At 36.1% G+C, this 135,708-nt stretch overlaps 2 protein-coding genes across 2 annotated transcripts; both read left to right on the plus strand.

Annotated features, from left to right (window-relative positions):
* Positions 1-25,881: 25,881 nt before the first annotated feature.
* On the plus strand, positions 25,882-52,500 carry LOC140329764 (probable cation-transporting ATPase 13A5). The gene is made up of 21 exons (XM_072410154.1): positions 25,882-25,978; positions 28,463-28,636; positions 29,555-29,695; positions 32,593-32,663; positions 34,110-34,190; positions 36,195-36,261; positions 36,846-36,980; positions 39,364-39,440; positions 40,940-41,064; positions 41,817-41,987; positions 42,101-42,258; positions 44,244-44,432; positions 45,614-45,675; positions 45,773-45,923; positions 47,163-47,246; positions 48,158-48,314; positions 48,919-49,021; positions 49,113-49,237; positions 49,677-49,837; positions 50,183-50,305; positions 52,417-52,500. The coding sequence occupies exons 1-21, from the start codon at positions 25,916-25,918 to the stop codon at positions 52,498-52,500; spliced, it is 2,502 nt and encodes an 833-aa protein (XP_072266255.1). The 5' UTR covers positions 25,882-25,915.
* Positions 52,501-62,799: 10,299 nt separating this feature from the next.
* Positions 62,800-114,927, plus strand: LOC140329765 (probable cation-transporting ATPase 13A4). The gene is made up of 31 exons (XM_072410156.1): positions 62,800-62,877; positions 67,043-67,154; positions 68,003-68,176; positions 71,564-71,707; positions 74,939-75,009; positions 76,428-76,508; positions 76,676-76,745; positions 78,221-78,355; positions 81,053-81,125; positions 89,353-89,484; positions 90,300-90,470; positions 90,645-90,802; positions 94,207-94,395; positions 95,017-95,078; positions 95,165-95,315; positions 95,833-95,916; positions 97,436-97,592; positions 99,143-99,260; positions 99,988-100,112; positions 100,796-100,956; positions 101,310-101,432; positions 102,840-102,919; positions 103,365-103,407; positions 103,552-103,661; positions 104,443-104,539; positions 107,178-107,250; positions 108,290-108,464; positions 110,712-110,899; positions 112,241-112,329; positions 112,930-113,010; positions 113,813-114,927. The coding sequence occupies exons 2-31, from the start codon at positions 67,092-67,094 to the stop codon at positions 114,047-114,049; spliced, it is 3,615 nt and encodes a 1,204-aa protein (XP_072266257.1). The 5' UTR covers positions 62,800-62,877; positions 67,043-67,091; the 3' UTR covers positions 114,050-114,927.
* Positions 114,928-135,708: the final 20,781 nt, after the last annotated feature.

Here is a 135,708-nt window from a genome sequence, read left to right on the forward strand (position 1 = left end):
ATTAAGTTTAATACAAGATTTGAGCAGTTTGGTTGAAGGCTTTGAAGAACAGTTCAGTTCCAATATGGGGATGTTAAATGTAGACCATGGGCTGGGTTCAGACACTTATGATGTGTTAACACACATTGCACTAAAGCAGCCCAATAATTTGGCAGTGTGTCACTTTGTATTGTGGTGCACTACATTTTCACAGTTAAAAGGTGTATTAGGATGACATTAGGAATGACACTTTAGAGAATGTATGTGTTAGTAAGCTGTCAATGAAACACATATCTTCTTATTATTGTTTTGCGGCAACTCAAAAATTTTAGATAATCCATAAACATTAGTAAAAACAGGGTTTCTTACCCTTTAAATCAACATTTAAACCTAAATTATAAATGTTTTTGCTGGGCATGCATTTTTAAGTCCAGTTGAAGTCTAGCTGATAGGAGAGTCAATAGGAATGCAGCAAAGAGCTAAGTTGCCAATGTCTTACTTGCAAAGTACCACCTTCAAAATCCAATTCTGTGCTCTAGGTCTCAGAGAAGAACCCTTGTTTTTTTCCATGAAAACAGCAGTCTTTCTGCAGCCCAAACCCCCTCCCACCTGCTTAGACAACATAGCCCAAACAAAGTCTTAAGTCCCAAACAGAAATCAGATTTCTGTCACTGGATATCTCTACCATACCTCTACATGGTATTGTACACCACATTAATATTTAATTAATTAATTAATTAATTTAATTAATATTTATGTTTTCCATGCCTTGTTGTATGTGAAATAAATAAGAACTCTTCTTTCTCTCCTACAAACAGAACTGTATTTAACTGACATTGTTCATCATCACATGAACACGTTTTTTGCTTTACCAAGATGGCAACAGACTTTGATATTCTTCCTCTGTCGTTATTATATGTCTGCTTTTGTTTATTGTATACTTGAAAATCTTTATCTATATATAACAATATTACATAATATTTAACAGTACCTACACATTTTACCTTATCACTGATAAATATAGACTAAAACTTTAGCTTGAAGCCATACTCCTTGATGTTTAACATTCCAAAACCAGAGCATCAGCCACCAACATATGCTAACCTCAAACTTGCAGTCACAGATGTTTCAATTGTATCATAAAGTTTAACAGTTTCTTTTATGTAACTTTGTTTTTTTTTTCAAAGTAAAGATATAGATCTGTATGTCTTTGCCCATCTGCTAAGAGGTAGCTGTATGTAATGGCCTACTGTAGATGTAAATAGTGTGTCATCAAGTTTTTTCACCAAGAAAGGAGGCATTCGGGGATGTTTATCATTTAAGTAGTGTTTTACAAGATTTCAAGATGTGTAATGTGCACAAAATAAAATAAAATAAAAAAACTGGCCTTTTATATGCTACACACATAATTGTGCTTGGAGACTTTTACCTACTGCTTTCTTCCAGAGTTGCAGCGTTCAGTAAATATTAATATTCTTTTTAATGTCTGCTTTCAGTAATATAAGAAACAGATAACAACAGTAAAATTAGTCCCAAAACATGTAAATGATACATGTGAATGACAAGCGTGTTTATATTACCATGTCTCAACATTTAGAGTACAAATAGAATTTTACAGGCTACAGGTTTTTTAAAGTACTTGGAAATGTATAACATGTCCAAATCAATTTTTTAATATAGTAGTACAAAAATATTTAAATACCATATAATTGCATATACATTACAATTAAGCAAAACATAGTAAGTTATATTTCAACACATCCCTGGTCTATCTGTAAATCTTCTTTTCCATCAAAATACAACTTTGAGTACAATATCATTATCCTCAAGATGTCAAGATGTATCATCATCCATGCTTTAATATAACATTGTGCAGACCAACCTTAACCTTTTTCATAGATTTTTTCCACTTCTTCAAGGGAATCTGAAGGTAACTGCCTGAGCTGTGGTAATTGTGGAGTGAAGATCCCAGCCCTCATATGTAAAGACTTTTAGCTGGGACCTAATTTCGTTATACGAATGGATCTAGAAATTTTGCTGGGATATTACAGAGAATGGTCTGAAAAGGGGAAAATATAAAGTGGCAGGTCTGTGGGAAAAAATTCATTATTGATGCCAGAGGTCAGAAAAGATGGCCAGACTGGTGCCTAGAAAGGGAACATTAACTGAAATAAATACTCATTACAACCAAGGCACGAAGAAGAACATACATGAATGCCAAACATATTAAACCTTGAAGCAGATTAACTACAGTAGTAGGAGTAATAAAGTGACATCCACCTATATATTTCTTTAATTACGCAGGCCACATCCCTTACAGACCATTAATGAAAAATGTACGGTGAAAGACACCAACAAATATTTTTTATAAAGGGGACTTTTCAGGCCAATATTCATATATTCTAGAAAAATAACAAAATGTTATCAATATTGACATTAAAAACAGAAGACATTCAAATTACATAAAATACAATAAAAAAACACAGTTACAAACATAGACCTCGCCTTCCAGAATATCCCTAGTTTGGGAATCTGTTCTGAAGTAATCTCTACGCGTTTTGTGGAATTATCTACTTCTTCTGGAGATAGGAGAGAGAGTCTGGTGTTTATATTTATAGCAACCCTCTCTTAAAAAGTCGTTTAGAGGCGCAGGGCAACGGCCGTGGCAGTAGGGCAATGATATAATCCAATCTGTATGCACATCCATTTACCTATTTTGTCTGGCCCCTTATAGTCTTCAATCTAACAATAGTAAATTTTTTATTCTGGATGAATCATGCTCCCCGGGGAAGCAGGCACAACGCGGTAAACGTTAGTGTGGCTGATTCATCCGTAATACCAAAATTGACTATTGTTATGTAGATGGTGTCTTTCACCGTACATTTTTCATTTATAGTAGCAGGAGACCTATCAGCTATAAACACGCACCTGAGGCTACAATTTGCACAGGCTCACAAAAATTGGACAGGAGAAAATGGGAAAATGTTTCCTGGTCTGATGGGTCCCGATTTCTGCTGCAACATTCAGATGGTAGGATCACAAATGAGTGTCAACAACATGACAGCATAGATCTATTCTGCTGTGTATCAACAGTTCAGGCTGGTGGTGGTGTGATCAGATGAGGGATATTTTTTGGCACATTTTGGGCCCCCATAGTATCTGCTGATCATTGTTTAATTATTACAGTCTACCTAAGTATTGTTACATCCACTTTCATCCCTTTTTGACCACAGTGTACCCATCTTCTCATATTACTACTACTGCTCCCAGCAGCATAACGAGTTCCAAAATCAAGTCAAAGTGGTTTATTGAAAGTGACAAGGAATTCAGTGTAGGCAAATGTCTGCCACAGTCACCAGATCTCAATCCAATAGAGTAGCTTAGGGTTGTGGTGGAATGGGGGATTTGCATCAGGGATGTGCATCTGACAATTCTGCAGCACCTGTCTTATGCTCTTATGGTATTATGAACCAATGAATGTTTCTAGCACCTTGCTGAATCTATGCCATGAAGAACTTGTATATAGTGCACCCTTGGGTGTTACCTGTGAGTGTAATGAGTCGGCTGCAATCCAGCCTGGTGACACCCAAACTCTCAATGACAAAATGCAGATGCCAGTGCAACAGGCAGGGCTTGGCTTTATTAGAAAGGGCTGAAAATAAAAGAGGTTATAAAGTACATTAGAAACAGAATTAAAGGTACCATAAATAAGGTAACAACACAATAAACAGTAAGTGGTTACATAACCCCAGACACCAAGGAATGCTGACTGACTACCCCAATAATGCTATTGTCTAGCTAATCACAGCTTCATACTCTGGTGTGTACACCTAGAACACAGCGCTTATTAGCTGGCAGTTTTATGAAAAAACACATTGGGGCATTGAGTGAGTAGCAGGACAGTTTGGAGTGTTTCTGTGCTCTGGTTTAACAAATGACAGGTCATTTTTATGGCCAAGACTACTATTCAATGAATCAAAATGGAGTTCTAGCAAGTAGCTTTAACCAAAGATCCACTTCCTGTAGTTGCAGCAATTAGCTAATGAAATCAACACAGCCCTGGTCTGGTTCCAGGTTGACACAGGTATAGCGCAGACTGAGCAATTCAGCAGCTTACGGTCCATAGAAGTGTCACACTGCACAATAGTCAACACTGTAACCATCTTCACTTAAAGAATGACTAACAGTTAGCAGTGGTGACACTGAATCTATTCTGCAGCATCAGCGTGAAGACTAATGATTGGTTTTACCAACATTCTTCATTCCAATGCTGTGTCCTAGCACTGGCAGAATCACTTCCCACCTCTGTAACTGGTGGCTCTTCGTGACTTTTATTTTATAGTACAGCTAATAGCTCTCATATAACAGTCTAAACAAGTTTCAATATGATGCACAAGTTTCATAAAATATGCAAAAACTTCCTTTAATTTCTTTCCTAATATTTTTTTTTATTATTTTGTTCCCAACATGCTGCCCTTCTCAGAAACTACAACACACATTGGAGGTTTTCAGCAACAGAGGAAGCATCATTGGCAAAGTTGGAATGATGTAAATGCTGTGCATGCATACGGGATTTAATTCAGTTAAATTTGGAACTAGGCCTAATTGTTTAAAAACATATTGCAATTTATTGCAAAGGAAACACACGTCTCTTTTACAATAAAACAAACATACTGCCCTGTTCTCTATCCTATTATTAATGTACACTGAGCTGAGCAATCGCAGCTTAATGTACAATCCTGAGATAGCTTGCTGCCAGTAATGAAAAAACTCCCCTGTGCACGCACAGAATTACATCATTCCAACTTTGCCAATCAACATAGCCAGAGGTCTCAAACCCAGCAGAATACAGGTGAAGATGAGGGTACCGATGATGGGAAAGGGATGTGAGTTTAGTGCTACTTTAAAAAACAGTGGGAAAGACTAGGTATGGTCAGGTGATAATTGACAAACTACAGACTCATAAAGCACCAGTCTTAACAAAATGTTAAGATTTGTAAAGGAATATGTAATATATTAGTAGACTAGAGGATGTCCTTCTATTGGCTGATGGTGGTTACAGAAGTAGTATACTTGCTGTGTAACTTGTGTTTGACCATTACAAGCTTTCAAGTGCATGTAATTCTGCTACATTTGCCAAAAGACATGCATTTTTTTCACTTTTTTACTTGCAAAACTTGCATAAACAGTGACAAGCAGTTAAATTCTCGTGGAAACCTGGATGTTGCATGTAGTGTGTGAAAAAAGAACCCATTTAGTTCAGCACTAACCTTTTCTTGCAAATTGGTTGTACCTGGCAAATCATCTTGCAAAAACTGTTACTGTGAAGAACTAAGCCATCCTAATGTAAGCATTAGGAAACTGCCAGTTAAATATGCATACAACTAGCAAACTTTTGTTATCTTTTGCTTCATTCATATTTTATCCATATGCCCATTTCACAGTGTCACCATACTTTCATCTCATCTGTATGAGTAGGAGGTGATGGAGTGGTACTACTGTGTGTAGGACAGTACCTAATTACTCACTTTGTATAAAACAACAAAACAAACTAACTTTAAACTTAGAACAGAATAACATGGAGCTCCAGTAATATTGGTATATTATGGAAACAAAACCCCTTATTCGGTGCACATACTGCATAATAGCATCTACTGCAGATAAAGCCTATTTTTTAATACTTACATGTCTTAGGGGGAACCCTAGGGCCTCTGGGGGAACCCTAGGGCTATGGTATCCCAGAAAAAAAGGATATGGTTTTTGGTCACTTAGTCCTAGTTATTTCACAGTTCCAGATTACAATTTCTCTGCAGGAGGCCTTTTTACCCAATGGCTTTTTAACTCTAAACAGATGAGCAAGGTCAACCTGCCACACACAAGATGGTCGCTTCCATACCTATATCTATTTAATGTACAGCGATGCGTAATTTGTTGGTGCTACAAAAATATTGTTTAATAATAGTAATAATAATAAATGTTTTTTTTTTCATGAATGCAAGCTGACACTAAGGGCCAGTTAGCAGTAAGGACTAAGGACTAAAACTCCAATGCAAGGTAATAAGAATAGATGTCTAATATGAAGTCTGATCTTAATGAACAAAAAAAGGAAACCCTCCCTCAAAAAATATATATCCATAACTTCACCTAACCCTAATCTGTTCTAATTGACTACTTCATTACCTTCTGCCCATAGCTCTTATGTTTGTTTTTTTACCATGACATTTTGTTTCACTTTCATTTGTATGGTTTGTAACTTTTTTTTTAGAATTGCAAAACAAGAAAATGCACAAAAATTCTTATAATTCTCTTATTTGTACAAAATATACAAGTTACTGATACAAAATATTTCTTAATATGACTGCTTTTATTTTTAAGACAGTATTTGGAATGGAAGAGGGACATATACCATCTACACAGCACCAGGTATTGGATTTAAACGCATTTAAAAATAAATAGATTTATCTTTTGGCCTTACGATTACAAAGAGATTTCACATTCAGTTGCAGTTGTTTGGCCATTAAAGAGGAACTATACTCAAAAACTAGTCTTTCAATTAATAACCTATTGTTACTTACTTGCACTAAAATGTAAGTCTTCCCTGGTAGCACCGGCTGAGTCAGCTTGTATCCATGCAATATATAATGATTTGTGAAGTGTTACGAAGTGGCCAGCTTGTGACTAGCAAGTTTACGTTTTCTTCCTCTCCTGACCTTCTCCTTCCCCTCCCTCACTGCACAGGGCTCACAAAGAAAGCTGAAGAAAAATTTTTTCAGATGATTATAACTTGGAATTATGTTATCCATAAGCCAATGTTGATTTTGTGAGTATAGGTACGCTTTAAGTAATGCTCCGATTACCCTGCGAGACTGAACAAATATTCAGGTGTGCTTTGATAACTTTAATTGCAACAGTGCTCAGTATAGGGAAATTTGGAGCTGGACATACAGTATAATGAATTTCTTAATTACTGCAGTAAATACTGAAGTGTTATATGATTTGGGTATATACATAAGTAACAACAGACAGTCGCTAATATTGCACAACCTCCATTACCCTCAGCCCAGTATTGTCCTAACAGCTATAGCATGTGTAACTCATTTAAATTATTACTTACAGAAATAGGTATCTTTTAACAGAAGAGGTCAGCAAATCATTACACTAGTCAACAAACATTTTCTTGCTAAACAGAATAAAGTCATTTTAGGTTATGTTTGATGCACAGATTGCAAATATGGTATTGGTTTTGCTAGATTGGCTCTAGTTTTTGAAATAATGACCTCAATAATAACCTCATAGAAAACTAATGAAACATGAAAATTAAGCAAAATTAAACTACAAATGCCTACGTATAGAAACGTATATTTCTTGAAATACTTAATGTCAATATATTCTATATTCAGTATATTTACAGAACTAATTACAAAGTAGTCATTAAAAAAACTCTGTATGATTTCCTTTTATGCTGATGATCAGGACAATCACGTTGAAGGCTCCAGCAGTAGTTTGTCATCATGTGTCTATCCCATCTGCCCTGATACCTTTCTTCCATCAACTTTATATCTTGTTGGGACCTCCCCCCTTGTTCCTCACTAAAATCGCCAAGGTTTTCTGGAAATGTTTGCAAATGGTCATAGAGATAGTGTACTTTTATGCTCCTAGTAGCCCTCAAAGTTCCAAAGTTTAAGAGCACGTTTTGTACCAGTTCTTCACAGTTTTGGGCTTTATGGTTACCCAAGACATTCCTGGCAACCATGACATAGCTGTGCCAGCCAGAAGCTTTAGTATCAGTCATGTAACTTGTGAAATTTGAATCATTTATCTGTTTCCGAATCTGGGGTCCATCAAAGATTCCTGCTTTTAATTTTTTTTAATACAAATGTATTAGAAGCAATCACCGTCCTTGTTCCGAGCTAAAAAATTGCTTCATAAATCCCAACTTTATGTGTGGTGGAGGGAGAATTATTTTTTCTTTGTCAACCATTGGCTCGTTAATGATGTTCGCTGCAGCTTTTTTCATGTTTGCCCTTGGAGGCCATGTCACTTTTTTCCAGTGATCCTGCTTTGCTCTACTATCCCACAAGCAGATGAAACATGGGTACTTTGTGTATCCACTTTGCTGTCCAAGTAGGAAGTTTACCATTTTTAAATAAACACATATGGAGCATTGGTGTTTATGATAGCAACGCTTTAGTAAGACCATTTTGATATTTTCATATTCTTCTTTAAGTTTTGTTGAGTGACCAATTAAAGATGATGCATAGCAGTTGCCATTATGCAGTAAAACAGATTTCAAACTTCAAGTGGAACTGTGTATGAAAAGCCGCCAGTCTTCTGTGTTCTGGTACTCTCATAAGAACTAGTAGTCCAGGGCTATTAAAACAGTACACAAAGTCTCCATCTTCACTGAAATATGGTAGGAGTGTCACCTCTCTTGTCCTATAAACTGGTATTTTAACTTCCGGTCTCAGACAGTTCTTTTCTTTTAGCCTGGATACTAAAAGTTCAGATGCTTGTTTTGACAGACATAGGTCACATATTAAACCATTGAGCTCTTCTTGGGAGAACTGCTGGTTTGATGAAACACTTCCTTCATATTCACTTCCACTGCTAACTCCTGGATTACACTCCAAACCCTGTATATTCTCCATGTCAGATACAGGAATATCAGGGAGTGTACTAAACACTGGTATGGGAACATCAGCACCATGCGGCACAGGTCGTCTTGCTGATTCCAAATCAGGGTACTCCCACTTGTTTTTCTTGTAACAATTGAAACCGTTTACATTCACAGCACAAACATAACAATCATTATGATGATTTTTGGGCTCTTGCCCATAGGTACACCATATTTCAAACTTTTCAGTTTTCCATTTTTCCACTGATGTAGACACTCAACACAAGTTTTGCATACCATATGGGGAGCCCAATACTTATCTTGGTCCCCCAGTTTAATACCAAAATATGCAAGATATGCTCGTTTCACAAATTCTGTAATGTTTCTTCTCTGTTTTTGCTGAGAATATTCACCACAAATGTAGCAAAATAGGGTCATTTAAACAATTTCTTCTTGAAGAACTCATATTTCTGTAAAAAAAAGAAAATGTATGAGTAAAAAGAAGTATATGCACAGAATAGAAGAGTGAAAGTTGTTTCGTTTTGGCATGGTAAGTTTGTATTGTATTGATTTGTCACATTCAATTCTTAAGATGTACAAAGGTAGAATAGGCCTTGACCCATTAGCGTCATCGGTGTAATTAGACCAATTGACAAGATAAACATGTTCCCTGACTAGGTACAACAATAAGGCATTCAATGAGTGGAAGCCTGTTGTCTCTTGTCCCGATGCAATTACCCCCTATCGTCTTCCTCAGGGGATGTACAGAGATCGCTAATTGGCATGCTGAATACAAAAAATACAAATGGATATACAAGGTGTCAAAAGTGGGATCGCTACGCGATTCAGGAACAGATGTTCTGTGCACATCTCCAGTCCATTTTACAGGTCAGTTTGAATCTTTAATGCTTGATGTTTTTTTGTGTAAGTGCTACTTTTTTATGTTACATTATACTCAATCACAAACTTGCTTCATTTATAGTTACATTTGTTGCACTTGTTGTTAGTTTTTCTTTTGGTTGCAAAACTGCAAACTAATTTCTATTAAGCTGGATATATAATAAGTAGCACTTTCAAATATGTCATCACACAATGGTATCAGTGTAAAAAAATATGTGAACAAACATGTGACCTGATAAGGATTTCATTATCAGGAAATTAAATTTTTTAGTAACGGATTATATGGTAAACATGTTATAATACATGTATTAGGGAACATTTAGTAATTTCACTTGTGTGTGTGTATGTCAAAATACATTTAACTGTATACAAATAATATGCATTTTGTAGCGGGTCCGCCGTGGCGCACAACTATGAGCTACACGCGACTGAAGTTCTGCGCACAACTATGTGCATCAAACAACTGAGTTTTAACAAGACAATTGTGCTGTTTTTAGCCTTACAAATATTTCAGAGGAAGGAACAGCTTAAAAAAAATCACAATTGTCTTTTTAAACTGTGTGTCCTGGGAGATTGTAAAGGAGATCACATAACAACAAACCCCCAAAAAACAAACGACAACATTTTACAAATAACTTTATTCAAAAGAAACATTTGCTAAAAGGTCACAATAAAATATAAAAACACAGCAAAACAAAAAAAAAACACACATCACATCACTAAAAATTTACACTAAATGACAAAAAAATTAAAAAGAACAAACAAAAATGTAAACCCACACTTCCATGTAAAGCCAAAATAGTTCAAGAATGGCCCAACAAATATTGCATTCATAAAATACTTACCAAACCAATATGCAATAGACAAAAGGAAAAAACAAGTTAAAACACAACCTTATATATGCTCAAATTTAAGCGCACAGGTGATAGAAATTCACTTGCAATTAGCACTTGCGCAGTCTGTCAAAATTGGCTGTTTGTTTTTTTTTGCAATTGGACATTTCATAATCATTGATTGATATGATCCGTTGGATTTGTACACCAGTAAACAGATATTCTTTTAATAAAAAAATAAATAAAATAAAGTTGGGGAGGATTTAATGTTAAAAGTATTTTCTATATTCGAATACCAATGCGTGAGCGAGCCTCTGATTTTGCTTGGTGAATCAGGGCCATTGTGTTGAGAGGGTCTCTCTTTGATGGTACTAAAGAGCTCCCTTCCCATTCACCCAAATAAAGGTTGGCGTAAGTCGGGGCACACTTCGCCCCCCTTGCACTTGTAGGTAGGTGATATTGTCGAAGGTGAATGCATTTTTTTCAATATATACTGTAGTAATGATAGAATAAATTCATTATTTTCTGAAGCTGAAGGTCTGTTTCTTTTTAGGCAAGTGTGCACTGCTTCAAGACCTTTTTCATGAGGGATACTACTGTAAGAAAAACTGGAAGGTGTTGGGTGGAACTTTTATTCTATTAGTAATCTTCAAGAGTTCAATAGTTTTCTTTAAATATGATGGTAACTGTGTTACCATGGTTTGCAAATATACGTCCACCAATTCACTGGCATTTGATGAATTAGAGTTGATACAGGAAATGATGGGTCATCCTGTAGAATCTGTGAGGCTTTTATGGACCTTGGGAAGTATATACTGTAGAAGGTGGGTGTGAGTGGAAATTTAATCCAGAGGTAGTCCTTCGTATTGTTATCAATTATATTCCTGGATAAGGCATCCCATATGAGGGTATACAATTCATCTCTAAATATCCTAATGGTGTTAAGAGAAATGGGTTGGTACCATTCTGTATTGTTTAATATGTGAAGACACATAGCTTTATGATGGTTGGTGTCTAAAATAACCACGTTACCGCCTTTATCAGACGGTTTAATGATTATGTCTTTGTTTGATCTCAGGTTCTGAATTGCTTTTCTTTGTTCATTTGTTCATTTGTAAAGTTAGCAGTGTTGACTTGGTATTCAAACTGCGATGATAACATTTCTTAAGATAATAAATCCACAAATATCTGAACTTTAGGGTTTGAAGATATTGGAGGAAAGAATGTGGATCTTGGTTTACGGTGTAATGGATCTTGAGAGTGGTCCTGTGGGTCAGTTGTTGTTAATGCTTCCAATTGGTAAGTACCGTATTTTTTGCCGTATAAGACGCACTTTTTCTTCCCCAAAACTGGGGGGGAAAAGTTGGTGCGTACTATACGACAAATGTGTTATAAAATAATTAAAATAAGATACTCACCCGATACCCGATCCTGCGTGTGTCTCTTCTCCTCGTTGGCTGATGTCTTCTCCTGGCTGCAGTGAAAGAAGCCGGCACAGAGCCCCCTGCTGTTCCCTGTCCTAACTGCCGTACAGTGGAAAAAAAGCACAGAGTGATCAGAAGGGGAATTTGAATGACACAGAGTGATCAGAAGGGGAATTTGAATGACACAGAGTGATCAGAAGGGGAATTTGAATGACACAGAGTGATCAGAAGGGGAATTTGAATGACACAGAGTGATCAGAAGGGGAATTTGAATGACACAGAGTGATCAGAAAGGGAATATGAAAGGCACAGAGTGATCAGAAAGGGAATTTGAATGGCACATGAGTGATCAGAAGGGGAATAATCTTTCAGAATCTTTTTTTTCTAGATTTTCCTCCTTTAAAATTGGATGCGTCTTATATTCCGGAGCGTCTTATACGGCGAAAAATACGGTAGGTTCATTTTCCAGTAGCAATTGATGAAGGTCTCTAAGGACTCTGAAGTCTTCTATATAAAGGTCCCTGTATTCTAAAGCAGTTTGGGAAGATGTGGAACTAGAGGTTTTGTCAAAGAGTGTTTTAATGATGTGATTGTGAGCAAAAAGGTTATTATCCTTGATAATCCCAAATTCATCCAGGTTGTGAAGCTGGCAAAAAGATTTTCTTGTTCTGTTAGTTGGTGTTTAAACAGGTTGATAATTGTTAATTCTCTAGGGTTTTCATTACTTTGCTGTAGTATTGCTCCATGGAAATTTTCTTCGGTATGGACGATGCAAGTTGGGGAAGAACTTAATGGCTCCTAGTATGGATGAAGAAGTGGATGAAGCCGAGAGTTAGGAGCTAAGCTTGAGGGCAGTGGTTAGTGGGGTAAGATAGGGGGAGGGGGGGGGCTCTGTGATGCAAAGTGATTGAATGTTTGGAATAGTGTTGGAGGGATTGGGATTGGGGGTGGTATAGGGGTAGGATCTGGTAATATTGAGTGTTGTATGGTGGGTGGATGGGTGTTCTGCTGTGTGGATGATGGAGACTGAGCTGGGTTGGGTGCAGAGAGATTGAAGGAAAAGGATGAAACAGCTAATAGTAAGTAAAATACTTCAAAATATTTCAGATATTCTATTATAGATATAGAGTTATATTTATACATACCATACTATGGTTTGTTTTTAGAATATATTGCTCTCATCCAATTATCTCGAAAAGTCAATATAAATAACCTCTATCAATATACATATATTCTTTTACTTTACAATAATTTTGATGTTATGTGATTTGAATACTACATTTATGCATCAACCACGTATGACACCTTGTATATTTATATGTATTTTCTGTATTCAGCATGCCAATTAGCAATCTCTATACATACCCTGAGGAAGCCAATAAGGACGAAACGGGCTGGGACAAGAGACTTTAAGCTTCTACTCATTGAACTTCTTATTATTGTACCTAGTCAGGGAACATGGTTGTCTAGTATATTGGCCTGACTACACCCATGATGCTAATGGGTTTTTTTTTGTTTTGTTTTTTCCTAGAAATAATATTGTATTAGTCTAATCTCTGTGTGCTGAAGAGGCTTGACTTTTAAATAGATATTTATTTTTGGTGTGAGTTGCCTTATTTACATTTTTTTATCCCATTGGTTAAAAACTTTCTTGCAGTCATTGGGCCTGATAAACCATTAGATGTACATGTGTGCACAGGTGTTTGCATGTATAGTAGCCTTGAAATCTCACCCAGGGAGTCTGCATAATCAGGTAGCCTGCCAAGATACTGGACTACCAAAAGTTTGTTTAGGAGTGTCACTACTTCTGTCTGCTAAAATTGGGATGAAAAAACAATGCTGGACAGGAGAAGATGCAGGTTGAGATCTTTTCTTTGGGTACTCTCTCTGTGGGTCCTGTAAATAATCCCACACAGCACCGAAGCATCTCTATGAAATGAGGCCATCTGAGTCCAATTTATTATTTTTATGAAGCAAATTTGCCCAATTTTTATTCAGTTTGATTTTGTCAAAATAATACAAAGAATAAAAAAAAAACATTGGTAAAAGTTTTTTTTGCAAATCTAAATTAAATTATAGTCTGTATACCTAAAAAAAAAACCCGCAAACATAGTACAAATTAACTATTCTTAGAAAGAGTAGAGTGACCTAGAAATAAGGATGGTACACAAACACACTAAAATTTATTTTAATGAAATAAAACCCACATATGCCTATTATTTTTGTTTTTAATTTATGTCCCCAGAAATAGATCCATTATCATTTGTCCATGTTGTCCAGCATTGCTATACAATCACAATGGGTGCTTAGGACACGATTGCTTCACTCACAAAAATGACAGACCTCCAGGCAGCAAATGCAATGCTTGTAAAAAGTTGTGAAAGAAAGTGTACACGTTGGAAGTGATGGTACCAATCATCAAATTGTGTTGTAAATCTGGAATGCAAATGAGCTAAATGTCAATGTCAATTAACCTCCTGGCTTAAAAAATGTATTTTACTGCATATTCTTTAACTGTGATTTACAGAACAACTGCATGGTTTTTTATATTATTTTCACTTAGGACATGTTTCTATGGGTTTTCCTGACTAACTTCATCTTCCCTCCCTCTGGAAATTCTGGTGCCAACATCATGTTTAGGGACTACATAATTGGCTTGAATAATCTACAGCCTTAGACTTTAATACAAATGGATAACTGCAGTAATTACAGTAACTTTGAAAATTAATATTTTTTTTATCAAAAAAGGCACTTTTAAGTTTCACCCATAATGATTTTAACCACTCACCCCTAATTTTACTATTGATGTTACAATTGGCATACTTATTGGCAATATTGCTGTTGCCACATTTTGTCTTAATTGGCATTGGTATATATAAAGTGTTTAATATTCTTACTAAAAAGGACTATGCTCCACCTCCACTTTGCTTGCACAAGTACTAGGTACTACTTGACATTTGTCCACTGTACACATTTTTGACTTCAGTCTTAATAGGCACCCAAGGCCACTAATAATCCTAACCACAGGTCACAACAGCTGGTAGATTGAGTGTGGAAAGCAAAACAGGGCCAAGAGCAGCCAGCACAGCAAATACAAGGGACACAGCAATGAGCCCAAGTCTATAACATAACACCAAAATAACGGAGCGGTACTGTAAAGCAGAAGTAAAACAAAACATAAAAATAGAATTGTGAGCTACCCTTTATCAACATGATCAAATGAACCCCATAAACAAGAAAATCACCAAATAGCACAGCATCCCTTGCACTGCTCAGTTTGCCTAAAAATAAAAACAACATATTAAGCTGCCAAAAATACCACTATATAGGACTGCAATTCTAAAAGTAATACATGAAAGCAAAACAAAGGGACATATACAAGTTTAGAAAGAGGAGAGTATATGCTGTGCATAACAGTAGACATGTTTTAAACTAGAAATTTGATTTACATTGCCCTGTGTGCTAACATTATTTGTAATGTTGATTCGTCTATTTACCCTTTGGAGGTGGCATTGCAGTAGTATCAAGGTAAATTATCACAGGTTATAGTTATCCAAAAACAGTGTTTTTTTCTGAGGAACTTACATAGGTTTAGGCCTTGCAACCTCAGGGATTTACAGTAGTGTCCTACTGCATACAGAGCATTGGTGCCACACATTTCATAGGTATAAGGACTAGTGTTGGTAGAATAGCTCAGTGTTCGATTCGGCGGCTATTCGATTGAATAGCCTGATATTTTTCGAGCGAACGCCGAATTTGAACACCATTAAAGTCTATGGGCGGGGGGAAATTTGGGTTATTTTCGTGATTGTGTAGAACTGCAAGAACAATCAGGGAGCGGAGCTGACTCAGATGAACTCTAAATGGAGAAACTCCATTGAGAGTTCATCTGAAGTTCGCCTGCAGGAAAAGTAAACCCTGATAACAGCTCAAGCGTCATCAGGATTTTCCTTTCCCCAGCCAATCACAGAGCACTAGAGGTGAATGAATGGGGAGACTTGTCCTCATTTTTACTATAATGCCCGATTTTCCATACTGACAGGAGGATTCCTATGGCTGTGCTCAGAATAAATGCAGCTGTGGGAATCATCCCATCATTATGGGATAACCTGTAAAGAAAAAAAAAATTAGTTACACAAATCACACACATTCAATAAATTACTTTAACAATAAAGCCTCTATATTTTTACACATATTTTTACACACGAATTTGCGAAGTCGAATCCCATGATTTTCTCATGTGATTTGGCTCGAATATAAAGACAACCCGAATTCGACACCAACACTAATTGGGACAAAAAGGATCCAGAACTTTTTAAATAGGAGATGGAGCAGAATGGGTGTATGTGCACCCCTTTCTCTCGGCCCTCTGCAATCTGGTTTAACAAAAAGGTAGGGGTAGACCTCTTGCCTATGACAAAAACCAGAGCCCTGCCTACCTTCAATAGGGAAAAAAACCTCATCCTCACAATGTAACTCCTGCGTTGAGGGAGGTCACTGAATAATATATCATTAATAAAACAATGATAAAACTCCATCACTGTTTAGATTTGTTTAATCACAAACGAGGGCAGATGAGGACACCCCGAGTGAACAAGATGATAGAAGAACACAACTCCTGTCATAGTGGACACAGCATTCTCTGGAGAAGCAGATCTTTTTGATGGTTAGATGGGTGGATCGTCATGGTCATCTGACCTATACACATTGCAGGAAGCCTGGAAAGGTAAGTATTTCCTAAAAAAAGGATAAAAATATTTTCTATACACAGTGTGGTGCTCATTATTTCCAGCACATTGTTAATTCTTTCTGGGAATGGGTAAGGGGTACAATGTACTCATTCTTCAGGGTAAGGAGTTGATATATGGGGGCCTGCTTATTAAAAGGGTCTTATTGATTTCAGATAACCTTCCCACCTGCAGACCCCCCAACACATGGGTTAGCTTATCCTTGCCACCACTGGAGGCAGACAGCGCTCTGTTTTTTGTCAAAAAGAAGGAGGGCTACACATTGCCTAAACACCTGCCCTAGTGTTCTTAAGCATTTTCAAGAAGTTTCTTTTCATGTTTATGAAGGTGGCATGTCCCTGGATGCTACATTGTGCATGCAATGCTGCTGCCACCTGTCATATAAAGGAAAAGTGAATGGACCTATTCAGTCCAATGTTTACTGTTTTTTGCAAGCATTTTTCAGTGTTAAATCCAAAGTAAAAAAGGAAACACCTGACTGTAATATATATTTATTTATATATATATATATATATATATATATACTTTTCAAAATTAAAAGACTGTTTAGAAAAAGAAATTACCAACTGGTGGAATGATTTGCTTATAGGCAAATATTTATAATTAAAAAGTACTGCAAGGCGTGCTGGTGACAAAACAGTGTTGAGTTTCACATGCAGTTATTAAAACTATATGCTTTAAACATTCACATATGTGTGCCAAGAATTGGTTGAAACTAATTATTCAACAGAGGGAGATGAATTGTAAAAACATTAAAAGAGATTCTAAGAATTTGCCAGTTATCTGAATAGGTTGAGCATTAGGATTAGGATACGTATATTAATGATAAAATAATTTACTTTAAAGTAGATCTGGCTGGCAAAAAACCAGATACATTTGAATGTGACTGGGTAGTTTACTCCCTTATATTATATATTATAGATATATTTTTAAATAGAATTTTAAAAAGGTGGAGGGAGCAGGTAATACACAAATACACCCTCCCAAGATACCTAATAGTGATTAAGATTTAATTAATATGTCCACTGAAATACAAAAATAAATATTTAAAAAAACAAAAATGTGTTAATGGTTGAGCTTCAATAACAGATTTAGCAACAGTCATGTGTCACAAAATTTTGGGAATTTTTTAACACCTGAACAACATTCATTAAACCAAGTGAAGATTCCGTCAGGTGATAATTCCCTTTGCCAAGTGAACGGCTTATATTTGTTGAGTAAATCAACCTCATTCTAGCATACATTTTAAGCCCACCTTTGGGACAGTTGTCCAGATTAAGAAGATTGAGAAAAATAGGGATTATGGTCCAAATACATGTATCATTAAGAAAGAAGGAAAGAGTTGGTATGGGAAGCTCTCTCCTGTATGCAACGTGACAACAAAGTTCAAAATTATTAATAGGAATTGGGGGATTTTAATCGAGGATTCATTAGTGCAAGTAACGCTAACCATGAGACTTTGAAAACTATATAGTATCAGGTAGAGGTACAATAACTAATCAGACTAGAGCAGACTATTACTGTTTGAGCCCAAGGAGATAGCTTTAAATGTGCAATCAAGAATTGTGGGTATGTGAGCCTATTTAGAATAGGAACCAATGGGTAATGAGATATGATGGAAAGCAATATACCATCACACATTTATTAATTCTGTTATATTTTATCCCATCAATGAGGCTATTTGTTCATGTGGTCTACATTATGTAGAACAAACATCCCATAACTAAGAGTATGCTTTTGTGAGCATAAAAGAGATATTCTAATTGAACTCCCCATTCATTTACTTAGGTAGATTGAGGTAAACCTGAGATAGGGGCCATTGCTCTGGACAAGGATTCAGGTAAAAGGTACACTTTTATATGTGTCTGTTAGACCTTTTTGCAACCTGGACTGTTTAGTCCCCAAGCATCTCAAAGAAAATGTATAGCTTAATTCTGTGGTTTGAGCTTGAAGTGATTTAGTATTTGAATTATTCATAATTGGTAATATTTTTTTTAATTGATGCTTTAAATTTTTTAAAAGCCTGTGATTTACAGGAATAATAAAACACTTTATTGAAATATATGCATTTCCTTAGCAATACTAAACACTTAATAGGCTAATGTGTTAATATTCTGAAGATTTACACAAATATATTTTAAAACACAAATACATGCAAACATAAAAACATTTCTGTGGGAGATGGATTTTTCCTTGTTTGTTTTTGTTGTACTATTTTTTGACATACAGTAATACCCCAAAATTCGTTCCTAGACACCCCACAAATTTTGAAAATGCGCACATTTTAGAGGCCACCTTGTGGCTGCCCATGTCTTCTCTGAGACGCTGAACTCTCGTTAGAAATAAAAGTACCATACTTTCAGTAATGATTTGTTTTCTTTTAACAACTTAAAAAATAAAAAACAGATCAGCTGATTTGGATACAGTTTAGTCTGGAATTTTAAGTGTTAGGTTCCAAGGAAAAAATACACCAATTTGTGAAGCCGGAGATTCAGAAGCGCAAATTTTCAGGGGATTACTGTATAGGATGTGGTATTATAATATTAAACTATTATATTTTATTTAATAAATATTTTATGTAGGATGCTATGTCATTAGAATTTTAAAGAGTGCTTGATAAGAACTGGCTATTAACCGTTTTGCATTAATGAGAACTGGGACACTCACAGCAAATATATATACCAAAATATTTGGACAGTAAAGTCCAGTCTCTCTTTTTAAATATATTTTTATGTACCACTGTACACCGCTTTTATAGGAGTTTTTTTTTTAGCATCCTAAAGTAAGCTTTAAAACGCTTATAAAAAATGTATAAAAATGCATGTAAATGTGGTAGAAGCGTTTACATGCATTATTAAAACAGTCTGTGTATACTTCTAAGGTACTGACCCCACCAATGATCCGGCGTCATTTTTGCCCGTGGCGACCCCAGGGATTGCTGGCAGCGTAGAGGAAGCAGCAGGTAGCGCGGCTGAGGCGCAGCTGCTTTGCTGGCAGCGTGTCTCCTCTTCGGCCAAACGACATCCCCAGCGTGTTCTTGTATTTGTTTACTATGTTTGAGTGACAGGACCACTAGGGGGTGCTGTGGCTTGTATAGAGTTGGTGTGAGCCCTGAGAAGGGCAAAGGCGCAGAGTCTAAGCCGTAACCAGGTTTTCTCCACTAAGGTTTGCAAGTGCTTTCTGGAGATGGCAGGGGAATTATGGGCGCTCTCAAGGAAAGATCCGGGTCCAAACTTATACAGTTCTGTGGGGCCAGTGGAACCTCCAATCCCATTACCTGATACGTTTTCAGGGAACAGACAGGACTTCCCCAATTTCTGGGACTCCTGTCTCCTATAATTTCAGCTTCATCCAATTGCCTCTGGGACAACTCGCCAACGCATCGGAGTAGTCATCTCCCTACTAAGGGGTGAGCCCCAGAGATGGGCATTTAACTTACCACCGGAATACCCTGCTTTTGGCTCAGTTGATGTGTTCTTTTGCGCCATGGGTGTGATCTATGATGAACCAGGCCTGACCTGAACCACGGAGATGAACTTGGAATACCTAACGCAGGGGAGACGCCCCATGGAAGAGTTTGCAGCGGAGTTCCGGCGATGGGCCACTAGTACCTGTAGGGGAGACGCTGCTCTCCTACATCGCTTTCGTCAGGGCCTCAGCGATCAAGTCAAAGATCTGCTGTTGGGTCTCCCCTCTCCGACCACCCTGGTCCCATCAACGATTGGCGAATCCGGGAACATCTGGGGGTAGAATGGGCCTTCGAAGAGTAGAGAAATTGGCTGGAAGGGTCAGAGCATCTGTGACGGTTTATACTGACCATAGGAACTTAAAGTATATCGAAGGGGCCAAACATCTTAACTCCCGCCAAGCCTGTTGGGCACTGTTCTTCTCAGGGTTTAACTTTCAGATTACTTATAAGCCAGGTTCAAAAAATGTTAAGGCCGACACCTTGTCCTGTTGTTTTTCAGAGGCTGCTTCCCTTCCAGATCAGTGTCCCAGCCCTTTTTTGCCTCCACAATGCGTGGTGTTAGCCCTGCAGACCCCGCTATTACTGGAAAATCTGAAGAACCTTTTGTCCCTTCACCAAACGGACTACCCCCCTTGTAAACCTCAAGGGCCTCTGTATGTCCCCCTCCATCTTTGCCTGAAGGTTATCCAGCAGTTACATGAATCCAAAATTGCTGGCCACCCAGGAATCAAGAAATCTCTTGGCTTAGTAAGATGGCATGTTTTGTGGCCTCATATGTCAGTAGATGTTGAATTTTATGTTCGTTCCTGTCCAGGTGGTAGAACGTTTTAGTAAACAAGCCTACTTCATACCATTACCCAAGTTGCCCACAGCCAAAGAATTAGCCAGTTTATTTGTCTTTCATTATTATCGTTATTCCGTATTCATGGGGCTCCGGGGGAATATCGTTTCGAAATGGGGGGTTCCGTTTGTGTCAAGATTCTGGAGGGAGTTTTGAGCCCAACTGGCCATCGAGATATCCTTTTCATCAGGGTTCCACCCCGAGACGAATGGCCAAACCAAACAGACCAACCAGTCGTTGGAGCTATATCTCAGGAGCTTTGTGCCGGGATGCCAGGAAAGACTATCTTCCCTTTGCGGAGGTGGCTTATAACAATGTATAACATTCCTCCACCAGGATCTCTCTGTCCATGTGCATTGGGGGTCGGAGTCCCAAGGTTTCCTCTCTGTCGGGTACACTCTCTGATCTCCCAGCCCTTAATGATTGGATTGAACGATCCCGATCTGTTTAGAACCAGGTCCAAAGTAATCTTAGAAAAGCAGTAGCCCAGCAGAAAATGTTTGCAGATCGCCATAGGTCCCCTGAGCCCCAGTTCCAACCCGGCGATCTAGTTTGGGTATCTACCTATAATATTCCCCTCCCCCAACCCTCAACCAAGCTAGTACCAAAGTTTATCGGTCTGTTCCCTATATCAGAAAAAATAAATCAAGTAACCTATAGGGTTAGGCTCCCCACCTCCTTGAGAGGGCTAGACACCTTCCATGTTTCTTTATTAAAATTTGCTGCTGACTTCGCTCACCTTTCAGATCCCCTTCTGCCGACTGAGATGCAGGGAGCACCCGAATACAAAGTGGAGAGAATCCTGTACTCTCGTAAGGTGCGTAACTTCCTGCAGTACCTTATGGATTGTAAAGGGTATGAACCAGAGGAGAAGTGCTGGGTGCCAGCCTACCACATACATGCGGAGGAACTTGTGTCAGAGTTTCAGCGGCATCACCCGGAGAAACCCCTACATGAGGGTCCTGAGGCCCCTCCTGAGTGGGGGGTAGTGTAAGGAGCTTACCTCGCAGCTGGCTGCCCCACCGTGGGGCGGGGCATGTATAGTTTGAATTCCCTGCAGCCACAAGGTATTCATTATTCAGTATATTTCACCCAATTCAATAGCACCAGGTGGTGTAATGTGATTGGGCACTCTGCCCTTTTATTGAGGCGTTGTCATTAGCACCCTTGCCCATTAGAGCCTCTGTGTTACAGTGTGTTGGGTGTGTTCTTGAATTTGTTTATCGTATTAACCTCCGTTGCCTTCCCTCGTGTCTTGTCACAAGCTTGGACTTGTTACCAACAGTGACCCGGCCTGATTACTGACTTTACATGAACTCTGCCTGCCCTGACTTTGGATTGTCCCTGACTAAGCTTTTTGCCTCATCCTTCTGTACCTCACTTTATCGGACTGACCTTCTTGTGTTAGATCTTAGCCTGTATCTGGATTACACAATAAAGGTTGTTGAAGGTATTCCGGGAGTTGGTTGTGATTTGTGCGCCCAGGCGCATTACAATACCTAGCCTTACTTATGACTCTCCTAAACCTTTTTTTCTACTAAGTTTCTGCTTACATAGCATTCCATGGAGCAAAGTAAGTTATATTCAGCACCATATCCTCAAACCTAACCAGCTCTTACATGTCTCTCTGTTTCAGTGCGGGGTGGTTAAATATCAATATGCTCACAGTTGAAAATACTAAAGCTTGATCTGCCTATGTAGAACATCTTCAGTTAAGCAGATATTTAGGTTGTGCAAATATGCACATTCATCCTAAATCAAAGTTATGTCAGGTCAAACTATTTGCTGAAGGTGTTATTGAAAGCTTGGCTCTGACAATGGGCAGAAAGAAGGGTGTAGCTTTGAGGATTACATAGTCCTGAGTTCCACATGTGCTGTTAGAATTTAAGCTGTGGACGCACAGAACACGTGTCTTAATACTAACTAGTTCTGGAGAGTTAAACAAGCACTAGTCTGAGCCAGAAAACACAGAAGGCAATTTACGCTTTAAGTAGGAAATATGATATGTATATTGGAACAATCAAGTGTTTGTGCAGCTATTGTTATTGGATTGTAAAGATGAAACTAGTTGTGTAGGTGACTCTTCTCCCATGTCTTTTAAGGTCTATCTTTAAACAAATGAAAATAAAAACTTAAGGTTGAAATTTAACGGTATCTGTAAGAGCCTTTGTGTCAGGACACTATCTGCATGGAGTTTGTAGGTTCTCCCTGTGTCTCCGTGGGTTTCCTCTGGGTACTCCAGCTTCCTCCCACATTCCAAAAACATGCAGTTAGGTCAATTGGCTTGGACTGTAATAAAGAAATATGACTGAAGTAGGGACATTAGAGTGTGAGCCCCTGTATTATGTTTTCTTTGGGAGGGGTAGTTTTTAAGAATGTATTTAATGTACCAAGATACCCAATGGCATTAATAGGCTCTAAAACTTGGCATTTACCTAAACATTTTTGAACATCTACATAATTGGGACTTACATTGGCAGTTTTGAAATGAATGTGAAATAATAGAAGAATAAATATCCTTCAGTGTATTATTTGATATGTACTGCATAACTGAACTAAAATGTAGACATGACCTCCGGTCAAACATTTGTGTTTGTACTGTACACGGAGGTGAATGCTGGGCATTTTATTGCTCTTTATTCTTCTTACATCCTAATGCAAAGTTAATGTTTGCAGAGACAGTGATACAAAATTATTCTAAAGCTGGAAAAAATGCCTTTTACTTTCTATACTGATGACCACATAAGTAACCAGGAAATCGTCCCAGGTACACAGACCCAGAAACCCAGAAACAACTAACTCTTTCTCAATATATCCAACTAAAAAAAAACATTTTAAAAAACATTTTAAAGTATAATTTATAGCCCAATTTTCCCCATAATTGTCCTCAGACTCGAGAGGATACATTTTCATCAGTGAACCTGGGTGATCCAGCAAAACTGGAATGGCCCAGGTCCAGGATTGAAATGACTTTTAGGAAATACATATTATGTTTGGATTACCTAGGTTCACCGCAGGGTGAAAATGTATCTTTTCCAGGCATGGAGAGCTTTAATAAACCAGACCAATGGTTTTCTATGTGTAATAAGGTAGTGGTTTCCATTGGGATGACTGAAACTCAACATAGGAGAACAAAAGTTACATCCACATGGGTATTTTTAATTATACAGCAGAGAAGAAAAATGTACTTGCATTTTGCAAACAATCTTTGCTTCCTCAGCAGTTAGATAGGTACATGTGAAATGTAGGCACAATTAAGCCCTGAATCTCTGTAGCGTAAACTGCAAAGCATTATGTTTCCTTTGCCCATAATAGTTAATTGACTGAAATACTATAATGTCCTTCTTGTGAAATTGTCATAAAAAACTGACTGGTCTGTCTGTTTACCTTACAAAGCACCTCCAGGCTTAACCCCTATACAGACCTAACCATATATCAATATATAACCATAACCATTTATATATATCAACCAATACTTGTATCAATAAACAAATATAGAGTTATTTATGTCCACTCTAAGTTTGTTTATTGCTTTTGCTAAGGTGTTGCTTTTTTAATTTTTACTGACTGCAATTTCTTTTTTTGCCAGTTTGTACTCTAGAGTGCGGTAAAGACAGGCCATAGAGGAATCAATTTGACACATTAGTCATCTTAAATATGTATTGCAATATATGCAAACTAAAATACTTTTCATGCATTAGTTTGCTAGAAAAACACAAGGAAGTATAGCAGTGTACAGAGGGTTAGTTCAGAATTTTCAGTGTTAATGTGTGGTCACACCCCTTTAGCCTCTAATGACATATAAATATATATATGTATATGTAAGATTTTTGGATATGAGCACAGATATCTCTTCAAGTCCCTCCCATTGTTGGTTCTTTTCAGATTTTATCTTCTTCAAACACCTGATTGCTGTGTCATTTTTCTGGTAAGGATGTTTATTGGTGTACTAGTTTCAACAATATATATCTAATAAAATATATATAATAAAATATAATAAAAATGTAAATGTTTAAAAGAGTTTTAGGTTTTAGGAATCTTACACCTATTAACAACCTTTATGTTTATTTACAGAATGAAGGAGACAGGTTTAAATGCAACTTAATTGGATTTATTATTTGTCACCAGATAGATACCAAACAACCAAGTGAAAAGCCATGAGGTAGTATATTGGCTGGCATGATTTTTTAGTCTATCACTTTTGCTTTTCACATAAGTTTTTTAGGGAACAATTTTTGTTGCATTATTATAACACATATATTTTTTACAGATAAACAGTGACGTATCCATGATTAGGTATTAGTCATTAGTCAACAAGGTGCCTGTAGAAACTAAATGAAAGTCTCCCATTTTTGTCTGGATTGGTCAAATATCTGTGAGGTGCCAGCAGCTGGCAGCTAAGGCTTTTTAAGCCATCATTTTGGCTTAAGAATGACTATAATATTTAAGTGGATCTAGGGTAGCAGAGCTATTATTGCAACTAGGCCACAGCTAATATAATGTCTTTGTGGCTTTCCTAGTGATAGCTAAATTCCCATCATTTTAAACAAGCCTGCAGTTTAATTCTTTGAAAGAGATGGGCCCTACTGTGCAATTTGGGTTTTTATTTACAGATAATAAAGGGGTTAGCTGCTGGTGAAATGTTACCCAGGCAGTGGCAGGTACATTATTAAGCTTGGAGTCCCTAGCTGTGCAAGGTTTGTCAAACTACATGACTGATCAACACTAGGATTGCAAAAAAAAAGATAAACAGCAGATTGTGATAGAACATGCCTACATTCACTAGAGCTATGTACAGCTTGTTTTTATACTATTGTGTAAAATTCACACTAAAGTATTTAAATAAATAAATCTAAAGAAAGAAAAGAAATTAGAGCTCCATATCTGTGGTGTAATAATGCAATTACTCAATGAGATATTTATCTTAAAGTGTATTTAAGAGTTTAAAGCTTGTTGTGGAATGTATTAATAATTAAAGAGGCGTGCACTTTGCAGGAAACAGATGAGTTTGTATCGCAGACCTGGAACTATTTAAGAACGCTTTACTAACCTTTTTAATGCCATCAGCCCAAGCTTACAAGACTACAACTACAAAACTCTTTGAAACATGAAGACTAAAGAAAGCAATGACCATTCTGCAATAATCAATGAGGGAGAAGACAATGAGATGGTATTTATTGATTTTTTGTGTATAAGATCAATCTAAATATAATTTTTATTTAAATTTTTAGAATAGATAATATCACATGAGCAGTTTAGCAAACATTTACCAAATATATACTGGTGGGTAATTATTCACGTATGAATATTTGATAAAGTCACATTTAAAGGGTTTATAATGTATATATATATATATATATATATATATATATATATATATATACATATCAAATTGTTTGCTGTATGTTAGTATATATATAAAGGGAACATGATGATGATTGTTGGATGATACCTTTATAAATTGATAAAATCCAGCCTCATTTATTGAGATACATGCGATGATATATGCAACAACTCCATGTCTGATTTCAGGAAAGGAGAAATTGATACTGATATTGTGTGCAGAGTTAGGCACATAGTATGTCTAGTATGTCTAAGTATATTTTTTCCCAATCTGTATATAGAGAGACATGCTAATTGTTCCTGGAGCAAGTTTTCAATTTGAAACTCCTCCTTAACAAAAATCCCTCATTAAACAAGGCTATACTTAGACATAATATATAATAATCTTTATACATCACATACCATAGTAGCATATATTTGTCCCTCTGTACCATCTGATTATGTATACTTTGGGTTGATATATTGATATATCTACCCTACATGTAGATTTATCCTACCCTTTACTTACTCCTAGATTGTAGGCTCTTCGGGGCAGGGTCTGCTTCTCCTGTGTCATTGTCAGTATTCATCTGTCATTTGGAACACCTATTTAATGTACAGCTCTGCTTAATATGTTGGCGCTATATAAAGCCTGTTTAATAATAATATTATTATTAATAATAATAATAATAATAATAACAATACCTTTATCTTACCCTACAGGTATAGATAAACTTTATCCTTCATATTTATGTTTTTTTATATATATTATATATATTGCAATATGTAATTTAGTGTTTGCATTACGATAGATACTTTAATTCTGTTTTGTAAAGAACACAATGCATATATAATACTGCCTGTTACTAGTTTTAATATGGCAGCTATTATTTTTTCTATTTTTTCCCCTGTATAATAAATATAGTACATGTTGATCCTACCACTTGATTTTTTGCTTAACTTCCTTTAAAGCAGACCTATCACCAATTTTTTTTCTTTACGTAAAAGGGTTCTTTTGTCTTTACGGCTGCATATTCCAGAAGTCTCACATCATGTATCCCAGGAGTCTTCTGGCTGCTCCTTCTGCGCATGCTCAATTTTAGGCATACGTCGAAAAGGCTTTTTCCTTCAATGGGAAAAAAAGTGGATCTCACGCATGCACACTGAGAACGGCACTCACTCATTTTTACCCTGTACAGCAGGCTACGTCACCTTTTCTCATGCCTGCGCAGTGCGAGATCAGGTGACGTAGCCAGAAGAAGTAAGATGTCTGTGCCCAGGATAAAGGTGGATTACAGGACAGCGCGGGATTCAACAAGGCAAGCTCCAGAGGGAAAGAGAGATCTGCAGAAATAAAGGTGTGTTTTTTTTTTTATTTTAGGTTTAGTTCTGCTTTAGCGCATGACAACATTATTAATTCAACAGTAAAATTGCAGCATTGTCACAGCTTACACTTGGGTGGGCATATCATTTTATGTAGTCAGTTTATACCATATGAATACAAGTTTTTCATTGTTGGCACCTCCGCCAGCAATATAGGTTTTTCCAGCTGCTCTTGCACTAGCTAAGCCTGCATGTACAAATTAAAAATTATTTAAGAAAGCCTTTCAAATAGCATGGCATGCTATCATTAGTGATATTTTCTCATACAGATACCAGGACACAATATTTTTGCTATAGTGGGCATTTAATTAAGTTTATTAGGGGATATGCACATACTTGGACACTTTGATCATGTACAAACAAGCAGATTGTACCCTTTTTTCCTATCACTACACGAATAATTGGTAAACTAGGACCAAACGTAAGGGTGAACCTCTACTAAATAGACAGAGAATGCAGCAAAAACTAATGACAGGCCTAACACTTTCATATTTCTGGGCAGCATGGTGGCTCAGTGGTTAGCACTCTTGCCTTTGCAGTGCTGGGTCCCAGGTTTGAATCTTGGCCAGGACTCTATCTGCATGTTTGTGTGGGTTTCCTTCCACATTCCAAAAACATGCAGTAAGGTTAGTTGGCTTCCCTCCCTCCATAAAAAATAAATAAGTGACCTTAGACTATGTTAAAGACATATTACTATGGTAGGGATATTAGATTGTGAGCCCCTTTGAGGGACATCTACTGACATGACTATGGACTTTGTACAGCCCTGTGTAATATGTTGGTGCTATATGTGTAATAATACATATTTTTACAAATATACATATGAATGTATATATTCAATTAAATTGGTTTAATCATTCATTGGTTCATCTATTCATAACTCATTTGTCCAAAATCAACCCAATGTGCTTGTGTTTTGATTCTAACACTACTTTTATTTTTTCAATAGGAAATCTTCGGGTACAGGCTAAGCATTCCTTGGATTATCCTATGTGTGATTGGCTATTGTTTATCAGGTGGAACCCTTTTGCTGATCTTTTATTGGAAACCAGAATGGAGTGTGTGGGCAAACTGTGTCAAATCATCTTTGGAGAAAGCCAATGTAGTTTTATTAAGAACAACAGTAAGTAATCAGATTGCTTGTATAGTTGATAATCGAAAGTACGGCCATTGATAATCCGGTTCCTTCAGTTTTCCGGCATGAATTTCGGATCACATTTTTAATATAGGGACTGCAGTACACTGTTTGGCCACTAATGGACCCATGTGATGGTTGTTTTTATTCCTTTTTTTTTATTTTTTTTCTGTAATTACACTACAATGTAGTCTTTCTTAAGTCAGGAACCACTTAGGAAAGGTGAATTAGATTGAAGATACCTAGATTTTATTTTGCCAAAGTAGCTTGGTAACATGGTGAAAAACAAAACTATTTTACATAAATGTACCTTAGCAAACAGTTAAAGAAGTAGGGGTGTTCTAAGTATATTATAGATTTAAAAAACAAACAACCAATGTAGTTTATAAAAGGGAAAATTTTAATATTGAGATATTGAGGTATTTTTTTATTTGGTGTCATGAAGCCAATGTCCTTCCCTGTGAGGAGTTACTGTGAATATTTTACTTTAAATGTCCTGAAGTCCTGAGTAATAAAAAAAAGAAAACCCAACAGAAGTTCTAGTTCTTCCACACTCTATCCAAAACTGTTTTTGGCTTGACATACTGTTTAAATATCCTTTCTAGTAAAAAGTATAGTCTTGCCTGCCCACAGTTCACATTTGCTTTATATGAAGATGTCTATCCAGATATCTGAAATCAAAGACTGTAGCACTTCAGTTCAGAGGTCTGAAGTCCAGTTACTTTGGCAAGTGTAGACGCTGGGACTAGACCAGTCACTCTTAACCCCCTAACAGAGAGCTGCAGTGACAGAACACAGGAAATATTTTTGAGCTTGCTATGTTTGCTGGGAGTTAGAGAAAACTCTCTCAATGAACAAAAGGTGGTGATAATAATGCATCTTTGTAATAGCCTTTTTTTTGGCTAGGATGAACAAAAGAAATACACCAGAAAAAAGGTACGCTGGATTACCCTTAAAGAATTTAAAGAGCTGGAAAATTCAAAATGTTCGGTCATCTCCGATGAAAATTCTGTTTTGAATAAGGCCATAAAAAGGCCAGAAATCAAAGTAAGTAATGTTGTGCCTTTATTTCCTTTTAAATGTGCAATTCATATTACATTACCACAATTCTTCTGAATAAATTTGTTTCTTATTTTAGATTTTAAATATGATTAAAAAGTACACAATAATGCACTCATCTAATATTAAAATCATGTACAGTCATGACTATCATTGATATTGACTAGCTTGAATGGACAAAGAATCTGCAAGTCCACATAGAATTTTTGTACAATATGCAGACTTATCTGAGGGTTTTACCTTGTTTAATGCTGACAGCTCATCTTTGCTGCTCTTTTACTTCTGACATCTTCTGCATCACTTTTTTGATGTCCATTGGGTGACAACTGCTGATGTAGTTCTTGGCGTTTATTTGACTTACATAATCTTGCACCCAGCTCCTAACAAAAACATTTAAAGGTTCTTCTGTCAAAAAATCTCTTCTTTCTATTTTTTTTAGGTTTAAAACTTTAAATTAAAACTTAAGTTTTACATTTTTTTAAGAGACCCTCCAATCAGATGAATAATAAAATATTGTAGCAGTATTGTACCAGTAAAAAAAAACAAGAGTAATAGTTGGGCCTCCTTTTAAAGATGTTTTCATGAATCAAAATGTCAACATCAACAATTTGCAGGATTGGGACACTACCAGAAGAATCAGATCCCTATATGTGCTCGTCCTTCATCTGTATGTTGTTAGGTATCCAGCACAGCTTTGTACTGATTTAGAGTGTAAAGCATGCATACAGACCAAACAACATCATCTGTTTCTACTTTTGCATTTACATCATCTTTCCATGTGTTCCCTAGCAAGGTAAGAGCTGTCAATGTTGGTTTACAAGATGCTAACATGATACTAAGTTAGTGCCTCTCAGTGCCTACTACTTGTATACCCAAAAGTGACTTTGACAATACTGAGGAGTACTAAAACAGGTTCTTTCCAGTGTAGAAATAAAATCTACTGCTGCTTACTTGTGTATGTACTGTACATGTACTCCTGCACTTTGCCTTAGTGGAAGCACCTAAAGCCTAGTCACTAGGGATGAGCGTGCAAATTTTTTAAATTCGGTCTTGTGGCGAATCGGGCTGTTCTCGCTTACCAAACATGTAGGCGAGAACAGCCTTTGAAAATTCGGCCGGCGAGACCGAATTTTTTTGGGGACCTGCAAGACCAAGCAGGGGAGTGGAGCTGTCAGCTCTGCTCTCTGATTGCTCTTGCAGCCCTTTACAAGTTGTATGTGTTCTTGGATAGACTTTCTCTATCTGTGTTCCTGGATAGAGAAAATTCTCCCATCGGAACTTTGAGAAATTTTTCGCGAGAATGCCAGAGGTATTCTCGCTCATCCCTACTAGTCACATATAATTGAGAAATTATAGTTGATGTGTCATATTCTTCTTAAACTCTGATTCATGAAAACCTCATGAAGAAGGAAAAGATTGAAAAGATTGAAAAGCAAGAAGGCACTATTACTATTACTATTAAAATATGATTTAAAATTTGATCTATTGACAGGGTCTTAAAGTTTCAAACGAGCACATCAGTAAGTTTTGTAGGACTAAATTTATCAACAACGTTCCAAATAGCATAAATACTATCGATCTCGAGGCTCAGAGAAAATGACTGGAAATAATGTCCTGGACTTTTTTATCATCATAATAATTACTTCAATTTCAAAAAATTGAAAACTCAAACTCCATACTCCTTCACCCTCCTTTCTCTATTTTCTTGTCCCTGTTTCCAACTATGTACAAGTTGGAGCATATTTTCTCATAAAGCAGTCAGTCCAATTCTTTCATTAATATGCTATAGTACAGTGCGACAAAGGTCTATGCTAAATTAATTTTTGTTTTTTGTCTGCTTTGCCTATAAACACCTATTGTTTTCAAAAGATACACACATAAAAAATATTTTGGGCCTGTTACCACTATTGCAGTTTATGTTGGTATGTGTTGTATTAAGGTAGTTAATTAATGTGAATAGACTGCCTGACACAGTTCATTACACCAAAAATCATGCATGCTATACTTTTATAAGCACAGAGTTTAGTAATGCACCCCCAGTGCCACACAATGCACTAGTAGGAACAAGCTCATCAAAACAAAAGAAAAATGTATGACAACGCATTGGAAAACACTGAAAAATGAGAAAACCATGAAAATAAGCTGTGTTTCTCTGTTCATCCTTGTGCTTTGTGTGTGAACCCAGCCAAAGTTTTTTCTCATGTTAATCTCCCCAGACAAAAGGGAGACACCTTATTTACTGGGAAAGTTCCAAAATATGGAGGTGTTAACAAGTAACACATTTTTTATTATCATATTAGGCTTACTGCTTTTTATGTTTCTACATTGATATGTGGCACTGTTTTTTATACACTGTCAACACCATTTGTGCCTTACTAGGGATCTTCTAAAAATAAAAAATATATAGAAAAAGGAGAATTCTGTTTAAATCTTCTGAAACATAGGCTTCCATAATAATAAATTAATATTTAAAATAAGGATTATGCTGCCCTTTCAGCACTATTTTAATAAAAACAAATACAAAAACTCCAAGCTGTAATATACAGAACCTCCTGACATCTGTCAAAACTCCTTACAATACCCCACCCCAATTGTTATTGTGTTGAATGTAGCCACATACAGTATGTACATATATTACATATATTAAGTAAGATGAAAACAAAATATTATTATAGTTATCACTTTCGTACATTTTGAGACTTTTGCTCTTGTCCCTAATCCTTTTACCCAAGGCACTGGTGCACCAATTCTAGAAACACAACTCTGCCTACAGTCAAAAGTAACAACTTTTGTTGTTAGCTGTGCCTAATCTTGAATAAATCAAAATAATATTAAGGAAGAACAGGATATTCATGTAGAATGACACATTGTTAATGCTTTTGCAGGTTAAATATATTAGAGTTCAGAAAATTCGTTTTGTCTGGAACTATGTTCAAAAAAGGTTTGAAAACATTGGGTGAGTAAACTAACTGAAGACATAATTTGTACAAATTTGTCAAAAGGAGAAGAGAATTTGGATATGCAAAAGCTTACTCATTTATAATACATAAGTGCTTTTTCACTAAATGTATATTTTTTTACATGTCTCTTTTATTTTACCTGCTTTCTCTGTTTTACTTCACCTAATATTTTATCCTATTTTTCCCATCATTTAACACTTCACCTTAACTACCTTGAAATGTTATTATTACTATTATTAACTAGTAATATTATAGGGCTGACATATTATGCAGCACTGTACAAAGTCCATATTCATATCACCAACTGTCCCTCAAAGGGGCTCACACTCTAATGTCTCTACCATTGTCATAAATTACTAGTCTAAGGTCAATTTCAGGGAAGCCTAACCACATTTTTTTTGGTATGTGGAGGAAAACAGAATGTAGGGGAAACCCATGCAAACACGGTGAGAACCTGCACACTCCATGCAATTTAACTCCATATGATTCCATATTGCATTGAATATGCTGCCCTTGGGCACCCCTATTTACACCAACTCCCTGGGTTGATGGGTTGCCATGGTCAATGAGTATTAGATATATATATAGGGTGAGTTTTAAGAAGGGATAATAAGTTACTGTACTTATGAAACCACAAATGCCTTTTTTTTTATTTACTACCTTGTATGAAAAATTAGAAAAGGTGATCCAGGAATTTTGTCAAGGACATGGAGACCACCAAGATTATTTATTTACTGTTACAATGTAATAATTCATGCACTGTGAATACAGTCACTTTCAATAGCTTCTGCATATACCAGGAACAGCTTGAACATCTGGAACTTGTGTTGACCAGAACCACCAGTTAGATTTAAACATACATAAAAAGCATCCATTTAAAAACTTGAAAATAAAATAAAATGTATCCAAAACACCTGAATACCATTCATTTAAAGTAGAGCACAGCAACTTTGGCTCCTTGTTTTCTTGGCATCATTGACATCCTCATCAGGTCTTTCAGGTTTGCCAATTTCAGGCATCTTCATTAGCAGGACAGGGAAGGAATTACTCATTCTTGGACTAGGTTAACATGGAACCAAGGCTTACCAAGATTGTACACTTAGCTGCACAATTATGTTTCAGTGTGCACATTGCTTGCAAGTAAGGCAGATGCATTTATGGCACAGGAAATACTGAGTCTTTTTTTTGCAAAAGGTCTACCTTCTACCACTTTTTTTAAAGCCACTAGATTAAGGCATTATCATAAATGAGGTCCAGACCTAAAATATGCTTACAACTGCCACAATAAGTATATCCCCCTGAATTATTGGTTTTGGGCGTACTATACATCTCTTCCTAATAAAGATGCTTTTCTCACTGACTACATTCCGGTTATGTTTCCTTGAAATAAGGCTTTTCAGCAGCCATGACAAAGTTTACAAATGTGCTCTCTGTGATTTTAGAACTTTGGAAGAAAATCTGTCATGTTACAACATGCACTCTTACTATGGATCTGGGCTGAAGAAAGAGGAACAAGCCATCAGGTAAATACATACTGGGCTTTTCTTTAAAAAAATGTTGTGAACCAATGTAGATTTATAATCCGAATCAACTAGTCAGTCGGGTATTTATAGAGGCAATAATGAGCACAATTAGTTCATCACTGGATTTTGACGTTTCCTCTCAGAGATTGCAAAGTGAAAGATCACTGAAACGGTTAAAAAAGGCATAACAGTGTTTATACAATTTTTCAATCATGTAGACGAAATAGTTCTGGTTTTCTGCTGTTACTGAAAAATAAGTGATGTTAACCACCTGGGCGTTTTACTGATGACTGGATTTCTGTACCAAAAGCGGTACACTGTTTTTCATGAAATTTTTTTATATATTGTAGACCTGTAACTTACCGAAATATGTCCAAACAAGGGTCTAGTAGATATCCTGAATATATTAAAGTGTGAAACACACAATCATGTAAAAAAAAAATTAAATTTAATAAAAAAATTAATAAAAAAACACAAAAATCAGTTTAAACAAGAATGCATAAATAAATAAAAAAATACAGAAAATACTGAAAATGCAAAAAAATCTGTATACTGTATACTGTGTTTATTTTGTATTATTTTGTATTGGATTGGATACAGGAGTTTGTATTGAATCCAATACAAAATATGAATTTCATATTTTGTATACAGTAATGTCTCGGGTACTGACGCATTTCGCCAAATGGGTTCCGCAGGGTATCTGCGAGCCGCATTAGTTGACTGTACACAGAAAAATAATGACATGCAGGAATTTGATTCATGAAATAAAGAATAAGGTGATAACATTTTCACATATTTTCAGAAATAAATAAACAATAGATTACTGTTATCTGTTACATATGAAGATAATAATTAATGTCAAATCCAGAGCATAACATTGTATATATATTCAGAATCGTGGTTGGTTATTTATCGTAATATATAGACATAGTAACAATATTAAGTGCTATTGTACCATTCTATATTATATGTAGGCATTAAAAAAGAAAAGGAAGATAACATATTAGTGTTAATAGTTAAGGATGTAAAAAGTATATATTGTAGATTTAAAGTATATAAATAATGAAAAAATGCTTGTACTCACTGTCAGAGAGTTAGAGGGATTATTCACGCAGGGATTAGTCAGGTCAGTGGGTGCTAAGAATTACAGTTCAAAATAATACAATGAACAATAACAAAATCAGTACTTGTTAAGCTTTTCATAACTAACATTCTCTACATCTTTAGAAAATCAACCAAGTCAAATATTTTACCACATAAGGGGAACACATAGTAGTCAACCAGGGACCATCTCTTAATGAGTTGGTATCAGCAATGTGAAAAAGGTTGTTTGGGTTACTGGATATTGCACCTTACTTTAGTATTTGCACACCTCTTTTACATATTAGGTAACTCACTGGTAATTCTCAAAGCAATCAGGTGGGACTGAACTCTCAAAGAGTTGAGAAACTTTGAGGGACAATTGTGTGCATAATTACTTCAGTTATCCAATCGTATGAACCGCAAAATCCTTGCAATAGGGTCATGAGCAGATATTTTTTACAAGACTGAAACTGAATAATTACAATATTATTTTGAGAAAATATTCTTAGCTCCTTAACTAAACTAGCCTCACTGAGCATTCTATCCTACTTTATTAGTGTTTGTATGTTATTATGCAGTATTAGATATACCTATCATTTTAAAGTTTGGAAAGATGCCTGGAATGTATGTATGTACAAATGAAAAGTACTCTATGATTTATATCTAAACTACGTGGAGTGAAATTATGATGTTGTAAATAATCCTACTTATAGACATAAAATGACACTCATCTTTTTTGACTGTTCTGGTGTCTATGGAATAAGGGTCAGACAGATAACCAGGTCTCTGAACCCATGCTGTCCCATTAGTGTGTATCGCAACCTTAATACTAAATACTGATGCTATTTCCTATAGTTTGTTCTATGATGTATTTCAGATAATATGATATATTATAGCAATTTTGTTCATTTTTTTTTCTAGATTAGTTTGTGGCTACAACACAATTGAAGTGGAAGTTGCTCCATTATGGAAGCTATTTATCTTTAAGGTACCTCAGTGTTACAAAGCTGCAAAATATAATACATAAACATTCCCATTTTAAATTGATCACCAAGATAATGATTATTTGTTCATGATAAACAAAATAGCCAGAAAATGCAGTAGAAATGCTAATCACCAAAGGTAGGCACAGGCACGTAGGTGGCACAGTAAAAAAGTGCAGTTTTTTAGTAATATTTAAAGTAATATGTTTGTCATTTTTCATTATGACTTCTCATACCATGTAACATTATTTGCTTACTACCATTGCTGGAATGCATAACAAAAAAATTGCAGTAAGAAAGTGACATCTTGCGCAAAACTAGCAGTGGACTAGAAGTGCCACTAAATGACTTTCTTCTATTATCGATTTATGTAACTACACACTCAGACTTTGCACTATCATAGGAAGAAATACAAAAAGCAATTAGTAATCTGGTATTTTTAGTAGGAAATTGTCTTGTTAGGACAAATATGTAATTGATGAAAATTATTTTAAAAGATCTTTAACACCAGATCTCACAAAATGAAAAAAAAATGTTTGCGCATGATCATTTTATTATGATTGTTGACGGTTATTGTTTTTGTTGACAGGTGTTGGACATGATTTATATATATCAGTTCTTTGCAATTATCCTTATGCTAGTTGAGGGATATCTGGGCTATGCTGTAGCCATTCTGGTTCTATGTTCCCTAAATATAATTTTTGCACTTGTTGAACTCCGTAAGGTAAGTTATTTAAATACATTTTATACCTCAATAATCCCCTTTTAAATATTATTGGGTACAATAACAATAATGTAACAATATTCATCATCATCCTAATTAGAAATTGGTGACACAGTTTCACAAAAACTAATAGGGTAAAAAGCTCATGTGAGCTGATCCTTCCGAATGGAATTTTCTGCTGGCTCATCTGAAATCATTACAGTTATATATGCTCCCACAGATAGATACCCTGAAATATTACAGAAAGGCAGAAAGCAGTATGTAATGAAACACCAATAATTCAAAATGTGAAACTGTATAAAACATACACAAACTAACCTAAAAACCCTTTACCCATTTAAATAGCAACATTAATATGAACAAACACCTACCATCCGAATTCTAGTCATCTATATTAAACTTATACACCATCTCCACCCTTTGAAGCTATAAAGATCTAAAACATCTCGGACTTCTCTAATTCTGTAATTAGCACCCATTACAATTAGTGCATAAATGGGTTGGAATCTATACACATGTGCTGTATAACAATTTGATCTGTTATCTGAAGTGAGTAGATGAAAGTGCACACATTTGCAAATTCTCAGAACTTTGCAACAATGACACTACAAGACACAACATAATAAACTCCAATGCCAGAACTAAATTTTTACCACCAGTCACTTTTTGGATTTCCAGTATATTACTGCTGAAGTAAAGGAGGATACCTACACTAGCAGAGAATTTATTTTTACATAGAGCACATGCTCCATATTACCATACTATCAATAGGGAAAATCTATTTCTTCGGGGTATCCATAAACTGGATTGTATATAAAGTTTTAATTCAAATGACTCAAGTAACTGTAGACCCTTGTCAGTATAAACCTTTATTCAGTCTGGTTGTTCCACATGCAAGCCAGCAAGAAAGCAGAGCTTGAGTAAGGCAGTGTGCCCAACCTAGATTGGGAGTATTTAGAGGCATTGGAGTAACAGCTGATACACATGTAAATATACCAGAAAGCCAAAGACCAGTAAAATGCTTTTGTTTAGCAGCCTAATGCCTAGTACACATTGGCAGATTTGCTGGCAATTTTTGCACTCAACCAGCTGGTTAATTTGTTTTACCGATGAGTATTTGTCTTGTTGTCTCAAAAGACACCACACACATGAACAATATTTTGACTTTCTGGTCACTGTGGTTGATATAGGGTGAACTACAGAACCATGCTGCTCCTGATCAGATTTGCTTGGTCAAAGATCCCTTCACTTTTCAACCCTTTCCTTTAAAGACTTTAGTGTACTTTTAATCAGTATTTACAAACACATTCAATGATCCTGATTTAATAAAGCTCTTAATGACTGAGGAAGATAGATTATCTTGAGTGAACATGGGTGATTGAGCAAACCAGAAATGGATTTCATAAAATGTATATTTTTTTTATTATTTGGCAAATGTTTTCAATCTTTGACCAAACCAATTATAGGTTTTCAGGATCACACACGAAGATCTATCTTCTCCAGTTGTGCAGTGCATTAATAAATCAGGCCCAATGACTACATATCCAACTAAGGACTAAAAGTTAATTAGACCTAGTCTGCTGTTGAATTCACTTTCTCAGAGATTCCCAATCAATTTAATCATTGTATCTGATCAGTGATCTGATCAAAAGTGAACTTTTGTCAGTATATATTAGACCATAACAATGTACATTTAATGCTCTCACTTTGCATATGACTCTAATTTGTCCCCTCAGCTAAAAACTGAGGAGGTTTGTTATTCTGCATTACAAAAATGCAAAGCAAGTGATTTTGTGTAGAAACGTTGAGAATTACATCATTATTCATTATTACAAATGTTACTAGAACTCTTTGGTATATCGGGGCATCAAAATTTTGCTATAGAGCCCCAAGATCTCTAGTCACACCCCTGTTTAAACTTATCCAAATCTTTGTCAATATTGATCTACAATAAATTAATTTGCTATTCCTCCACTTCCACCTCCTTCTATCCTTTTGGAGAGAGGTCATAGAGTTTGGAAACCAAGAAGGATTTCCTATTTTCATGATTGTTATATAGGGGAAAAAGTACAGTTTTTGTCACCAATTGTATAAGGATTTCAAATACTTTTTGGATAAATGATGTAAGCCAAAACATGAAGTTATGTCAAGCAATAAGGTCTGCTTCTTTGGTATTGGTACAAATTTGGCAATCTTAAACCAGGGACTTGCTTTATCAGTCATTGAAATATCTGATACTTTATTTTATAGTCCAATATCAAGTTAGCTCCAGAGGGGGGATTTTTTCATTTTGATATACACAGCACTGAAACAAAATGGATAAAGAAAATAAGACAATAGTAATAATGGTATTGCATGTGTTGCAATTACTATCTTTTCATAGTTATCTACAAAGCTCCACAATCTGGTCAAAGCTCATAACAACTTGAAATGTACCGTCTATCAAAGAAATGGAGGTATGTCATTTAATAATTCTAAAAGTGTGCATATTTTTCAAGGTTAAAAGGAAGCTTTCTTTTATATTCTTATTATATATATGTGGGTATTGACGTACAATTATGTGAACAAGTAGGTACACCATATGGAAATTTTGTCTTTTTCAGTATAACTAAACAGGTGAAATTAGAATTCTAAATTGGAGATTTTCATTTAACCAATTTCTACAGTCATTTGCAATCTATATATATATAAGTGGAATGATTGAGTTCAATGACTTCATGATCTTTTTAAATCCCTTGCTAGACTCAGAGGCATGTTGGCATTCTGAAGTAAGTTGAACTAAACATGTTGGTGGGTGGTGAGCTTTTGCAAAAATTAGCAAATTATGCATAGCATATTTGCTGATTATGGCACATACTTTACCCTGTGCTAATGCCCTACAGTGATTACGGGTCCAGGACCTGCCATAGCTGCAAGCATGGGAACTGCCTTCTTCACTGGTGACTGCATGGTGGACTTATGTGGAGATAGCGATCGTTATAGGATGATGTAAATCCTGAGTGTGCAAGCTGTAAATAACATAGCGCATATGTTGTGTACTTTAGAGCTGCAACAAAAAAGACACCAGGAGCCAGGGAGTTAGTTATTTAACAGAAGAGACATTGGCTTTTTCTTTTCAAGATTAGGAGGTATTCTCTGGACTTGCTGAAAATATTATTTGCTTGAAAAATGGAAACTATTTAGGTTTAAAGATTTCCTGCCTGGCACTGCTGTCCTAAATTGTATTCTGTCTGGAGAGCATTTTATAATCACCTAAAAACTGTTACAACCTCCTTATTACTGTAGGTTGCAAGTGATGAATAACATGTCCACTTCATTGTCCACATGTCATTATTTAGAAGTTGTGCTTAGATAAGGCACTGCTTGACTAGATAACTTTAAGACCTCTCTGGTTAGTCACACTTGGGTTAGTCATCCTATATGGGTGAGTTTGGTTGCAGTTGTTTTGTTATTCACTGCACTGCAATGTATTATGGACCACCTGCAGTCCTCTACCAACAACAGCAACACAACCAAAACACAATTGTGTTTAACCACTGCTCACTGCATCTCCATTCAAGGTAATGCAAGTGGAAGCCTCACTGTAAGAACTGTTTAGCAAATCACGTGCATCATCATGCACAAAATAATTCCAACCGCTCACATATGTTTGAATGTAAAAATTTGGAGATAGGGAGTGCCTGTTGTTATTTGAAGCTTCTCACAGCGATATTTTGATTCCTTTTATCTTTTTATAGTTCAGATTCTGCTTGCTCAGAAAATAAGCACCTCTTTATTTAAAGTATGTCTTCGAGTTTACATTATTGAGGTCCACAAAAATGTGTATGATACATATACAACATTTTATACCATACTTTAATTTTTCTTTGCAATGTTTATTAGATGCCAATTTTGTAATATATAAGTAGCATGTTCATATCTGTCTTGCATGTTTTTTTTTTTTTTTTTGCAGAATGCAGCCAAGTTGAATCTCGCTATTTAGTTCCAGGGGACATTGTTGTTTTAACTGGAAAAAACTTTTTTATGTCATGTGATGCAGTCTTAATCAATGGAACATGTGTTGTGAATGAAGGAATGTTAACAGGTAAGTTACATCTTATCCTTCATATATTAAAAGTAGAATGAAACAGATAAGCATCAATGACACAGGAGACTAATTTAAAGGAGATTAAGCCAGGTAATTTAATATGCAAGTGTACAATTTTTAAGAAATAAATTCCAGGAACCTTTGGCTCGCACCTCATCTATATATAAAATGTAAATTGTATCTCTAATACAGTAATAACAATATATTAATGCAAAATATTAATAGTAATGTATTCATATATAATAATTATATCCAGTATGTGTGCATTTTTCTTTCAGTATATATCAGTTCTGTTAAAAAATGTTATTATATTTTAAAATGTTGTTTATCTTTTAGTTATGAGTTTGAAACAAGAAGTACAATTGTAGTTTCTATGTAGCATGGTTAATTAAGAATTTGTTATGGAGCTCAATATTGGAGTGCTTATCTGGGTAATTTGGTGGTGTTTTGGCTATGTTAGAGAGAAGGGGGGAGTAAAAAGGCAGATACATGCATAGTGTAACTTCCCCAGGATAGAAATGGTGGTATAAGGTCCAAGGTCAGACAGACCAGGTGGGGTCAGGTTGAAAGTATTTGATTTTATTCTATAAAAGACAACAAAGGCTCTCAGTTCATGTTTTGTCTTCTCCCAATATATGGATATCATGCGTGAATCAGTCTCTGTGACGAAATATTGCACAGGCATACATCAATAGGGTGCATGTGGGGTAATACTACACTAACATTTTGTTTTCTTTGATATCAATTAGGCGAATCTATTCCTGTGACAAAAACTCAGCTGCCGCACCTAGATAAAACAATGCCATGGAAACAGTATAGTGGAGAAGATTATAAACGCCATGTTCTGTTCTGTGGAACTGAAGTAATACGTACTGAATCTACGACACAGGGCCCAGCCAAAGCTGTCGTTTTGAGAACAGGTGAGGTAATTCAGATTAAGATAAATGTATACTTTCTGAAAATCATGCTTTTCTTTAAATAAACAGCCCTTTAAAGGCCTTGGTTTTTATTTTTTTTCTTTCTTTTATAATAGGTTTCAATACAACTAAAGGTGACATGGTGAGGTCTATATTATATCCAAAACCATTAAACTTTAAATTACAAAGAGATGTAAGATGGTTCTATGGATTTCTTTTGTGCCTGGCCATCATTGGAATCATCTATGCAGTTACAATATATGTACAAAGGAAGGTAATACAACCTATAAAATGATATTTTTTTATGATTTCTACCTTTTCTGCTAGTTAGGATAAAACCCTGGTATACTTAAATAGTTAAAATGATTTATTATTACATCATTAGTAGCACTATTGGTAAAAATGAGAATTAGACATTCCCTCAAACATTCCCTTGTGGGAATCTTCTAGATCCATGTTTTTTATTGGCAGAAACTGATTCCCACAAGGGCTGTAAGATCATGAGGAAAATAAAGCTCAGTAAATCTAAAGACTAGAGGGATAGAAATACAAATCCTTTTGGCATGTAAAACACACCTATCATATATTTATTTGTTTGTTTTGCTGTTTGCCTATTTGAAGTTGAGCTTCAGTTTTTTTAATACATTGAAGTGGCCACAGACATTACACTTAATAGAAATGTGATTGGATAATCAAATGGTATAACAATTGGCCAGCTTTATCTATATATATAAAAAAAGTGTGTGTGTGTGTGTTCCACCATCACTAGAAAACACATGGAGACATTTCAACCAAACTTGTCATACATATAACTGAGACTTATGTGAGTGCACCTGTCATCTTTGTACAGTGCTGTGCTATATGTCAGATCTAAATTTGGAAGAAATGCATGGAGACATCTCAAACAAACATGCTATGTTCTACCATCACTAGGAAACACAGTAACACTTTTCAACCAACAGTATAACTCATGTGAGTGCAGCAGTCATCTTTGTGCAGCGCTGGGGGACATTGGAGTGTCAGCTCCTCTATAAATGTATAATAATAGCGTGTGACTGTGGGGGGATATTAGAATGTCAGCTCCTCTGTACAGAGACTGATGGGACTGGCTCAGTGATCTCTGTACAGCACTATAGTATATGTCAGAGCTCTATAAATGTATAATAATAGTGTGCGACTGTGGGGGACATTACAATGTCAGCTTCCCTTGTACAGAGACTGATAGGACTGACTCAGTGATCTCTGTACAGCACTATAGGATATGTCAGAGCTATATAAATGTGTAATAATAGTGTGTGACTATGGGGGGACATTACAGTGTCAGCTCCTCTGTACAGAGACTGATGGGATTGGCCGAGTGTTCCTCTTACAGCACTGAAATATAGGTGAGAGCTATATAAATGTATATTAATATTGTGTGACTATGGGGGGACATTAGAGTGTCAGCTCCTTTGTACAGAGACCGATGGATCTAGCTCAGTATTCTCTGTACAGTGCTGTGGTATATGTCAGAGCTATATAAATGTATAATATTAGTGTGTGACTGTGGGGGGACTGATGAGTCTAGCTCAGTGTTTCATTGTAGAGCACTATGTTATATGTCAGAGCTATATAAATCTATATATATATATTCTACTGGTGTCTAGTCCTCCTGTTGATCCAACCGCATCTGTGTGCTACCAGGTATAAGGTCACCTTGTTCTGCCTTTTGTGTACGTGGGGTACAGCACAGTTCTCAAATGTTATGCTCATTTTCCTCTGATGAGGAAGCTACAATGAAAGATGTTAAGAATTTGGAGTGGATAGGTGAATACTTTCTGAATGAAGATTTTGTTATTTTACCAGCTGAAAGGGTTTACATTGCAAAATTTGTGTTGAATAGAAATGCAAATATTAAGCTCACTGAAATTACTGCTAAGGCTAAGTCTACATGGACTGTTTTCCCAGTGATTAAATGCCAATGTTTGAAACTCTCATTCATTCCAATGTGCTAGTCCACACCAGGGCATTTGTAAGCAGCATGTTGTATGAACATTAAAGAAAACAATCCCCGTTTTTTTTTTTTTGCTTTTGCTTTGTCTTGCATCCAAAGCAACCAGTTTGCTTTTATGGCCATTCCCAGAGCACAAACGTGCCTTTCCTTTGGTCATTTTACCTTATTTCCAAATCATTTACACTTTTCCTGACTTTATAGTATTTTTGTTTTCAAATTAGTAGATTACAACAGGAATGACATAATAAAACACTTTATATTATTAGGTACCTGCAAGGAGAATAATTGTGGAGAGTTTGGTTCTCGTGATCTGTGCTGTATCCCCGGTTATTCCAGCTGCTCTGATGGTGGGGATTCGTTATGCCAAGAGGAGACTAACAAAGAAGCGTATATATTGTGTGAGCCCAGACAGAATCAACATGTGTGGTCAGATCAATCTTTTCTGCTTCGATAAGGCAAGTTTTTTTTCTAGCTTTTCATTGAAATTAGGAGAATAATTACCTAAAGTGTATTCAAAGGTGTAACTTTTTGTTTATTTTATACAAAAGGTGGAAGGGTTATATCTTCTACAAAGTTTTTATTACTACCAGTGTCCCATTTGTGGACACTGTTAGTTATTCTACTTGGTTGTGGGGGATTTCTCCTATTTCCTGTTGTGTCTTCCCTGACGGACACAGACAGAACAAACTGATAGGGCTTGAATAATTTTGTCTACACATTCACCACATTCCTAAATACTTGCTTGTCTTTTGACTAAGTAATTTTTCATGGAATTGTAACAATAAATTAAAATATAATTTATTCCGATGATTCACATTTTCACTGGAAGCTAATAGCAGGTAATTATCTTTAATCTTCTATTTGCATTAAACTAGACCATTTTATGACAGATAAGATTTTTATTAAGTCAGTCCATGTTTTGTGCTGAATGGCGTGCTACTGTTTGCACTATATTGCTTCATGCCACTGCTATACATAAATACAATTTGTTAACAGATATGTGACATCCACACATCTATACATTGATGTCTGCATTTAAAGCCATTTGATTGCTAAAAGTTTAGGTTATGCAACTAACTATAGCAATGATGAATATATAATGAAGACAATGTAGAGTATAGGACCTTTAACAGTACAAATTTGCAATGCAATCCCACTACTGTACTGTACCAGAGTAGAATAAGTAACCCTTATAATACTACCTACTTAAAACTAAATTTCTTTGTAATATTCTGATAGATGTGCATAAATGAATACAAATATAAATATATTGATTCATTTATATATAAATGAATATAAATACATATATTGTAATTAAGTTAAAAATAACATACGATCAGTATAGAGCTTACTGTGTTGCTAGTTTTCATATCTTGCCATGGCTGTAGTTTCTCCCTGTTACCACCTCACACTATAAAAGCTTCTATTTTCTGTCTGTTCATACCTGATACTGATCTGACCATAAGATAATAATCAGCCACTAGTTGAAGCAATTTGTTGATCTTAAACTCAACCAATTCTAATATATGGACAACCGGTAATTGGGTTGACATTTGGATCATGCAGGACAATGGCACTGGTTGCACATGAACAGAATCTAATATGAATAATTTTATTTTAATAATTTGATGTCTAGACTGGAACTTTAACAGAAGACGGTCTTGATTTAATGGGCGTGATACCATCTAAAGGAGCATGGTATGTCTGTTTACTAGCAAACTTCCTATTTGTAAGATATTTCTTTCTTGTGTAGATTTATTTCTTTTTGTAAATTGAGTGCTCTTTTCATGTTAAGCTTTCAGGAAATGGTAACCCATGAACAGACCAATAAACTTTCTGAGGGACCATTATTTGCTGCAATGACATGTTGTCATTCTATAATCCTGGTTGATGGAAAACTTCAAGGGGATCCGCTGGATATGAAGATGTTTGAAGCCACTGAATGGGTAATAGCTACACACTCCCTCATTTTAAATTATTATATAATTAGGCACAACAAAATCACAGTACCTATGACTCAAAACTATTCCACAATCTCATCCTCCTTCTAAAATAAAAAAGCCTAACTTATTTCATGAGTAAAAATAGTGTTCGGTGATAATTTGGTACAGCAAATAACTGGTTACAGGTTAGACCCACAAGCAAGTAATTCTTGGCCAAAGCTATGAAGTTTGTTTGGAATCAGGTGTGATGGTGTGAAGTTAGCCCTAATTTATATCTTATTTAAAGTGATTAGAGATGCTGCTGCCACATGTTCATAAGGTTCACTATTTATAACACCAGAGAGAAAATAAAAAATTGAAAATTGTTTGTGAGGAGGCACTCTCTGGGCTTACGATCCCAGGTGATGCCCCACCGCAGGAGGGCGCGAGCAGCTTATTCCCTTATGCCGCTGCGCTTGCGAGATTTATAGCCTCTCTGCTCCCTTTCAGATGTACCTGTTATAGCGTCTGCTGGGCTTACCTGTGTTGGAGTGATTTTTGAGTATTTCTCTGTTACTGACCTGTGCCTGCTCCTGACATTCCGTTTGAACTGTGCCTGGACCGACCTTTGCTTGTAACTTTGTTTTTGCCTATCCCCTTATACTTTGCTTGGTGGAATGATCTGGGTTTTTGACTTCGGCTTGTTTTTTGGATTTCCTGACATTTTGTACTCTATACTGTGGGCTCCAGGTCGACTGTCAGCCTGTCTCCAGACACCATCCCTTGCGCACCAAGTACTGGGGGAATTGTGCACTGGGAGATGCAACTAGTCCCCCAAGGCTGAGCAGGGGCTGCTATAGGCGAAGACTGCGGCGATAGATTGGGGGACTGGTGTCAGGGAAATTCTGGTACTGGTCTTGACCTTCCAATATTTATTTATTTAAATACATTTTTGGAAGGCTAACTCCCACACCTCCACAGTGAGCTGTAATTCCAGAATCATCAGTATCCAGCATCTCATACAAATATATATACCACGTTAGAGGTTACTGCTGTTTTGTCAGTTTATCTGCTAATAGTTGCTTTATTTATTTTAAATTATATCTTTTGTTTGCAGCCTTTCAGGGTTACGCAAAAGTATCAAAACATGTGAATGTAAATTGTGCTTTTTTTTACATATATGGAAAGCCTGGCAGAAATGTAAACTGTTTTATAATGCTACTATATGTTTTTAAAGGTAATTATGGTTTTTTATGTTTATAGGTAATAGAAGACAATTGTGAAGATTTTGTTGATCAAAACACACCACAGAAAAAGATTGTTCGACCTGGGCCAGGTTTACATCATGTAAATTTCTTAGATTTAAACTTGGACTTAAATGTATGTCAAAATTATATATATATATAATTATATTAATATACTCTAAACACACAATGCCTGCAATACAATGCTACAATCAAATGTAAGTGTGAAATGCTTGTCTTTGCTTATCTTTAAATATTAAAAGCAGGATCTCTGCATCTATGAAAAGGATGCTGTAAGCAGAGGACTCACAGGGACAGTTGGGAGCATTTGCCAAATCACACATCAAACATTCAGCAGTGCTGACAATAGAAAATGGTTTGAAGTTGGCAATCTGCCAACCATCACACAGCTCAAATAAATTATGTAGAATTTAAGACAGTTGTGTATTTTACCTAACACATTTCACCTTGTTACGATTATAGTTCTAAACAACTACTATCACTATCACTACTTCTGTCTGATCCTTACACAGAGCTCAAAACAAGTGCCTCCTCAATAACACCACAATATCTTCTGCTTAGGATTTTTATCTTTCCATCATTTATAAAAAGGAGTCTCTTAAAAAACTCTGAAGAAGCCACAAGGTTAAACACGTCGGGTAAAAGAGATGACCATCTTCAATTCTACACAATTTTTTTGAGCGAGTGTGATGTCTAGCAATAGTACAAAAAATATATTCTTTGTGTATTTGGTAAGTTTCATAAGTAAAAACCCATTTTTATTTTTGCCAAAAAACCCACTCCTATCTCACTTTAATTTTCAGTTTATATGTACCTTACTAGAAATATATTGTTTTATTTTTAGTTGTGAAAAAATAAAATAAACAACTAAACAAAATTAGTAATAATTTGATTTAAACATATGACAAAAGCTTATAATGCTTTTAATTTACCATGTAAGGAGCTTGCACAAGACATACCTATGTTTTATTTTTTTATTAACGTTTATTATAGGCTTTGGAGGAGGGAATAGAAATTTTATTCCAGTACCCATTCTCCTCAGCTATGATGCGCATGTCTGTTATTACAACAATCAAAGGAAGGGGTGAAATGGATGTATACATGAAGGGTGCTCCTGAGACAGTAGCCAGCTTCTGTAAAGCAGAAACAGGTATTGTTTTCTTACCTATAATTAGTAAATTTTCAAATATGCTGCACTCAAAACTGATATTCAGGTAGATATAATGGTAACACACAGTAATATAAATATATAAAATATAAAAAAAGTACAAAAGTAAATTTGTAAACAATTTTATACAATTGTTTATTCAATATTTCATACAATATATCTAATTATTCATATACAAAAAAATGATTGTGTATAATACAGACTGGCATAACCAGATCGGTGTGTATTTTACTGTATCACCTCTGTAACGTAGTTTTATTAGCTGTTGGTCGTGTCAATTGATCCATTTTCCCCCCTAACTGTTAGAGGCCCAGCAGTCCAGCAATAGAATACCATTTACAGACAATTTCTGTCTCACCTGCTAAATAGTGAGTACAAATAAACAGTAGGAAAAACTGACTGTAGCAGACTGGATGAAATCACAAGAAAACTACCATCCTTTAGGTGGGGAGCTGGTGGCTATCACCAAAAACTGGCCAGTATTTTTGAATTATTACATACACTGAAAAGCTCATTGAAAAAACTACATTTGGAAAGCAAAATGGTAGCTATAACTTGTAGCTAATACAAATGTATTTAAATGCAGCTAGTAGCAGTTACTTGGCAACTGCTTTAGGTACCTCCTTGTACTGTGATGCTTGGACTGTGGTTGGAAGGGGAAGCACTAGCAGCCGTTCAGCTGTAGTTCCGTGTATAGGTCATTAAACTGGGGTTCTTATTATTAGTTCTTACTACTTGTTATTTGGTTAGGTTTTTGCAGCATTGCCTATTACTTTGTAGGGAAGAAGTTGAATGTGACATGGAATTTCTTGGTTTGCTAATCCTAGAAAATCGTCTCAAGCCTGAAACCCAGCCAGTTCTGGAGGAGCTGAACACAGCCAACATAAGAACTGTGATGATAACAGGTGGGATATTAGGAACAAAATCATTGAAATGTTTTATTTTAGCTCATGACTATAAATTCAAATCCAACAGACTCAATATCTTGTGTAGTATCAAAAGAAACTCAATTGGTTTTATTTGAAAATTGTACGGCAACTGTGTGAGGGTATGAGCTCATTGATCAAGATACCTCTTGATCAATTTCTGTTTTATTGAATATTAGAGAATATGCACTGATATGCCTATCCTCACTGCACTTTTCTCTTGCTGGACAATGCTTGATTTTTTGTGCTATCTACAGAGTTTCGATTGGTAGCTGACATTTATGTACATTGAACTAAAGTCAATTTCTGTGAGACAAGCATCATTTAAAAAACATTTAAAAAAAAAAACATGCCTTACAAAATATTATAACAACATATAATTAATAATATTGTAACAAATAATCCTTCTTGTTTCTAGGTGACAACATACAAACAGCAACAACAGTTGCAAAAAAATGTGGCATGATTTCCGATGGTAGCAAAGTGATTCTGGTGGAAGCTCGTAAACCTGAGGGTAGTTCTCCAGCTTCTGTCACCTGGAAACTTCTGGAGTATCCTACAGATAAAATTAATGCTAATGTAAATCAACTTAATATTACAGTAAATGAATTCATAATTATTTTATACTGTGATCAAACTTCTCATTTTACAATTGTCATACATTTTACGTGTCTTTACATGTACACATTTAGATTTAGAGGAGATTCCTAATCCTAGCTCATTCTGGCTCTTTTGTCTTGTATTATAAACTGATCTTCCTTCCTTCCTTTGATTTTTTTGTTAAATACTTACCAAGGTACAGTTTATAAAATTGTATTTACTCCTTACACTTTATATGTAATTAAAACATACCGCTTACTAACTACGTAATTATATGTTTTGATTTAATTATCAAATTATATCATTTGATTTGACTCCACACAGGATATCTCCTTAGACATTGAAAACATACTGGATGAAAAGATACATAACAATGATTATCACTTTTCTCTAAGTGGAAAAACCTATGAAAATCTTGAAAAATACTTCTATGATTTGTTACCAAAGGTATGTAAGAATGAAAACAGTGAATAATAAAAGCAATTTTAAAAAAGTTAACTTATTGCTAGAGGTTGGTAAACAGTTCAAACTGAATTGGACCAGGACTTAAAGTAACATTAGTTCATGCAGTCTAATCCCTAATAATTTATCTCTGACAATCAACTTTCAAATATCTCTGTTGACCAATCATGTGCTGGCATTTGACAGCTGAATAAAAGGATCAAATAAAAGGATAAAAGGATAATCTAGAATTTTAGTAAAGATTAGGCCCTGCATATAGCCCAGGCCTTGGAAAGAAGGGGCTCCAGTCAAGTCAAATAAATGTGCAGCATTCTCACAGAGATTCTGCAATCAAAATAGTAGGGGTCAAAAGATTTAAATTTCTCTCCTGGCACTAGGGTAGAAACAACAATGTCTCAAACAAAATTATTATCTTCATTATCTGGCATTCTGCTCAACCAGACTGTAATTCTACAGTGACATTATTATTAACCTCCCTGGTGGTATGAATACTAAATATTTTTAGGTGTAAAAGCGTTATATTTAAAAATACTTAGTATTTTAATTTTTACCGTCTGGTCTTGCCTCCCAGCCACACTGTCCTTCCCTCCAGTCACACGGGGATGCACATGCTGGCCGGGCATCACCAGGTTACACAGATGCCCAGCTGGCATTGCCAGGAAAGACGAGGCTGGGCATTGCTGGAGGACGCTGCAGGCACAGTTTACCAGGTAAGTTATTAAACTCCCTGGCAATTCCTCGAGTGTGGTTTGGGGTTACCACTTTTAGTGTGGAAAATTCACCCTGAACCACACTTGGGATTACCGCTAGGGAGGTTATGGAACTCTTTCCTTAACCTCCTTTCCTAAAGTTCCTAAGGAACCTTAGAGCTCTATTTAAAAATCCCCTCAAACTGTCCCAGGTCTCTGAAATTTTCCAGGTCCATGTGTTTCAATGACAGTAATTGATTCCTACCAGGGAATGTTTAGGGAATGTCAGGTTTCCTGTTATGTAAATAGAGACCTTGGTGTACAAGTGTTGGGGCGGAAATTGCTAAGGACCCATTCTGAAAATAGTACTACTCTAATTATCAGGATGTTAAAAAAGCTTTTGTAAATCTTACTCATGACATAGACCAAGGATGAAGATCAGGAGTTCTGAAAGCATTCTTGACTATTATTTATTATTTGTAAAAATAGTTTTAATTGTAAAATTGTTTTTAAAAAAAGGGTAAAGCACATCCCCTTTCTGTCCTGATTGCTGACAACTATCAAGAATGATTAAGGAGCACAGTGCCTCCCAGGATACCAATCTCATAGATCCCAGGAAGATCCTGGCTGCTCTTTCTGCACAGTCGAAGAAGGGGCATTTTCCTTCCCTAAGGGAAGAGAGATGCTGATCTCACACATGTTCAGTGAGACCGGCACTCTTTTTTCCCATTTACAGCAGGCTACATCACCCGATCTTGCACCTGTGCAGTGCGAGATCAGGTGAAGTAGCCAGAATAAGGAAGAAGAAGGCTGAAGATAGAGGTGCCCGGTGCTCCCTCCACGTCTGGACGAAAGGGAATTCCAGGACCCGATTGAGGAAAGCTCAAGCGCGGTTGAGGGATCTGCAGAATTAAAGGTAAATGTGATTTTTTTATTTTTTAGTTTAGTTCCACTTTAGGTCAAAAGACAACTAATAAACTAATAATTTTAATTAATTTAAGCAATTGGTACTATTTTGCTTTAAGAAGATCCTAGACAGTATGTACAGTATGACGACTGTTGTAGACAGTGCAGAAGCCTGAAGGTGAATTGGGTATGAAGTGGTTGGACTGTTGGTATCTGTTTGTCTTCATGAATATTGGATTCATCTTGGTTACTTCTAGTTGCAAATTGGCTTAAATGCTGATTGCTAATTTCTACTTTCCACCTGACTTACCCTTTTTAGTCTGTTTTTTATATGTGCCTTTGTGTATGACTCTACCTTAGAACACGTAGTTTGCGTGCAATTTAGATGTTGCAAAGCAGTAAATAATTGATTTAATCCCTTAGAAAATAGATACGTTTGCTTTAATAAAACAAAGAACTCTTTAAACACTTTTGTTATGCTATCATAATAATGTTGTACAGATACTGATGAATGGAACAGTATATGCTCGAATGTCTCCAGGACAGAAATCAACAATTATAGATGAATTTCGAAAACTTAAGTAAGTAATTTTTTTATTTTGTGATACAATAAGAAAAACCTCAATATTTACCCTGCAACGGTTGGAGAGTACATCAAAAAATGTTTCTATTGGAAAGGTGTTTATGTGATTTTGAAGTTGCCTGATACCAATAATTAAAGTTATTATTTTTGATCTGATTTCTCCCCTTTCTTGATAAAGCAGGGGTTAAGGCTGTGAAATGCATTTAGCACTTTTTTCAGGTTCCCCTGAAGACTAGTAAAAAAGAGGTGGTGTTTTCTATGCATTTATATGAATAATCATAATAGGAGCCATGGGAATGCATTTATTTATGCAATATTAGAGATAACACCAACTCACGTTTTGTAAAGAACGGGATATGTGGATGTTGTAGGGTAATTCCTATATGATGTAAATAAAGTAGTAACAGAAGTGCCCACTATGTCCATAAGATCCAATGTTTGAGTAGAACTCCCTTTTCATGTTTACGTCTAGCATATGAAATATATTGTGCTGGGTCTGGACAACTTTCGACTACGATTTAGGGAAAAATTGATTTAGTTTTAGATGTTAGCACGTGTTAACTGCATTATTTTCAAATAAGAAACTGAAAGCCTAGTTGGGGAACTGGCTGAACACCAGTGTTTTTTCAGACATCAACTCTCTAATTCTCTATGCCCTACCTTTAGTAAAGCCGCCTCTGAGTCTTAAGAGACTAGCTGCCCTGATCCAGGATTTAAGAAAGAGATGTCTGTGGCCACAAAGAATAACAAATGGCCAGGAACTCAGTCAGTCCAGGCTTCAGCCAATAAAAGGTTAGACGGAAACAAAGTCAGGAATAACATTCTCAGCAGCTTAACTTTATGTGAAGTGGCCTAGTTCTGGAACACTTATTGTTTGGTCTCTTGCCAAACATGGAACCATAGAGCAGGCCCAGTGCATGACTCAAAGTTGGCTAATAGAACACAAGGTCATGGGGGGCCTGTCCTCCATTTTGCGTACATACCTCTTTTGTTATAATATATGGGACAACAGTAAAGGAATAACAAGATGAAGGTAGGTGCCGACAGTGTAATAGTAATTCTGGTAATTCTTGCATCCAAATGAACTATTGGGATAAAAATCTGACGTGTGTACGTAGCTTAAGAGATACCTCTAGTGCGGGGCATCTTCTCAATGACTGCAGCAGTGTCCAGTGATGGTCCAGTGATCCCCGGGGCACTAGAGGCTAATTACCCTGTAGTGCCCCGGGGATTGCACACTGAGCTAATCAATTATTGGTGCCATGGCTGAAATCATTAGGAAGAGTGTGCAATCCCCGGGGCACTACAGGTTATTTAACCTGTAGTGCCCCGGGGATTGTAGTGGAACTGCAGAGTTCATCTGCAGATTAGTTCCCACGGTCACATGACCATGGGAACTTTGTGGTCACAGATGTGACTGCAGGCGATCCCCAGGCACTAGAGGTTGAATGGGGACAAGTTTCCCCATTCATCACATTTAGTGCCCTGTGTTCTTGGAAAGAGAAACTCTATCCAAGAACACAAAGTAGTAGCACAGCGCGGCAACAGTGATCGCTGTTGCAACGCTGTACTATGTATTCTTGGATAGAGAGACTCTATCCAAGAACACATACAACTAGTAAAGATTGCTCTTGCAGCCCTTAATAATCCCTAAAAATAACTCAAATTTTCCCACTATTGACTTCAGTGGTGTTCGAATTCAGCATTCGATCACCCGAACAATATCTCACTATTCGATCGAATAGCTGTCGATACGAATAGTGAGATATTCACCAACACTACTCGTAAGTTTACATACCCACATTTCTTTTTATTAGGAACAAAGTTAGTAGGAATAGCACAGCAATTAAGCAAAATATAGGCATATGGAAAATAATCGGAGGGTCTCCGTTCAAAAGTTTTCATACCCTTAGGTTGTAACACAAAGTATTTCTCCCTTTAACATCAATGATGGCTTGCAGTCTTTTGTGATAGTTGTGGATGAGGCTCTTGATTTTATCAGGTCGTAAAAGTACCCATTCATCTTGACAAAAAGCTTCCGGGTCTTTCTGGGTTGTTTGGAATGAACTACACATTTAGTGGTTCAATGATATTGAGGTCAGGGGACCGTGTTGACACTCCAAGAACTTTCATTTCTTCCTGATGTAGCTACTGAAATGTCAACTTGGAGTTTTGTTTTTTGTTTTTTTAAATCATCACTCCAAAGGACCTGAAGTTTTGATGTTTATCAAGACGCTATTTGGCATTTATCGTAAGCAAACTTTTTTGAGGTGATGGAACAGTAAATGCTTTTTTTTTGTAACCCTACCATGCATTTTAGTACCTCCTCATCACGATTAAAGTCTGGAATTTTTAAATATACTTTTCTGGATACATTTGTACATTTCAATAACTTTTTTTCTACCAGGCCCATTAACAGTTTTTTTGTTTTTCTCCCATGGCTTGGTCCCTAGCAAAGTCAGTGGAAGGTTTGAATGAATTTAAATTGACTATTTATTCACAAACGTTGATTACATTTAAAGTAAACTTACACTTTCAGTTTGGGCTTATGGATGATGTAACCCTAAAGTTTCTAAACCCCCTTAACTGTCGACAACGCTGCAAATGCTCATGGGAGATTCACATCATCAGTAAAATAGGAAAAAAAGCACTACATTTGCTGCAAGTTTAGTGTTTTTTTTCCCGTCTTGATGTAATGATGCCCCTCACTTTCCAGCACCACCACTGCTTATGTCAGATGCATGCGGATTATGGTGACAACATGGACAAGGGTGACAACACAGTTTAGGGTGACAAGGCAGATTAGGGTGACAGCCCAGATGTGGATGACACCATGGATTATGGTGACAATACGCATTAGGGTGACAAGGCAGATTAGGGGAATAATGTGGATTAGGGTGACAAAGTGGATTATGGTGACAATGTGGATGAAGGTGACATCAGCACCAACCAATCACAGAAGACAACCCCCTGACTGATTGGTTAGAGACCATGGGCAGAGCTGAGAAGTTACGGGGAGGGGTGTGGGCGGAGAAGGTCAGGACTGGATGGCATAGCAATTTGTCACACACAAGATGGTCACTTCCATACATATAAGAAATGTTTTATTTTTCATGAATTCCAGCTGACACTAAGGGGATCTGACATTCCAGTGCAAAAAGGTGCGAATAGATATCTAATATTAGGTCTGATGTTAGAGTTTAGATTCGCTTTAAATAGGTTGCAAGCCTTGATTACACTTAATAAATTATACTTAATTAGAAGCTACCTGTGTCAACTTGTTTATTCATATATTCACTCCAACAATTAGGGTACATAAACTTCAGGCCGATTTGTGTGATTTCCATTATCATTGTGATTTAAATGGGCACACATAATTACATGATAATACATTTCTTCATCTAAGCATACTCCCTAAATAAAAAGGAGTTTATCGTTAGTTTATCGGAGTTTATTAATATTAATATTTTCCAAACAATGACCAGGGTACTAAACCTATAAATTTATAAAATCAAAATAAAAACTTAAACATAATAATACCATAAAACTAAAATAATATGTTCTATCACTTTCATTGATCTATCTAATATATTTCAATTGTTTTTAATAATTTAATAAATAAAATACATTTAAATGTCATATACTCCACACCAAGTTTAACCTCTCTGTGTTGTAACTTTCGTTTTATTATATACCCTTTATAGATAAGGCATATTTTTCTAGTTTACATGATGTTGACATGTTCTGCCACAATTTAGACCTGCCTCTAAATTTAATTTAGGACAGACAGTTGAAGAACACAATGCAAATGTTTCATTAAAAAAAAATTATGTTCCCAAATTACTAGGCAGTAAGGCCTGAAGTGACAAGGGAGGAGTGAAAAGGAGATCTGGCATGGCCAGGGGCTAGGGGGTCAGGCTAGTTAGGGGTTAGGGAGAAAAGGAGGGAGATAGGGGAGGAAGATAGGGTAGAGTTAGGACTGGAAGGTGCGAGTCTGGGGGGGGGGTGCACAGTACAGCACCATAGACTTTTATACGACTTGTCTAAGTTCATCTATCTCCTGGGGAAACAGGAAGTCTTTCCCATCCTCTTTAATACTTGCCATTTCATTGAAGTCTATGGGTCTGAACTGTGAAGTGCAGGGAAGACTTGTGGCAGGGAAATGTGAACAAATGAAGGACCCTATACCTTCAGAGCTCAATAGATTTACATTTGCTTTTTATGCCAAAGACACAACAGAACATTTCTGCAAAGTGGAAGAAATTCTCTTTTTAGACATTTTTCACCGGAACAGGTGTATCCATTGGGAGATTTGCGCTTTCCTTGTGTTTTTGGAAGAATTAAACATTTTGGACACCTGATAACTTTCCATCTCTTTGGGAGTGGACACCAGTATAAATAGTGAATCTACCCAATGTGGAATGTTACAGCAATAAGAACCCAACAGGGGTTTTCATTATAAAGTTATATCAAATATTCACATTAAAGAAATGGCTGTAATTTAATTGCTTCCAGCAAATCATAGAGATTTTATAGATGCTTTGTCTGTTCACCCTCTCTATCATTGTATGTTTTTTATTGTCAAAAGTGACAGCGTAAATTATAAAAACATTTTATACAACAGTATTACATACAATATATATATATATATATATATATATATATACAGTATATATTCTAAACTATTTTAAAATCAGATAGATGCACTAAATAACAATAACTACTTTGAGTGTTTTTTTGGGTAGTATATTGGGGTACTGAAGTGGTTAAAAAAAAGAATGCTTGCATGTCCAGTAGTTTCATATATCATTCTCTTTTCCAGGGAAGGACGTGCAGCTCTTGTCACTTCATTCTGTATGTTTAAATATATGGCTATGTTTGGGTTATTTGAATATACCAACACCCTTCTGCTGTATTGGGTAAGATAAATATTATAATTTTCTTTAAATATTAGAGGTGTTTTTAGATTCTTCAAACCTAATTCCAAAATCCAATATTTTTTTAGTTTTTCATAGGGTATAATTTATGTTTGGTTTGATTTTGTCTGATCCAGGTGACCAGTTATCAATAAAACAGTAAGGAAGGTAATGTGTGTCAGTGTTTTCTTGTTGGAGAAATTTCTATGTTTTTTGGACTGTGGGAGAAAAATGCAACCTATACCAACAAAGGACAAGAATACAAACCCAAAGAAGTATGGATATATTTCTAACCAATCTACATGGGGGTCTATTTAGGAAGCAGTGAACCTTACTTCACTGAAACATTCCTTGCTGGAGGATCTTCTAGGTTCATTTGTTTCAATGGCAGTAATTGAGGCAGTAATTAAACATGCTGGAATGTTTCAGTGAATGTCAGATTGACTGCTTTATAAATAGACCCCATAGTGCTTAATTCAGCAAAGGTGCTTGTATAGTTATTCTGTGCAATTAAAAGAATAGGATCTATTTATAAATCATTTGGAGTTATGCAAATGGCACCTACTGAATGTTCCTGAGTTGAAAAAAAAAAATACTGCTGCTCAAGGAATGTAGCAAATATCAAAAGTTTTTAAAGTACTTTTCTTCTTAGACTGTTTTCTTATCTGAATGAATGTTATGTGCTTTTCTAATGTTTAAATGTTCTGACATTGTAACACCTACCCTAAAACAGACAGCTTAATGTGGTGCTTACTTTTACTGGTGAAAAGTCTTTGAGCACTCCCTAAACCGAGCCAAGTGAATCCTGTGCTGTCAAGTCTTCCATCTTCTTTCTAGCACTGGAGGGAACAACGAGCACAGCCTTCTTCTTTCTTCCGGGTTCTTCTTCTTGTCACCTAAACTCACACTGACCATTCATAAGACTAATAAAGCATGCCCAATCCCAGGCGTGAGAAGAAGGAACAGCTCACAGCCTCCTGGGATATATGATGTATCCCATAAGGCTGTCGGTTTTCCTTTCAGTTCTGACTGCTACAGCAGTAAAGATGGAAGGGGAGGGAACCACCCCAAAATTTTGTTAAAGTATTTAAAATTAAAAAAAAAAACTAATTTTTTCTACTATATCAAAGGGCTAGCAAAGGTTTTACATAATGTTAAAATATGGCTATAGGTCCGCTTTAAGTATTAGTAAATAACATTTTGTTACTGCAACTTTTGTGCAATATAGTTGGACTGGCACAAATGCACAAGAATTTATTGTAATAATAAAGACTCCATAGTATCCTGTTAGGCTTTTTACCAAGGCCCCTAAGCTAACATTGCTTTTATATACACCTTTGTGGAGTTCACATTTAGTCATTAAAAACGCTACTAAGCTGTCAATGTTTAAATACTGTTTACTATATTACCAACTTCGATTAAATAATATAATATTGCACTGATTTGGGTTCTTTACAGATTCCAGCAATGCTATAAACATTGAAACTAGAGGTCAGTGTCAGAGACGTGCTTTTTTAACATATACTATGGTCTTTTTCAGTGAGTTCTACCCCTGCATACCCAAAGCTGGCAAAGAACAGACCACCAGGACAGATGATTTCGCCATCTATGCTCTTTTCAGTACTTTTTAATGTTATATATGGTATAGCTTCTCAGACATATGCATTTCTTATAGTTCAGCAGCAGCCATGGTACAGCAAAGATGACATATACAGGTAAATGTGTCCATTTATATCACATCCAGCCTGTTAAACCCTGGGCAAACAAGTCATCACATATATTAAAGTTTAAGCTCACAGTATATATATCCTCCTTAATAAAGCACATTGCTTTAAAGACTTGCCTTGCTGCCCATTATAGGAATCATCACTGTGGAGTGCAATGCCCAGCATTTCTAGCAAAAATGTATATTCTTCCTGCCTTCACAATGTGCATTGCAGGGCACTTGTTTCTATGGGTGAGGTATATTACATTGGATCACATTTTATCCATAGGGATTAATGGGCCTGTGAAGCACATGTATGCTGTGAAGACAAGCCAGTGGGGGTAATTTTTGCTGTCTAGTAAAAATTACGGTACTAGAATTAGGAAAAATATATACATTTATACAGCATGCAGTAATTGGCCAAGTAGGTTTTGTGGCTAAATGGCATTTCCTCTGCTTGATCACTATTAACTAGGGTTTGTCAAATTTGCCTCAACCAACACTACACCAAATAGGGCAGTTTACTGTGTCATAATCAGCTGACCAGATTTACTAACAATCAACAGAAATGACTATAGGAATAGGAATAACATAGCAGGGGCCTTCTGCTCCCCTTTTCCTCAACAGATTTGCCTTTACTTTTGTTCTACTGTCACTAGAATTGATCACTAAAAACTTTTTTTCGCAACAATATTTATAAATCTGTAGCTTTATCATATGGTTATTCTTACTATTGTGTGGAATTAGTACTGTAAACCCAAACCCTCCCCCCCCCCCCCCACCTTCGTAATCTACCAAGCACATATTAACACCCCTAATTAATTCAGGCTGCTAAAGAGATGAGTGGGCCATGTGGAATTAGTACTGTAAACCCAAACCCCCCCCCCCCCCCACATTCCGTACTTGTGATATGTTTTTTGTTTTTGGATTTGTGACTAATGTCATAAAGTCATTAAACACATAAAGTAAGTAAAAAAGGCTGTAAAGAAGCAGAAGAAGTATCATAGAGGTTTTACATCTGTGACTGTTTTTGCATTAAGTTTATATATACCTCTTTGATCTATGTGCAAAGCTACAAAATAAAAATCTGGACAATCTATTTAAAATCTGAAAAAAATTTAATATAAAAGCAAACTCTGTCTATTTGTGTAGATTGTCTAATTTGAATATTTGTAGACCCGTTAGCATTAAAAGTAGTAGTAGGTTTTATTTAAAGACTAAAACAGACCTGCATTGAAAATTATAGAAAGATATCTGTTGTGATCTTGCAATTTTCCTTTTATAATGAGTAACATTTATTTCAGCAAAATATTTACAGGCAAATACTCTATTAGTTGTTTAAGCAACTTTTTCCATACTATCAAACTATCATACTTTCATACTATCAAACTGTAAACAGATACATTACTAAAATAGTATATACCACTATGTGTAAAAACTTTCATATCTAAAAGCTCCATTAAAAAATTTTAGGAGTTTATTCTGGATAATAGAGCTCTCTGGATGTCCATAAGGAGATGCCTCAAATTAAAGCCTGGGAGTAAGTATAAAATGCTTCGACCAGCATTGGCAGAGGACACAAAATGGCCGCTGATTGGAAAAACGATATATAACAAAAGTGAAACGATGACAAATGCACACAGAAAAGCCTACACTAATCCAACTTTCCAACAAGATGATGTTCCTAATGGGAAACCCTTATCCAAATAACAAAATCTTTGGAAAAATGAATAGATTAAAGGGCATTTTTATTTAACAATATGTTAAGGAAACAGTATATATGTAGAGCTATTATTTTGTTAAAATGTTATGCAAAAGCTGTTCATTTTTAAAAAAATATATATTAAATTTCCAGAGCTGTGATTTATTGCTTTCTAAAAAAATAAATAAACATATTTCTTGTTTTACCCATTTGCACGAGAACCCAGAATCTATATTTAAGGATGTCTACTCATTTCGGTCAGACTCTGGGATATTAATTTCCACTCAACATAAGTTAAAGGTGCCTTTTTATATGCTTGTTCTATCTGTCCAAGTTTTTGTACTTTGAAAGACAGTTTAAGATCTTTGTCAAACAAATTGGTAATTTGCCTATTTCCTTCCATAATTGAACTAATTTTAATAAAATTTGACCCAAAAGATTTTTGATTTGGATTTTATTTCTGGTTGAAAGCTGATAAAATGATTTACCACTTGCTAGTCAAGATGCCACCAGACCAGTGTTTCCCAACCAGGAAACTGTGGAACCCAAGGGTTCTTCCAGAAGTTGCTAGGGGTTCAATGGGCAATGAGCAGTTTATGCCACTCATGTCTGTTGACACCAATGATTATTTTGGCTATTAGTACGGGTGACATTCTTCCCAAAATTTTTTGAAGGGGTCCCCCCCCATGTTAAAAGGGCTGAGCCACACTGTGCTAGACACACAGATTGATTTATTGAAAAAGTACTGTCTGTGATTCTTTTTTTAAAATAAAAAATTGCACTAGCAGTTACATTTGATGGACAAACTTTTGTGTGTCTACCTCCACTTCTCAGTCCAAGCAGTACACACAAAGGGTTTCTTGAATATTAAAGGATCTGTAAAGACACAATTCTCTGCAAGAATAAAATAAAAGATGGGCCAGTGTACTAATAAAAGGTCTGAAAAAGAATTATATATTTAGAAGAATTATACATATTAGTTATTCTATTATTATGGAATTATACATATAGCAATAAAAAACACACCTCTACCTAGTGGCAGAACTAGTAATCACAATACATTAGACCTATTGCACCTTTGTTTAAACAGCATTATTTTACCACCAAAATTCATTTAGAGATAATGAAACCATGGCTATTTATGTTTGCCCTGGTTCTCAAGGTTCCCAAGAATGTAACTGATTGAGAGGTGCCAATCTACATTTGCTGAACAATGTAGCTGTAGCATTATTTTTAATTGTGCTGGTTCAGGCTGTGGCACTGTGCAAATCAAATATGACAAACATTTAATAAGGATGCCCTTTTTGCATCTCATAGATTTTCTGTTTAAGGTTGCAGGTGGTACAGCCTCTTCATTTTCAGGAGATTCAAGAAATTATGGACACAAATTTAAATTTCAGCTGTGTTCTGGGTATTTTCCTGCAGTTTCTTGCTCAAGCTGTATAGACAATGCTGTATGTGTCACTTTATGATGCTTTTGACAAAAAGGCATTTCATCAATAATTGCACAACTGATTGTTGCATAATTGGCACATGAATGTAGAGTAATAACTGTAACTGTTTTGAGACTGTAGTCAGCAAATACTTTCCTTAGCCTGAGGTCCCCATTTTGTACACTTTTCTCCAGACATTTGTACATATGCTGGGTCTCTAGAAATTGTAGCAGTGTTTCATATCAGGTCTTCCATGTAAGCAGTTCTGGAGATTGCAGGTTTTTTTTTTATCTTCGCAGTATGTTTTTGGCATATGCACATTAACATTGTGTGTGTTTTTTTCTCTTTGCAGCATCATTTGTTTGACCTTTCTTTATATAATCCTTGTAGTCCTTTTTCACCTGTCGGTTTCACTAGGCCAAGATGATGTTATTAATTTGCTCCAGGCATGAAGAAGTTAATATTGAAAGGAATGAGTCAGACTTTAAATCCCTTTTTTCAGGCAGCTGGTGGCAGCAGTGTTGCTTCATATTTTTTCTGATACCGCTTTGCCACCTCAGCTGCCTTCAAAGACCTGAACTGGAATTGTTTGTCACTGTTTTTGCTGGCATTATCAAACATTTGTAAGTGTTTTTCTTGACCTCTTTTATGTGTGAGTGAACATTTCTGTAGCAGTGCACAGAAGTTAACTTCTTGTAATGGAGATGATATCTTAGAATGAGATTATATTTACTTAAGGGGAAGACAGAAAGAAAAGCAGGACTAATGCATTAAAGAAATTAAGCAATTTTAAAATCAATTTTGTTTTAGATGTTAAATACTTTTTGTCAAATATTTCCAAAATCTCATTCTTTTTTTATTATATTGAGATTTTTGTATATAACTTCTAATAGGTGGTTTGGGCTCATCTATTCTTCTTTATGCATATTACTTTTATAATAAAACAAAATTCTAATATATTATACTTCTGTTGCTATACACTGTAATATGCTTAATCTTACTTTTTTGTTTCTTCCTCTAAATATGTATCACAAGTTTTTAAATAAAAGAAATCAGTTGGCAATTGAAATTTTCCAACTCATCTGACAAACTGGTTTTATACATATAACAGACTGGGTCCTAGGATTATTAATGTCATAATAATCAATGTCATTTTAAGGTAGCCTGTTCCATAGCAACTATCTGAACATGGCAAGGGAAATTTAAAAGGTAAGAGGCACCAAATATCTGTGAGTACAATTGTGAGAAAGCAGACTCAAACCCTTGTGACCCACTGATTGGCATTCCATTGCAGGGCATCGCCATCTTCCTTCTCTTCTTACTCCCAAAGGCAATCTTCAGCCATCTTGATTGGCCATGCCAGGATGAACGGTTCATTCATCCTTGGCACACCGGGATCAGGCAAGTAAGACGGTTTACTGCAGAAGGGACATCACTCGTCCTTTTCTGCAATAATGACCTGCCTGATCAAGCATTTTTAAAAGTAGAAGTTTGGGTGTATTTATAAGGCAGTGAATCTGACATTCACTAAAATATTCCCTGGTGGAGAATCATTTACTGCCATTGAAACATATACCTGGGGGATTCCCAGGTAATATTTCAGTTTATGTAAGATTCACTGCTTTATACATAGACCCCTTTGTGTTTTTAGAACAAAGTATTTTCTTGTTAGGAAAATGAATATGTTTATTATCCTGTGAATGATTGATTAAGCTCCAATATCATAGTCTGTATGCTTGGATTCCCTTGACATTTTGCTATGATCTGCTTCTACTGCTTTTCTTAGAGGTTTCTAGATGATTGCGTTATGACACAAATGATCCGTTAAGCATACTGAAAATTTCTGTTGATACTTCCCCATAGTTGATTTCACTATTAACCATGCATTATCTGGATATCTGGTTATTGATGAATGAATAGTTAGTATACTTACTGAATACCATCCATGCATTACTATCTTTGGAACCAAACTTATCCCGGTTTATTTGTTAATGAACAGGGAATATTGTTTATTATTCATGTGTGTGTATAATGATATGGTAAATTAATCTGTATTATCACAGTTTTTTTATGTATTGGTATAGATGTGAATAATAAACAGCTTAGTGCCTTGGAACTCATGGTAATTAGATACATCAGTTCCAGGAAAGATTATTTGCTTTGTTATTTTTTTCTCCAAACCAGTCCACTTTATAAGACAATGTCTTATTTTAAAAAAGTACAGATAAAATCACAAAAATACCCGAAGAAAAACAAGCACAGAAAAATCCAGAAATCGCCATAGGGTTGATATCAGACGAGTTCATTGATGTGTCCTAGCAGATCCAAGAATGATTATTGACACTAATGGATGTAAAGGGGGGAGAGCACAGCGAAGTGTGGCTCCCCCCTCCTCTCTTTATAGAGCAAAACAGTTCTGTATGTACAGCACTCGTTCAGTCTTTTGTCGTTGGAAAGAATAGTGAAAGATCCTTTCCAATGACAATTATTGAACGTGTGTACTAATGTTAGTGTGTGAATTTAGGTTGTCCTTATATTTGACCCGAATATAGATGTTCGAATTCGAATAGACCTGACCCGAAAAACAGGGGATCTGCACGTGCAAATTCCTGTGTAAAAAATGTGTTAAACAAAGAGGCTTTAATGTTAAAGTAATTTATTGAATATGTGTGATTTGTGTAACTAACCAGTTTTTTTACAGGTTATCTCACAATGACAGGATGATTCCCACGGCTGCACAATCATGGGAATCCTCCTGTAAGTGTTGGATCCTCAGGCACTAGAGGTTAAATGAGGACAAGTCTCCCCATTCATTACCTCTAGTGCTCTGTGATTGGCTGAGGAAAGGTAAACCCTAATGACAGCCCACCATATTGACAGGCCATTTAGCCTCTAGTGCCCGGGATGTTCTCAATGAATGCAGCCGTGAGAACACTGTGTGATCCGTGGCACTAGAGGTTAATTAATTATGGGACTCTTGTAGCTAACTCCTCCTAAAATTGTATTGCTGCAGCGCCATCACAATATTAGAAAAACTACACCTATCATACTGTGCTACCCTGTGACACATTTGGCCACTTACCTTCGGTGAATCCTAATTTCATAGGAACAGGGAGATGTAAGGACATGAGCAAACAGTAATAAAAACATGTCCCCTAGGCTATCTGTCACATGAATTGGATTTCCTATTGGGGTGCAAAGATGGTTAATGGCCCCTTATAACAGAAAGGGCGCATTGTATAGTGTAGTTTCTGCTGTTTGGTACAGAAATGGTGAGCAGGGAACAATATATGAGCGGCCATCACTGTATATTAGCTTTAGTTTTATATATTTCATTAATAAAATATGAATCAAATGGTAAGTGCAGAAATTCTTGATTTGTCATTTCCTTTATAAGGTGCATGTATGTTATGGTAGCCGTAAACATTTCAATTTAATTTCATTTTAAATTAAAACTATTCTAGTTTTAAACATCTTTAATGGTTGTTTGCATCGTGGTTTGCATCAAGTTTTATCCCAATGTCAACAGCGGCCCCCTGATTTAAAAAAGTTGGGCACCACTGCCCTTAAACATCTCAGAAGACCTCTCATGTGGACTATGTGATAGAGCTTTAGAGTCTCAAACCACTGAAAATATTGGGGCCCTTAGGGGACATTGAAGGAGAAACTGTAAAGCAATATACTCACTTTTCCTTTTTCTTAATATAGCTAATTGACTGAAATATTATTGTCATTTTCTGAAATACAGTTACATCTATTAGGAGTTGTTCAGTAAAGCTTTTTTGCAGGTCTGGAGTTGTTAAGCCGTCATACAAACACCTAATAATGCCCACTCTAAGTAGTATATATATTTTAATTATACTTACTATTTGTCACCAGATAGATATTAATTAGCCAAGTAAAAATCCTAAGGGCTATATATTGGCTTTCTTGGATTTTAGGTCTGTCAGTTTTCCTTTTCATGTAAATTCTGTAGAGGTACAATTTTGTTGTTGCATTATTATAACATATACATTCTATTTTCTGATAAGCAGCAATGTATCTGTGATTTGTTACCATAATTGGAACTAGCACTAAATTACTATTTAATAGAGCTTATGAAATATCAGCCACGTACAGCAGGTAACAAGGTGCCTGTAAAACTAGATGGGAGTATTCCAATTCAGTGATTTATATCTGGATTTATCAAATGTCTGTGAGGTGCCAGCAGCTGAGGCATTTTAGGGCAGAAGCAAAAAGACCTGTTGGAAAAACTTGTTTGATTGCTTTTTCAGGAGCCAGCCTCAAAAGTGTCATTGGCCTCCTCTGTCCTAGTTCATATGATTCAACCATCTTTATACAGTATTACAATGGTCATGGGCCACTTTTTATTTAGCTTGTAAATGCTTTCCCAACATGGTGACTTCTCAGTGGTTGCAAGAAAAAATAGGTTCAATGTGTTCAACTTTCCCAGTATTTTTTGTACATTAAACAATATCATGTAGAACATGATGTATTATATGGCTTAGTCATTACTAAAATATTTAAATAGACTTGAGAATCTAACACAGAAAAAGTATAGCAGAGTTTATTATTGCAACTAGACCACTACTTCATTTAGTTCTATAGGGCCTTCCTGGTGATAGCCCTTCCCATCACCATTAAACACATTTAATTTAAAGTGTATTTCAGTATTAGAAGTGCAATGCATTAATTAAAGAGGCGTGCACTATGCAGGAAGCAGAGGAGTTCGTATGTCAGAACTGGAACTATTTTAGAATGCTTTACTAACCTCTTTAATACCATCAGATCAGGAACAGAAAGCTTAGAAGACTATAACAGCAACACTTTTTGAAACATGAAGAATAAAGAAAGCAATGATCACTGTGCAATAATCAATGAGGGAGAAGACAATGAGATGGTGAGTACATCTTAGTTTTATGGTGTATCCAAGCCATCTAAATGCTGTTTAGAGGAAAAACTATGTGTGAAAAAAATAAATATATTGGGGCGTTTTACAAAGTGAATGTGACATTTACCAAATATAAAATGGTAGTCAATCATTGACATAGAAAGATTTGGTGAATATCACATTGACTAGTTTATAAATATATGTAGACATATTTGGCTAAAAACAACTTAGAATAATGATTGCTTCTGGGAAATGGGGCTTTAAGTTAAAATAAGACAAATGCATTGCATTCATATATATTGAGACCATAGGAATATACCTATCAGATAAAAATGTTATATATTTTTTATTATTTAATATACTAATTTTATACTTTAATAAGAAAAGTTATACAAATAACGATGCAGATTAATTCACAAAAAGATAAAATATCAAGATTGTGTGTGTATATATATATATATATATATATATATATATCATATTGTTTGATATATGGTAGGGGATGTGATGTTTTGGCCTCATAAGGTGTGCCTAGAGCTTTTGTGATTCAGACTTATGTGGCCATTTATAAAAATCTAGATTGTGAAGGTGGCAGCTTGTTGGTGGCAGATTTTTGCATTCCTTGCCAACTGGCAGGGCTGATGAGGGGATCTCGGATTTTTCGCTCTGCATTGCCACATCTGGAGGTGGTATCAGACAAGCTGCATAAGAAGGTGGGTTGGGCAGGATAGGGGGTTTGTTTTGGACCATTCCCGAATCGGCTGTTGGTAATGTAGATTTAGCCCTATTGAGTAACCTTTAGTTTTGTATTAAATCTACTTTTGCTTGACTCTAATGCACTTTTATTTTCTTACAAGGAAATCTTTGGGTACAGGCTAAGCATTCCTTGGATTGTCCTATGTGTGATTGGCTATTGTTTATCAGGTGGAATTCTTTTGCTGATCTTTTATTGGAAACCAGAGTGGAGCGTGTGGGCAAACTGTGTCCAGTCATCTTTGGAGAAAGCCAATGTGGTTTTACTAAGAACAACAGTAAGTAGTGAGATTGCTTGTATGTCAGTATATATTATTACATTCAGTAATTTATCATTATTAGTTTATTAGTAAAATAAACTATAATTGGTAATAATAAGTCATTTTAAAATTTGACATTCACTAAATCATAGCCAATAATGTTTTTAGACAATAGTTGTTATCATATATAATTAGATTTCTTTTTACTTGTAACACTAAATTAGGCCACTAGACTAGTTTTGTGACAGATGTTTGTGTTCCTTTTATTTAATTTATTATTTAAATGAAATCTGTCAGTTGATCAATAATTAAAGCAGGCACCAGTGACATATTTTTATGACCCTTTTCACAGCTTTTTCAAAACATAAGGGGCTTGTTCACACCTACAAAATAAAAACACATCAATTGCTGCTGCTTGACCCCTACTATGCACAGCTAGGCATCCATTATCATTTTCAGGTAAAAATGCCTGGTTTTTACAAGCATTTTCAACTGCCTGTCTGGGCATTTCTAGGTATTTTAGTGTCCCCAAAAAAAGGAAAAAAAAAATCAAACTAAGCACTAGGCATTTAAAAAGTGCCTATACAGGCAGTTGCAAATGCCTATAAAAGCCTTTTAGGCATTTTTAAACACTTCCCAATCAAGTCTCTAGAGGCAGCAGAGCTGGCAAACTGCCCCTGAGCACTGCATTGAGCGAAAAAAGAACAGACCTAATTGGTCCAATGTTAAGCATGGTTGAGTGGTAAAACCATTGAAAAACACTTGAAAAAACTTACATCGGAACAAGCTCTAAGAGAGCTTTCAGCAAGCTTTATTTAAACCCATTTAAAACTATTCAGTTCCAGTTTATTTTTCTAAAAATTTTAAACACAGGATCATATGAGAGTGTCACTTTAATTTATTTGCTTTGTCGAAAGCCTGTTAAAACCGACAATTTCAGCAGTTGGTTTAAAGTGACGGTCAGCAGTTATTAAAATGTGTCTAAAACTTCCATTCTTGAACAATTCTTTAAAGACTGTAACAAAGTTGCTGAAAACTGTAAACACCACTCTTGCCCACATCAAAAGGCTTTGCAAGACTCACTTACAAGCCTGCCTTAGAGCTGTCAGATATATTCTTACTTATATTTCACGTGTAACTGGCTTGAAATAAGCTACAGGTATGTGACTTATTAGGTAGTTCACTAAACTACCCAATATGACTTTAAGAACCACAACACTGAAAACAAGATATGTGCACATCAGTAGTCATTGGATATAATTATACGGTAAACCCTCTCTAATTAACATAATTTGCTAATTACCAATGGTGTGAGTAGCACTTTTACCTCATCTATTCTAAATATTAAATACTACTCAGTGAATAAGGATACAAACTCAGGAGTACAACTCACCTCAAGTGATTAGATATTTATTAATTTTAGCATCAAAAGGATTTTTTTTTTTTGTGTATCATTAGGTAGCTCATACAAATGACAGTGCTACAGATTTCACCTTTTTTTAATGTTATTTGTATATTGGTCTACACAAAAAAAATATATTAAAGAATAGCAATCACATTATCTGCTATAGACAGATATATACTCTCAAGTTAGGTTGCTCTAGAAAAATAGACACTTGCAGTAAATATAAATAAATATATATATATATATATATATATATATAGGCTTAAGAATTAAGATGTATAGTATGGTCAATTAGAGAAGCAAAGCATGTCTTAACTTGAACGTCTTAGCTGGAGCTTGAGTAGTATTAAGTAATAAAAGTATTAGGTAAAATAAAATTGCCTACATTACTCATACAATGGTATGGGAGTAATACCATGAAATGGCTCTATCTATAAAAGGGCATCTAACTTTCCCTCAAACATTCCCTGGGGGAAATCAATTACTATCCATGTAAATGATTCTAAAACATTGAAACGCCTGTTTTATAAAGCCCAAAATGTAAGTAACAGAAATAAGAAATTCCCAAACTGAATGTAAACATTTGGAGTTGGGGCCACATGCACATATCTACAACAATAGTATCTAAGTGGTCAAATTTGCAAGATATCTATGAGGTGTGCCTTATACTAAAAAGTGCCTTGTAGTTCATATTTCTTCACTAAGCACATAAGCAAGATGAAGCGAAAAAATGTGTTAAATCTTAAGTAATCAGTCACAGGAATGTAGGGGCTTGGGAGAACTAGTTTTTCAAGTTAAGTAAAGTCAAACAATGGGTAAACATAGCTGATCTTAAGATTTGAAGATATAAAACATCACATGGTGATTTTATTTTGCCAAAGTAACTTGGTGAGGGAAAAACAAATTAAAATATGTGAATGTACTTTAGCAAACAGTTAAAGAAGTAAAGGTGGTCATAATCAAGTTTCTAGTAGAACTAAGAAAAAAGTAGAGGGTAGTTTATAAAGGGAAGAGTTAATATTAAATATAATATATAGGTTGCAGTTTTCAGCTTTTTTAAATTGGTGCCATGAAGCCAATTTCACTGGGGATATTTTGCTTTTAATATCCTAAAGTCCTGAGTAATAATAAAAACCCAGCAAAAGTTCTAATCATTCTCCACACTATTCCCCACACTAAAATGTTTTTGGCTTAACATATAATATCCTTTCTAGTAAAGAGTATAGTCTTGTTTGCTCACATCTGGATCATGTTATGTCTGAACTCAAAGACAATTTGTAGCATCTCACAGGCTTATTAGTCTGGTTTTCATGATAAATGCAGACAATGGGTAATCATATGTATATGTATTGTTTAATGGAAGGGTAACAGCAAAACATTCAATAAATATCAACTAAAGCATGAATTTTAAATAATTAATAATTGCTACAACTGGATTTATATTTTAATAGCATGTACAAGTTTTATTTTAAAAGCCACATGTGTCTTTTTTAAAGGTAGCAGCAACATTACAGCTGTGCTACATAATGCTTGGGCAGAGATGTGGGTGGGAGCCAGTGGGTCCAACCCTACAGGAAACTAAAGAGTGTGAATACAGGAGCAGTGTCCCTACACAAAGAGAGAACAGCAGTGATGAAAAAGGACTTTTCTGTGCTAAGTAATCAAGCTATAAATCACGCTCTATTAAATTTGGCCCTAATGAGTCTCTGAACAGATGAACTTTATGAACAAAATATCAACATACACGGGGTATTGCATCATTCCTTGTGTACATAGCTAATTGCTGTAACACGACATTTAGTGACAAAGAGCATTTATAACATCAATATAGTTGTTGCTAACAAAATACAAACCTGTGTTCTAACAAGCAGTGGCCACTGAGAGAACACAGGAAATATTTATCACATTTTTGGGGTCAGTATGTCTGCTGCACAACAGGGACACATATACTGGAGTTGGCAATAATGAAGTCCTTATAACAGTCTTTTTATTTTGGCTAGGATGAAAGAAAGAAATACACCAGAAAGAAGGTACACTGGATTTCCTTAAAGGAATTTAAAGAAGAGCTGGAAAATTTAAAATGTTCAGTCATCTCTGACGAAAATTCTGTTTTGATTAAAGCCATAAGAAGGCCAGATTTCAAAGTAAGTAATGCTGTGCCTTTATTTCCTTGAAAATTGTTTTCAGTTTGAGATGTTACATATAATTACATAGTTACATAGGAAGTCAGGTTGAAAAAAGATAAAGGCCCATCAAGTTTAACCTCTATGGAAATAAACATATCCCAGGTATAAAACCCAATGGACATATCTGTTCCAGAGGAAGGGAAAAAAACCCTGGTACAATTTGCTCCAACATGGGAAAAAGTTCCTTCCTGACTCCATGAGGCAACCGAATGTTCCCTGGATCAACAGTCTTAGTTATTTTTACTTTAAAGCTTTAATACCCAGTTATATCCTGTGCTTCTAGAAAAACATCCAGCTTTTTTTAAGCAATCTGTATTAGTTGCTGAAACTACTTCCTGAGAGAGCTGATTCCACATTTTCACAGACCTTACAGTGAAGAATCCCTTCTTTAGCCGGAGCTTCAACTTCTTTTCCTCCTGATGCATAGAGTGTCCTCTTGTCCTTTGTGAATAGTTGTGAAGAGAGTTCTCTATACGTTCTCTATATGGACAATTTATATATTTATATAGGCTGATCATATCCCCCCTTATACGTCTCTTCTGAAGGGAGAATAGATATTCAGTTCAGTTAATGTCTCCTCATAGCTGAGCTCCTCCATTCCTTTTATTAGTTTAGTTGCCCTTCTCTGCACTCTCTCTCAGTTCCACAATATCATTTTTGTGAACTGGTGCCCAAAACTGGACTGCATATTCCAGATGTGGTCTTACCAATGCTTTCTACAGGGGAAGGATTACGTCTCGATCACTGCAGTCTATTTCTCTTTTTTAATACAAGAAAGTACTTCGCTAGCTTTAGATATTGCAGCTTGGCATTGCATGCTGATATTAGGTCTATGATCTACCAGAACCCCCAGATCATTCAAAAAGTTTCCGCACTTTTATTTTTTCATTGTAAAAGGTGAGGACTGGCGGAGTAATAGTTCTTGTTTGAGACTGTCATGTGACTAAGAAATATAGATTGCAGAGGAAGGTGACTATATAAAAAATGCTGTAATGTTTTTGAAAATTCTTAAATAGATTACAAAAAGTCCAGAAACTTTTGGAAGAACCCTCCTAATACACTAAACTATAATGACTATGCATTGTTATCGGCTTTTTTGGAAGAACAAAGAATCTACATGTCTGCATAGAATGTTTGTACATTATGCAAACTTAACTCTGTCATACGGGATCCAGCACAGCTTCCCACTGATTCAGAGCAATCATACAGACCAAACAACATTACCTTTCCATGTGTTCCCCAACGGGGTAAGGGCAGTCAGTGTTAGTTTACAAGAAGCCGCCACTGTTACTGGCTGATACTAAGTTAGTTGTTGATATATTTATACAGAAACTACCCTCTACACTTTTAACTTTACATTGACAGCTCTCAATGTCTACTACTTGTAAACCCAAAAATGACTTTGACGTTAATTAGGAACACTCAGACAAGAGCCCTCCAGTGTAGAGATAAAAACTACTGCTGCTGACTGATATGTACTGACCGTTTGGTCCTGCACCTTGCCTAAGTTGCTGTCCTTAAAACCTAGTGACGGAATTAGGAAAGAGTAGCTGCAGGAATGTTTTATTGAACTGAATCTCTGATTCAAGAAAGTCTCATGAGGAAATACCCTTAAAGAGCAAGAATGTACTTTTGTAGCTATTGACCTACCTCTACAAATGCTTTTGTCCCCAATCTTTTTGGACCTACGGACCACTAAACTTTTGGACTCCGAATGACACATGCACGGGAAGCCGTGTGTCACTCAAAGGGTAAGACGCTTCCCCCAGAGTGATGTCATGATGCCAGAATCCACCCACTTAGACCTTCAATGAGAGACTGGGTGGGTTGTGTTCAGAGACAATTAAAGTTACCAACCAGTACCTTCGTGAGTTGCAGTGAGAATATTGCTGGTGCTGAACCTTTTTTATCTTAATACCGGTATATACTATGGTAAAAACTATGTACATGTTCAGATTTCCCCAATAAACAGTTCAATGATTATTCTAATATGCTGTAATACAGTACAGTTTATGCCAATAAGGCCTGACTAAAGTCAAAAAGCACAAAAAAATCTATACAAAATTCAATTGTGTGTTTTTGGTTTGTTTTACCCATAATCACCTAACATTTTCAAACGCAAACATACACAAAAAATGCATTAGGGCCTTTACCTACTATTGCAACACAGGCAGGGTCCGCTCCTCTTCCTGTGTCACTATCTGTATTTGTCTGTCATTTGCAACCCTATTTAATGTACAGCGCTGTGTAAAATGTTGGCCCTATTTAAATCCTGTTTAATATTATTATATATATAATAATAATAATAATATTAATAACAACAACAGTTCTTTTTGGTCTGTATGTTGCATTAGTACAGCTAATTAATTTTAAACTGCCCAATACAGTGCACCAAAAATCATGCATGTGGCACTTTTATACGCACAGCTTAAAGTATTGCACCCCTGCAATACTACAGCTCACACTGCAATGTGCTGGAAAGGTACATTTTAAGGTTCCAAAAAGAATAAACAGTAACTCATTGCAGCAATGCATGTCTTGTTGTGTAAACGTACCCTGGTGGGAACAAGCCCAATAAAATAAAGGAAAAATACATCACAACACCAGAGAAAACACTGAAAAAACACCTTAGTTCCTGATAGAGTTCCAAAGTAAGGGGGTGTTAACTTTTATCAAACCACTTTCTGTACCTTTCTTACAGTGTCAAATTAATTTGCTAATATGTTAACTGCTCATCATGTTTTGTGTTTCTTTTCACTGGTATTTTAAAATACTATTACACTATTTTGCAAAAAAAAAAATATAAAAGCAAAAAATTAAACCACTGTTTAAATCCTCCAAAAACACAATTTTCCATATTAATAAATTAGTATTATAAGACATATAAGATATCATGCTGCCCTTTTAGTACTATTTATTTAAGAACTAATACAAAAAAAGAAAAGAAAATCCAAAGCATAGATAAGAGAAATGGTTTTATGTTTGTTGTAAAGAACCTCCTAACTCCTCTCAAACTTTAGACTCTAACTATTTTACCCAAGGCACTGGTCCACAGTTCTATGCTAGAAATATATTTCTGTCTACTGTTGAAAAATAACAACTTTTGTACAGCTGTTCATGAATAAACATTAATAATAAAGAGAGAACAGGATATTCATGTAGGATGACACAATATTGATACTTTTGCAGGTCAAATATATTACAGTTCAGAAAATACGTTTTGTTTGGAACTATGCTCAGAAAAGGTTTGAAAACATTGGGTGAGTAAGTAACTAAAGGCCTCATTTGTAAACTTTTGTCAAAAGAAAAAGGGAACTTGAATATGCAGCCACTTACTAATTTGTACTACATAAGTGCTAATTCACTTAATGTCTAAATTATTTTACCTGCGTTCTCTAATTCACCCATCATTTTATCTTACTGTTTCCATCATTTAACCTTTATTAAATTGAAATATTCACTTAACAACATGAATATAAGTGTGAAATTCATATTTTAACATGTAGAATGCATTATTTAAAGCCCCTCGTAAACAAAAATTGTATTTTCTGATATTCCTCAGTATTTTATCACCATCTCTTGCTTTTCTCAATGAATAATTTATTGTAAATAATAATTATCACAACTTTTGATAAATTGAAGCACATTTGAATTGTTAATAAACATAATGAAGCACAGTCAACATAACGAAGCACAGTCAACATATAGCTGGCATTTTTTAGGTACCTACATGTCAAATCTGTTTTACTGCAAAAAATTCTTTCTTCTGCCAGCGAGCATTGGAAACCCAGGAGCAGTGTGAGGAAGTTATTAGGGGTGATTTTACTTACAAAATCACAAAAGTTTTTTTTACTTCCAACGACACAGAACAAATTAAAGAGGTAGTTCCTGGACCTCTGTCAGGGGCAAGAAGACCACCAATATGATGAATTTAGTTAGTTACAATGTAATAACACATGCACTGTGGACACAGATAACTGTATTTTCCAGAAGCAACTTGGACATCTGGATTTTGTGTTCACAAGAACCACCAGTTGGCCTTAGAAATAGATATAAAACATCCATTTAAAAACAACAAATTAAAATATAATGTATACAAAAGACTTATTTAGCTATGTGTAAGACAGCAATTTGCCATCTCTGCCAACTCTCTCGTTGCTCTGTTCCCATCACTGACATCCTTGCCAAGTCTTCATGTAAGTTTGGCATTTTCATCCATCTTCATTAGTGGAGCCAGGAGGGTACACACTCAGGCTGCACATTCATGTTTTAGTGTAACCTCAGAGGAAAAGTGCTTGTATGTAAAGCAGTTGTGTGTATGGCAGAAGAAATAGAGTCTTGTTTTCATGAACAGCCTAGCCAGTAGCAATGTTTGTAAAGACATAAGGGATCCACTTTAAGGTTAGATATATATATATATACCCAGATAGACCCAGATATATATATATATATATAGTCATTATATATAGGGACCAGATGATACATGACTAAAATTTGCTAACAGTCACTAAAATTAGTATCCCATCATGAATTACATGTTTAGCCATACTATTCTTCTCTACTTAATAAACTAGATGCTTTACTTTCTGACTACACCCCACGTGTGTATCCTTGAGCGGAAAGGGAGTCTCTTCAGCAGCCATGCCAAAGTTTAAAAATGTGCTTTCTGTGATTTTAGAACTTTGGAAGAAAATCTGTCATGTTACAACATGCACTCTTATTATGGATCTGGGCTCAAGAAAGAGGAACAAGCAATCAGGTAAATACACCCTAGGCTTAATAAAATGTTGCGATGCCCATTTACACAGGATTCACCAAAAGACAAGGTGCTAGAGCACTGTTGGGTTAAGTCTGCATGCCCCGTCACTCTTCAGTGTGTACAGCCTATTACGAAATATTAATCAATTTTGTTTTACTTTTTTCTAGGAGATTAGTTTGTGGTTACAACACAATTGAAGTGGAAGTTGCTCCATTATGGAAGATATTTATCTTTAAGGTACTAAAATGTTACAAAGCTGCAATAAATAATATAGGATATTGAGGGAATCATGCAAGCCTTGCAAACAGTGTCTTAGGCTTTGTGTCTTAGGCCTTGCAGACAATGTTTTCAGGCTTAAACTTCTCAGTTTAACTATAGAGAATAAAAGCTCATCTTTAAAACTTCCAATGGGCTAGTCTACACCACAGCATATCTTTGAGGCATGTTTTCAAGCATTTCTGAAAACGCTTCTTGCTGCATTTTACAAATAAAAATGCACAAAAATCACTCTATTGAAATAAATTGAGGTGTTTTTGCGCATTTTTGCACATTTGTAAATTCCTAAAAACATTAAAAAAAGCCTCTATTGATGTCAATGAAGGCATTTATAGCCATTTTCACAGCTTTATAGGAGTTCTAACACATTATTATGAAAGCTTCCATCGAACGACTTTACATTTTACGGGTTTACATTTTCTCATGCAATCAAGGGAAAGGTTGTATGAGGACACTGCTCCCAACACTGCTCCATATGCGGAACACTAGCCAAAGTTCTGCTAGGGATTCCAGGAGCAAATTGTGTGGGGACACTGCTCTTGTGGCCTTAGCAAAGTTGTGGGACGTGTTCTGCACTCACGTGGATGCAGAGCACGTGTCACAGCTTTGCTAGGGCCGAGTGTAGTGTCTCCCACAACCTCTCACTTGATTGCTACCTCTGAGCTGTGGCACGTGTTCTGCACCATATGGGTGAATAGGGAGATTGTCCTCATTTGACCTTTAGTGCTTGGGGATCCCATGCTGTCAGGAGTCCCACGGCTATGCTCACGTCAAGTGCAACCATAGGAATCATCATTTCATGGTGGGATAACCTGTAAATGAGAGTTAAGTACAGTTAAACAGCAATCACATACATATAATAAAAATACTTTAACAATAAAATCTTGTGTCATTATTTATAGATATATTAAACCTTTTCAGGGAATGAGTATGGGGTTTAATACACCCCTCTACTTATTTCCTAGGGTTAAAATTAAACCTCCTATAAACGCTTGGTACAAACACAGCAATCTGTGGCAAAAAGCATCATAGGCGTTTATAAAAGTTTTTCAGCATTTTAAGGCAATCTTTAAAACACTTGTAAAAATGCATATAAATGCAGTAGGAGCATTTATATGTGTTTTAAAAACAGTCCATGCAGACCCAGCCCTAGTTAGATTTAAACCCAAGACCAGCAGTGAACATGAGGAGTGCTCCTTAATGACCTTCTTCCCTAATCCTAGGTTTATGTAAATGTCCCACACCTTCAGACTTTGCACTTTTTTAGGAGGGAAAAAAACAATTAATACGTCTGTAATTGTTGTAATTTATTACAAAAGATCTGTAACAGTAGATTCCACGAATTGCAAATAAAAATGTTTGTTCATGATAATATTATTATTATGATAGTTGACTATTATTGACAGAATATTATATTATATTGTCTTTGTTGACAGGTGTTGGACATAATTTATATATTCCAGTTCTTTGCAATTATCCTTATGCTAGTTACGGGATCTCTGGGTTATGCCATAGCCATTCTGGTTCTATGCACCCTAAATATTATTTTATCACTCGTTGAACTCCGTAGGGTAAGTTATTGAAATACTTTTTATGCCTCAATATTCCACTTTGAAAATATTATTGAGCACACTGTAAAATTTATCATCATAATCTTAATCAGAAATAGTGACCCAGTTTCACAAAAAATATTATAGTGAAAAGCTCATGAGAAAAAAACAAATACAAATACCAAGCCGTTATTCAAATAGCAACATTATCAAAAACATACAGCTGCTGTCAGAAAGTTCACCATCTTAACTCTGTGAAGACATAAGGATCTAAAACATCTATAACTTCCCTAATCTCATAATCGGCACCCATTCATTTTAGTCAATAGACAGGTTGAAATCCATACACATGTACTGTATGAAAAATGTATTCTGTTATCTGAAGTGAGTAGATAAGTACATACTTCCTAGAATTTTGCAAGACAGAATTTCATAATATCCAGTGCCAGAATTCATTGCATACCACTAGTCACTTTTGGATATCTAGAATTTTACAGCAGTAGTATGGGGGAAATATCCAAACTGCTAGAGACAATTTTTCATATGTAGCACATGCTCAATAATACTGTACTACTGATAAGCACATCTACCATATTTCTTCAGGACACCCATGTACTGGATGTTATATGAAGTTATAATTCAGATGACCCAAGCGACTGTAGTAATTTGTCAGTATAATCCTTTGTTCAGTCTGGCTGTTGTAAAATTCCACACGCAAGCCAGCAAGGAGGCAGAGCTTGAATAACACAGTGTGCCCAACCTAGATTGAGAACACCAGAAAGCCAGTACTGTTGACTCTATCCGTGTCCGTATCCCATTGTGCTAATCCTAAATCTCTTAATATTTTCTGTTAACTAATATCTCATACACATTGACAGATCTGCTTCCAATTTTACACTCAACCAGCTAGTCCAGTTGCTTTACTGGCAGTATTTGCTTGGTCTCACAATACTCCATATATGTACGAAATTTTGACTTTATTGATAAAATTATTTTATTATTTATTTATTTAAATTATTTTATTTATTTATTGGTTGAGATAAGGTAAACTACAGTACCATGTTACTTCTAAACAGATATGCTTGATGCTTGATTTGTTTTCAATCCTGGACCACATCCATTCAAGGTTGGTGGATCGCTCAGGTTCACGGATTAAGGTGTATCTTTTCCAGTCTTGCAGAGCTTTAATAAACCAGGCTCATTTCCCCTGGTTTAGCAATTCAAGCAACAATAAACAAGTCAAACAAAGGATCTTCAAAAGACTTAAATTGGGAGGAGGGAGGGGCTGAATAATGATCAGTTTCAATGGTTGCCCAATGACCATTAGCAATGGGATTATAAAGGATATTCCATGCTCCATCACAGTACCAGTGGACAGATGACCAATTTTGAGCTGTTTTATGTAAAACAACCAAAGGTGTTTGTTCAGAGAACCCTTTCATGATTTTTCAACTCTTTCCTTACATGACTTGTGTACTTTTATTCAGTATTTACTAACAGATTTAATGATTCCACATCCAATTAAAGACCTAAAACTCATTAGTCATTGTCTACTATTAAACTCACTTCAGATCCCCAATTATTTTGATCTTTGTATCTGATCACTGATCAGATCAGAAGTAAATTTTGGTCAGTATGTATTAGACCTTAGCAGCGTAGATTCATTTCTCCCACTTAGCAGATAACACTGTTTAACTATGAAGCCTGTAAAAAACCCTAAAGTGTCCCCTCAGCTAAAAACTGATGAGGCTTGTTCTGCATTACAAATATGCAGAACAAATGATTGTTTGCAGAAACATTGACAATTGTGATTTATACAAATTTTTGTGATGGTTGTTATTAGTGTTGGTGTTCAAATAGTGTTGGTAGTGTTGGTTGTTCTTATATTCGACCCGAATATGGCTGTTCGAATTCTGACAGACCCGACCCGAAAAAACATGGGATTCGACTTTGCAAATTCTTGTGTAAAAAAATGTGTTAAAAAAGAGGCTTTAATGTTAATTTATTGAATGTGTATGATTTGTGTAACTAACTTTTATTTTTTTACAGGTTATCCCACAATGACAGGATGATTCCCATGGCTGCACAGCCGTGGAAATACTCCTGTCAGTGTGGGATCCCCGGGCACTAGAGGTTAAATGAAGACGAGTCTCCCCATTCATCTCCTCTAGTGCTCTGTGATTGGCTGTGGAAAGGTAAACCCTAATGACAGCTCAAGCGTCATCAGGATTAACTGTGAAGTATCAAAATTTTGCTATAGAGCACCATGATCTGTGGTCACACCCCTGTTTAAAAATACCTAAATCTTTGCCGATATTGATCTACTAGTAAATCTCCTTGTCATGACTCTACCTTCTTGTACTTTGAGACATTTTTTGACACTAATTGTTGTATAATGTACTCAGTAAGGAATTCATAAACTTGATTATTTGATAAATGATGAAGTCATAACATAAAATTGGGTCAAGCAATAAGGTCTACTACTTTGTTACAAGAAAAAATTGGGCAATCTCAAACCATAATCTTCCTTTATTGCTCATTAAAATATCAAGTACCTAACTGGTTGTCTTTTACCCAAACATTTTGTTAGTGAAAGTTATTGGTCAGGGAAATAGTTCACTATCTGGTTGGCTCTAGGAAGTGCTATATTTTTATTACACAAAGCAGAAAGTAAGACAACCATTATAATAGTTTGTTGTATTTATTATCTTCTATTAGCTATCCACAAAGCTCCACAATCTGGTCAAAGCTCATAACAACATGAAATGTACTGTCTATCAAAGAAATGGAGGTATGTAATTTGATTTCTTCTAAATGATAGTATAAAATGTGTGTAATGGTTAACGTTAAAAAGAAAGCAACTTCTATATTCTTCCTAATTTATATCAATAAAATGCGGATACTTACAATCAAGTGAAATAGTATTTACACCATATAGAAAATTTGGCCTTTTTCAGCATCTAAACATGCAAACATTAGCATTTCAATTCAAACACTTCTACATACATTAGCGATATTCTTGAATAAAAACACGAGGAGAAGTGTATTCAACAAAAAATAAATAGATGTAATGATGAACTGTAAAGTTAATCCTTGGTCCTATGAGCTGGTATTGCCTCCCTACTTACTTCTTGTTGGTAGGCCTTTTGCAAACCTTCCCATTATTATCTGAGATTACCTGTGTAAAACCACTCCTCTACGCACAGAATGCTTTGTCTCCTCCAATTAACTGAAGATTTTAAATATTCTTGCTAAGGTCTACATGGACGTTTTTAAAAACGGATGTAAACTTTCCTATCACTTTTATATGCGTTTTCATGCACTTTTACAAGCATTTTAAACCTTGTCTTAAAAACGATAAAAAAATCTTATAATTGCTTATGACGCATTTTAATTTTAACCCTTTTAGTGAATGAGTTCAGGGGTACATAAAACCCCCTTATTCCCTGAAAGGGTTAAAAATATGTGTAAAAAAATAAGACAGGCTTTAATGTTAAAGTATTTTAATAAATGTGTGTGTTTTTTGTAACCTAAACTTTTTTTTACAGGTTATCCCACAATGACAGGATGATTCCCCCTGCACTTATTGCCCAGGGTGGAGTGGCGAAGATCTGGGGGTCTCCCCTATTAAGGGGGCCTTCCAGATTCCAAAGTCCTGCTTAAAATGCCTATAAAAGCCCATTGTTTTCAATGGAAGCTTTCATTAAAAGCTTAAAAACGGACGGGGCGCATGCGCGTGGTTTGACGGACGGATGTTTCCGCGTTAGGCTCCGCTCGGCTCCGGGCTTTCAGCAAGAAAAGTAGCGTATCTCGCGGATAAATTACACATTTTTGTGACCCTGGCGAGTTCTTACAGCACCGGGAAGAGAACTAAATGGGACCAGCATCTAAATCAAAGCGTCCTGCGGCGCAACAGAATCCATCCCGCGGCGCGGCCTCCAAATCCAAGATGGCGCCGATGCCTTCACCTCCGGCGTCCTCAACCTCCTCACCTGCACATCACTCCGAAGATAGCACAGATGCCTCCCTGGGCATTCCTCCGGAGCACACCATCAATGAGGATTCCTTTTTTTTACAAAAAATGAGAATCATGATCCGAGAGGAACTAACGCAAGCTACAACATCTATTGTATCGGAGTTAAAGCGTGATATTAAAGAGATTGGTCATCGCATAAATACTCTGGAATCCAGAATGGACGATGCTACGACAGTACTGGATAGCTTGGATAAGGATATGAATGCGGCACAAAAAGAGATTTCTCTTCTGAAAGATCAATTGGAAGACTACGAAAACCGGTCCAGACGTAGTAATCTACGTATTAGAGGTATTCCTGAGACAGTTCTGGACTTACAGGGTTACGTCGTGGCCATGTTTCAAGAGCTAGCACCAGAGCTCTCATTGGACCGTCTAGAGCTGGACAGGGTTCACCGTTCCCTAGGTCCCAAAAAGTTAAATGGTCCGCCTAGAGACATTATAGTAAAATTTCATTTCTTTCGCACTAAAGATGTTCTCTTACAAAAGGCCCGGAATGGTTCCCGTTTACAGTTTCAAGGTATGGACTATAGCCTATTTGCAGATTTAGCATCTTCTACACTAGCCAAACGGCGAGCCCTTCGCCCCTTCTTACAAATCCTTTCAGCTAACGGGATTCGCTACCGATGGGGTTATCCCTTTAAGCTGATGTTCCAGACACAAGGAGCTCAATACCAATTTTCCTCACCCGAGGACGCCCAATCCTGCCTTGCTCAACTGGGTCTTTCCTACACGCCTGAACATACCCTGTCTTCAGATCAACAGAATTCTAACATTCTAGGCTCAGCACATTCAGGTCGGTCTCCCTCATCACCTCACGATTCTGAACAGGGTTCCCGTGGTTCTATTCAGCGCTCTCAAGTCCTTACACGTTTGGCAACCCAAGTCTTCTCACCTAAGTCTCCAGGTTAACAGTTTTGCAATTTAACAACACAACAAATTTCTATAGATTTCTCTTCCATTTTCCGCCATTTTTGATGGGACACAAATTCCATTTACTTTTCCAGAACTTTCCGTGAGTACACCTGTTCCTGATATGGCCCGTGTGTTGATCGCATGCACCCCCACCGGATTACTCAGGACTGGCGGGATGGGTTTTTGAGGTTGAGTAATCATAACAAATATGTCTCTCCAAGGGCTCTTGGAGCGGCTTTTGGCCCTTTTGGCCCCTTTGTTATGCCCTATTTGGGGTATATTTTGTTTGTTTTGGTATTTTTGTTCTCTTTATGTTTTTTTTTGGGTTCTTTACTGTATACAGGATTAGTTGTAATACTCGACTGATATATAGCATCATATCTATAAGCATAGCTATGTTCATATGTCTTTTTCTGTCATGGCTCTACGTATAATGTCAATTAATGTCAAGGGTCTTAATTCACCGTCCAAACGCAAAGTAGTATTTAACTATTGTCACTCATCAGGCATTGATGTGGTGTGTATGCAGGAAAAGCATTTCTCGGTAACCTCAACACCTAAGTTTATGCATGCTCACTATCCTCAAGTATATCTGGCATCAACGATTAAGAAACACAGAGGTGTTCTTATAGCCTTCCACCGGCGCATGCCTTTTAATTGTACACATCAAATAGCAGATCCAGAGGGCCGATATCTGATTTTGAGGGGTTCCCTGCAGAATACTGAGGTCACCTTCCTAGCTTATTATGCTCCAAATTCTCCTCCTGTTTCCTTTTTTAGGGAAATGTTAGAGGAAACTAGGCAATGTATTAAGGGGGCTTTGATCTGCTGTGGTGACTCTAACATGGTATTTAATAATAAACTGGACAGGAACACAAAATCCACCAGTGTTTCCCCAGTAGATAATGAAGCGATACAGGACTGCTTCCTGAGTCTGGGCTTGCTCGACGTCTGGCGTGAGTTGCACCCTTTATCCCGTGACTACACATATTACTCAGCACCCCACAATTCTCACTCCAGAATCGACCACATCTGGGTCCCTAGAACTATGCTACCAGTTGTTCTAAAAGCTACTATACCGGCGGTACCATGGTCTGACCATGATCCAGTGATAATAACATGTTCATCAATAGTGGTTAGACCCAGCACTGGACAATGGACACTTAATGATTTTCTACTAATATGCCCAGATACAATACAAAAACTAACGGATTTGACTGCAGAATTTTTCCAATTTAATACTGGATCAGTATCAACTTCCACATTATTGTGGGAGGCTTATAAATCAGTTATGCGTGGTCACTTAATCCAACTTGCGGCGATTAAGAAGCGGGAGCGAACACAGGCCCAGGCTCAACTTGAAGCTGTCTATTCGAGACAAGTCCAGTTACACAAATTAAACCCCACATTGGGAACCTCAATCGCACTGCGTAAAGCACGGACTGAATTAAACCTCTGTCTATCTAATCAGGCCGCATACCAATTGCAGAGGACGAGACATAAATTCTATCATTGCGGCAATAAACCAGGCACTTTGCTTGCTAAAAGATTACGTACTTTTACACCGCAGCAGACTCCGATCTCCCTTCGTACAGCCACTAAACATTTAACTAGCAATCCTTTAGATATAGTTCAAGAGTTCCAAATTCGATTGTCAAATCTTTATTCCGACCCTCCGGCGATGGATGAAAGCAAAGCCGATAGTTTTTTTGCTAACATTAATCTGCCTAAAATGAACAGTTTGGACTTGGAGGAATTGCAACGGGACATTACGGCATCAGAAATTACTGTGGCTATAAAATCCCTGAGAATAGGCAAACGCCCTGGTCCAGACGTTTTTTCTCCATTGTACTATAAGAAATTGCAAACAGTCTTGACTCCTCATTTACAGGTTTTATTTAATGATCTGAAAATCCCTGTGGGCATCTATTGCCATGATACCTAAACCATCGACTGACCACACATCTTGGACCAATTACAGACCCATCTCACTTCTCAATACAGATGTTAAAATTTTGGCTAAAATCTTGGGCTATGAGGCTGAATAGATTCCTAGGCAGTTTAATACATGGTGACCAAGTGGGTTTTGTCCCAAAACGCCAAGCAGGTGATAATATACGTAGAGCCCTCCAGTTACTATATTATTCTCACTCTAAATCCATCCAAAGTATGATGTTATCGTTAGATGTGCGGAAGGTCTTTGACTCTATATCATGGCAATATTTGTTTTACGCTCTCAAACGGTGGGGCTTTGGCACGCATTTTTTGCATTGGATCGAAGCATTGTATGCCTCACCGTCTGCTACTGTGAAATATATGGGATATGTCTCATCTCCATTTCGGATCTTGCGAGGGACCAGACAGGGCTGTCCCCTTTCTCCCATACTGTTTATTTTAGCTCTGGAACCTTTGGCTGCAGCTGTACGTGTTAATCAAGATATAGCTGGGGTAGAGGTGCTTAATACAGTACACAAAATCATGCTGTTTGCAGACGATATATTATTGACCCTTACAACCCCTATCACGTCATTGCCCAATTTGCAGAAATTACTTGCTCATTTTTCAGAGGTTTCAGGTTTGGTAATCAATAATGAAAAATCAAAAGCGTTAAATATTACTTTACCAGAACCAGTTGTAAACACCTTACAATCACATTTTGCCTATAAATGGTTGGAAGCTATCCCTTATTTGGGTATTAAGCTAACATCTCACCTATCATCTATGTACAAGGCAAATTACCCGCCTTTGTTCAAAGAGCTCTCAGTTCTGCGTCATAAATGGCGCAGTTTTCCGCTGTCCTGGATAGGAAGAATACATGCCATCAAAATGACTTACCTTCCAAAATTGTTATACCTGTTCCGCACTCTTCCAATACCTGTTCCGATGCAAGTCCTTAAAGATGAACAAAGGAAAGTGCTGCGATTTGTTTGGCACCCTGGAAGGCCACGGGTGCCGGATAGGACGCTGTACCGCAATAGATTACGAGGGGGGCTTTCGGTCCCCAATCTTTGTACATATTTGCAAGCAGCTCTGCTGGCCCCTTTGGTAGCACTTCATCGTTTTACAGACTCGCCAATTTGGGCTAAAATATATGCTGCTGAGTTAAAAACGGTACATTTATTTAATCTTCTATGGCTGCCTCAATCAGAACGTCCTTTGGTGGCTGATCCCACATTATCCTACGCTTTGGGTATCTGGGATAGAGTTAAGACATCAGCAGGCTTGATGTCAGCACACACTCCTTTAATTGGCATAGTAAATTGCCCCATCTTCAAGCCGGCTTATGAAAACCCCATGGCTTTTCAATGGTGGGCTAGGAAACCTGTTAGGTATGTATATGATGTGTTTTCGTTTATTGGGATCAAGTCCTTTACCTATTTACAGGAGCACTGGAAATTACCCTCTAGTGAACTTTTCCGATATATACAAATTCGGCACTTCCTCACAAATTTATTACTACGAGTAACAGATTCCACTTTGAAACTCACCAGCTTTGAAGCCTGTTGCTATAGGGGCTCTAGTTCGGCGGGGTTGGTTTCTATGCTTTATAGCTTGTTAATTAATAAAGATACTCACCCTCTTTCTTATGTAAAAAGATGGGAAGAAGATTTAGGATCCAGGTTGGATGATGAGGAGTGGCATAGGATATGGCAGAATATAGCTACTTCCTCTTCGAATGTTATCATGCAGGAAAATGCATATAAAGTACTATTTAGGTGGTACTTTACCCCAGCAAGAGTTGCAAAATTTATCAATGGGGGAGATCCACATTGTTTTAGAGGTTGTACAGAACTAGGTACGTTTCGCCATATTTGGTGGGACTGTCCTGTGGTTAAAAAGCTGTGGATCAGAATATTTAATTATATAAGATCTATCATACATGTGTCCCTTAAAAGAGACCCTTGGATGGCATTACTTCATAATATAGGTTCTGGCTTTTCTAAACACCAGAGAAAATTACTTTCTTTCATTTTTCTGGCTACAAGACAAGTGATTGCAGCCGCATGGCGAAAACCCACGTTAAGTTTTCAAGCAGTACTATCTAGACTATCGGACACCATGGTCTTAGAAAAAATGTCAGCTATTGCTAATGATTCTATGCATAATTTCTATAAGGTTTGGACTCCTTGGCTAGATCATCATACAGCCTTAGGCATAGACCGTAGAGTTTTTCAAATATAAATCACTGTAGTATCAAACTGTAATGTCAGATTCGAGTACTTCTTTTTCTTTTTTTTTGTATTGTTCCCCTAGTTTTTTTTGTTTATCTTTTTGCTGTATTGCGGTGGTATTTTTTTTGTATTTTACTGTTAGTGTTTTTAGTGCTTAGTGCTTAAAAACGCTTAGTGCTTAGTGCTTAAAAACGCTTGTAAAAGCCTCCATTGAATTCAAAAGGAACATTTTCAAGCATTTTCAAACGCCTTTTCTCACATTTACCCTGCATTTTAATTTTTAAAACGTTGCAAGGAACATTCCGGATACTGCTCAAAAATGTGCCTCAAGAAAACGTCCTGGTGTAGATTAGCCTATTGGAATGCCTGGGAATTTCACACATGGGCTTTTAAAGCCTCAGGTTAATGCTGGGGAAAACGTCCGTGTAGACTAAGCCTAAGCCATTCCTTGGTGGATTTGCCACTGTTCATGGTTTAGGTGGCTTGGTCTTTGCCTTTATGTTCGATGACAAATTGTAGTTTTACCCCCTTGGTATTTTTTTACAGCAACATCTCCCATGTAGTTTTAATTGGTGCAGTCTCTTTCAAATTATAGATGCAGGTTCTTGTTTGAAATGTATTTCTTTGCTAGATGCAGAGGCATACACAGACTACTTTCTTAAGGCCTTAGAATATGATAGCACACATCAAGAGAACCCCAGACTCTCATCTGAGGTTCAAAAATTACTAATAATTGCACCATCTGAAAAACCTAATTTGAGTATTTAAAGTGGTGGTAAATTTGTTTTCTTCAAATAGATGCAATCTGCAGTTTTATAAACCTAAATTCAAGAATAAATCCACCATGCCAGTTTTACAGTAAATATCATTGAAGTGTATCACTTATCAATTTTCATAAGGTTATTTTCTTTTTAAAATTTCTTTATCTTATACTTATATTTTTATGAGTATATGATATACTCATTGAGGACTTGAATTTTGAATATTCTTACCTTTTCGTGCTAATATGCTAGCCCATGGCTCCGATCTTGTAGTTTTTGCAGGAACTGCATACTTTCAGACCTTATCAGACACTTCTCTCCAGCATGTCATCCCAGCTTAGAGTAAACTAAAACTGCGTACACACGTCAGATTTTTCTCGCCCGATAATCGGCATCGGCCAGATATCGGGCGAAAATCTGGCGTGTGTACAGTCGGCGTCGTCCATCGTCCGAACGACCGTCCTGGCGGATCCACGGACGATGAAGGACGACCGATCCTAATGTAAGGGAAGGGGGAGAGCGACGGAGCGGCACCCTGCTGCGCGCTCTCCCCCTTCCCTTACATTAGGATCGGTCGGATTAGGATTCCCTTACATTAGATCGGCCCTCCCCTCTCCATAGAGCAGAACGGTGCTGTATGTACTGAAACACATTTCTACTATGCCAACAGTGCAAAGACATGCACACAATTATTCCCAAATGGTCTCCTGTGTTTAAATGGGAGAAGTTAGAAGGTAGAAAGGGGTTATCTGAAGCTTCTCACACAAATGTTTTGATTTCCTTTATTATCTTTTTATAGTTCAGAGTCTGCTTTGACCTAAAATTGAACATGTCTTATTTTAAAGTATGTCTTAAATTGTTGAGTTCCATGAACCAGTACATAACCAGTACATAATAAGCAATACTTATTAGAAGCCATTCCTATAATACAGGAGTGCCCACACTTTTTTGGCTTGCAAGCTACTTTTAAAATGACTAAGTCAAAACGATCTACCAACAATAAAAACTTAGACTTAATAACTCCTGTGTGCTGTAGAGTTTATTTTGAAAGGTAGATCGCGATCCACCTGTTGGGCACCCCTGCTGTAAGATATACGGTACCATGTTCATACCTGTCCTGTGTGTATTTCATTGCAGAATGCAGCCAAGTTGAATCTCGCTATTTAGTTCCAGGGGATATTGTTGTTTTAACTGGAAAAAACTTTTTTATGTCATGTGATGCGGTCTTAATCAATGGGACATGTGTTGTGAATGAAGGAATGTTAACAGGTAAGTTATGTTCTATCCTTTAAATATTTTTATATTTAAAAGTAAACTAAAACATATAACACAGCTAGTGTTTCCTGTTTTTACACATATCACTATTTGATACATGTTATAATATTTTAAATATATTGACATGACAAAAATAATATATTAATGATAACATTTTGGTGTACTATATATGTGTCTAGTATTTGTGCACCTTTCTAGTATTTATTCATCAGTTCTGAAAAAAAAAAATGCTTTTAAAACGTGATTCAACTTTGATTATATGTTTTAAACATGCAGTACAATTGAATTTTCTAAGTAGGGTGATCAACTAAGACTATGTTCTGCTGGTCCCATTTGGAAGGGTCCTTGGTAGCAAAATGGTGAACTGTACCTTTCTTCCCTTAGCATTCTGTGTTAGCTGAGCTTGCTATATAAATTCAACTACTGTTTTTAGGATTAAAGGAGCAGTTTTGTTCCACACTGTTTATATAAATCATCAAGACATGAATTTTGAATTCTGTCCTGCCCATTTAAGGTATGTTTTCCAATCTGTAATTCCAGTCACCAGCCATCCTAACTGGCTAGGCTGGGATGACAAAGAGCTCATTAGGTCCAAACACATGGAAGGGGGGTAAAGGGTGTGAAAAATTATTATTCATACACTGTAATCAGATTGGTTTTACTTGACTCCATAGACAAAAACGCGGTGCTGGTACTGGTATTGGTCATTGTGTGCAGGAGACTTTGGACCCAGTGTGATTGTACTGCATGTAGGTTGTTCAGGGTTTAATTACTACACTTACATTTTGTTTTTTTTTTATATCAATTAGGCGAATCTATTCCTGTGACAAAAACTCAGCTGCCGCACCTAGATAAAACAATGCCATGGAAACAGTATAGTGGAGAAAATTATAAATGCCATGTTCTGTTCTGTGGAACTGAAGTAATACGTACTGAATCTACGACACAGGGCCCAGCCAAAGCTGTAGTTTTAAGAACAGGTGAGGTAATTCAGATTAAGATAAATGTATACTTTCTGAAAATGAATCATGCTTTTCCTTTTATAATCTTGATCAATAAACAGTTTCCTGTATGTAGTATGTAGAGCAACAACTGGGTCACAACCCATCGAAGACTTGCTTTTTATTTTATTTATTTTGTGTTTTTTATGATAGGTTTCAATACAACTAAAGGTGACATGGTGAGGTCTATATTATATCCAAAGCCATTAAACTTTAAACTACAGAGAGATGTAAGATGGTTCTATCGATTTCTTTTGTGCCTGGCCATCATTGGAATCATCTATGCGGTTACAATATATGTACAAAGGAAGGTAATACAACCTATAAAATGATAAGTTTTACCATTTCTACCTTTTCTGCTACAGTTAAGGATAAAATCCAGGTATATGTAAAAAGTGCAAATTATTTATTTTTACATTATTATTTTTTTTAAATACAAACATCCTACTTTCCTTAAATTGCTTTTGTATCAGTTTCTTGCAGTCCGCTGTATAGCACAGTACACTGTACAGCAGTGCTCTGAGAACTGTGCAAATTTACATGCCTAGAAGGATAAAAACACAAATCCTTTTGGCATGTAACACAGATCTACTGTACCATATATTTGGTATTCAGCTGTATGTTTCAGATTCAGTTTTGTGATACATTTAGCTGACCTTTCTCATTACAATGGATATCAATATAAATAAAAATGGGATTGGACAATCACATGGTATAACTTGTGTCCAGCTATATAATTAAATACAAATTAAGTCTAGGAAAAAGGCATGGTATACTGTCATGCAATCATTTTGACAAGCCTACACCTTTCAAATCCCAGAGAACCATAAATTAGGCTAGCAGCTTTTATTATATACTATATATATATATATATATATATATATATATATTTATATATATATAAATTGGATTTTAGAGGTACCTAAAAAGAGGCAAAAAAACTATTTATTAGGTACATAAAAACAACAGTTTTATTACAAACAAGTTAAAAATATTTTACTTCTTAATACGATACATGGAGATCTTCAGGGATGGAGGCAACAGGCCTTTTCATGGTTTTCCCGCTGTAATATTTTGTAAATGAGTATTATGGCTCGCCTCCTGTATTTGCTTCAGACTCAGCCGGTGCGACTCCTTCTCAAGTTGTTGCATAAATTAAATTCTGAATCTTTGAAATTCATTTGGAACACTGAAACCCCATCTTAACTAATTTCTTCTGCAGCTTCTGAAAGATAAAGGGGGCATGGCTTTCACGGACCCGATATTGTATCACAGGGCAGTTCACCTGACCCGCTTGGTAGACTGGTGCAGACATGCCAGCTTTAAGGGTTTGGTTAGACTGGAAGACTCAATGTCCCCTGTAATGTTAAGCATTGCAGCATGGTCCCTATCTGAGGAAATTGCTATCCTACGTCGCCACCCTCTAATAGGTGAAGTATTTATGTGTGGAAGGGATAGTTGCCTTCCCTTCCCCCATGTCTCCTATACTGGGGCACCCCAAGTTTCCAACCAGTAGGAAGGATCAGATGTTTAGGATTTAGATTGAGAATGGCATTTTCCGAGCTACCTATTTTTTATAACCTTCCACCTGGCTCAGCACAGAACAGCTTCAAGTAGATCACTACCTTCCTTGTCTAGATATGTGGAGAAGGATACAATACCATGATTTTTTCTCATCACTGCCATTGGCACAGGATTTTTTTGTCCCCTTACACCAATAGAAAGCCTGTGTGTCACTGGAGACCCCCTGAGAGGTGTGCTCTCCTATATGTATAAAATTACAAGTGTCAGCACATGATTCTTCTGTGCCCTATTTCGTAGCCAAATGGATAAGGGACCTTAGCTGTAAGTTTACTGAAGACCAAATAGACCTCATGCTATACTACGGGCACAAGGCCTCCATTAGTAACCGGTATCAAGAGACCAACTACAAATTGCTCACTAGATGGTATAGAACCCCTGATCGTCTGGTTAAAATGTGTCCACACACAAGCTCGTGCTGGAGATGTACATTTTTTGGAGCTGCCCTGTTCTGGCTATGTTCTGGGCGGGTGTTGCAGAAATTGTACAAAGATTGACAGGGATGTCGATCCATGACAAACTGGAGCTTGCCATAAAAAATCTCTACTGCACCATCTATTAAACGCAGCTAAAGCTTTTATTCCCCCATTGTGGAGGCAAACTATTCCCCCAACTGTACAGCATTGGGTAACCAGGGTGAATGATATACAATATATGGAAGAGCTTGTGAGATCAGATGATCGATCTTCACGTAGACTAATACGTACCTAGTTTTACTGGGATGACTTTAAGACCTCTGCAGAATATATACGACTGCTCCGCCCTCCTGCATAGGACCTTAGTGCTTGACTGACTTTTCCACACACCTCCCCTTTCCTCTCTTCCCCTTTGTGTCCTTCCACCCTCACACCTATTCTTTTCTACTGCTGTCTAACTCTTACTAATATTTTAAATTCTCTTTCTATCCTTTCCTTCTTATATTCTTCTCCTTTATTATTATTATAAAATCGGTGACCAATGAGACCTCAACAAGGTTGTTACGTTCTGGTTACAGACTGACTATTGAGTAATTGTTTCTTTTACCATATTGTAGCATGCTGTAAACTGTGTGTATATATATATATATATATATATATATATATATATATGTTTTTTTCTTTTCTATAATGTACATTGATACAGTATTGTTTACCTTATTTTTGTTCAATTTTATGATGCCTTCAACCTCTGTGGGATTAAGTTCTGTAAATGTCCATTTTGTTGGTTGCTAATAAAAAAAATTAAATAAAAAAATATATTTTGCTTGGTACTACTCCAGCATTTCATCTTTTATAAACAGTAGAGAAGATTACACATCTATTCATTAAGACAGTTTTCATCTATCCCCTTGTTGTTTTGAGGTAGTACTATTATAATATTACACAGGCATATTCAATATAAGAATAATTGGAGCTTGGAATACTTTCAAGACCTTGTTTCACTTTTTTATGGGATACCCCCCACTACTATGACACATTAGTGTCTTGTTTGTGTTTTGAGTCAATTGCATTGGAATGCCACCAGGGATATGAGAATTTGAAGGGAATAGGTGAACAGTTTCTGAATGAAGAAGGCTGGGACCAAAATTTTGTTAGGTTAACAGGTGAAATGTTTACAAAATTTGTGTTGGATAGAAATGAGGAAGTGACTGTCACTCTGCTCAAGTACATTAGGACAGAGATGTTTCAACACTCATTTTTCCCAAATGTAAATGTGCCACTCCTGGTTCACATCTACATACCTGCTCATAATGCTTTTCTGCTGTAAGTATTATACTTAACGTGTATGTCAGTATACCTAACAAAATAAACAGGAAGTCACCTGTTCCTTTCATCCTTAAAATTGTTTCAAAATCAAGATCCTCATTACTTCTTATCAATGGAAATTTAAGAAGTAATTAACTGTACTTCATAATATGTTACAAAACGATACCTAAAAATTAAAACTAACCACTAACTTAGTACTTAACATTATCCTATCCTAAATGTTATAAAAAAGGTTAAGTTATGTAAACCTAATCTTTAAATAAATAATTTGTTTTGTTCATGCATTTTACATTATTTCCATTGACTATCACACTTTTCCTGACTTTGTAGTATTTTTGTATTGGTAGGTGACAACAGGAATGACTTAATCAAACTCTTTATATTATTAGGTACCTGCAGGGAAAATTATTGTGGAGAGTTTGGTTCTCATGATCTGTGCCATATCCCCGGTTATTCCAGCTGCTCTGATGGTGGGGATTCTTTATGCTAAGAGAAGACTAAGAAAGAAGAGAATATATTGTGTGAGTCCAGACAGAATCAACATGTGTGGCCAGATCAATCTTTTCTGCTTCGATAAGGCAAGTTTTTTTCCCAACATTTCTTTGAAATAATATAAAGTAGGAGAATAATTAGTGTATATAAAGGTGTAACTTTGTTTAGTTTTGTACAAAGAGTGGAAGGGTTTTTGTTGTTGTTATTACCTGTTGGAGAAATAAACCCTTTCATTATTCCTGGAGACCAATGTCAGTAAGTGGACATCCTCAATTTTAGGGTTGTCTTGGGAACAAAAGGTAAGAGGATACATTTAAAAAAAAAATATTTTTGCAAATGATGTAACTTTTTGCATCAATTATTAATTATTTAACTAGAAATTTTACTAGTAATTTACTTTGCATTCCTAGTATTATGTTGTATATTATATTTTAACTAGGATAAACATACAGCCAACCAACACAGAACCATGCTGTTTTGATGGATTTTATAGCATGGTTTGGCTGTAGTAACTATGTCTGTTCATATATGATAGTTATCTGACCATCAAATAATGATCAGCGACTAGTTGCCAAAAAAAACTGATATGGATAACTCGTAATTGAGTAGATATTTGGGTAGACATTTGGATCATGTAGGACAAGGTATTGGTTACACATTACCAAAATCTAATTTGCAGTATTATATTTTATCTATTTGATATCTAGACTGGAACTTTAACAGAAGACGGCCTTGATTTAATGGGAGTGATACCATCTAAAACCACATGGTATATTTGACTACTATTTTACGCTATTTCTTTCTTCTTGCATATATTTATTATATCTGTAAAGTGAGTGCTCTTTTCATGTTAAGCTTTCAGGAAATGGTAACCCATGAACAGATCAATGACATTTCTGAGGGACCATTATTTGCTGCTATGACATGCTGTCATTCTATAATCCTGGTAGATGGAAAACTTCAAGGTGATCCATTAGATGTGAAGATGTTTGAAGCAACTGGATGGGTAATAGCAATAAACACTCTTTATTATGACTACTATATTATTAGGCACAACTAAATCACAGTGCCTATGGCTTACAATTCTTCCACTTGCCATTGTTTTTTTCTGATGCAATACCTAGCTACAGGTCAGACCCACTTGCAGGCCATAATTAACTTGTGACAGGAGCTAAAGAGTTTATGTTTAGAATGAGGTGTGACAGAGGTACGTCCTAATATACATGTCATTTAAAGTTATTGGAGACGCTGCTGCCACAGGGTCAAAAGGGTCACTATTTTCACTGTTTTTCATATAAAAAAGGGAAATTGGTTTAATTATCATTGAAATATATTCATGTGAGACATACCATCACACCTCCACAGTGAGCTTTTGTTTGTATTCATTATTGGAAACCAAAAAGCTATCAAAACATATGCAAATTATTACAGCTATTTTTAAATATATGGACACCTTGGCACAGTTCAAAACCTGTTTTACAATGTTAATATATGCTTTAAGGTAATTATGCTATTTTTTAAAGGTAATAGAAGACAATTATGAAGATTTTGTTGATGAAAACACATCCCAGAAAACAATTGTTCGACCTGGACCAGGCCTACCTCATGTAAATTTCTTAGATTTAAAATGTAGATAAAAATTTTCAAAATATATATAAATATGCTGTACATGCATTTTCCCTAGTCCCATATTTCCTCCCTTGTTTAAGACCCTGTAGGTACAGAAAGATACCTGTTGATGTGCCTTAAATGCTTCTAATCTGCTCATTTGTCTTTTGCTAAACTACTGAATCTCTCCTAGTTGCCTCATCTCTAAATATTAGAGGCTAAATACACTCTTTAAGGTAACAGGGGATTTGTGTATAGGACCAGCCTAATTATTTTATTTATTTTTTTTTGCTGTTTACATATGATACACTGTAAAGAAAATCTGTACAAGTGAACATATATTGCATTTTCTAAACAGATGGTACATGAGCCTTAAATAAGTCCTGGCTGATTACTTTAGCTACTGCCACTGTTAAGCTATTCGTTCTTGAAAAATCACAACAGAAGCCTAGAAATTATTATCTTATCCTATCTCTCTGTCCAGCAGTTACTTGGTAGCCTTTCAATATTCTAATCTCTAATACAAACACAGAGCACTGTAAGCCCCCTTTCACACGTCACACTGCTTTCAAGATGCCCTGTATGCCACTACCAAGTGCATAGCAAAATTCTGTTAGAAGCAGGAGTGGCAAACCACACCAGAGGTTAACATGTTTGCACACATTACCTTTGTGGTTGCAGTTATCCCTCCAAATGCTTGCTCAAATTAATTCCCAATCTTTCCCCATTAGGTTTAAAAGGAGTAGATGGAAGGAGTTAGGAATGTGACTGAGGCTGTGGTATTACTTTGCAGTCAACTGCAAGTGTGCAATGGGCCTAAATATAAAGCGATGAGAAGTTCAACATGGACAGCTTTACTGCTTATCTTGTGAACATTAAAAGCTTGTTCTCACTGGAGGCAGTAAGGAGCTGTGGGTACTGCTTTCTAACCATGGCCACCTCTTAGAAGGTGCAAGCAATATCTGGACCTTCAGGGGACTAACAGGGACAGATGGGAGCATTTGATAAATGCCTGCATGTTGATCAAACATTGAATGTTAAGTTGATCTCTGATGTTTCGCAAAATAGGTTGGGCAAGCTACATACCGTTTCCCCTATAATATGGCACTGTACTATATTTTTTGAAAAGCCAAAATATGCCCTAGGTCTTATTTTCAGGGGGATGTCTTATTTTTCCATGAAGAAGACTACAGTACACATTTATTGTTGAAAATCACTCATGTGCCATTGATTGTCCCCTGGGGATGCCTTATCATCGGGGAAACACGGTAGTAGTATCGGGTATATCTCATTCTGGCCACAATAAAATTATTTTAGGTACCTTATGTACCTTTCATCTACCTTACTAAAAATATATTGTTCTATTTTTTTACTCATGAAAAAATAAAATATATGAAATTAATATACATTCCCCTTAGATCGTATAACAAATACATGCACTACTATTACTATACCTAGTTGACAGCTTGCACTAGATATACCTAAAATGTTTCTTTTTACTTTTTATTGTTATTACAGGGTATGGAGGATGGAGTGGAAATTCTTTTCCAGTACCCATTCTCCTCAGCCATGATGCGTATGTCTGTTATTGCAACAGTCAAAGGAAATAATGAAATTAATGTTTACATGAAGGGTGCTCCTGAGACAGTGGCCAGCTTCTGTAAAGCAGAAACAGGTATTGTTTTCTTACCTATAAATAGTAATTATCCAAATATGCTGCACCAAAGTTTCTAATGGACTAGTCAGTATTAAAAATGATAGGGTATATAAACCTACAATTTACTGAAAAATAATTTTTTCAGGATATTTGTTTTTTTTTTACAATACTATCTGTAGTATCTGTTCTTCACATATGTATGTGTATATATATATATATATATATATATATATATATATATATATATGTATATTAGTGTAACTATACCAGGCCCAGCTGTCTAGCAATAGGGAAATAACATTTATAGGCAATTTCTGTCAGCTTCAAAAACAATTAACCAGTCGAGGAAACTAGTTCTAGCAGGTTCTACCTTTTGAAAAGCAAAAGGGAGCTACTTAAGCATTGGTATTCGTGTTAGGATGCACTTTATATGTTTTTTTTAATACAGGGATATGGAGTGATAGGCAGCACTAGCAGCCAAACAGATATGGTTCAGTGTATAGATTATTAAATTGAGAATGCTAGTAGTTTACCAGGGATGAGCGAGGATGCCTGTGGCAGTCTTGCGAAAATTTCCTCGAACGTCCAACGGTTTCGCAAAAGTTCGGCGAACCCGTTTCGCGAAACCATCGGAAGATCAAGGAAATTAAAACAGGAGGATACCCAGAGCTGCTTTCAGCCCTGGGAGTTCTCCTGTTTGCGATCCCATGGACACTAGAGGTTAATTAACCTCCAGTGCCCCAGGGATCGCTCTCTGATTGGCTGTGGAAGGCTTTTCTCAGCACTAGAGGTCTCTCTGATTGGCTGGAAGTCTCCCCATTCAAAACCCTTAGTGCTCTCTGATTGGCTGAGGAAAGCCTTCCTCAGCCAATCAGAGAGCACTGGAGGATTTGAATGGAGAGACTTCTCCCCATTTACCCTCTAGTGCCTAAAATTGTTAGAACTGTTGTGTACTGTTTTCAAATTTTCTGCTTGCTGAGCACAGGAGAACCTGCTGACATTGAAACACACTTTCCAGCACAGTAATATTATGATACATTTGTTAGATTTTTCTCAGTGGGTTGCATCTCAGTGGATAAAGGAAAAAGGTAACAAATGTATCATATTACTGTGCTACTGTGTTACTAGAGAAACTCTATCCAGGAACACATAGTACAGGACTGCAACAGCAATAAGGGGAGCGGGGCTGCTCCGCTCTCCTGGTTGCTGTTGCCGCCCTGTAGTATGTGTTCCTGGATGGAGTTTCTCTATCCAGGAACACAGGACTCTTGTCCAAGAACACATACAACTAGTAAAGGGCTGCAAGAGCATTTAGGGGAGCGAAGCTGACAGCTCGGCTCCCCTGATTGGTGTTGCAGGTCCCAAGTTTACAAAGGCTGTTCTTGCCTACATGTTTAGTAAGTGAGAATGGCCCAATTCGCCGCAAGACCAAATTTAATAAATTCGCTCGCTCATCCCTAGTTCTTACTATTTGTTAGTAAGATTAACACAGCATTACCTTGTCATAACATTAATACTGGTATATCCAGTGAGCATTTACATAATGTTTATTGATTTTTTTTTTTAAGTCCCCAATGGATTTGTAGAAGAACTGGAACGCTATACATTTCAGGGCTTGCGAGTGATTGGAGTGGCTTTTAAGACTCTTAAAAACATGAGCCTGGATGATTTAGAAAACATAGAAAGGTAAATATCCATTAAACAAATATGCTAAGTCAAGAATACCTTAAAAAAACATTAAACATCTGTCAAACTTGGTTTATACTTCTTATAATACCCTTTACTACCTTATTTCCAATTAAAATGATAATTTATATTTAAGTGGCTTGTGATTATCTATTTTGACATTAACATTTTTTACTGAGGTGGTCTGTTCATATAGCTAATTGGGGTACACAAACTTTAGGAAAAGTAATTATCTTGAGTTCATAATACAATTTGTCCTTTATCTATAACTGTTAAAAACAATGGTGGAAAAATCTAATTTTACCCATGTCACGATTCAAATCTAAATTTTGTGATGAGATTTTTTTTTCATCACTACAAGCAGTAACACATCTATAAATAATAATAATAATAATAATAAATGAATACTGCAATGAGCTCTATTTATAAAACAGGGAATCAGACATTCCCTCGTGGGTATCTGTCAGGTTAATATGTTTCAATAGCAGTGTTATAAATAGAGCCCTTTGTGTTGTTTCTGTGCACTATAGTACAACTACAAAATTATATCATTTGAGAGAAAGAATCCTTTTATTAGGGTTCCAAAGAGTGAAAGTTCCATCACTAACCTGTTAGAACTGGAGTGCAATATTATAGCAACAGTTATTAGTGTAGTCAGAGAATTATGATGCTGAACCTATTCACATGTTCAACAGTGCATCAAACCCTGTTTTATATTGCTTTTTAGGGAAGAGGTTGAATGTGACATGGAATTTCTTGGTTTGCTAATCCTAGAAAATCGTCTCAAGCCTGAAACCCAGCCAGTTCTGGAGGAGCTGAACACAGCCAACATAAGAACTGTGATGATAACAGGTAAATTACGTTGATCTGTGCTGAGATACAAGAATGTAATCTCAAACTACTTTCTAGATCGTGTTTCTGTTCATTTAGACTTGATTTCCCCACAATAATCTTCACACTTGGAAGGGCTGTGGAGTCAAGGGCACTCCAGCTTATATATGGTGGTACTGCCCGATTATTCAGCATTATTGACATCAGGGGTCAGAGTTCATAGAAACAATCTCTGGCACAGTTTTAGACTTAAACCATTAGTGTTTTCTGTTTCACTGTAATAATTTCTCTACTGGCCAATAAAAGTGTTCTATACTCCCCGTTCTTACTCAAGGCAGCTAAGGCAATTACCCGACTTTATTGGACATCTCCTACTACAACTCCTATGGGAATTTGGTTTGGTAAAATAGAGTATAACCAGTTCCACTTATACTTCACATATCAACATATCCTGTTTGTTCTAATCAGAATGTCCCACAAAAAAGCACAGGGCAGTATAATGGCAGTGGCAGTGATACACAAAGTGCAAGCTTACTGACATTATTTTGTGTCACCTTTCAACAGATAATGGGGGTAACGGGGATAGAACAAGTTGATAAAACTAAAGTCAATTTGTGTATGACAAGCATCATTTAATAATTAAACAAATGTCCTACAAATTTTTTTAACAACAAACTATACCAAATATTTCATATTGTTTCTAGGTGACAACATACAAACAGCAACAACAGTTGCAAAAAAATGTGGCATGATTCCTGACGGTAGCAAAGTGATTCTGGTGGAAGCTTGTAAACCTGAGGGCAGTTCTCCAGCTTCTGTCACCTGGAAACTTCTGGAGTATCCTACAGATAAAATTAATGCTAAAGTAAATCAACACATTATTACAGTAAATGTATACTGTGTATACTGTGTAAACATTTTGCACAATAATTCTTGTATACTGTGATCAATACTGTTTTCATTTCCAAATTTCCATATATTATGAACCAATATATAGTAGATTCCTATTTCTAAAATGTCCCAGCTCATTCTGGACCATTTCTGTTGTATTATAAACTGGCCCCTACCTTAGTCAATTCTTTGTGACAAAACTTTTCAAGGTAGAGTTTATAACATGTTTTGTAAGCCTTATCCTTTATTATTAATGATATATTTCCAGTTTTTTTAAAACTAGGTAATCATATGCTAAATTATATCATTTGATTTGACTGCACACAGGATATCTCCATAGATATTGAAAACATTCTGGATGATAAAATGCAGAACAATGATTATCACTTTTCACTGAGTGGAAAAACCTATGAAAATCTGGAAAAATACTTTTATGATTTGTTACCGAAGGTATGTAAGTATGGAAACAGTAAATAAAAGCAATTTAACCTAAAAAAGCCTATTGCTAGAGCTTGATAAATAGTTCAAATTAAACCGGATCCTGCCCAAACTGTGCCCAATGTTACACTAATTCTTGGAGTCTAATCCCAAACTGCACATCTTTATTTCTCTCCAACAATTAACTGCCAAATCTCTCTATTGCCAAGGCAGGCAAGCATTGAGGAAAGGTTAGGCCCTGGATATAGCACAGGCCTTGGAAATAGGGGGCTCCAGTCAAGAGACACTTCTTAGGTTAGATCAGGTTTACTTTGGGCAATGTAATGCAAGTGGATTTTAAATATAAATTAGTTTTCTAAATTACAGGAATATCTCTTTTATTTCATTTAACAGGGTGGAAATATTTTCTTGTTTATATTATAATATATTTTGACATTGCCGTTCCCCTTTTCAATGTCCCATATTACTCAAGACTCTTGAACTTTGATATTCAACATCCCTGATATGGGGTATCCTGTTATCATCCTAAATTGTGTTCCTTAAATACAATCAGAATATTAAGGGGCTCAAGATTTAATTTTCACCCCTGCAACTAGGGTAGGAACAACATTTCAGACAAAATGATTATTCTCTTACCTAGCATTCTGCTCAACTAGACCGCAATTCTACCCTGTCATTTAAAATCTTTTGAACTCTTTCTAAAAGAAGTTTTAAGGTTAGTGATGATAAATGAAACATTTAAATCTGTAGTGCATAAGTGTTGAGGCTGACATTGCTGACCACCATTCTAAACATAGTACTACATGGACTATCAGGTTGATCCAAAAGCTTCAGTTGTTCCTGCCGGTGACCTGGACCAGTAATGTAGATCAGAAACTCAGAAAGCATTCCTAACTTTTATTATTATATTATGTGTATAATATGTGTTTTCCTTTCAGTAAACTGTATCTCTAAAAAAAAGGTTATCAGCATAAAGAATAGGGGCTAAGAGGTGACCTGAGTAAGGTGTAGCTTGATTGCTGGTATCGGTTTCTGATTATGGTGGAAATTGGGTTCATTATAGTTATTTTGGGTTGCAGCTTGATTTCCTGTTTGGTATTTTCTATTTTGCATCTGCCTCACTCTTTTTGTCCCGTAATCTATGTATGTTTGCCACCTGCTCCAGCTTCTGGTTTGCATATTACTCTACTTTTGCCACTTCATTTACTTTTCTTTAGATGTTGCAAAGAAGTAAACTCTGAATGGCAATTGATGTTGGTGAATCGGTTCCTTTGTTTTTAGTAACTAACTATATATATTTTTCCTTTTTTAAACTAAATCAGAGGCTTTTTTCAGTCATTGAAAATAGTAATTTTGCTTTCTAAAACAAAAAACTCTTCAAATACTTTAATATTATGCTATCATAATAATGTTGTACAGATACTGATGAATGGAACAGTATATGCTCGCATGTCCCCAGGCCAGAAGTCAACAATTATAGATGAATTTCGGAAGCTTGAGTAAGTAGAGGTTTTTATAGCATTTAAATAGAAAGTGGACATCTTAAACTTAGGAGTTCAGTTGTGATACAATAAGAAGAATCACCAATCTGAAAGATATTTTGTTACTCTTGCGTACCTACAACCTACTTTAGTCTACTGCAAAGATCATCCTTTTTCCAGAAGTTATTTCAGCTTACTGTGAGTATAGATCTGTCTTCAGGCACAGCACTGAGAAATACATGTAAGCACAATTTTCTAAATATAATAAGCTGAAAGTATCTCCAAAATAAGAATTATAAATGGATATTCTGGGTATTACAGCTTTCTTTGTTTTAATAAAAACATATTTCATGTGGATCAGTGCTATATTGGCATTATAGCTGTGCTTTGAACACATGAAAGATGTCTACAATCATAAAGCTCCTAATCTATTTTTACCAATAATATTATTTTTTTTACCTAGTTATTATGTGGGGATGTGTGGAGATGGAGCCAATGACTGTACAGTAAGTAACCTTTTGTTTGGTATCTGACCTCAACTTGGTACCATATTTTTTTTTTTTCATATCCTTTTCCTAATGTGTTCCTAATTCAATAACATTTTCTCCCAGACTCATTACCAAGTATTTTGTTTTCTCAATTTCTTGCAGGCTTTAAAAATGGCAAATGCAGGGATATCTTTATCTGAGGAAGAAGCATCTGTAGCTGCACCTTTCAACTCTCAAGTTACTAATATTTCATGTGTTCCAGAATTACTCAAGTAAGTAATGTCTTCTCTAGAAGGTAAATGAAGGATGAAAAAACTGCATAACTATATGAAATTTCATCCTGCATTTCTTCACATTCCTTACTGTAAGGGTTCTTTCCTGCCTGAACCTGCACAGTACAGCACCATAGACTTCTACAGGACTTGTCTAAACTTTTCTCCTCAGGGAAATTTATGGGGTTGTATAGTGCAGGCACTGGTAGTAGGCAAAACTTGCTGCAGGGGGATGTAAACAAATGCAGGACCATATAACTTCAGAGCTCAATAGATAGGTAACTGTGGGGCTGGGTGGTTGAGTTTAGTAAGCGGGGAAATGGGCAGGCTATATGCAGGATTACTGTACTTGCCTGTACTTTTGCCTGTTTAAAGTTTTAATCTAAAACTTTGTATAGCCAAATCTTTTTGTCCTCACTTTTGGAAGAGTTCAAAAATGTTGGATTCTCCATACCTTTTCATCTCAGGTACAGAGGTCACCAGGATAAATAAAGAATGAATCTATGTGACATGGAATGTGACATCAATTAAAACAGGAAGTTTTATGTCTCTATTCAAACTATAAAGCAAAAAAAAAATTTTTCTATACATTCACAATAAAGAAATAGCTGTAATATACCACACACCTCTCTTTAATCCAAACAATTCCAGCTGCAGACAGATGTATAACAGAACAATAATTGCTCAAGATGGTAAGAACATTTAGTTATGTACGCACTGAAGAGGTTAAAACAAGAATGATCATGTGTCCAACAGTTTCATATATTGTTCTCTTTTCCAGGGAAGGACGTGCAGCTCTTGTCACTTCATTCTGTATGTTTAAATATATGGCTCTGGTTGGGTTGATTGAATATATCAACACCCTTCTGCTTTATTGGGTAAGATAATTAATATATATACTTTAAGTATTGGATGTGTTTTTAGATTCTTGAAACCTAACCTAGAGGGTGGAACAGTTAAGATTCTGATTTTATTTTGTTTTATTTTTTCACTTTCCTTCTCTGTAATACCTGTACACGAATCCATAGGACCAGTTGTCAATAAAACAGAAAGGTACAGAGAGCAATACACACATTGTTAGAAGATATACATCCCGCCCTTTCCCCCTCAGCCTCTAAAACATCTGCTAATATGACTTTGTTGGAGAAATCCATAAAATGTATAAATAATGCTCAGCAATATATAAATATTTTTTATGTGTTTGTGAATTTAAAATATACAGCCCCCCATCCCTTATGCATGAGTTATAACAAACTATATATATATAAAATTGTATGTATGCATGTATGTATGTACATGTGTGTATGTTCCACCATCACTCGAAAACGCATGGAGACATTTCAACCAAACTTGCTATACACATGACTGAGACTCATGCGAGTGCACTAGTCATCTTTGTACAGCACTATGCTATATGTCAGAGCTATATTTGGATGTATGTATGTATGTGTGTATGTCATCACTAGGAAACGCATCAAGACACTTAAACCAGACTTGCTAGACATGTCTGGACTCATGTGAGTGCATCACTGATCTTTGTACAGCACTATGCTATATGTCAGAGCTAGTGTTGGCCGAATATCTCACTATTCAATTCTACAGCTATTCTGTCGAATAGGGAGATATTGTTCATGTGATTGAACGTGAGTTCCAACATCATTAAAGTCAATGGGGGGAAAATTCGGGTTATTTTTCAAGACTGTTTTTCAAGAACTGCAAGGGCAATCAGGGGAGCGGAGGGTTACGATTATCATAAACAGCATAACAAAATAGTAGATCTTAATTGAATAAACATAAAACACAAACAAAACACGATAACACTCATGATAGCATTTAGACATGCTATTCCATAACAATAATATGTATGAAATATATTATTTAGGACTATGTCTGTTGTATCGATTAATAAAGTTGTGAGGGGTAAAAATTTACATTGTCCTGGATGAGGAGTAATATAGAGCAGAGTACATCCCTTATGCTAAAGCAATTATTAGTACACCCTTTTATAATCATAAGTATACCTAGCTTGATTGTCTATATACTCTAGTTTTTGCATTACCTCAGCATTTACAGGTAGGTGCTAAATGTCTAGCTACTAGGTGATACTTGAATATTAATTGGACCAGAGACAGACAGGTCCGATCAAAATCTTTCTGCATACATAGCAGAATATTATTGTTCATGTTTGATTTTTATTTGCTGAATATAAGTAATATTGCCAAAAAAAGCCCTCTCTGTTTCTTTCTTGTCAAGCCAAGAAGTTTAAGTCAGAGTCTCCTGGTATTTGCTGCAAAAAAGAGAAAATCAAACTCTGCCAACTAGAAACACCACAACCACTAGAACATTGGAATTACAAATACAATTACATAGCAAATACCACAGAGTCAAAGTATTTTCCTAAAAACATCAGAAAATACAACACGTTTCCAAATGATATCATTAGGCGCCACATCAGTTGTTCAACAGCCTGGATTTCCATCCAAATTCACGGTGCAGGGGCAAATTTACCATAAAGCGGATCGTTACTTCCGCTGCCAGATCAACCACAATTTCTACAACTATATTTTACTGAAAACAATCTAATAGAAACTGACCAGAGGTGCACCTTCATCTCAGGAACAAAATTTCACATTGTCTTAAAGTTACAAAGAACGTTTCATAAGCACAATGTTCTTTTTAAAACATTTAAAACAGCAATGGAAAATATTCCATTAATTTAGTTTAATTTGAATTAATTGTATTTAAATTTAACTGTATATTGTACTTATACTTGTAAAAAAATTTCTTTGATTTGACACTATAGCTTTATTTGATTCCTTTTCCTGTATAATATAAGATTGCAATAAATAAATACCCGGGCAACGCCGGATAATCAGCTAGTATACAAAGTATATACTATATAAGCCCAGTGAAAGAATCCTAACATGCTCCCATCAAGTCGCATAAAGTAACTGTAGTCCACCTGAGAACCTGTTTGACCCTGCAAACCTGAAGTGGACTTAAAAATCATTTGCTATTAGTTTCCAATTGCCTTAAATCTTGAGACATTCGAGGTCTGCTGGATCAACCATGTTCTCCAGTGATAAACTATTTTCTCCATTCATGGAGAAAAATCGGGCCCATTATCTCCAAAATTATTTACTTTTATTTTGTAAGAGGTGGATTTTCCTACAATGCTTTTCATATAAAGACTGGGCCATATATTTAAAGAAGGAGGAACAAGGACAATGGAAAAAAGGTCATTTAAGGCTCTTTGTGTCTCATCACCTTTGAAAATTCTTTAAACACTCATGCTTAGATTTTTTTTTTTTGTAAAGTTTGTCTTTATAAAGGATGCATACTGCAGCATTGTTCCACATTCATGTAACTGTTCCCTTTTAGAAGTTCTAAGAAACTCTAATACACATTATATTGATGCTTTTTTGGTAGAACTCCATAAATTTGGTCCAAAAGTAAAATTCACACAGAAAAGATGAAACACAAAGATGAAAAACATTTTCACTTTTTGTATTTTAGCAACGAAACATCTTTGGAAACAACCAATGGCTTGTTCATGATTTTCCTATTGTGTTTGCAATATTTTTGACAAGTAAGTAAAATTTTTAATAACACATATTTGTAAAGGATTAGAATTATCATTCAGTGCTCCAGAGTAATTTATTTTAATAATGAGCTTTATGAGCTTGAAAAATATAGTACAATTACCACAAAAAAAAAAGAATACATGTTCAGTACACATAGAGATATATTCCTAAACAATTTACATAGTGGTCTAATTATGGACTAGTGAATCTCACATTTACTGAAACATTCCCTGGTTTGTTTGCCAGTATTTGATTTTCCACCAGAGAATGTTTCGGTGAATGTCAGCCTCACTGCTTTATAAACAGACCTTATTGTGATTGATATAACAAAAGTGTGTGTATATTCTTTTTTGAAATTTAAGGAACAATGGGTCATGGGCCATTTATAAACCAATAAGGAGTTATGCAAATGGCACAGACTGAAACACTGAAACAAACACTGTTGTGGACAAATGAACTTGCTCTTGGCCAAATGTAGTAAAACATTTAAGGTAGTTTCTTTCTGAATAAATGTTCTTGGATTATTTACTCTGCTGAATAATTATTCTGATTTTTCTAACATTTAAATCCCTAAAAAGTTAAATATTTCGAAATAAACTTTGTTTGTGCAAGTATTTACAAGCATTTATTGGGCTTGATTTATTCAAGCTCTCAAAGGCTGGAGAGAACACACTTTCATCAGTGAAAATGGGTGATTCAGCAAACCTGGAATGGATCTGGTCCAGGATCAAAAACATTTGCTAACAATTAGCAAACAACTTTATTGAAATCCATTCCAGGTTTTCTGGATCACCCAGCTTCACTGATGAAAGTTTATTCTCTCCAGCCTTGGGGAGCTTATTCAATAAGGCCCATTCTGTAAGCAACCTACACCAACAAGCTGTCAACTGTCAAGCTATCAACATTGTTTATTAAATTGCTAACCTCAATTAAATATTATAATAATGCAATGATTTTAATTCTTTACTGATTGCATTAATGCTATAAACATTGAATCTTGGGATCAGTGTCAGTGACTTTAACATATACTTTGGTCTTTTTCAGTGAGCTCCACCCCTGCATACCCAAAGCTGGCAAAGTACAGACCACCAGGACAGATGATTGCTCCATCTATGCTTTTTTCAGTACTCTTCAATGTGCTATATGTTATAGCTTCTCAGACGTATGCATTTCTCATGGTTCAGCAGCAGCCATGGTACAACAAAGATGACATATACAGGTAAATGTGCCCATTTATATCCTATCCCTCACCACTCAAACAAGTCACAACATATATTAAGTGTATACATTTCCCTTAACACAGCATACTGTTTTAAAGACTTGCTTTGCTCTGCGTCCACTGTGCCATCACTCTGCAGTCCTTTCCAGCAGTGCACAGCTTTCCTAGCTAAAATCATTTCATCGGATTATATTTTACCTATAGGAATGAATGGGCTTGTGTTCTCTGAAGACAAGTTGTTAGGGTCATTTTTGCTGTCTAGTTAAAATTACTGGAATGGGGTTCAAAATGAGAATTTCCCACAGTAATAACAGGGGTTGGGGTGGTGACAAGTGCATACACTACAAGTGCACTAAAAGTGAATCTATACTTAAAAAATAGAAACATCCATTAAACTCAAGTGGAGATAAATCCATTAAAATATTAACTAAGAAATCTCCCAGGTGGAAACAGGACAATAATATAAAGTTTACATTTTTTAATTTTCTGCATGCTACCATAAACTACTTAAGCCGAAGAAAAGTTTTGGCAGGGTTGGGCTTTAACCAAGTGAAAATTATGACACAAACCTCTAAAAATAAAAAGTAAGCATATCAGGTGATAAGCAATCTATTGAAAGCTATCTATATAAATATATAAATGGTCCATATAAAGAATGTGCTTTACATTTATTGAATTTGAGGTCATTAATTTGTAGTGATAGCATTACAAAGAACATGAGAGCACTCTTAGTGTCGGGAGGAAGAGAAGTTTAATCTCTGGATAAAGAAGGAATTCTTCATTGTAAGGTTTGTAAAATAGGGGAATAGGCTCCCTCAGGAAGTAGTTTCAGCAAGTTCTATATATTGTTTTAAGAAAAAGTTGGATGCTTTTTTAGAAGCACAGAATATATCTGGGTATCAAAGTTTTTAAAGTAAAGGCAACAGATACTGTTGATCCAGGGAACATCTGATTGCCTTTAAAAGGCCCTTGTTGGAGCAAATTGAACCAGGGTTTGTTTGCCTTCCTCTTGATCAACTATGTATATATGGTTTTATCTGGTATATGTTATTTTACCAAGTTGTTGAACCTGATGGACTTATGTATGAAAGGGCGCTGCATAGGTTTGTGGAAACAATTCTATTTAACACAGTTTAATTAAGTTAAACATCAAATACCAAAACTGATGCATGGTGCACAAAAAAAAAGCTATATTTTTATATAATGTTACAAAAAAATGCAATTTACTATGCAGCTACACCAGAGCATACTAGTGTTGCAAAAAACACATTTTACCCATAATATAGCTAAGTGATGTAAAGGCATGAATGTACAGGATAAAACATATTGTGGAGATTACTTACACCTATGGTTTACTATGATGTTTAAGCATAAATATCCAAACATACATTTATTAAACAGCAGTAGGTCTAAGGACTAAGATATAAAGGTGATTTTCTTAGATATCTTTTGCTTCAACTCCTGGTTTAATAGGAACAAAACTAAAATAAGTGTCACACTTACCTCTGCCTCTGTTTCTAAGCTTTATCAGTTCCGTCCAATCCGCTGGCCAATCAGAAAGTAGCCTCTTTATCAGCCCTGGCTATTTAGCTAGCTCACAGACTGCACTTTGTGTTCGTGCAACAAGTCTTCACTAGTGCTGAGCCCCTAGCACTGTGAGCAGGTTCCTGTCCACCTGTTGCTTATTCCAGTGTTTCCCGTGTCCAGCTCCTGTGTTAATCCCTCATTGTCCAGTCTGTTGGTTCCCAGCCAACTTCCCTTTACTGTTCCAGTGTTCCTGTCTGTCTGTGGATATGCCTGAGTTACCTATGCTTCCTGTTGCTTCCAGTGTCTCCTGTGTTCCCTGTGCCCGCAGTGGCGCGTTGTGATTTGGTACCATGTTTTGCCCACCTTGGTGTGCTCAAGGACCGCAACCTGGCAGAAAACCGGGTTACTGCTTAGACTCCTTGGCCCTTCCCAGGGCTCACACCACCTCTGTGCAAGCCATAGCAACCCTTAGTGATCCTGTTTCTCAGTGCATGACAATAAGTGCACACTAAATTCATTAAAGGTTGCAAAAACAGTAATTGTCAAAGTGGCACCCAGCAGCAGTTTTTGGGCTTTTGGCTGCCTACACAAGGCAGGCTTGTAGAAATAAATAAATTAGATAAAATACATTAAATGCTCATGTAAACTCATAAGACAGTTGCTTTTCAAATTAGTACTTTGATGATGCTAATAAAGTTGTTTATTTTCCATGTCTTCTAGTGCCTGTTATCCTGGAAATGAAAGTTTAAATAGGAATCTTACTTACATGTTAATTTATGAAAGAAAAAAAATTAATTATGAGAGCTTTGAATCTACAACTTTGTGGCTTTTAACATGCGTGCACATGGTCATTCTTTCTTTTGTCTTCTCCAAGGGAAAACCCTTTCGACAACCATTATATACCAACTGTGAGTATTTACTTTCAAGGCTAAAACCAAGAGCTAAACCAAGAAAATAAATTTACATTTCACAGTTTCGTTTTCTGCTACCTACCTACAAATGATATATTTAGTCCTAAAATACTTATTAGTTAGCAAAAGCAGGTCATTGGAAGCTGCTTCAATTTAGTATGTCTAAACCCTAAACCAACAATATTTGCCGCCAGGCGACCAAGCAGTCATTGCAGAAAGGGAGGGGTTGGGCAGAGATGATGTAGCTTTTGGGATTATTTTTTAGTCGACCTTCCATGTTCTGCAACATACATAGTGTCATCAGAAGTAAGATGTTCGTGTGCAGGGAGCAAAGAGTTCTTTGGTTTGCTGTTTGTTTATTGTCCTCCTTCAGTTGGGGACAATACCAAGAATATTCCAGGGAACATGTGACCTCCTCTTCCATGATGATGCCCTGATCTAGCAACTAATCAGTGGGCCCAGGCACTGTAACAGGAGCCGAGGAGTGACAATTCACTGTCAAGGAGAGCAGCCATTGCTGAAGTTGGTTGTACCTGTTAATTGGTGCATATACCAGTACAATTGACTTCAGAATTGGCCGTGGGGGGAGCTCACTTTAGGGATGAGTTTAAGGGGGTTGAAGGATGCTATTTGCAGAGACATTGGGCCTGGTTTATTAAAGCTCTCCAAGACTGAAGAATATAGACGAAGAAGATATATATGGATAATCCATCTGGGTGATCCAGCAAACCTGGGAAGGATTTCTTAAAATGATTTGCTATTATTTGGCAAATGATTATATAAATTCTGGACCTGATCCATTCCAGGTTATCTGGATTGCCCAGGTTCAACCATGATATATGAGAGCTTTGATAAATCAGGGCCATTTTCACTTTGAACTGCATTAGCAAGGTGACTGGGTCTCTCTATGCAAAGTCATTGTTGTAACTGTTGTATCCTACCTCATATGCACAAATCTGCACAGGTAATAATGTATTAAGAAAGGAAAAAATTGTGGAAACCATACACAATGTACTAATAGCCAAACACTTAAGAGACATTTTCTTTAAAGATAATCTAAATTAGAAAAATGGACCTGGGTTGGATAATCATTGAATGTTTAAATGGTTACAATACCTCATTTTATCACTTTTACCACTTTATCCTTTAAACTACATTTTAAAAAGACATGTTATATAAACACTGTAGTTTTCAAATCTTAAGGTTTATACATTTTTTATACATCAGAGGAATAGAATAGAATAGTACAATAAAGAAATAAAAAATACATAAAAATGGCAATTAAAATGCTAAAATGCTACGATCTCGATAAAAAAAAATATATTTTTTGTTTTCCAGATGTTTTTGTGGCCCTACTAATTATAGAAGTTACTTTTACCATATTCTTCATATTTGCAGACTTCAAAAACATTTACCTTGTTCTGGAGGTAAGTATTTTATTAGAAAATAAATGGAACAACATAATCATAAGAACAGGCCTAATGAGCTTTGTGGCTAAATGGAATTTTCTATGCTTGATCACTGTTAACTAGAAATGGTCAAATTTGTATCTGGTTTTACCCCAATATTCATGTTGATCTGAATCCCTATAAAGTCAATTACAGAAGCAAATGTGCGTCAAAAATCATGTTGCCCCCTTTTCTTTTTACAAAAACCAGACTCCTTCATCCCAGTAGTGAAAAGGGCCATGGGGATTTTTTTTTCTGATCTGGGGAGCAGCATTTTAAACTTTTAGTTAATAATAAACTATTTACTGTCTTTCCCATCCTGATACAGGGAAATGCCTATATCATTTCCCTAAATAGATGGGCACTATATTCTTGTATGGTTTATCATGGAAGATATGTTAATCACAGGTAGAAATTATGTATGTATGTATGAGTGAACATTTTTGTAGCAGTGTACAGTAGTTAACTTGTAATATGCTGTCAATTAAATGAGTTTCTATGTAGCTAAAGGGAAGACAGAAAAAATGTGTATTAACTTATATACAGTGTATATAGTTGATTTTCCTTTTCTTTTTTCAGCTTGCATGTACACCCACCAGCTGGAGAATACATATGATAGTTTTACTGGCAGTAAATCTGGTGGTAACATTCTCAGTTGAGGTCAGTATTAATCAGGAAAAGGTGTTTGGTTCTGGTACAGAAATATGTATATATATATATATATATATATATATATGTGTGTATATATATATATATTGCTTACCAACACCTTGTCAATTTTATTTTATTTTAGTCTTTACTGACTCTAAACCATCCCTTCCAAACTTTCAATTTATGTTGAACACTGTAGATCCCATCACATGACAAGACAAGCACATGCATAATTTACACCTGTGGCAGTTTTTTTCAATGTTGATATATATCTCTTTGATCTGTGTGCAAAACTAAAGAATAAAAAAATTAAAACCTGGAAAATTAGAAAAGTAAAAAAGCCATAGCAAACTACAATTCCTTTTAATTTACTTAGTTGCCCAGTTAAGTATGTATAAAATAGATTTTAAAGTATCATTTTTTTCAGTAAAAGATTTACAGGAAAATACTCTATTAGTTGTTTATAGCAACCCTTTCCATTATTTAAAAATTTCTAAACAGTTACAGGTCTGAAGTAGACATACCATTGCCTACCTGTACTCCTTAATGTGTTTTTAAGTTCTTGGAGTTCCCTTAAACCCATGGCCCTGCCTTATAGAAATAATTCCATGGCAGAAGAAAGTTACCTTCTTTTATCATGTTTTTGTTACACCCTCTGCATTCTTGTTGCAGGTTTAAAATTGTAACTGTTTGGAGAATGGCTTCTTTAATATATTAGTGTAAACAAGCTTTCATTTACAGGGTGCATCATGTGTCTATGTGACTATGTGTAAAAATGTTTATTTCTAAAAGCGCCATTAAATATTTTTAGGAGTTTATTCTGGATAATAGAGCTCTCTGGATGGCTATAAAGAGATGCCTCAAATTAAAGCCTGGTAGTAAGTATAAAATGCTTCAGACAGCATTGGCCAAGGACACAGAATGGCCGCTGATTGGAAAAACAATATATACCAAGAATGAGACGATGACAAAGGGACACAGTGAAGCCTACACTAATCCAACTTTCCAACAGGATGATGTTGTAAATGAGAAACCTTCAAATAAATAACAAAATCATTTGGAAATAATAATTTAAAGGCATTGTTATTCAACAATATTTTATGGAAAACAACTTTTATGTAAAAGAGTTTTCACTTGACAAAATGTGGCCAATTTGAGCTTGGTATCCTTTACCTGTTTTTTTCCCTTAAAAAGTAATTGTTACAGCAGGGCAAACAAAATGAAGGAGTAGTTGTTAAGGTAGGACATGAATACACAAATGGTTGACACAAAGATTATACCCTTCCATATTGTACAGAAAAAGATGTTTTATTACAACATGTGTTGTCCACTGGAACATTTTTCCACAACTTCCGGGCCCAAGTGGTGTGGTACTCTCGGAAGTCATGCATCTGACCTTTACTTGATGAAGACAGTGAGCAAGATTGTTTTTTATAAATATCTCCTTAAGAATGGTACAGGTGGTACATAAAAACCTAAACAAAGATTTTATTTCCCCCTTTTCCACTGTTCAACAGTTTTAGTCAAAAACCTCCAAAAATATTGCTGGAGATGGCCTTTGATATGTTCACTACATAAAACAATTGATATATATATAAACTAAAATCTAAGAGCAAGAAGATCCTAAATTCCTAGTATAAAATAAAAAAACAAGGTTCTGTTGTTCTGTAAAATGATCATTGGTTTTATTATTTGTGGAATTGGTCATATATCAATATTTTAATTTGTCCAGTAAGTCATATGGATGAGAATGGAGGAATAAGGCTTACTGCCATGAAGGGTGATAATATCAAACTCAGAATGCTCCCAACTCTAATAGGAATTGTGTAGGACAACATGTAATTATTTATTAATTTTCCAGAGCAGCTTTGTGAGATAAATATGTTTTAGCATTTTTTGCATACGATTTGTCATTTGCAAGAGGAATTATATTATAACAAGTTTACCTATTTCTGTCTGGGTCTGGGCTATTTCATTCCACCTTAATGTTAAGGTACAGGTACTTTTTTTATCTGTCAAAATATTTGCACTTTGAAAGTTTTTTTTCTGTCAATTTGCTGATTTCCTTTTTTCTTCCTTACTTGAACTGGTTTTATTAAAATTTGATCCAAAAATTTTTTGATAATGTTGGTATTTTTGTTGGAAAGCTGCTGCAGATTCAGTTCTTTCTAGTCAAGATGCTGCTAGGCACATAGCTGAGCAGTTCCATTGTTTTCCCTGTTAAGTACTGTCCATAAAAAAAAAAAAAAAAAAAAAAAAAAAACAATCACCCCTTTCCTAATTTGTGCTAACAGTAAAGGAACTGTCAACGATCCCTGTAAAAAAATGCAAGTTCACTAATATGGGTGCAAATCAGTATTAAAAACAGGAACCTACAGAGAAAATTACATCATAGTAATGTTTTTTTAAGGTCTAGAATAAGCAATATATTATACATATAGCATTAATATAACACTACCGCCTAGTGGCAGAACTAGCAATCACAGTACAATGTACGAGAATGGTCGTTTGCACCTATGTCTGTAAAAGTAACATGATAACAACATTAACCAGCTCTTCATTGGTTGCAGTACAATCCTGGGATTTATTAACGTTATAGCTGGATGGCGGATGGCTCACATTTGGGTATAAAAGAAAACACATGGGTGTTACTAAAGATGCATTCAGCCTACTTAAAAATGTCCACTTCACCAGACAATTTAAGCATTAAGTGCAATTAAGGCATTTTGATATTTTCTACCATGTTCTAGACCAGGGGTCAGCAACCTTTACTATCAAAAGAGCCATTTTGCCTCCTCTTCCACTAAAGAAAAATAGTCTGGAGCCGCAAAACATAACACAGTTTATAAACTTTTAAAAGTTTTAATATTTTTTTGATTTTACCTGTTACAACAAGTGTGCATGTGTAGGCCTACTTTGAAATAAATTAAACACTGAACTATGCCCCTAGAAGCCTCCAGCTTCTAACGTATCATCCTGTTACATTAGCTGGAGGCTTCTAACGTAACAGGGTAGATTTTTTTGATAGGCAGAGTTCTTTATGTTCTGACGATGCCTTAGCGATTAAATTTTAAGGGGTGTTAGCCACAGGTGTCCCTCATTTGCAGCTTTAATTTTGTTCACCTGTACCCCCCAATCTTGAGTAATTGGGGTTCAGGTGCTAGAAGCCTCCAGCAATGTGTAACAGGGTAGATTATATTGATGGGCAGAGTTCTTTATTTTCTCACAATGCCTTAGCGATTCAATAGTAGGTGGTGTCAGCCATAAGTGTCCCCCACTTGCACCTCTATTTTGGTCACCTGTACCGCCTCCCCCCCGTTCCAGAGAAATTGGGGTTCAGATGCTAGATGCTTCCAGCAATGTGTAACAGGGTAGATTTTTTTGATAGGCAGAGTTTTTATGAATTTTTAGGAGGTGTTAGCCACAGGTGTCCTGTACTTGCACCTCAAATTTTTTTCACCTGTACCCCCGTTTCCAGATAAATTGGGGTTTAGGTGCTAGAAGCCTCCAACAATGTGTAACAGGGTAGGGGTTTTTTGATGGGGGGAGTTTTTAGGAGGTGTTAGCCACAGGTGTCCCCCACTTGCACCTCTAATTTTGTTCACCTGTACCCCCTTCCTGTTCCAGAGAAATTGGGGTTCAGGTGCCTCCAGCAATGTGTAACGGTAGATTTTTTTGATGGGCAGAGTTCTTTATGTTCTGATGATAGCCTAACAATTAAATTTTAGGGGGTGTTAGTTCCAGGTGTCCCCCACTTGCACCTACATTTTTGGTTGTGTACATCTCCCCATTCCAGAGGAACTGGGGTTCAAAGGAGGGGGGTGTCATTGTACACACCCATTTGTACACGCCCCGTGGTAGATTTATTTCACTGGTAGATTTTTTTCATTAGAACACCGGATAGGGAATCCCCCTCCTCCGCAGTGTCTTGGGAGGAAGGGGATCCCCCATCAGAGATCTCCCCGCGGCAGCCGAAGGGAGCCACAACAAGGAGGCTGAAGAGCCGCATGCGGCTCCGGAGCCGCAGGTTGCAGACCCCTGTTCTAGACCATTGCTTACATCAAGGCTGAAGTCTCTTGGGAATGGTACAGAGGAAGGGTGCTATGATATTTGGAGGAAGCAATGCAAAACACCTTGCTGATCCCTTCAACCAACCATGATCTGCCTGCATTGAACTGAGAAGTACAGTACCAAATAATTACATTATTAAGTCTAAATATTGTATTCAAATATAAAGCATTTGTTCAAAAACATAGTTAGCAATTTATGAAGAAAGAAAAGTAAAACTTAGAAAGGTTAAATACAAGCAGATAAAACTTTAGTTCAAATAAGTAACTTCATTTGTAATAAACCATAAATGCGACTTAATATTTTACTTCTAATTTGACACACTCACTTTTTTATGGTTTCTCATTTGTTATTTAGTTGTTTCATATAGCAAGTTCTACATATGCTTTATGGTTTTATGGTTGAATTTCCACAATCTGAATATACTGATGAAGGGTGTAATTTTTTTATACAGATAGTTAAGGACATCTGTCATACGGACGACTCCTAGATACGAACAGGGCTCCCTTGCTCACTCATGTGCAGGTCATGTGCAGAAGAAATCTTTTGCTAAACACAACTGAGGTTGTGGAAGATCTTAACCTCCGCAGCGGTAACCCCGAGTTTGACTCGGGGTAAAAAAAGGATGCTGAAAGCAGTAACACAAGTAAAACAATAGTAAACAGAGCCTTAACTGGTCTTCTGGCATCCTCCTTCGCCCTAATTCACGATCCTCTGGCCGGTGTCCTTTGCATCTGATGAGTCACCGGGAGTTCCCGGTGACGTCGGTATGTGCGGCCGTTGCATTAGGGGTGCAACAGGAATTTCAAATCTTTTTTTCTATTTTTTTTTTGTTTTTCATGAAAAACAATGTACCGCTTTTAGACATATAAATCCGGACAGAAATGAACCACCAAGGAGGTTAAGAGCTGAGTTGATCTGTAACATTTTGTAACTCTTTAATGACCACGAAAACTCTACAGTTTTTTTTTTTTTTTGCCTATCAAAGCACAGCTAGAAGATAATGAATGTCTAGGCTCCATGAAGTTTCTTTTTTTGTTTGTGATTAACCCCCCCAGCGTTTTAATTCTGTCAGTGTTTTGATGCAAAAAGTGATCCTATTTTGTATTGCACAGAAATATTTGTTTATTTTGTTGGCCTGTAATTCTTAGTATTAAGTTCCGGGTATAATATTTATATTTATTTATTAGATTATAATCATAATTTATAATATAATACATAATTATAAATCATAATTATAAAAAATAATGAAATAATAGACCACAACAATGTAATTTATCAAAAAAAAAAAAATTATTAAAAATTTCTCACTGAAATTTTCCAAAAAAGGGTGCAAAATAATTGATAAATGATAATATAAATTAAATGCAGATTTTAGAAAAAAAAATTTAGATTTTTAGTAGACATCCCAGGTGTGGTAGATTTTGAAGCAGGGTGCTGCACAAAGCCCAGCATCACAGTCAGGACAGTAGAACCTGGTTTCTTTGTGTTTCTTCCTTCCTCTGTCATCGGTCTTTGAGCAGCAAACAACGCACATCCTTGTAGGCGTTGCCTTTTTCTGGTGGAATGGTGGAATGTATTTAATGAAGTGACGACCGGTCAGTTTACAGTGTACAGTACCGTATTCCAGATGTAGCCAGATGTGGATTCGCACAGGATATACGTTTTCACACCAAATCGTGCCCTCTTTGATGCAATGTACTTCACCCAGCTGAGCCTACCCTTGTAAGCCATTAGACCTTCTTCAATGCTGACATCTCTTTCTGGCACAAAGGTTTGCTGGAAATTTTGAAGAATATTGTGAGATACTTCCCAAATGTTCTTCGGTTTTGGTGCAGGATGGGTAGTCTCATCAAATTCTTCATTGTTTCCGAAGTGCAGGTACTTCATGATGAGGAAAAAGTGGTATTCTGGCATGACTGTGCCAAAGAATGGAGTGGCAACCATTTTATTCTTGGACCAGTACCACTTCTGCATGGGTTTGCCCACAACTCCCTGCAGGATCACCAAGCCCAAAAACAGCCAAATGTCATCCTTGGTCACAGGTTCCCACTTTCTGCATGTTGCAAACCTCCGGTGTGGAGCACCTTGTTGTTGTCCAGCGTGCCTGCATAAAACAAAATAAACTAAATTTTAAGATATGTTCTTTTATAGTGTGAAGGTTGCAAGTGATATATTAGCAAACACAGAGCAGTATATATGTTTGCACACAAAAAAAATAGCAAACAATTTCAAAAAGTTAGAAAACAGGGCAAAAAAATCTAAAAGTTAGCACAGAGCAGCACACATGTTGGTATTTTTTTTTTTTAAACGTTTGCAAACACAAAGCAATACACATATTTGCATAAAAAAAACTTCATAAAGTTAGCAAACACTAGACCGGCTTACCTGTTTGTCTCCGCAACAGTTTTTTTGATAACTTCTTTGGTCAAAAACAACTTCAGGTATACCAGGGAGTCATCGCATTCAGCCTCAATTTTTATCCCAGGTACGCTGGTAAATGGAAATCTTGGCGGTGCTGCCTGGTCCGCATCAAGGCTAATAGGACACCATGTGCGCACAGCACTGACCTCAGGTTCAGAATCGTCGCTCAGCTCACTTTCGCAGTCTGGTGACAAATTTCCTGGTGAATTGCTACTCCAAATCATGCCATGTGGTCTCTAGTAATCAGTCAGGAAGAATCAATGTCAAAGACAAAGTGATAAAATGATACATTGAGGAAGTGATTTATAAGCCATCAAAAGGTCAAATCAAGGTCAGAGCTAATAGAGGGCAAAATGTAAATCAGGGCACTGGGCAATGATGCTTGGTGCACTAAAATATGTTTTTTTTTGTGTTTTTACTGTAAAAATTACATAGTAATCTGCTTTTAAATTCCCGCCCCCACAATCCATGTCACATCTTGCCGGGTGATGCGATGGGGATGTCCCCGCCCTGCTCACTACACTGAAACCGCCAACAAAGCTGCTTGCATCACCCGGAGGCTGATCTCCGCTTGATGCGAACAGCTATAGTAAATTCGGGGGGTGATGCCAGCGGGAAATCCCTGCTGGCATCACCCCCGGAATTTACTATTGGTGATCGCATCTGCAGATAAATCCTGCATGGTGCATCACATCTAACTGCGGATGCGAGCAGCGGTGGGGCGGGGACCCGGGCGGCATTTAAAAGCAGATTACACACTAATCTGCTTTTAAATTTCCTGGCCACGACCCCCGAAGGAGAGGCTCCCTGTCATCACAGCGGGATCGTAAGGGGGCTTCCAAAGTTACCCCGAGTGTGACTCGTGGTTAACGATTTTGCATGTTTTTTCCACACTGAGTCAGACTCAGGATTACTGCTAGGGGGGTTAACTTTGTTTGTGATTATCTCACAGTGGGAATTTATATAGTAACTTACATCTCACTGCTTAATAATATGTTGAGATCAACATCTGTTTTAATTACATTGATCAAAAAAAAGTACCTGTTCCGACTTACATACAAATTCAACTTAAGAACAAACCTACAGTCCCTATCTCGCATGTAACCCAGGGACTACCTGTACTGTATAATTTTGGTTGCAACACACAAAATACTTGAAAACCCTTTTGGTAAATGGATATTTTGTTCTTGAAATTGGTTTTTTATGGTATGGTGTTAGAAAAATGACCATAAATCTTTACAAACATGTCCTGTACTATGTTCATAGAAACAAGAAGGTAAGCAGACATGCAGACCTTATCCTATTGCCTATAATTTAATTGAATACACTTGGACTACACCTATTCCAAGTCACCAGTTTAGAGAACGTATAGTCATTATGAAACAGAAGAGTCTAAGGCAATTGAGAATGAAAGTACTCCGAATGAGCAGGACCTAATCCTATGTTGCTGAACTAGTTCACACATAATGAAGGGAGTAGAGAGGGCACTTTTTGCCTTGGATGCTTAGGAACCTTGTCCCAGCACTGGGTTGCAAAGTAAATTCTCAATGAGCCCAGATAAAGAGATGCAGCAAAAATCCTGTTTAGTTCTGTGCATTGAATAATTTGCATCAAACCAAATGACCTAATTTTTAACCTTATAAAAGAAAAAAAAAAACATTTGCTACTTTCTTAGTAAATTAATCCTACTGTGTCCTTATTACCAGATTGTTCAACTGAATGCCAACCTATAATGACCAATCAGAAATCATTTTTTACTGAGTTGGTACCAGTAAATTGAAATTAATTTGATGCAGAAGATGCTCAGGATTACTGCATTTTAGCTTTCCCTTCCAGCTGCAGGTCTGGACCTAGCCTTACCATCAGTCTTGCACAAGTGCATAATTGTGCAGGTTGCTTTTCCTCAACCCCCCCCCCCCCCCCTTCCCCACACTACTGATCATCACTATCCTGGGTATTTCCATATTTTTAGGACAGGGATAAAGTGGACATGGTATTGCCAGCTGATGTACCCACTGCATACTCCATACCTGTACATTACCACTGTCAAAAGGCATTTTAATACCAAATATTTAGGTCAAAGTTTTTGGTATTATTAATATTATTATTATTATACCTTTGTGATATGTTTAAAACCAGACAAATCCCACACATTTTAGAAAACATGTTTATGCATAGTTATAGTAAATTTGACTTTTACTGGCAGTTTATTTTAATCATATTGTCTATGATGAATGGTGTTGAATATGCTGTATGTATACCAGTTTTGTCATTACTCCTATACGAATTAAAGGATAAATATGTTATGTTGTAATTCCTCAGGTTCAATGTAGCTGCAACAAACTTGTGGCTCTCTACAATGGTGAATACTGTGAATACTTCATTGCCTAAACAATCTACTTGATTGTTTTGGATGACTGAATTACGTATGAACAAATCAGTTTGGCAATAGTGTCTGATAGGTAAATACTTTGTTATCCAATTTCAGTCGTTATTAGATGTTCATAGGTATTAAGGAGGGAGATTCCCCACCCTTGAAATTTGAATGATCTGTTGATTCCTAATAAAAAACAATATTTCCTTATTGAACAAATAGTGGTATTACAAAAGGTATTACATAATAAATTATTATTACCCTGTAACAAGTCATACTACTTCCTTATTGAATAAATTGCATATTCATAAAATACTGAGTGGAACATTTTAAACTGTAATCTTCTTCAAATTCTCCTAAAACAAATATCTGCAAAGCTCCCCAAGCTGGCCAAAGTTTATAATAACATGAAATATACAGTTTATTATAGAAATTGACATGCCATTTAATTTCTTCTTAAAGAAAACAATGTATAATAACAGAGAATCAGAGAAAGAAAGGGAGAAAGGTTTGTGGCCCACGCTTTGGTTTCAAAGATAATTTTTGTATTGAGTACAAATGGTGAAAATACATACTAATTACATAATTAATATTAATTATGCTTCAGTGCCAGCATATCTTCTTTGTTCTTCTCCACACTTTTGAATATATATTGCTTTTAATATAAACAGGATTTTTTTCTACAGTCCATTAACACATTGAAATACCAGGTTTGCGTCAACTGACTTTTTACACAATGGCTGTATATGGCTACTTTCTGGATAAGCAAATATTGTTTAAGTAAAAAAGAATGTGTAGTCTTACTTTATGTTGGGTATGCTTTGTGTATTTTTTCTCAGATGTATGCAGTATTTCTGAATTTTTCCCTGCTTTGAAAAAAAAGCTCCTTCTGCACAAGCCCGATATTGAAGCTTCACCCTTTAAAAAAAGGATGTTTTCAATTCTCTCCTCCCCCCATCCCCTTTGATGGGACTGTCTACAAATTTCTCTGGCCCTGGAGCACAGCTAAATAGAAGTGGTTTGGCCAGAACAGTGAACATTTGCACTGCTGTAAACCAACAACAGCCAGAGCTATCAAATCAAAAGATGTATGCATCTGTAAATTATAAATTAATAAAGAGTATATATTGTGGCTGAGGGCAAAATTGTTTTAATCCACTTTTAGGGTTAGTTCACAATAGCTTAAAATCTTAATGCAAAGTGTACTTTTCTTTTTTTTAATAAAAAAAAAAATCACCAGCAAGAGCCTAATACACTTTTCAAACATGGTGACAAGCTGTTGCTTTCTGACAAAATACTTGAACATATTTTATTTATTTCTGTTCAGCCTAATTATATATTTTAAAGTATAGCATGAGTGGTATAACATAGCTACAATAGCATAAAATATAATATAATGTTTTCACATTGTTTTATTTTGTGTTTATTCATTTTTAGTCAATTTTTTATAGTATATTTTTTGCTTCTGATTTTTGCTTATATAAAGTTGTTCCGGTAATAACAAATAAGCCATTCAAATCTGTTCATTGCTTTTCCTTGGACACTGCAGCCAAGTTGAGCCTCACTATACAGCTGCAGGGGATATTATTGTTTTAACTGGCAAGAACTTTTTAATATTATGGGATACAATGTTAATCAATAGAACATGTGTTTGAATGAGAAATGTTCACAGGCAAGGTATATAAAATGTGTCCTAAGTCACAGCAAGTATCCTTAACCTCTCCGGTGGTATTCCAGAGTGTGGCTTGGGGTTAATTTGCAGCACTAAAAGTGGTAACCCTGAGCCACACTCGGGGTGGCATTGTAAAGAGCTTACCTGGTCCCGAGGAGCCTGCAGTGTCCTCGGGTGATGTCCACCCAGCATCTGTGTCCCCTGGTCTTGTGTCTGGCATGTTCAATGGAACGTGTGAGCGGGTGGCGGCAGTGCGCTGGGGGGCGTGACCTGGCAGAAACAGAATGTACCACTTTGACATTTAAAATTACTGATATAATCAGACCACCAGGGAGGTTAATCTCCATAATCTCCCTTAAAATTCTAACACTATACTTTGCCTTTTAATTCCTCTAACCCACTGGATTCACATCCTATTGAACCTGCATTATCAGTATTTTTAACAGGTCTAGGTTGAAAGCTTTAGTGTGGCAGTTCATTTAGCCCTACAGGAGTAAATGAATACTGTCACAAAATCAAAAAGAAAATCCTTCTACATTTTTTCACCTTTCCCTACTATAGCATGCATACCTTGTTTTCACAATGTATACTTTTATAGCCTTCTCTCTTTACTACCTTTACAAATATTATATCTGTTATTATAATCCTTAAACTTTTCTCTTTCCAGCTGTGAAGACCCCTACTCCATCATCACTAGCAAATACTTCTCATTGTCAACCCATCTCATGTGATCTCCTGGACATAATGCCCAATGTCATACCCTTCATACTTCTCTCCTGCAAATACCGCCCACACTTAACCAAATGACAAAATAAAAAACGCAACAATGTTTGAAAAAATGTGGCATGGTTCTTGAGGGTGGCAAACTTGTAGACTCTTCTTTGGTAGTTGCCACCTGGCAACTTCTGAATTATCCCATGGATGACTTCTTAGTTTAGAGGGTATACCTAGTTTTAATACGTCTCAGCCCATTTTGACCCCTTTGTGTAGTAATTTAATTTACCTCCTATCACGGCTTTCTAAATGGTTTTTACCTACTTTGTTACCCCCCTGTATCAGTTAAACACGTACCTTACGTATCTTAAATTTAGAAAATATTTACTACATTTTTATCATTTAAATTTACTGTTCATCTCCATAAATACAGCAACATTTAAATTGGAAAAATGCAGAACAATATTTATTGCTTTTCAATGAGTGGAGAGTCCTGCGAAAATCTGGCAAAATAATTTTATGACTTGTTACCAAAGGTGATCCACAAAAAGACCTAAATGTTAACATATTGGCTATATATAATATAACTAATATTATATAAAGGTTGTTAAAGGAGATCTAAGTGAATCTGACTGGACCTAAAAGAGCTTAAAGTAACATAAGTGTCCATGCCTTTGGAGCCAAAGTGTACACAAGACCTCAACTTCCATCCAGAATAAAGTCCCGTGAGCATTAGCACTGTTTAGAAGAAAATAATAATCTTGTTGTGAAGACCCTGCATTTTTTAGAAAGAATTTCACCACAAAATCTGTGAGTATGTTAGGATCAGAATGTGTTTTGGACACACATGTGGGGGGAGTCAGCTAACAAGCAAAAGGATTGCCATTATTTTGGTGGAGATGTTATAGCTTCTTGCATATGAACATTAAAGGGGAACTATAGTTCTGCTTTAGAAAAATCAGTGACCAGGCAGGATTTACTGCAGAAAGGGACAGATAATGCCCATCCTGCAAATAAACATACATATGTGCTTTTTACAATAAAACATACTTAGGTACTAACTACTAGGTAGATAGTTGCTACTTAAGGATTTATTCCTTTAGTCTCCTATCATTTCATTAAAATAATTTATCTTTATAGGTAAATTTAAAGAAAAGGATTATTAGAAAAAAACTTAAAGAAAATGTGTAAGGAAGTATAGAGGCTGCTACTGGTGACCTCCTTCTTTTGAAATTTTACAACTCCGTCTATTGAGCTGATTCAAAAGCGTTTTTTTTTTTAATTTATTCAGTGATTAAGAAAGTATAAATGTCATAGGCAGCCAGGCAACTATTAAGAGGGATGGAAGGAAGGGAATAATTAATATTCCATCTAGTACTGTTTATATTATACAGATTATATCTGCAAAATAAAAACTGGTGGAAGTATAAAGTATAGGTGCTTAGAGCTTTTTGAGCAGCTGGCTTGGGTAGGACTGCTGCTACCTGTTTGTGATCAGGAATACTATTGTTTTACAATATTGGATAATATTGTTTGCCTCAGGTTAATCTTGGCTTGGAACCCATTTACTGTTTTCTGCTTGTCATTTGCATTAACTAACTGCCTGTTTTCTCATCCATTCCTGTTTATCAACTTCTGGTTTGTGTACAAATCTGAAGATTAGGACTTGAGGATTTGGCACATCATCCACATCATCATTCACTGTTCAACTGGGGAAAGCAGTAAAGGTTTGGTTTAACCTCTTATCTGATCTTATCTTATCGGAAATATATCCCTTTGCTTTCAGTAATTGACCATATGTATTATTTAACTTGTGGTTATGATTACCTAATGATTACACTGACACTTGTCAATCATTAATATTTATTAATTTATTAATTTATAGAATTTATTTCACACTTGCATATTTAATATTTAAGTTGCGCAGACACTAACAAATGGAACAGTAATTGGTCAAATATCTCCAGAACAGAAGTCAGAAATTATAGATGAAAACTGTGAAAAAAACAGAATGGTCAATTTGTATTGAAATATTTAGAGCTGTTATATTGAAAATAGAAAAAACTTGCTCTGGGGTATTTCCAGCATATGCTATATTGGGCAAATTATGCACAGCAGCATCCAAACCCACCTATTCCACACAACCCCTATCAGTGGAATGTTCTCTCCACTTCTTCTGGGTTTTGGGTTTCTTAAAGCACCAATGATGTAACTTCACTGCATGCATGTTGGAGGGTACATGTTCTCAGTTTTATTCCCAGGACTGGACACTAGGTGTTGAGGGTTTAGCCATCTCAGACAATATATAAAGTATTGCCTATGGGCAGCTGGCTTAGGCCTTAGAAGCAACATAATTATCTTCAGCTAATGATCTGAGGTGGCTAAGCCCTCAACACCCAGGACTAGAACCTCAAACAAACACATTCACAGTACAGTGTCCAGTCCCAGGAATAAAACACTGACTACTGTGAATATGTACCTCCAACATGCATGCAATTAAGTTACATCTGAGGTCTACTGTAATAGTTCTATAATACCTAATATACACAATTAATATCCACTGCACAGATCCCAGCTGGCACAGCTGGTTGTGCCTGGCTACGAATAAGTAGTGTGAACTAACCCTTAGTTACAAGCTAAATCCCCGCTGTTTCACTTAAAGTGCTAAAAAACAAACAACCAAAAAAAAAACATGAATATGCCATATATTTTTTTTTTAGTTTTACCAAATATTAACTTTTTTTATCCTTTTTTACACATTTGCTGGCTCCATATCATTTCTCTAAGCTGGCTTCCCAATAATGAAAAGAGTGGCCCGTGCTTGCCAATTTGCATTGGCACAGTTATTTCTAATTGTTAAAAGAGGTTAATATATTGAAATGAAAGTGCAAGTAGCACAATTGCCAGACAGTTGTCACTTTATAGCAGAAAGTGCATAAACAACAGCCCTCCAGAAGGAACCATCAGGGATTATTTAAATCAAAATAAAACATTTAAAGTGTCTGGGAACAACTTTAAAAAATAAGGTAACATGCTGAAACTTAGCTGTTAGTAATATATATATAAATAGATTTTAAAATGTGTTATTAAAAAGGTTATGTTTTCTGTTTTATCTGCCCGAAAATTTTTATTTTTGACCATGCATTCTTGTGGTACAACTGTAGTATTGTGGTATAAGTGTGGAGTGGTACTTCTTCATAGGTTAGCATTACTGCTTCTTGGATCAATTTACTAATCACTGGACAGAGCTGTTGATGCTGATTTCCTTGTAGCTGAAACACTAAACAATGTGTATTGCTTAATAGGGAAATAATTATGTCACTGTCTGCACAAAAATGTAAATATCAAAGTTGTTTGTATAGGGTTAGAAGGTCCTTTGTCAGGTAAAGCTGAAAACATATATACATTTCACATGTTTATTTAGATGTTTACCTGAATTTAGAAAGTAACCTGTTGGGTAAGAAATACAAGAACTATCTTTGCTGACCTACTTTTAAAAGTGCAAGCACCAGGACATTAGTTTGCCAGATTTGCAGGGTGCCAAACTAGGAGTCTAAAAGGTTACTTGCTGTTATGGCAGTGCTGTTTGTAGTATCCATGTTGGACTAGTAGGTAAAAATTATTACATAGTAAACAAACCCTTCTGAACTCTTGAGCTGAATGGCATTTTGACAGTTCAGGCGGTCATGAACAACAATAAGAAATGTGCAAAGGTTTACAAACGGGAATTTTTTTTTGTTCCTATTTTAATCACTACTTTTATTATGCTAAATTTATAAAAAAACAATCAAACTTTGTAAGGTGCTGGTGCCATTGCTTTGACTTGTACCGCAATTACCCTAAAGTGGTAAACAATTATTTAATTTAATAATATAATGGTAGTAAACAATGTTTTTTAAACTTGTGTCCTCATATCTTGAAGTTCATTAAAACTGGAATTTTGGGTGAAAAATTCAAAATAACTAAAATTCTCTCTTGTAGCTCAGTTTCATGAAGCAGATACATTTTCTGCCATCATGTCTGCTGCAATATCTATGTCTCCTCCTCATTGTAATCAGTGGTGTAACATCCCCAAAGCTAAATTTTCATGCAGGTGAGGAGGGGGAGCTTTGGGAAAGATGCTAGGGGCGAATTGGGGGGGGGGCAGAGGTAACAGAACAAATGCTGTCCCCTGTTACTATGGCACCCGAGGCCATTGTCTATGTGCCCCTATGAGAAATCCAGTCCTGAATAAACTACACTTTAACTGCTGTCTGTAAATCCTATTTGGAAGATTTTCTTTCACTTTCTGTTTGGTCACAGGAATCTAGAGTGTTATAGAAAACAAAGCTTTTTTAGAGTGTAAATGGGTTGTAAATCAGTGTTCCTGTTGTGCAGATTTCCCAAACTTCCTATGTAGTCATGAAGACAGAAAGCATAAATATATTTTATCTCCAAAATGGAACCAAAAATGGAGAAATGGACTCAAAGATATTCAAAGCTGAAAAAAGTTTTAGCTAGAGTTTTTGTTTTTTTATATTAAAAAAGCAAACTACCACAGGAACCCTCAGCCACCTGAATGTAGAGAAAAGGTGATCATCTAATCACAATTTTCCCCTCTATGATTTGGAAAACATCCTGGATATGTTTATATACTCTATGTTATCCTATAACTGTGGTTCAAGGAAGGGAACTTCAGGAATTACAAATGTGTACACTTAGGGTATTCAGGTTTAGGGTATATGCCAGGAAATTTTCTGACATTAACATATTTCTTTAGGGAAAGGATCACTTATATGTGTGAAGGTGTGATCCATTGCGACAGGCCATTAATTTTGAAAGGGCCACCAACACAAAGAGAGGCCCATAGCTGTAGGAAATTAGCCACAGGGCCTACATGACAGGGGTGGGAGGCCTAGCCCAGGGGTGTTAAGGGTTACTAAAATGTGGTAAGGCTAGAGGGGGCTGTGGTAGTGTGGAGCGTGGGGTAGGAGGTGAGAAGTGAGAAGCCCTCTTTTAAATTGGTAGGCAAAGCACAGTACACAGCACGTGCACCGTTATGAGCCTCAGTGTGGTTGTGTTGCACGCTACTGTATAGTATTTTGGGATAGCATTATCAATAAATGATACCGCCATACAGTTATCTGAAATGTGTGTTGCTGTGTACTGTGGTGATACAGCACATAGGTGTGATCTGGCCCTCAGTGCCCATGGCACCTTTAATTTAGAAAACAGATGATTTTATGGTTACAACATAAGGTCATGGTTTCACAGAGAGTAATATCAGTGAACAATTTTTTACCAAATTACAGGTTACAAGGTATCAGAACGTCCACATTACTGCAGGTGTATGTAATGTAAACTATCAGGTATTTGTTTTCATTTGGAAATAGATTTAGAAAACAAAGCAGAAGGATCAATAGAAAGTTAAGTAGAAATTTAGGATGGTGCAAAACAAACAAGCCTTGACATTACTAAATAATGATTATATCCTCAATGGTATTATTTTACATTAGAGACATTTACATTTCAGATTTGTAGTTTTTTTTTTTAGCAACTATGGAACAGAAAATACCTGAAAACAAGTAAATGTAAAGTCTTCAATAATCTTTTTAAAAATGTTGTTTTTGTGTGTATCTTATATTTATATATGCACATGGGACTGCTGTATTTGCTAATCACATATGTAAGCTACCATTTTTTATACCAGAATTTTGGAACTGTCCTGTGCACTTTTGTGTTGAAGTTTTTTATCTTAGTTGTTATCTTGGACTACAGAAAAAACAACAGATGATAGTGTATCTTTGATTCTGTGATAGTGTACCTTTTGCAGTTTTGGAGATTTTATTAAATGAGGCCCTTAATCCAGAAAATACTATCTGTTGTCAGTCAACATGTATTTTTCTGTTTTTGCAGCATTTGTAAAGAGACAAACTAGGGGGGGGGTGATTAATCTATTCCTGATATATACTGTGTATGTTTAAAATTTAATTTTGCCCAGACACTTTAATTGGTTGTAATTTAATGACAAAACAATACATTTGTCCTACAATTTTATATGTAGTTCTCTTGTTCAGGGGGATGATGTGCAGTTTTGTCGATAATTCTATATGTTTAAATACAAGGCTATGTTTGGGTTAAATAAATATATCAACATACTGCTTCTTTATTTGATAAACTTCCTGCAATTGTTTCTTTAATGACTGGGGTGTTTTAATGTTTAAAACCTAAGTACTTTCTTTTTCTTAGTTTTGAATTGTACAGGAAAGTAAAAAGCTCTCTGTAACTCATCCAGAGTGGTTTACGTCACTCTCATAATAGCTGTCTGTCTCTGTTGTGCAATCTCTGCATACATATTTTAAATAATTTATAAAAATGTTAAAAAAGATGCTTAGACATACGCAGAAGGAGCACCAAAGAACCTCCCAGGATGTGTGATGTAGGTATCCCGGGAGGCTCTGAGCTCCCATTTATTCTCGATCGCCTAGGCTTTTTTTTAAAAAAGAGTGTTGCACTTAAAAACAAACAGAATTTTTACTTTACATAAAAGTGTTTTTTCCCCTTTCATGTAAAGTGAAAATTCTGTGTTTAGCTACTCTTTTGCAAGTAAGTTTTGCATTCATTCCACAGATAGACTTTTCTAAACCTGTAGACTTAAACTTACTCATCTATGAAGTATTGTGTTAAACACTTTTCCATAGTCCATATATTTATATAAATGTATTTGGTTACTTCATCATAAAATTAAAAAAAAGATCTATTTGACAATTTCTATTGTATGTGAATTCTTGATGACTATCACTTATTGTTGATTTTTTAGCTTTCTGGTATCTTTCAAAATGAAAAACCCCAAAACAAAACAATACCACAACCCATTTGAATAAAAGTTTATGTATATTCCCAATTATTACATTTAAAATTTTTCAATGTTTCATTTTATATATTTGTTTGTATGTGTGTTGATGTATGCTGCAAAATAAAAAAACATAGAAACATTTTAAATCATATTGTGTGTTAAACAGTACAAGTACCTGAAGTCCTGAATATCATATTTGGGAATTTACATAGATCTAGTCACTATAGATTTTAAACTTACAAGAAAGGTGGGGAGGAAAGCAGTGATTCTGTAACATAAAGCCACCTTCCTTCCCACCTTTCTTGCATTCTAAGTTTTCTCCTCTGACAGCTGAAGAGGGGTTGGGGGCTGTGTAACAAAAGCCTCACTGCCTTCCTCCCTTCTCCCTTCAGCTGTCACAGGAGAAATCCGTGAACTTAGAATGCGATCCTGTGCTCAAGAACAGGATCAGAGCTCTGTTTCTATATAGAGACAAATAGGGATAAGTGAAGTGACTTGGGACTTGACTTGGAAGAATTCTTGGTGACTTGAGACTTGACTTGGAACTTGGTGTCAATGACTTGGGACTCAACTTGGACTTGAAGGGTGACGACTTAGTCCAACCTCAGTTTTTCTATGTTTGTATTTTATTTACTCTATTTGAAATCACATTAGTTACTGAGTAAATAAAAATAAGCAAAAACTGTAAAAAGGAAAGGAATTTCCAAGACAATGTTGTCCTTAAAAACCTAGTCCTGGATGGCCTACTGAGAGTAGACTGATTCCTGTCTCTTGTAGCATTGACAGTTGTAGATAGGCAACTTTCTCAATAATTTAAATGTGTAACGGTACACAAGTATTGCACCAGGTGGGGAGTGTGGTGCCTTCATAGCAATTGAAACTGATAATAATCATAAAAATTGTCACTGGATGACAACTCGGGAGATAACACATTTCTCCTAGATAATGAGAAATATGTTATCTTCCCTGGTTGCCATCTAGTGACCATTTTTAGCATAGCAGCTATAATTTTATATAGGAAATCCCTAAGCAGGAACTAACCTCTGACACAGGAAACCCTAAAGCTGGATCTAAGTTAGATAAATTACTCCTGGTGGCACTAGACTACCATTACAGTAAGCACATCAATTGTCTTTAAATTACAACAATAGATCTGGACGTAGTGATATGTTTAAATTTTCAATCCGCAATTATTTCCAATATCTAATAATAGAAAAAAGAGAGAACTGACTCTTTTATTACAATGTATATGCTTTATATGATTAATGTCCCCCAAAGTCAACCATAGTGTATATAGATGTGTATGTCTAAAGAAAAAATATTTTATTTTCCAATTAAGACACTTTTCAAATTGCCTATATCTATATCGGCTTTTGAGGAATTTTATTCCAGCCTTTATGGTAGGCATCATAAGGCATCACAGTTCATAACAATTTAAATGCCCAAGCCTAAACCTAGACATGTCCTACTTTTAGAAAAACCTATAATGTGGGAGGAAACCCTTTGAAATGAAGAAGCGTTATAATGTTTAAAGTTGAGTAGTGCCTCTGGTCCGGATGGATTTTCTTACACCTATTACAAAACCCTTAGTTCACTGTTGATCCCGCATCTAGTTGAATATTATAACTATCTCCGAGAAGGTAATTACCTCCCGTCAGAGGCTAATTGTGCTTTCATAAGTGTCATCCAGTGAAAACCGTTTTCTGGGTGAAAATGTCTTGTTGAGGTCAAAGGTGAGTGGCCTGGAATAATTTATTTATATCCCAGATATCCACAAATTGCAATTCTTTCCTGAAAAATATTGTGACATTGGCCTTTTTTATTTATAGATTTAAACAAGAAGAATGGTCTGCAGAATCCACAATTTCTTTTTTGCAGAAAAGGACACTTTTTGTATGGTTGTAAACAAGAAATTGTACAGGGGATGCACTGTTAAAATTTATTTCTAGGCGGGAAAATTTTTTGAAATATGGGAATCCTTTATACAGTACCAGTCTCCTTCAATAAAATGTCAGATTAAGGCTACCTTTGAACATACCTCCTGGTATGCTTTGCGCATGTTAGAAAATGACCCCCCCTGTGGTCATAGATGATATGTGAATAGAAAGTTTGTGATATTATCAACAAGATGGTATAACCATGTTTCTGTTTAGTTTTCCTTGTTTTTTTTTGTTTTGTTTTTTTATTTTTTATGTATGTTTTTCTACATATTTGTATATTTTTTATCATTTTATTTATTATAACCCTGATTGTTGTTTTGTTTTTATTGTTATTTATTGAAACATCCTTCAATAAAAAGTTTTTTTATAAAATTAATTTCTGTTACCATGCTGAACCCACCTAAAATTTTCAGTGTGCCTTGTAAATGCTGTATATGTAGTGGAACTGTTTGTTCATTTCTAAAAAAATGGCTGTTGTTTTCTAATTGTGTCAATAGGTGCCAGTATTCCAAAAATAGTATTTTATCAGCTCCAGCACACCCCAACTGTAATAGAGCTTGACAGATTGAAAAATGACCTACCATTCTCTCTATGTCAATGACTGCTGATAATTGTTCAACAACAAAGCTTTGGCCAAAAAAAGGAGACTTCCTCTTCTATGCATGAATCCATCTGCTAATAGTCGCAGTTTGCAGACAATCAGGAACCAGGAGCAGAATTACCACCAATAGGGAGCGTGGCTTCATTGAAAAGTTGCACATTTATTTGGAAGAAATGGCCGGGCCTATGAACAAGTGACAGACATGCTAGCTCCAGCCTCAGAAATAAAGATCAGCTACTGGGTGTCGAAAATAGACAGCGTTGGAATACGGCCAATGATTCTATCCTGCTCTGGTGCAAATGTCTTATTAAAAGAGGTTTTCAGAAAAGCTTAGGGAGTGGTGACAGACAGGTGTATTCACCCATCCACAGAAAATGCTGACTGCTTACATCTGAAAAAAAAAACTGTCAATTTCTCCAGAGGTTTCCTGGATTGGGTCCTGCATCGTCCTGGAATTCTCTGCCATCCTCTTTCCATTTCTTCCATCTTCTGCCTACATTACCTCATCTCCCACTGCGCAGGGGGCAAATGGGGAAAAAAAGAGTGCCGATCTTACTGCACATGTGTGAGATTGGCAATTTTTTATTCCAAATTGAAGGAAAAGCTCCTTTGTCGCATGCCCAAAATTGGGCTTCAATTAAATTTTGAATCCTCAAATTCTAAATAGATATTCACAAGCCATTCAGTGCACGTGTCTGATTTGCTGCCTTTGACACTGGTTTATTATTTATCAAGATTTATTACGAGGAAGTAAATTTACAAGACTTTACCTAGTAGAAATGTTTCTTGGAATTGCTTTTAACATCCTTTAAGTAATAACCATGATGAAAAAACTTCTACAATTTGGATGTTTTTAACATTCAGAAATCACTAATACAATCCTACATTGACTATAGACTGCAATAAACATTTAATTGGAAATGCCTCAAATATCTAATTATAGTGCAAATATTGGGATGACTTTTCAGGGACTAAACCCAGAAAATAGTGAAAAGATATAACACCAGACAAAACATTAAAATCCTTTGCAAAGTCTTATGCCAACAAAACAGTTCTGACCTAGCCTCTGACCTGTGAAAGACTGTATTGCACAATATATCTGAAAGTATCCTTTGGGGTAAGAAAACAAATATTTGATTTATCAGACCACACCACTTTCTTCTTTTTCTCAATTCTAAAGTTCTACTTCTCTTGTCCCTATTGTAAGCATGGTGGGCAAAGATCATCATGGACTCTCTGGTCTGTAGCTTTGCTGCCCCATGCTCAACAATCTGTGTGTGTTGACACCTTTCTCTCATGGCTAGCATCATTCTTTTCAGCAATGTGTGCTACTTTTCCTTGGAATCAGACCAGAAGGGCTTGGAAGCCCATGAACAGTTCACCAGTTGTCCTTTCAAGCTACGAATGTAACTGGTTCCCTGGTGGGAACCTTTCAAGCCCATGTGTTACAATGTCAGCAATTGATTCCCAACAGGGAATGTTTGAGAGAATTCCAGATGCCCTTTTTTAATAAAAGAGAGCCCAAAATGTAAATATTTTATGGGAAAGTAGAAAAACAGGTAATTGCCAAAGTAATTACTTTCTGTAATTTATACATTGATGTAATCAAACATGAAAAGGCTCTGGATTGTTTGTTGTTTTTTGCATTTAGAAGCTTTTACAGAAAACTAGGTCACTAACATTTTACAGAATTGAACTAACAAAAAACAAAAAAACAAACATCTTGCATATAGGGACTATATAGTATATATCAGGTGCATGCAACTACTACAGGACACGACATATTATAATGTATGCAATAGATAAAAGTGCAGGGGATTCCAGGTCACTCACAACTAGGGATAAGCGAGAATGCCTCTGTCATTGTCGCGAAAATTTCCTCGAACTTCAGATGGTTTTGCGAACCCATCGTAAGATCGAGGAAATTTTAACAGGAGGATTCCCTTCTCAATGAATGTGGCTGCCTCGGCTGCATTCATTGAGAAGATGTGTGGTCCCCGGCACTACAGTTTAATTAACCTCCAGTGCCGGGGATATTCCCAATGAACGCATCTGCCTAATTAACTTCTAGTGTCGGGG

The sequence above is a fragment of the Pyxicephalus adspersus genome, chromosome 4 (assembly GCF_032062135.1).
Source record: "Pyxicephalus adspersus chromosome 4, UCB_Pads_2.0, whole genome shotgun sequence".
Taxonomy (NCBI): Eukaryota; Metazoa; Chordata; class Amphibia; order Anura; family Pyxicephalidae; genus Pyxicephalus; species Pyxicephalus adspersus.

Excerpts from the sequence above, each read along its gene's own strand:
- LOC140329764 (XM_072410154.1), top strand. The coding sequence starts at position 25,916 with ATGAAGACTAAAGAAAGCAATGACCATTCTGCAATAATCAATGAGGGA. Across the intron at positions 41,065-41,816 it reads GAATGAAGGAATGTTAACAG|GCGAATCTATTCCTGTGACA; the intron begins GTAAGTTACATC and ends GATATCAATTAG. Across the intron at positions 49,838-50,182 it reads CAGATAAAATTAATGCTAAT|GATATCTCCTTAGACATTGA; the intron begins GTAAATCAACTT and ends GACTCCACACAG.
- LOC140329765 (XM_072410156.1), top strand. The coding sequence starts at position 67,092 with ATGAAGAATAAAGAAAGCAATGATCACTGTGCAATAATCAATGAGGGA. Across the intron at positions 67,155-68,002 it reads AGGGAGAAGACAATGAGATG|GAAATCTTTGGGTACAGGCT; the intron begins GTGAGTACATCT and ends TTTTCTTACAAG. Across the intron at positions 100,957-101,309 it reads CAGATAAAATTAATGCTAAA|GATATCTCCATAGATATTGA; the intron begins GTAAATCAACAC and ends GACTGCACACAG.